We start from the raw sequence: 144,179 nt of genomic DNA, 5'->3' as shown, positions 1-144,179 counted from the left end.
TATGGTAAAAGCTGGCGGGCTAAGAGTGCAGACAAGCCAGCTGTCAGACGCCGGGCAAGGGGGTGACAGTCAGACATTGGCTTCTTACGCTCAAACATGGCCTTCACAGAAACTTGGCTGGTGGCAGATGACTGGGAATGGGAACAGGTGGTCAAGGTGGAAGGCGGAGTGGAGGGTGGTTCAGACGGGTCAAGGAGAGCAGAGGTAGAGCAGTAAGATGCTGGACCAGAAGGAGTGTGGCTTTTAGTTTGCCTGTTGCCTTTGAGGTGTTGCTCCCAAAGTGCTTTGTGCTTGCCGCTCATGTGCCTTCGCATAGAAGTTGTACCTATGTGGCTGTTGGGCTTACCAAGGCTCAGTTTCTGACTGCACTCATTGCAAATTACAATGCTTTTGTCAGAGGCACACACATTAAAAAAATCCCACACTGCTGACTTTTTGGAAGTGTGCGATCTGGCGGTAACAGTAGAAGTTGGCGGAGTTGGCGGTATTGGCGGCAATGGCGGGTGCGTTGGCCGGCTGAACACAGGTGCCGATACATGTTGTTGCCCTGCTGATCCCTGCGGGCTGTCCTCCCTGCTTCTTCTAAGTCTTATTCTCCTACTGCCTCTCTGACTCTCCGTCTCTCCATCTGAACTACCCTCCTCTTGCTCTCTTCTACTAGGCACCCACAAAACATCAATCTCCTCATCATCATTCTCCTCAGATGCATCAATTTCTTCTGACACATCACAGAAGGAAGCAGCAGCGGGGACCTCCTCCTCATCACTCATTATGTCCATCTCTATCGTGTTCTCTGCCAGAATTAAATCTGGTGTAAGGTCCTCATCTCCTTCATCTTCTTCTGGCAATAATGGTTGCGCATTACTCAGTTCAAGAAACTCATTGGAAAATAACTCCTCTGACCCCAGTGAAGAAGGGGCACCGGTGGTGGAGGAAGTGTTACGTGGGGTGGCCATAGCAGTGGAGGATGAGGAGGATGTTGTGGTAAAGTTAGAAACGGTAGAGGATGGGGTGTGCTGTGTAAGCCAGTCAACTACCTCTTCAGCATTTTGGGAGTTCAGGGTCATTGGCTTTTTAAAACTGGGAAATTTGCTAGGGCCACAGGATTGCATAGCAGCACGGCCCCTAGCACGGCCTCTGCGTGGCGGCCTGCCTTTGCCTGGCATTATTTTTAAAAAAACAACAACAACAACAAAAACTCAGTTGGTTTTTCTGGAAACGATAATACACACAGCTAGATGGCGGGTTGAAGAAAACACTGTGCAAATAATGCCTACAAAGTCAACGTATACACTACTACAGCGGTGGATACGGATTACGTAAAATATATGAATGCTGCTTGAAAAAAGTGACTCCGGTGTTTTTTCTGGAGACGGTAATATTATGGATATTTAGACAGAATGGGAACAAGGTCACACAGCTCGATGGCGGGTTGAAGAAAACAGTGTGCAAATAATGCCTACAAGGCCAACGTATACACTACTACAGCGGTGGATACGGATTACGTAAAATATATGAATGCTGCTTGAAAAAAGTGACTCCGGTGTTTTTTCTGGAGACGGTAATATTATGGATATTTAGACAGAATGGGAACAAGGTCACACAGCTCGATGGCGGGTTGAAGAAAACAGTGTGCAAATAATGCCTACAAGGCCAACGTATACACTACTACAGCGGTGGATACGGATTACGTAAAATATATTATGGCTGCTTGAAAAAAGTGACTCCGGTGTTTTTTCTGGAGACGGTAATATTATGGATATTTAGACAGAATGGGAACAAGGTCACACAGCTCGATGGCGGGTTGAAGAAAACAGTGTGCAAATAATGCCTACAAGGCCAACGTATACACTACTACAGCGGTGGATACGGATTACGTAAAATATATGAATGCTGCTTGAAAAAAGTGACTCCGGTGTTTTTTCTGGAGACGGTAATATTATGGATATTTAGACAGAATGGGAACAAGGTCACACAGCTCGATGGCGGGTTGAAGAAAACAGTGTGCAAATAATGCCTACAAGGCCAACGTATACACTACTACAGCGGTGGATACGGATTACGTAAAATATATTATGGCTGCTTGAAAAAAGTGACTCCGGTGTTTTTTCTGGAGACGGTAATATTATGGATATTTAGACAGAATGTGAACAAGGTCACACAGCTCGATGGCGGGTTGAAGAAAACAGTGTGCAAATAATGCCTACAGGGCAAATAATGCCTAAAAGGTCAACTTATACACTACTACAGCGGTAGTAAAATAAAAAAAAGTAAAATAAAAAAAAATGAATATTAAAAAAAAAAAATTAAAGTTGGTGCTGCTGAACTACTAGGAGCAGCAGATTAGCACACCAGTCCCACTCCCCAACACTGCTAGACTAATAGCACTGGGCTCTTATAGTAGTAGTAGTAGTAGTAGTAGTAGTAGTAAAACAACAAAAAAATAAATAAAAGCAGTCCTTACAAGGACTACTGTTATTGCAGCAGTCAGCAGATGAGATCAGAAGCAGGACAGCTGCCCACTGCAGCTACATACAGAGCACTGCAGTAGAAGGTAGATTACTAGCCAGCAAAGCTACCTAAGCTTAAATGTCCCTCAAACCCCTGCAGACTTCTGTCCCTCCAATAACAGAGCAGTATCAAAACGATTACTAGCCAGCAAACTTTCAACTGTCCCTGAAATCACTAACAGGCAGCAGCTCTCTCCCTACACTATCTCTTCAGCACACACAGGCAGAGTGAAAAAACGCTGCAGGGCTTCGGTTTTTATAGGGAAGGGGAGTGGTCCAGGGGAGAGCTTCCTGATTGGCTGCCATGTACCTGCTGGTCTGGGGTGAGAGGGCAAAAAAAAGCGCCAACAATGGCGAACCCAAAATGGCGAACGTCGCGCGACGTTCGCGAACTTCCGGCGAGCGCGAACACCCGATGTTCGCGCGAACAAGTTCGCCGGCGAACAGTTCGCGACATCTCTAGTGAGCAGTATGAAGCTTCATCAATGAGAATTACTGTAGAAGGATCTACAGGAAGTACCGCCATAGTACTTCATAGTACAGACTTGAGGACTACTGTAGCTCTCCTCAGTTCCACTTGGGCTTGATTTGGGATTGTAGCAGCAAAATCACGGGTCCGCACACACTCTTTGGGACCCATTTACTTAGCTCGAAGGAATAGAGGAAAAAAAACTTCGAATTTCGAATGGTTTTTTTGGCTACTTCGACCATCGACTTCGACTTCGGATCGAACGATTCGAACTAAAAATCGTTCGACTATTCGACCATTCGATAGTCAAAGTACTGTCTCTTTAAAAAAAAAACTTCGACCCCCTAGTTCGCCACCTAAAAGCTACCGAATTCAATGTTAGCCTATGGGCTTAGCTATTTTTTTTTGGTCTAACAAAAATCGTTCGATCGATGGATTAAAATCCTTCTAATCGAACGATTCGAAGGATTTAATCGTTCGATCGAAGGATTTAATCGTTCGATCGAAGGATTTAATCGTTCGATCGAAGGATTTAATCGTTCGATCGAACGAATATCGCTAAATCCTTCGACTTCGATATTCGAAGTCGAAGGATTTAACTTCAATAGTCAAATATCGAGGGTTAATTAACCCTCGATATTCGACCTTAAGTAAATTTGCCCCTATGTATCTGCAGTTGGGGACGTTGCCCCTCTTTTTATTAATCTATCACTACAAGAATCAATGTTTCAGGGGGTTCAACCTCCCTTCATCAGGAGGTTGTGCGGACCCGTGATTTTGCTGCTACTGTTGAGAGGCCTTGCCAGGCTGACTGAGAACCAGCACCACCATTGCAGGAAGTAAGGTGACGGGTGAGCGGTAGATATATCACAGTAATTGATTTGGGATTGGACACTACTGAGTTGACTAAGTCGATTGTTCAATTATTGATACCTGATGGGTAAAGCACTGTCTGTGTTCTTTGTACGCTAATATGCTGAATATTTGTGCTGTTTACTATCCTCCTTGAGATTGTACAATGTTATCATTTTGTCATCATTTGTTTTAAAAACCACTGGCACCAAATTATTTAGTCAACTTGAGGGTTGAAGCTGTAACTCCACAAGGACCCATCTTAGATATTAAGGTGCCCATTTACTAATAATCAAATTTATATTTTTTAGACCGAAAAAATAGTTTTTTTTTCTATTTTTCTTAAAAGTTCGAAAAATTTTAATTTATTGAGTGGAAAACTGCAAAAACAAAAAATTGTTGAGGTCCTATAGAAGTCAGTGAGGCTTATTTAGAATTTTAGTGGTTTTAGAGGTTTTTAAAATCACAACTAAATTCACAAACTCTAAAACCACAAAAGTCATGGAATTTATTAAAAGATTTGAATAGAAAAAGTATGAAGAAAAAGCTGAAAAATACAAATATCTATAAAATCTCAAAAAAATTATGTTTTTGGAAAATTTCTAGTGAAAAAAATAAAAAAAAACACTAATATTCTGAATGGATTAAAAATGGTCCAGTAAAATCAGGGCAGCTCCCAGTGATAGGATCTTGACAACTTTTACTTGGCACATTTTTGTTTCTAATGTTTTCATGGTTTTTTCATTTTTTTAATTCTCATATTTTTAGAGCTTTTAAGAAATATAGAAAAACCACAATTTATTTCTGAAAAAAATAGAAATTCATTTGTTAGTAAATGGGAATAACACTGATCCTTTTGGACCAATTTTAATTCGGAATTTTAGAGGTATTCAGATTTTTTTTCACTAGGAAAACTCAACTATTTAGAGGTTTTAGAGGTATATGAATTTTTACTGCATCACTTTGTTCTTTATCCCGGTAATACTTTTTATATTCGGATATTTGAATGAATTTTAGAGGTTTTCAGATTTTTTTTTCACTAGGAAAACTCAACTTTTTGGAGGTTTTAGAGGTATATGGATTTTTTTTGCATCGATCGGTTCTATTTTCTGGTTCTGCCTTTTATGTTCGGATATTTGAATGAATTTGTGGTTTTAGAGTTTGTGAGTTTAGTCGTGGTTTTAAATACTCCTAAACTTAAATAAATAAGTCTATGTTTGTTTGTATGGTTGACAGATAGTTTTGGAATATTGCACTTCCATTTAACTTTATATATAGAGATTGAATATTTTGGTAGACTATGAACTGTGTAAGCTAGAAAAAAACTGTTTCCCTTTAAAGATATGTGGGGAAAAATAGTGCCCAGGCTGCAGAAAGTGTCAATGGTCTCTATGTTGCACCAGTTTATGTGCTGTAATCAGAAAGTAATTTCCCAATCCCTTGGAGCCCCTTAACCTTAAACTTAGAACTCACCAATGAATCCATAAAATCATTTTATTGAAAGATCTTGTAAACACGCAAAATATTTAGCAGCATGAGTAGATGCACATATGAATAATGGCAGTGCAAAGCATAATCAATCCAGTCATAGTACGCATGCATTTCCAGTATAATATATTATATTGGTGCTAAGTATACATGGGTACTGATCTTTACAAATAGTGGCTCAGGGGTTAGGACTTCTGCCTTGTAACACTGGGATCCTGAGTTTAGTTCTGGCTCTGGTATTTGCTGATGGGAGTTTTATGCTTTGCCTGTGTCTGTGAAACTTTGGTTTCCTCCCAAAAATAAACAAACAGATTAATTTGCTCCTCAATAAAATTGAGCATAGTGTAAATGTGGTATAAACCTTAGATTGTAAGCTCCACTGGGGTAAAGGCTCATGTAAATGATGTATAACCTCTATAAAGTGCTGTGGAAATGTGTTGGTGCTATATAAATACAAGGAAATAAAAATGATTCTCCTTTTCAGGTCTTTGCTTCTGTAGCTCACTGTATCTGATAAGTAACCTTGAAGCTAACTCATAAGGTAATTATGGTGCTGAGATGAGCTTATCTAACACAGAACGCTACACCTGCCTCATTCGGCTAACAAATAGGTCTCTGCCCTATAAAACTCATCTGACTTATTATATCCTCCCCATCAGCTCAGCTGAAGAGACTCCTATCATCACCAGGCCAAAGGTGAACTGCCTGGAGACAAAGTTGAAATTATTTTTCAGGTCCATTTAACTAGACATTCAAAAAAAAATTCTGTAGATGGGTACAGTGCTCATACATTTTGGCAGGCTCGGAGCAAAGGATTTTAATATATATATATATATATATATATATATATATATATATATATATATATATATATATATATATAAATAAATATAAATATATATATATATATATATGTGTGTTTCTCATCAGTAAATAAAAGTTCTGCCATCATTTTATCTAAGGAGATCACAAATGTATTATGTATGATATAAAACCCCTTTCAAACGCTGTAAATAGATACATATTTAAATGATTCGATTTGGGAATTAATTTTGCATTACATGCTTCATTACAAAAAAATGTGTTCCCGCTAGATTTTAAGTACGCTTGCCTATATACCTGAATTTACATGCTTTAATAATTCCTTTATGGAGACTTTTCACCTGCGAATTTGTGGTAATATGATGTGAAAAAAAAGAATGGGATATTGTACATGCTAAGCCTGAAGTAAATTATTCTCTTCCAATATACCCAGACAACTGTCATAAAGAATTACAGTACAGATTTAGTGATGTTAAGTGTCAACTGTAATTTGGTGAGCACATTGCTCTCCTCGAATGTGCTTCTTAGTAGAGAGGCCAGCATATCATTAAAACCCAGTGATCCTTTACTGATGACATAATTTGACTGGCAGAGAGAAATACTAAAAGAAGCTTCATTTCACCTTCCCACTGTCTGTTTTGTGTCAGAAATGTAATTAGGAATAGTCCAGCTAATTTGGCGGACATATTTGTTTGATTTTTTTTTTAAGAAGATTTTTTATACTGGACAAATGTCTCTCTATCTTGCAGCCAACACAAATATAAATTATTGCCATTCTTATAATGAAAAATAATAATAATGATACAGTTATACAGTTTATAAAAAAAATGAGTAACTCTCATGTGTTTCCTGAATCTTCTCTATACAAACTTAAGGATGTTCTTGAAATCTTGAAATTAAATAACCCATTTGTGTACTAATCAAAAATGGCACTCATGACACTGTTTCCGTAGACTGTCACAAAACTGCACATTAGAGGTATTATTTATAAGGTAGCCTGCTCTTCATTATACGACAGGTATGTGTTTTTCCTAGTAATCCAATTTCCGATTCTTTAGGTTATTCCCAGTGACTGTTGATCTCCCTTCTATTAGGTAAAATACAGTCTAACTACAGGAGACCACTCACTTTGCACAAATTTTCACAGATGGATCGCAAATGAATCGGGTGTTTGGGTGACAGTAACTTACATACGCAATTCGTGAAACTGTTTTGCAAATATTTACTCCGCCACCAGTTGTGGCGGAATTCAAATGCAGAGTGTGCACATAAATATTGGCAATTTGAGATTTTTGCCATATTTAAAAAGCTCTTATGGCCATTCGCAGTGTGAAAAAAATTGCACACCCTTATCCAGATTTATAAATATAACCATTCATTGTGCGAACCAATCTGCCCTGTGCAAAATTTATAAATGAGCCCCATTGCCCTTTGCCCTTTTCCATTGCTTACTAACCAGGGCAAATTGCTCAGTAGTCCAGTTACTCTAAACAATCAACATAGCTTCCCAATTACCAATTAAATTGCTTAGGGTCCAGAAGACTAATTAAACTGTTCAGAACTTGCTATGATTGGTCTTTAGCCCTTTACTCATAACCTATCAGTTGCCTAGCCCAGCTCCCCAGAAATATTGTTTTTACCATATAGAGGAGACAGTCAGCATCAGACTGGAACATTCTGGGCCCACTGGGGCTGTCACTTCAAGGGCCCCCCTGGTGAACTCAAGGGCCATGGTCCATAATTTTCTACTTGATGGTCTCATCGGGGGACCAAGCCTGGTCAGAGTAGATTAGCAGGCCCTGGGCTTTCAGGGGCTATCCCACCGGCCCATTCTGACATTGGAGCTGGTGATGACACATTCTGTATAAAAAGTCAAATATTTAAGTATTAAGTACTACATATATTTCTGTATGCAGTTATAGAGAGAAAGACAGAGGCAAAAAAATTGGCACTTTTTCTTTCCTTCCCTAATGTGGATCAGAGATGCTGGGGGATCACAAGGTTGGGTTGAACTGAGTAGACAGTTGTCTTCTTTAAACTCAGAATAACTAAGTGACTATGAAACTAAATGTCCTTGTATCTTACTTAGCGTTTGGACGATAAATAGCTTAATGTATTCCACAAATTTCTGTACAATAATTGAATTCATGTTCTTGCTGACGCATAGCTTCTGATTAATGCTTGTTTAAATGAGAGGAAACATACCACCAGAAGTTTAATCAGAAGCTCTAAACATTTTAGACATTTTTTTTGGCAACAAGCTGTATTCCTATATTTGCAGCATCCTATTAGACCTCTGGGAATGTGTCTTTCCCATGCTAATATTTATGCTTTTGGGAAAGTATTTATAAATAGCTATGGCTTTTATGGGAGCAACTACATTTCTTTCTGTTTGTATTGTAAGTAAATTGATGTTTGATTCATTTTGTTGTCTTTCCCATATGCCAAACAATAAAGGAAAGAAATTAGGGGGTTATTTACTAAAACTCAACTTTTTCTCACTTAATTATAAAAACAAAATTTGACCAAACTCCCAAACCCGAATCCCTTGAATTTAACAATAATTTGTCTCGAAAAAATTGCAACAAAATAGTGCGTCAATTTCGAATCTTTTTTAGATATAATCTTTTTTGGGTTGTCGCATGACAAACTCAATTTTGTATTGTGTGTCGCCGGAAAACTTAAATTATTCGAGTTTTAGATAGAAAATCAGCATCAAAAACCCCAAGACGCCCAAAAATCATGAAGGCAAAAAACATCTTCAAATGGTTAAAGGGACCACTGCCTTTGACTTTTATATGAAATTGACAGGTTTTAGCTGGAGTATTTTCGGATTTGGATTTTTTTTCCTCCTTGGGACATAATAACTCTCTAAAAATTTAAATTTTATATTCTATAAAAATGTTAGTTTTTCCCTCACTAAAAAACATGACTTTTAATAAACAGACCCCTTAAGGTTGCAGGAGAGTACTAATATGAGAACAAATATTCTATTGCATGGGATACACCATAGGCTTTCACTCATGATTTGCATCTACTTTGGTTCTTTTCCTAACATTCAATATACAATGGGTCAGATTCAGTTAAGAGAGAGAAAAGTTATCTTATGGTTTATCAAACTCACAGACAAAAGTCAATTCGAGGAGAAAAACTTTTCTCCAATTCAGTTCACTTCAATAGAGTTTTCACATGATAAACAGTGAGATGAGTTTTTTTTAATTGAAATGCACTTCAAATTGAATCCCGTCCATGTGTTTTCGCATGAAAAAGGTGGGGGAAGAATTGTATGTTGTATATATAGATGCCATCTTGACACTGCCCATGTCATACATTTTATGTAGCTTAACATATTAAATATAGGGGATCAGAAGGCCCTCTTTTATGTGAACATGATCTGAGTTAATAATGTTGTGTTCAACCGATATTTAACTTATATATAATTTATATTTAATTTTAAACAATTTAAAAGGAGGATGACTTATTTTTACAATTAATTTTACTTTCTACAAGTACAGCCTAAGATCCTTTTATATCCTGCTCCCTGGTCTTTTATGTGGAAATGAAAAGACTTTTCATAAACGTAATTCCGCATAGTATGTGCCATTGGACGATCCCTTTTATGAGGCACTGTGATCACACACAAACCAGTGGAGTAAAACCTAGGTTACATCAACCAATGACAATGGACAGAGCTGTGTCTTTCTCTCCCATAATTCTTTCCTGTCAGCTGATCTCTCAGGGACAAAATGGTGGCTCAAGTAAAATTATGTAAATGGGTAATATTTACAGATATACATATGTCAATTTCCTCCAATTTTCAAAATGGTTCTAAATCCATTATGAAAGCACAGTGTGGAACTGTGGGAGCAATGCAGCAATGTCCATAGATCTATGTTACACCAAGTACATACCAGTCATCGATCAAGTATGAGAAAGGAAGGGGACAGCCTTCTTCATCCCATCCCTCTTGAATACATTCCTGCCAAATACAGGCAGCAGGGAATTCATCATGCCCCAGGTAAGCTCACTTATACCAAAAAAGACTTGGGCCTGATTTATTTATGATCCTTATGAAACTATTGACCCCTATTGATTTATAGTTGTCGATAGTATTATTCCACTAGCAATCAATGTATTTTACTGATAACGATTTAATGCTTAATTGAACCCATAGCATTTGCTTTCATTATTCTATCTGCAGCATATAGATAGAATCTAAGCGCTGATTGGTTGCTATAGGTTACTGCACTTAGGAACATTTACCCAGTGTTGATAATAAGTTTTACTTACCACTGACCTACAAGAGCAGGAGATTTTGCTCAGATTCACTTAATGAGATTGTTAAAGTCCATGAGCATAAAACCCTTACTGAACACTAAAAGGACAATTTACATAATTAATTATACTTATCATATTAACAGATCTGTCTGTACTTTGGATCTTTAACAGGGAACATTGAAGAGGTTCTACGTGCAAATGCAACAGAGATATATAAGAGAAATTTAACGGTATGAATCCAGGGGACTGTTCATACAGACAATTTTAATAATTAACCATTTTTTCTCGCATTTAGTGATGGGCGAATTTATTTGCCAGGCGGCAATTCGCGGCAAATTCCCGCGGCAAATAAACTGATGTGAAAATTCGCTGGCATAAAAAAAAATGGACGCCGGTGTCAAAAACGGATCCTGCCGTCAAAAACGAGACGCCTCCTACGTTCCGAGCATTCGAAACTCCCCAATTCGCCCTTCACTACTCGCATTGTTTTGGAGTATGTTTTTCTGAACCTGTCTTTAAATTTGCTAGAAGCTAAAGTAAATAAGAATAATGCGAATCATCCATAAAAATCTCAACCTTGTTTCTCTTATCAAAATAACGAATATAATAAACTGATGTGAAAATTCACTAGCGTAAAAAAAAATGGACGCCGGTGTCAAAAACGGATCCTGCCGTCAAAAACGAGACGCCTCCTACGTTCCGAGCATTCAAACTCCCCAATACGCCCTTCACTACTCGCATTGTTTTGAAGTATGTTTTTCTGAACCTGTCTTTAAATTTGCTAGAAGCTAAAGTAAATAAGAATAATGCGAATCATCCGTAAAAATCTCAACCTTGTTTCTCTTATCAAAATAATTAATATAATTATTAAACACAATAAATAGTGCTAAAGTAGTAAAACCAGCTTTTAAAGCAAAAATGACTACACAGTATCACCCTACTCATAGAAACAGGTACACGGCACTAGATCACATCAACATGTATGAAAAATGTTCAAAAATGAACTAAAGTATGACAGCCTGATCACCTGGTGACTGTATCGTGGTCTTGAAACAGAATGTCTGAAAGAGAGGTAATAATACGGAGTATTAAACCAGAATGATTCATGGAGTGGAATATATACACCTTCCCAAGAGATGAAAGCATGATGTTTTTATTTCTATAAAATCACATTGGTGTTTCACAGCTGGTGAGGTTCTAAGCAATGCAGTTCTTTAGTTTCCAAATGCCTGAAATGCCATGGGAAATCCTTTGGTTTTATATTTTGACATTAATGCTTCAGCCAAAAGCGCTAGTCTGCTAATAACCCATATCCTTGTTTTTTTAAGGCAATCCCCAGTAATTTACAGTATGTCACAAATCTTAGGTTTTGATATTTGAAATATCTTACCACTGAAAGTGAAACTCATGAAAACAAATGAACTACATTATTTTGGGATTTAAGAATATGCATTCTGTCAATCAAATTATAATCCAAAACATTTTTTGTTTTTAAATTCTGAAAGCGATTTTACTCAACTACACCTCAGGTTTCTATAAAAAAATATATATACATACATATATATATATATATATATATATATATATATATATATATATATATATATATATATATATATATATGCATTTTAGGACTAAGAGGTAATTGATACATTTTAAAGCATTAGCAAATGTCTTCCTACATTGTTTTAACTTGCCTCAGTAAAATCTGTAGCCAGGGTTGCACTAGATATCAGATGATACCCAATAAAGCTCCTGTTGTCAATTTCCCCTCTAGTAACCAACTAGTTCTAAAGGAGTCAGGGAGAAAACAAGAAACCAAATGCAGTTTGCTTCATTTTTGTAGGTCTATCTATTTAATCAATTGTTATTAAAACATCACTGTTATTTCAAGTGTGCAGGATCATGATAATGTGTTATGCCCTTTCCTGGACAGTGGAGAGCAGAATGTTTTCATAAAGTGGAAAAAAATATTAAGTGGCTTATTTACTAAAAATGGAGTTTGCGTATTTTCTCGATTTTAAAACCACAGATACAAAAAAAGACGCCAGTCATTTCTTGAATAGTCAGGATATGTTAAAGAAAAAAAACGCAAAATGTCTGCAGAAATAACTTGGCAAATCAAGCTGGCGAGGTTGTATCGAAGTCAATGGAAAGTTTATGAATTAATTTATATTCCCTGTTTATTAATATTTTTAGCCTCTTTGAAAGTTAATGGAACAATGTAATTCTCACTTGTGTGTGAACATTTTATCCCATGAAAAAACACACCTGAGAATATTCTGTTGTGTGTTTTTTTTTTTTTTTAAATAAGGTACTGCTCGGTGCCCTAAATAACAGGCAACTATACAGTAACTCTTTTTTGAGTATGTTCCTTTCCTTCAACCAAAGGATCAGCATAAGGCCTGGGTGAAGGCTGGAAAGATGGGAGATCAAAAGAGGAACTAGAGAAAGAAAAGTGGAAAAGGATTAACGAAGAAGAAAAAGAAAGAAAGAAAAAAAGAAAGAGAAACAGAAAGAAAGAAAGAACTGTAAGGAAGAGTGAGGGCAAAAGGCGAATGAGTAGAAAATGGTAAGAAACAAGAGTCCAGTGGGGGAATGTAATATGTTTCATTAGCACAAAAAACATTTGCAAAGACCATTGTGAATGTTAACAACCATGTTTGTGTCCTTTTTGACCAATTGCAGACCTTAGGGACTTCCTCACAATGTTTGGGAATAAATGGTTTTTGCGAACATGAGCAGTGTATATAATAATATTTTGCAATTGCAAAGTGGTTTTTTTTTTCAAAAACAAAATATTTAACGAAATACCAGAGCAGGTGTTAACGCAACCTTCGCTTAGCAATAATGTAATATTCACCAGCAAATGAGTTATAGTTATATATAGTATACTGTATAGTTATTGCTCCAAGTAAACTACTTGTAAGAAGTTCTCACCAAGAGAGATGGATTGCAGAAATGTATATCTTACTCTGCATACCTTGTAAACATAAAGACTTATGTACAACTACCAATTCTTAAATGGATGCAAAGTTGTTCATAGATTTACCGTATTCATTAATACACATGCTTCTTGCACCGCTGCACAGTTGCACTGAGCACCAATGTGTCTGTCCTGCCTCTTCTGCTTATTGCCAAAAATATAAAATCCCTACTCTAAAAAAGTTCACTGCAAATTGCAACAATTTGTAAAAAAAAAAAAAATGAATGTGCAATTGTGTTATTTTGGACTATCACATGCAATTGTTGCAGTTGGAACATTATGCTGGAATCCTGGGGGAAAATTTTAATTTCGCACTCTTCCTATAAATTAAGCTTTAGTCTCCTTATATATGTTTAAAGAATGCTTGAGTTACGCAGTAACTAAGCTTGCAGGAATGGCTTCATTAGTTTTATATTTCCAAAGCAAAAATCATTCATTGATCAAACTCATCATTTCCTACACAGGTGAACAAACATTTTGTTACAATGCATTAATCATTTCTGAAATGAAGCAGCAGTACACAAACAACAGCTCCAATATACTACCCCCAATGAAAATGATTCTGCCTTAAGCAACTACAGCACCATGAAAATAGTTACACCACCAGCAATGTTACATGGTTGAAGATGTCTTATTTGATATAGTTATTGATTCATTTCATGTACCATATATCTCATTTAAGTAAATCCTATTGTTTTTAATTAACATATCATGGCAGATGTGTATATGAATATTGATTTAGAGGAAGTTAGGGAAGCCATTATATTACATAATATACAATAAAATATAAACACTTCTTAGTACAGGTACATGTAAAGCTATTATGGTCTCTGTCAGAAGCATATACATCCAGCATTGATTCCTTCTTTATTTTTTTGTTCATTAATTCAGAAACATATCAGTAGAATAACACAGACATACACATTTCTAGGGATGTAGCGAACTGTTCACCGGCGAACTTGTTCGCGCGAACTTCGACCGTTCGCGTCCGCCGAATGTTCGCGAACGTCGCGCGACGTTCGCATTTTGAGTTCGCGTTTGATTCGAATACAAATCGTTCGACCATTCGACCATTCGAATTCCTTCGACCGCTAAAAATCAAACGATTTCCATTTGTTCGAACGATTGTAAGCATTCGATCGAATGAAAAGCATTCGATCGAATGCTTCGATCGTTCGATTCGAATGAAAATCGTTCGATCGAACGATTAAAATCCTTCGATCGTTCGAATCGAACGATTTTAGCGGGTGTTCGAAGTTCGCGAACTGTTCGCGAACGTTCGCATTTTTTGCCGGTGTTCGCGAACGGCGTTCGCGAACACCAAATCGGCAGTTCGCTACATCCCTACACATTTCTGTATTGTTTTCTTCCATGTTTTCTTCCATGTAGGTCAATCAAACAGTTCAGTTAAAAAAAAAAAATGCAATGAGCACTTTACCCAATACAAAATAAAAGAATTATAACTTACTTGGGTTTCTTTTCTTTTTTTTAGAAATCCTTTGTGTAAGAGTAGTCATGTTGATGAACGCATGGCCAGCCTACCCTTGTTATGATGTATATCCTAAGCAACAGCATTCCGCTGAGTGTGGAAATAGAAACAAAGAGGGGAATACTAGACAAAAGATTAAATAAATAATTTCAGAGACATGCCATTTCCCCCCCCCCCCAAAATATAAAAACTCTATAGAATGGCATGGTCATTACCATGGTTTTTAAAACTGAATGACATTTGTTTGTAATAACATTCTTTTTAATGCAGCAATAAACACGTCAAACAATATCAAATATTCAGACCTAAACATTATATTACATCTTAATAAAACTCACAGCTGAAAAATAATAACTAGGGGTATTCTAACAGCTTTTTTATTCTCTGCCTGATTCAAGTTTGTGATAAGTTGGGTAATTCAAAGACTAGCAACATTTCTTTCATTTTATGAGGATTGCATTGCATGTGAGACAGATGACTGCCTTTGCAAGTAAAGCTTAATAAACGTTCTGCACAGAAATCACACAGAAATCAGTGTTAAAAAAAAAAGCCCAATTTTGGGATTATGCCCCCCCCATAAATAGACTACATCATTTTTTTCATCTTTTTCAATATTGTTATGCCAATGGCTCTGAGAGGTATAGTTCATTCAACCAATCCCTTTTCTTTCATTGAGTTTAGGAAGCCTGACCCCTAGTGGCTACAATGTTTACCTGATATGTGTCTCTTGCACTGTCCTTAGCTTTATCTGATAAGAGGCCTCTAATCTCAGAGCCTCACACAGTTCTGTCACTTTTACGTTCGGGTGGTGCAGTCCACTCTGGGCATTTTTGATGGTTTAGCACTTTTGAAACTGCACTCAGTTTTGGTTCTGGATAAGAACCTTCTGCCTTGTTTATTCATTTTTGCCATTTTTGGATCCAGTGCCTGGGCAACAATCCTCAAATTGCTATGCAATATCTAGTTAATCATATATGCCTCATTTGGATCTTTGGTTATTTCCAAGGAACTGCATTAACTACTTTGTTTCTTTGTATTATGCTATGAATAATCCAACAACAGCAGTTATCTCTTGCTTCGATTTTATTTACTTTTACTATCTTTTGTTAGGCTGGTTTTCTTTCATTTTTTTTACTCCCAATTTGGGTTCCTATGGTAATTAATTGGATTCCTGTTTCCTGTTTTTGGTGCCATGTTTTGCACAGGGGGAGGGCTCTTAAAGGACAAGGAAAGGCAAAAAAATAAAATCCCATTTTTACTTTCTTTAATGAAAAAGAACCCTATCTCCAATATACTTTAATTAAAAAATCTGTACCGTTTTTATAAGAAACCTGACTCTATGCAGTGAAATTCTCCCTTCATTTACTGCTGTGGATAGGAATTGTCAGACGGTCCCTAACTGCTGAGCAGGGAAAGAATCATACTTATGAGCAGCAGGGGGAGCCCCCACCTTACTTCCCAGCCATGCAGAACTCAAGCAGCTTTGCTTATGACGATCCCTAAGCAGCCCAGACCACACTGAGCATGTGCAGGGTCAGGGTCAGGCAAACATGTTTAACACAGTTACAAGATGACAGCCCATTGTGCCCAAATTTGAAAGCATAAATCATTTGTTTGATTAGGCTTTGTGGTGCAGTAAGTTCATGTTTATGTTTAGTATACAAAATACAGCATTTCTAGCCTTATTCTATTTTAGACTTTCCTTGTCCTTTAAGGGTTTGCACTGCTTACACTCTTGTTAGTTTTTTCTTCCCTGAGGAAGATCACTATGATGTGATCAAAACATTGGAATTTCTTTTGTTTTTCTTTTAAAATCAGTTACTCTAACTGAGCCTGTTGAGTGCAGTATTTTTTGCTATTTTATATATATATATATATATATAATATATATACTGAATTTTACAGTTTATTTTTACTTTAAGTTTTCCCCAATTTTAAATTTTTTTTTGTGGTCCTACCAATGTATAATGATTTCCCTGATTTTGCAGGATTGTATAAAAAAAATGTTCTGGCCCCCTGAAAAATATAAAATGGGGTTCTGCTGTATGACACAATTACTTATGTAAATGTTTGTTTAAAAGTATATTGGTGCATAAAGAATTCTGTGAATGCTGCCTTTTCCATGGTAGTTTCCCACATCCTGATTTGATGGCTTTGCAAATATCATTTTTTCATAGTTCTTTTAGGGTCCTTATAGGAGAACTAATCTTTTCACTGGCAGGTTATCTTCACAATGATTCCCAGTAGAAATGTATGACTTATCTTTCCTTCATCTGTTTTGCTTTTATTATCAGTTCAGTAGTATCTATTCCCTGTTCTACTTGTATAGCCTATCACTTATATTCAGCTATTTTGCTTTCAAAGTTTTGATTTACTTTGAACGCCTTCCCTCACTCTTGTGCTGGCTAAAATGAAAAAAATCAAGAGTGAGGGAAGGCGTTCAGGAAGATTGTTCGACGCAAAGACGAGGCGATTAGTCGCCAGGCGACTAAATCTCCCCGAAACCCTCAGTGTGACCTTACCATCATTCCATGATAAGGTCTGTTTGTTTAGTTTCAAGTGTTGATTTAGAATTAAGAGAAATTAGCTCTTACATGCTAATTTACAAGTAATATCTGATATGTTTGCTTTTCATTAGACTTCATTCAAAAGTACAAAATATTTACTACATACACTTATCTGATTTCTCAACATAAATTTACTTAACACATGTGCTTAGGTAGAACTGCAAAGCTGGTAGTAATTTCATACCGACTAAGTCTGGATAATATTTTAGGTAATTTCATATCATTTACTGACAACCTTTATAGTTGGTAAGCAATCTACTCTCAAATTATATGCCCAAAGATTTTTCATCAAACACAGGCATTGCACACTCACAAAAATGTGTGACGGAGCAATAAATACTGTAGAGTTTTCATAATAGGATTGCAATAGGACAAAAAAATACCAATGGGGATGAATGCCTTATTAATAAACAAATAAAATAAATTGCATTGTAGACTGAATTCCGATTTTACTGACAGGCACATCTGTGCTATTTGAAAACCCCAATCAATCTCCTTCTGCAATCTCAACCTGCATTTCTGGGTCACTTGAGTCATTTAAACTCCACTTATAATTAACAGCTATTTTTAAACAAAAGAGAAAAAATAGAGCAGTGGCAAGGTACAAAAGCATTAAAATTGCCCCAGTTTTGCCATTGAATATGACACACCAGTGCAATATGCTTCAAAGAGAGCTCAGAAAAAAAGAGACAGCCTGATCAGTGGGGATAAATTGTTTCCATTATGATGGTGTAAGAATAGGGCTCTTTCAATTGATACAATTTAATAACCACATTCATTACATTAGTGTCCCCTCCGTTTTATCTGAGTAGTTTCTGCATAACTGGGGAGAGTTCAATTGAGCTTATTTTCTAGAAATTAAGATGTGCAGACTTTGACATTACGAAATTAAGCACCAGTAGTCAGCAAAGCGGTTGTCTAAAGATTCCCTCTGGATGTAGCCTACCACTAATTATGCTGAAAGCAAAAGCACACTGTAATAGATGCAGCAAAAATTTTACATTATTATATTTAATTTCATGGCTTTTAAAACGACACTTGTGATTTCATATATTCGAATATTAGTTTGTGTTCCTTTTTTAAATTCCTAGTATATATATATATATATATATATATATATATATATATATATATATATATATATATATTTATAAAATATGTGTCTTATCATCTCCCATATAAAAAATATTGGCCTCTACATAAAAGTTTAGGAATAATCGGGGACCCCCCATATGATGTTAACCTTGACATGGTATAGAGGCTTAGCAAACTCTATGAAAGTGTTTGCACTTGTAAATAATGAATTATTAGTAAAGCATGGACCAGGCAATGTATATTGGTCAACACCAACACATCTACATCATTTACATCAGTCCCGTTCCAGTGGAGATTACAGTCTAGGCAGGGTACCATCAGGCGGCACAGGGTGTACTGTTGTCCTGTGCCTGGGACCGGACCCTCCTTGACATTGACAAAGTCGTGCTGAACCCCTGAAGTCCAAATAGCTGAAGTCCAGAATAACCAAAGTCCTAAAGAGCCAAAAGTCCAGAGGAACTGAAGTCCCAAAGATCTGAACAGCTGACGCCGCAAACAGAGCCAAAGCCATGAAAAGACCCGAAGTAGAAGTCCTAAAGCTGCAAAAAGATCCGAAGCCACAAAAGGAGCTGAAGTTGAAGTCCTGAAGCTATGAAAAGACTCAAAGCCACAAAAGGAGCTGAAGTTGAAGTCCTGAAGCTGTAAAAAGACCCTAAGCCATCAAAGGAGCCAACGTTGAAGTCCCAAAGCCACGAGAGGAGCAAAAGCTAAAGACCAGAAGCCACAAGTTCGGTTCTAATTTAATTTATTAAACCCCTAGCCACCAATGTATTATTTTAATACTCTATAGGCCCCTGCCATCAATGTTTTTTTTAAAAAAAATTCTCTGGGGCCCTAGTGTTTCTTTTTAACTTGTAAGGGGGCCCTGGCCAAGCCCATAGGCACCATAAACGTACCTTTTCTCTTCACTGATCTGTCTATAATACATACTCAAGTCATGCCTCACCCCCTTTTGTCATCATCTGCCTTCCTTTTACATAATGGTTCATTATTTTTCTCACCGCCCCCTGTTGGCTCGTAAATACTTTGTAAAAATTTGGCAAACCTATTTTCTTAATCAAGGTATTTTGAGACATATTTATGTTCGTAAAACTGATGCAGAAATAAAGCAAGTCATTACAGTAATGATAACTGAATTAAAACATACCATCAGTTTCCCTGGAGTCTTGTCTGCAGGTTAATAAATCAATATAACTATCTTTTAAACATCTATATTTATGTTTCTTTTTAAATGGATTCTGTCATGATTTTATGGTGTCGTTTTTATTTTTAATTTTTTTTTTACTCTACCATTTAAAATTTCATTCTTAACCCGTGTAGCCAGCACTTTAGGATGGAACTGATTTCAGGCAGGCTATTGTTTCCCCTACTCAATGTAATGGAAGGTGTCTCAGAGGGACCTGTATTTATACTATTGAGTGATGTTCTTATATCTACCAGGCAGCTGTTATCTGGTTACCTTCCCATTGTTCTGCTGGTGGGGGAGAAGGGAGGGGGGTGATATCACTCCAACTTGCAGTACAGCAATAAAGAGTGACTGAAATTTATCAGAGCACAATTCCCATGTCTGGGGGCACCTGGGAAACTGGCAATATGTCTAGCCCCATGTCAGATTTCAAAATTAAATATAAAAAAACAATTTGCTCTTTTGAAATAAATGGATTTCAGTGCAGAATTCTGCAGATTTTACATACATACCTTTAAGACTTATACTTCTTGTGGGGATTCACTCAGATTAATCTCCTTCTTAAAGTAGAAAAGCAATGACATCCAGGGAGCTTTAATAGAAATCTGTCTATTGTGTTCACAACAAACGTAACAGAAACTCACTATTGATGCACTCTTACAGAAAAATGAGACAATGAAATTGTATATTAATTGTAATAATAATAATATCTTAACTATTTTGCTAAGTGCAGCACACTTTATATGGCCTAAATTCAGATTATTCTAGACACATAATGATTTGTATATTGCAAAAATGTGCTGTTTCTACAGACCCAAAATTGCAAACAGGACAAATTGATTTAATTTCTGGAACATATTTTAGATTTGTCATTCCAAAAACAGATCTCAGGGTAATACAAAAGTCATTTCAGAGGTGCAACAGTCATAAACTGTTGGTCGACACAGGATAAAAGTCAAAGTAAGGACACTCAGACCTATATTTTGGCAGTGGCCCAGCTGTTTTAATTGGTCCCTGGAGATTGAACAAAAAGAAGTGGAAAATTCCCTGAAGTGCTCCTGTGAATGCATTAAACTGGGGATTACTACATTGCATCTGATATGATATTTTTTGGCACTTTAATAGTCAAAGAAATCATGTTTTTGCTTTATTTTTATTTGTATATTGCTGTAAGTCGTTACCCTTTCTATAAAATACCACCAGCCCTGATATAGCTGTTTCTTCCCTATTATTAACATTGGCATTAAGCATCCCTTTTACCTTCCAGGACTGTAAAATACCAGCCAGATGGCAACCCAATTTATATAGTGGAGCTTACATTTTTTTAGCTATGCTGACTACTTTCTTTCTCTAGACATTTTCTATAATGTATCTGCACTTTCAGGGACCAACTCTAGACTATATTATGAGAAGGGTCTGAGCATGTAAAAATGAATCCTTCAGTTGCTGTTTCATATAGTTAATACTGTACACTCCATATGACACAAGGGGCTCAACTTTGGCAGAAGAATACTGCAAGATAAATGAGAAGTATTTCTTTTTTGTTAAGAGGACAATTCATTTTGGTTAATTGTTTACCGAAAAAATAGTTAACTGAGGTTTGCATGACCAAATCTCTACAGCTAACTGCCAACCTACTTGCATGTTTTTATGTAGTTACATTCTGGATTTTACCTGAATGGCCAGAAAAAAAGTTATATTTCAAAGTAATGTTAACAGACAAGAAGAATAGAACAGACATAGGTATTCCATAAAACATGCATCAAGGTGTTTATGAACATACAGCTATGTTTGAAATTAACAAAAAATATATGTTTTAGGAAAAGGTAACATCAGAAAATCCTATTTATGGCACAGTCCAGCTTAAGGCCCAATGTCCTGGAAACCCAGTGTCAGGCAAAAATAGGCTTTCTAGTTTAGTGTTTTACAGCAAGTGAGATGAAAACTAAAATGTTTTTTATATGTCTGATGACTGTTAAGAAAAAAGAGCTTGACAAATTCTTGGGTCATCAGGCAGCTGAAATAAGACTAACAGCTAAGAGGAGCCAGCATGGGGATCCTATACCAATTGCCCAAATTAGACAGGTAGATACCAGACTTTGAAATGGGAGAGCAAACCTAAAGCAAAAGTAAACCAACATTGATGGATATAAATAATTTGTTTTTGTTTTTTTAGGTTGAGGGAAACAAGAGTTCACCCTTATGTGAGAATTATTTGGTCCCATACATGCACCTCACAGCCAGCGCCAATGGCCTGCCCAGTCTACACAAGTTCATTGACATTGAAATACGGTGAGCTTGGATGTGGTGGTAATTCCAGGATTTGAATGAATTGCATCGCTAGCCGGCTAGCCCCTATAGACTTGGAAGTAAATGTAATTAGTAACACTATGCTCATTGGTATGTTGTAGTGTTTACTGCAACTTGCAAGGCATGTGGTACTATGAACACTAGTTAACAAGTTTTTTTATCTTCAGACTGGGGATAGCATCACTTTATGTATAAAATGTGTGCAACATTTATAATAACATTATCATCCAATGGAAACCTGTGTCACTAAGAGCTATTGTCACATGCCTGTTTTTACTTGGAAATGATGTTTATAAAAAAAAAAAATCTGTATGATGGGTAAGACATAAGGGTGATTTGTTTCACCCTGATCTGTAAAAATTGCTCTTGGCACTATATGCTGTTGTAGGGGACTGGTAAATTAGTCTCCCAGTATTATTAAGCAGGCATATATTATACAAATAAGGGTAGCACCTTTCATTGGATGTAATATTCTAAAAGCAAAAATGTGGTGTGCAGGGGTCAAAAAACGATAAATCAAAATACCAAAAGAATAGAAAGAATGACTCTTGTAGTTGCACCACCCCACAATAGATGTCAGAGATTCCCACCTTATGAGCGTAGTTAAAACGTAACTTTCAATAATTCACAGTTAAAAATATGTGCCCACAAATTAACAGCATTAAAACAAGATTAGGAGAGACAGCTCGAGATTTAGCTCTTTCCTAATCTTGTTTTAACACTGTTACAGTGCAAATATTAAATATAGCAGCCGCCATCAGAAATCAGAAACAACTTTTCTGGGCCCCCTGGTCCCTGTCCAAAATACAAACGCAAGCATAGGTACATCCACCCTTGTAAAGAACTCACCAGTATGAAACAGTGGCCCCAGTGCTCCACCCCGGACCCTCAGTTTAAGGAGGCATATAAACTGTATATGTAGGAAAATGCAAGTGTTGGGCACTCTGGTAATTTAAAAAAATAAATAAAAACCATTATTGAATATTCATCTCAAAGGCTTACGTGTTTCATGTCCATCTGACACTTGACATGTGACCACTCCATTTCTGGCGGAAGGCCTGTAAAGATAAAAATTAAACATTTAGAGGAGAACTAACCCACAACCATAAGCCTCCCCCTAAGCTTCCAGGCATTGCCCCCCTAACTCTCCCTCCCTGCGATGTGCATTAGTGTTGAAAAGAACCCTTTTTAAAAATTCTGACCCTTAAATGCAGAGACATGCAAAGGAGCTCCCGCTCGCCATCTTCCAGATCTTTGTGTAGTCTTCAGGTCTCTTCGCTGTCACTTAGCCTGCCGCCACATGCGCAGTTGGGCCAGGTCAGGAATAGGCTTCAACTGCACTTGTGCAAATCAGTGTTGAGACCTGAAGAATACACAAAGATCCGCAAGAGGGTGACCAGGAGCACTGCTGTGCTTCTCTGCATATAACGGTGAAAGGGTTAGAGCACATCGAGGGGGGGGAGAGGGCAATGACGAGGGGAGGGGGGCTCATGGTAGGGGGAATTTGTTTTCCTTTAACTTCTTCACATTTTGCGTCATTTATTAAACTCCGATGGTGTTAAAAGTCTGAATAAAAAATTACTGCAACTCAGACCTGCCGATTTCATGTAGAAGTCAATGGCAGATTTCCCAAAGATATCCTGATTTGCACTGGCTTTCCAAAAAAGTTGCAGTATTCGGGCAACAAATCCAAAAAAGTCACAGTATTCAGATTTTTTCACGATTTTATTGAGTTTATCCAATTCAGGACCTGTTGTCCAGAATGCTTGGGACCTGGGGTTTTGCAGATATTTCTGTAAATTGGATCTTCATACAAGGGGGTTATTTATCAAAATCTGAAACGTTCTCACAATTTTCTGAAAACTACTCAGACTAGTTGGGGAGGAACCAATTTTATATACAGCCCATTATATTTCCTCTCTTTATTGAAAGGAGACAATGAGTGCAAAGAAGGTGACAATGAGAGGAAAGATGATATCAGAATGAAAAGATGGAACTCTAATGCTTTGGGGGGGGGGGAAATGAAATATATATTATGAATTTCTTGATTCAAAGAATAGCCAAGCACATTTATGGTGCAAACACTATTTTCTGTCTCATGCTGAATATATGATGTACATATTGGTCCTATAAGACTCTGTTTATTGTTTATGTTCCCTTCATCTTCCTACAATTTACAAAGTACTTGAATAATCCTTGTAATGCCTCAATGCTTCAATGACCACTCCAACCCTTCTGACGGATTTTAGTAGTATTTGTGGTGCTTTAGTGCACAACTGATATAAACCCATGTGAATCCCAAATGTATGACATGTACATCCAACTCCGCTAGATTGCAAACGCTCATGGACAAGACCCTCTGACCTCATGTATTGGTTTGCGTATGTTTCTATTCTTGCCAAATCCATAGTATAGTTTATGGAATAAACTATGAATTAATAAATGGCAACCTACAACCTACAGCAAATCAGGTCCCAATTTAAACTCAATAACTGGATTATTCTGTGACCCCCAAAATAGCACAGCTTTCTATTATAGTTTCAAATATTTTAAAGGTTATACCCTTTCTAAAAGATATTTTAGCCACTCATGATCCCCACCTATTTATCTCTTATAATCCAGTATATTGATAAGGTATTAAATCATAATATTGTCAATACTTTAAATAAACTATCGTTCCTCCAGCATTGGTGGAAGTTCTTTGATCATCTCCATGGTAGTACATATTAGTAATTGACTTTATCAATTATATGTGTATTTTTAAATTTTTTTATCATTTCCACTATTTTTTAAGAAAATATCCATTCTTCTAATTAATGTGGTTGCCCTCTGAAATTATTCCAGATCCTTTATGACTTTTTGTAGGTATTGGAACCTCTTATCTTTATTCAAGCTACATAGATGTGGTTAAACCAATAATACACTCTACATACAATACATTTACACAAACAAATAATTGCATCCCTGGATTCAAATCATTGAAGGGAATTTTATAAATTCTATATTATTATACCTGTCCTTGGTTTCATTCTGACTTGCCTTTTTAGGCCAAAACTCTGCATCTAGAGGGGCTATCTGATGGTTCTTCCTGCTGCCAACGTGGGAGAATACTAAGGCTTTAATATGCCCAATTCAGATGTTTGTTCCACTGGGAATATAAAGCAAATTAAAGACCACACAGACATTTAAATTCTATAGGGAGCTTACCCTGTTTACTGTCCCAATAAAACCATTGGATCAATGTTTTGGGGAGGGAATGAACCTACATCATTCCACTGGGAAAGCTCTGTTATCTTTTTTCCTTGGAGCTTTTTATGCTCTTCCTGCATCATTCAACTGGAACAGTGAAGAAAGAAGTGATTCCTGAAACTATTAACAACATACAGCACTTGTATGCTACATCATTTGCAGTATTTTTCTGTTATTGTGTTTCTGACTGTTAATTGTTTTAGTAAAATGTTGTTTATGTACTTTTTACATTGTAAAAAAAAATAACCATGGATTGCTTAACGTGATATATAAAATGTATCTTTGCTTTTATTTATAGAATTCTAACTTGTTTGTTTCCTAAGGGTAAGATAAAGTGGCACAAATTTCAACAACCACATCCATATCTATGCATAAAAGATAAGATAAGAAAATGCAGGCCGTTTGCACATTTAAAATACCTTCTAATACAGATCCTGCTTGATCTCTTCATAAATCACAGTTGCCACTGTAAAATATCACTCAGTTGGCAAGGCTATTTGTGTGAAAAGCAGTATGATTACACAGTTAGGTTCTGTAATAATAAAATTAAAAAAAATGTATTGTATTCCTTTTGGAACAGTTCTAGAACATGATTACCACCACCATGGTTTGCTTTAGATTACGGTAGATGTGCAGAACTGTCAACCTTATGTCCCAGGAAGTATTGGGGTGCACACATGTAACATTCCCCTGTGACATCACTGGGCACAATGCATACTTGTGGGAATTTGTTCATCATTGGAAGACCAGAGGGGGTGTCATATGAAAATCAAGTGACCCCAAAAATTACGAAGAGTTGCCAGCTCTGCATGATGTGGGTTCCATCATCTTGTCCCCCACCATTACCTCAATTTGATTATTGGGGCCACCTTTAGATATATAAACCATGTGATAATGATTGTAGAACTGTGCTGAACTGTAGGGCACCAGAGACATTGGAGCCCATGGTCTGTAGATTTGATGTGCTAAATAAATAGTTAAAATGCAAACCTTTTTTTATGGCTATGGATATGTAACCTTGTCGACACCCCAGTGTGTTGGTTAAATAAATGTTTATCCAAAATAAATGTAATGGGGCAACTAATACAAACTGCACTCCTAACAGGTGGCAATAGGGGCCTCACTGACTAACTAGCCAAGCACAAACTGTCTCTCTAACTAAAAGAAGGAAAGTCCTGTAACTCAGTCCCACAAACACAGTCGCTGTAATCTTTGAGCACTCCTTTGTATGGATAAGGATAATACTCATGTCCCATGTAGTTATGAGTGAATTTGTTCTGTTTCGATTAGCCAAACAATTCACAAAACTGAGAAAACATTAGCTTAATGCATTGAAGTCAATGGGTGTCAAAATGTTGTTTACGTGGGAGAAATGTTTACGCGCACAACAAATATTTACTCAATTTTTCCCCACTCCAAATGCATTAAAGGAGAACTAAACCCCCACAGTGAAAAGTCCCCACTGGCCCCCCTCCCTGCCTCCCCGTGCTAATTGTTACCCCAGAATTGTGTCCCCTGTAGGATTACTGACCGCACATACAGAGCGCAGCTGTGCTCACAGAGCCATCTTTGGCTCTTCGGTAATCTTCATAAAATGAGCACCGTATTGGCGCATGCGCAGTTGGAGCAATCTTCCGGTACGCGACAACTGTGCATGCACTGGAAGTGAAAGAAATTGCCTGAATTTTTTGTGATTTTTGCATTCGGAGTTTAGTAAATAACCCCCTTACCATGTGACGAATATTTGGCACCATTCCGCGAAATGGCAAAACCAGAATAGGTTATCAGTATGCCTAAAAACATACATTTTTAATCTTAGCACTGACTCACAAATATTGTATATAACAATGACTAAATTGTAACAGTTTTCTTTTCAATAGCAGTAAATAATTCCGGTATACAGATGATCTTTTTTTTACCCTTCTAAAGCATGCTGAAGGCAGCCATTTTAGTGTGCCTCCCTCATTTTAATGAGGCAGCAAAAGCTTTTGTGCAACCATTCAAAGGTCATAGCACTGTTACATGACTATTAGTAATATGCCTTAAAAGAATAGGTGTGTTCACATACACATGAAATGAGTCTGTGCTCAGTGACTTTTAAATAGATAATATAATTGGGTGTATAAACTTGTATGAAATGCAACTTACCATACAAAAGTGAACATCAAATGTTATTTTATGTTGTAGAAAATATCTTTGAGATTGAAGTTGTTTGGTTTGTTTGTGTTTGTCTGTGTTATAGAGAAAACGAGATTTTAGTTCTACTTCCAATTATTATTATGAGCAGTTAAAAAATAATACAAAACCAAGAATGTATATAATTACAAACAAATAATATTGTATGTGTATGATAGTGTTGCACTCCAGCATATTTCTGTCAACAAAAACATAACTGTAACTCTCAGGAGATTATTTTTAAAATCAAATTTTTTCTCATGTTTTAAATTAAAAAAGTCCGACCAAACCAGCATCCTTGATTTACCATTACTTATTAAAAAATCGGATTGGGAAAAACTGCAATTTTTTTGGATTGTCGCACGAAAACCGCCATGATTTGTCGCACAAAAGATCTGAATATTTCAGATTTGACACCCAAAAAGTGTGAATTGTTCATGAAATCGCAGGAAAAGCTTTAAATGTTCGGAATATTGTACGAAACCCAGCTCAGATCAAAATATTTTCAAATTGCAAATAGGAACTCTGCCATTGACTTCTACAGGACTTTGACGGGTTGAAGATGGAGTATTTTCGGATTTGGACTTTTTGCATCCTCGTGGTATATTAAACTCAGATTTTATTGTAAAAAAAAAACCTACATTTTTTGAGTTTTTAGCATTTTGACTTTAATAAATATGTCCCTTTGACATAAATGGAAACCATCTGGCACAGCAACTACAATTGGATATTAGCCCACAAATGCTATAATGTTCTTACCACTACAGTGTATTAAATTCTGTTGCTAGAATTCTCCTCCAATGCGGAAATCCTCTCAAGCTTAGCAGATACCAGTTCTGAAGAGGACTGCCCTTACAGGCCTCCACTACTATGCCCTTGAATAGGCACAGAGGGGTTGCTAGTGAAGGCAAGGTAAGCCCAAATAGTCATAGCAAAGTGATGAACTAATTTGATGGGCACCTCAGAGAGTAGTAAATTGGTCAGAAGAAATGAGCTGTAGGTCAGGGCTAGCAGCAAACATGGAAACCAAAGTCTATGTGCCTCTCACTGCCCTTACTTTATGAATGCAATGCTGCTGAATGCAGGCAACACTGTATTCAATGAATGAACACAAGTCTCTGCACTGTATTATCGCGCATAGAGTTCTGCAGAACACAAAGTGCTAAACACATGGTGGATAGTGTCCATTTTTTGCAGTTTGCACCCTGCCCTGCACATAGTAAATGAGCCTATATTTACCTAAAAATTGTTACAGTTTCAGCACACAATTCCAACACTTTTCTTCCTCAGGTGGTAACAGTAGGAAATGGTGGAATTTCAAAATATGGTAACTGAAAGAATAATGACGATTTGGCTAAAGGTATGCTGAGGTAATGTAAATGTGGTTATACGCCTAACTCTTGCCACAAATCAGCATGTTACCATGAAGTTAACAGAAACAAACATCCTTTAATGTCTTTGCAGGGTCTTCATCTTCAACAACCCCCTTTTGAGCGTGGATTTAAACTGAGTTTGACAGCAGTTGATGATCACCAAGCCTGAACAAATTTGGGTACCCTACCCTGTGCCTGTAATGGGGCTCAGAGCCTGTACTACATGACATGTGAGTGGATACAGTGAGAAGAAAACCAAAAAACAATAAATCAGACCCAAATGAAGAAATGTCTGTAGTCATGTAGGCTTTTGATGGATAAAGCTTTAGTTTAAATACCCCCACCCCCAAGGTTTGATTAAAATATTTTTAGGCAAAAAATCCATGATGGAAGGTAAAAAAGGATTTAGCAAAGCAAATAGCTTGAACAAACACGTTTAATTAAAAGAAGAAATATGCATGCAACTTAAAGGAACAGTAACACAAGAAAATGAAAGTGTTTTAAAGTAATGAAAATATAATGTTCTGTTGCCCTGCACTGGTATTTGCTTCAGAAATTCTATTATAGTTGATATAAACAAGCTGCTGTGTAGCCATGGGGGCAGCCATTAAGAGCTGAAAAAGGAGAAAAGGCACAGGACACACAGCAGATAACAGATAAGATCAGTAGCATACAATGGGATTCTTCAGAACTTATCTGTTATCTGCTGTGTATCCTTTGCTTGAATGGCTGCCCCCATGGCTACACAGCAGCTTGTTTATATAAACTATTATAGAGTATATGAAGCAAATACACCAATTTTAACAGAGCAGGAAAAGGTACATTATATTGTCATTCACCTTTTACTTTTCCTGGATATTTAAATTCTGTTTATATCAGTTATAGGAAATATATTTGCACTTAGGAAAGAAACCACTGGAATTTGAAAGGAAAAATAATCCATCTGAAATCATGTAAAAGTCAATGGCAGATTGTCTCTTTAACTATTGGAGCATGATTTTTACCGTCAGATAGTTTCAGGGTATTTGCTCTGTTTTTTTCCGATAAACCAATAAATTGAGTTTTCGGGGTGACAATTCAATAAAGTCTAATTCTCAGAGCGACAATTCAATAAAGTTGAGCTTTCAGAACGACAATTTTGTTGCAACTTTTTGTTGCAACTTTTTTCCGGTTTTATTGGATTTGGGAATTTGATCAAGTCAAGTTTTAGTAAATAACCCCCAAAGAGGGAGGAGATGGTTTTCTCCCTAAATTGCTTTTTCATAAACAGGAAAAAATAATCTTACTGGATAAAATATTTTTTCAGCAAATCTTCCAGAAAACACTCTTTATATTAGTAAGGCAGTTCCATGCTTAAAATTATGCACATACTGTTATCTTATTCAGAAATGCATCTTATTTACTGACTGACTAACAGAAAAAGAAGATAATATGCAATCTCATAGGTGAAAACAGAAGGAACATGATCGTTAGCTTCTTGTATCTCTTGATGTAATACACATCATTGTACCTGAATATCTTAATCAGTGCTGGAAAAGCATATCTTTATCTGTAATGTATGTAGAGAAGGATTCCAGCCTTACCCTTAACATATTTGGCAGCAGCCCAGGAACACAAAAAGGAGCATTAAAATGGTAAAAGGCTCATAGAATTGCTTTGTGTTGGCAGCCTATTCATTTGGAGAAAGTTTCTTTGAGCATTGTTTGTTCTATTCAAACGACTAATAAACAAACCAGTAGGATGTCAGATTGGTATTGCTTATCGCCTCCAATATATCTATTTCAGGTTATCAGCTTTATGAAGATTGTACCTCATGCAGAGTTTAACGCTTTTCTGTTTTGACAATTTAAACACTGTCTCGACACTGTTTAACTGAATCACGAGAGGTCCTTGGCAATTAATTTCTACAGTCAATGGTATTCTCAAACTGGGCAACTCCCCTTGGAACAAGGAGCCACAACAGAAAAAAAAAACCCCCTGTGCTAGTGAAAGAGTGAGACAATTCATTAGACGATTCTGCTGCAGTAAAAGTGGCGGGGGATGTCAGCTCTTGCTCCTGTGTTTCAATACTAATGAGAGTCATTGCATATTCATAACCCCAAATACAGTCAGCTTCTTGCAAAAGGAAAAAAAAAAAAAAGAAGGAGAAAAAAAACCTTTTTTTCACAGCAAGAGCAAAGGATTGCACTCTTCATGTTGTGGCACTTCCACCGGGTGAGCGCAAGAGCATGATTGATTGTTTAGCAACGCAGCATGACAGGGAGCTGAGAGATGCTGCCCCTGGGGTCCTGAAACTAAGCTTAGTTTGATTACAAGGCCTGAAGTAATCAAAGAAACAAAAGAGGGTCTTTATTTGAAAAGATAAAGGAATACTCCAAAGATATACTTTTCCTTACTGAGTCTTCTGGCTAATTATATGTAAGTCATTTGAAACAGTTCATATCCATTTTTATTATGGAGGGAGAAGAATCGCATGCCCTAGTGAACTTGTCCTCAGGTTGTATCTCAGGCTGCATCTCCTAATAGATACAAGTCTGAAGCTCTATGAAGTTTACATCAGTATCAATGGCAAAGCTTACTGAACTGAGCCTGTCACATATTAAAATTAGCTCTGCTATGAGCCGTCCTATCCGCAATCCTTTTTTTGCTTTTCGCATTCCTTTCCAATTTTATGTCACATTCTTATTCTTATTTATTTTAAGAAGCTCCCTCTATTATGGACTTGCTGATAAATCTGTAGGGTGCACAGCATTGCTACCAATTGACCCAACAATACCCTTCTGCTAAGGTTGCTATTAGCATCCCCTGGAGTCAGAGAAAGAAAATGTATGTTTCAGCAGCCACTTTGAAAAAAGCCTTGAGCATTTTCTCATAATGATGTCTTCAGCTGGAATGCCAGCACATTTCCACATCTTCTTGACAGGCAAGTAGGCTATAAAATATACATAAAATTAAATAAAACACAACATTAAACAAAAGGTTTAGAAATGTGATAGCATATGGTTTTTAACTAGCTCCAAATACACACAAATATAAAATCTGCCCAGATACATGAAACATGCTGATATTTTTTTTTTTAACAAATCTATTTAAATTTTTACACTAATGTTCATGTGCATTAAAAAATATAGGCCTTGTATATTTATGATTGATTGCGGTAATTTTGATCCGCAGATATTTTACATGTTAAGACATTAACTTGTCAACCATATCAGTTCGATTGTAGTAAAACATGAAAACATTGACTTTTGTCTAGTTAGAGAAATTTATTTTCCCCAGAATGACAATCCTTTAAGTAGAAACTAGGCAGCCTGCCAACCCTCCATGTCATATATTGCAGCTTGCAAATGCATCCCATATTTTCAAATGTTTCTTTTAGAGATTGAGTGAGTGGATCATTGGCTATTCAAAGCCACTTGTAATAAACAGGTTTGAGAAGTTGCTACAGCCTTTTCTTCACGGCACAGAAAGTACTCTTTTAATTTGAACAAATGAAGGCTATTTGGTGAGTTGTATTGAGCAACTGTACCCGGTCACATCCACTCACTTATGTAAAGTATGTCTATTGCTAGAAGGAAAAGAAAAGGAAAAATAACCCTCTTTGGACCACAGCTTTTTCTGAACAAGTTTGATTAATGTGTTGAAGTAAATGTTCATCAAAACTGTCAGCCAACTGACAGCTTTCAAAAAGGCCCTTTGTTCCCAGAATGACTAATTTGTGTGATCTCTTGAAAAATACAACATCTAAACATGAAAGAAGAAAGAAGTACAGTGAGGCACTCAACAGAATCCTATTCAGTTTCCAGGAGCTCAACACCACTGTATGCTCTAAATGCTTCACTTATTCTGCTTCATTCTATACTTTTGACTATTCAGTAAACTTAATTTCTCAACCAAAGATGATGTCATCAATAATGCAGTATATCTTCATTTATATAAAGAAATGTCATTTTAGTTTAGTAAAGGGCAAATGCTGCTTTTTAAAGGACCAAACAATATACAATATACAAAATACATACTTTTTTGTGCTTCTGTATACTGTATATACTACGTAGTTGGCCAGCTTAAATATATTGCAATATATGGACAAACAATCCCTGTGTTGTTTAAAGGGTAAGGCATTTTTAGTAGCAGTATGCACAAAATGTCTCTGTCTTATAAATATATTGATAATGGGTTGAGTGCAGAGGACTCTTGTATTTATATATATATATATATATATATATCATATAGTGTATATTTTAATTCTAAATATTACTATTATAATATTACCTTGAAGGTTCTATTTACTAACAATCAAATTTATATTTTTTTTCACGAATTTCTAAACATTTGTGGTCTTTCTAGATTTCTTCAAAACTAGATAAATGTAAAAACCACAAAAATCTCTAATACCTTGAAATTTGATATATTATAATGTGGAACTATACATAGAAACGTAAGGTTATGTTGACTTTGTTTGTGTTTAACCTTCTTTCCTTCTTCTATTTTCTCTAATTTCCCCATTGAATGCATGTTCTTTTGACATCAATGATCAATATGCATCAATAACTGGACATATAAACTATCCAAAGACTGTATAAAACTAATAAAAACAATTTGAAAAAAAAAAATCTCTAATACAAAACTGAGTCAATTAAAAGCTTGAAGTTCCATACAAGTCAATGGGAGCTGTGCTGATCCTATTGGACCATTATAAATCAATTAAGACTTTTCAGAGGTTTTCAATTTTTTTTCACTAGTAATTGTTCTTATTTTTAGCATATCGTGCAGTGTTTCTCCTTTTGTTCAAGGTTTTTACAATAGAATCTTTTAATAACTTTCAAAGCATTCATGATTTTAGAGAAATATGGAGGAAATGTTATAAAGTTGTAAAGAGAAGAACAATTTGGACAATTGAGAATAATATTGTTCCTTAAACTGTAATTGCATTGTGAACATAACAACTTTTTCAGTAAGAAGTTTCATTGCATTCACTGCTCACTGGTGCAAACTACTGTATAACATTTGCAAACCCTTTTCAACTTTTGGAAGAGGTTGCTAAACAGTTTTTGGGCTAGATATTTGAATGCAGACTGCAAAAAGCAGTAAGAAGCCTGTAGATTTCCTTAGAAAAACTCCAAGCATATCCAGATACCTAAGCCAGTGGGAAATTGAAGGCTGCTCCATCTGAACAACCTCTGGATGGGGGAAAGAATTCCTGAGTTTATTGAATAAAGCTGATGTTCAAGCATTTCAGGATGGCTATAGAATGTCCCAGACAGGTTAGTGTCCTATGATTCTAAATCTGAACAATTACTAACCCCTCTCAACAGCTGAACAGTGGAAAAGACTAACCAAATTTATATGACATTACTATATTGGAAAAAAAAAACATTTGTATTTACAGATGTAAACTAAAATATAAACAACTTTGAGCCAGAGCACTATTTTATAGTAATTTGCATTATAAGGTAATTGCAGATATTTAAAAAGGGTAATATCATAGAAGTTGCAAAGTTAGTTCCAGCAATGCTTGGCCAAAGACCATTTAAAATACATATACCTTCTTTCTTCAAATGAATATAAATGAACTAAAATCAGGCAAGAACTATATGCTTTCTATTAAGGGAAGCGAAACATTCATATAAGGCACCCAGTCATCCATTATCATTTCAGATTCTTCCAATATTATATGGCAATTGAAAGTTCAATTCTTTCACCAGCAAAACCAGAAGCTTTCTCAGATCTATGAGTCCTTTTTATGGAATCTTTGTTCCTATGTGGGTCTTGTTTTTTTCATTGCTAGCCCTGTTTCCAGTGCACCTTAGAAAACATTGAAGAAAACAGGTATAAGAACTTCTTAACACATGACACTGATACAAAAGACAATCCAACACTTCCTTTAGTGACTGACATTATTTAACGTGGTAGATTTACATAAATGTGATTTTGCAATACACTTGAACTTGAAAAGCCCAGTCAAAAATCTTGTTTTTCTATCTTATGTTTCTTTATGTTCAGGCTAAACATGAATGCCAATGCAAATCAAGATTGTGGGTGGAACAGGCGGACTGAAGAATTGAGAGAAACTCGTTAGTCTGACAAAAGCACAATTCCGAAACAGATATATTTGACTGTAGCACACAAATTAAAGTCTTTTTGTCTTGTCCCACTGAGTATTCTGTGCCAATATCCATATGAATTATTCAAGTAATAGCAAAAAGTGTAAGATGAGTCCAAGGCAGCAAACTTGACTGCAACATGTTATATCAAGGAGGTGCTATACAAGACAGGGGTAAAGACAAGAGGTCAGACTTATCCTGGTTAAGGAAGACAGCAATGGTTCACTGGTGAGTAAATAAGCAAGGGTCAGGGCAGAAAGCAATCAGCAAAGTCATTAACAGACTGAGTCACAAATGTTTTTTCCAGGAAACAGTAGTATGCTAGGCACTGAGTATAAGCCTAGATAACTATGCAACCAGCTGATCTTTTAGTACTTTAATATTTAATATTAATCAATACATGCTGTACGACAGAGACGCGGTTTATGGGGAGATCGAATGTATTATCTGCATTAGGATAGCTAAACATTCAAATATATATTACATATATGTAACTTATTTCTGTATGTTAACAGAAATGTTAAATCAGTGGGTGATAAATTAAGGGTTATTACTGTAGAGAATGAGACTTGACTCCCAAAACTCAATAGAAATGCCTAACTAGGAACGCTTTAAAAGGAAATGCAAATAATACAAACAATGCTCAAGTGGGGGTTGGATTAATATAGTTTCCGATGTATGGAATTTCCATGGATGCAAGTTCTTCATGCAGACATTAGAAGAACTGAAAATTCAATAACATTGCTGACAATTTGTGAAACAGCAGCAAAAATTCCCCAAAGGAGACATTTGAAGTCCTTTCTATGACACAGGAAAGAAGTATAGGTGAGATATAGAAGTAGCAAAACTGTTTTTGTAATGCTTAATAAGCTGCACTATTCTACTGACATACATCAAAATCATTATCAAAATCTTCTTTTTCATTTATTTAGTTTTTGTGTAGTGATGGGCGAATTTGCACCGTTTCGCTTCGCCGGAAAATGTGCGAATTTCCCGCAAAATTCGCGAAACCCGTTTTTGACGCCGGCGCCCGTTTTTTTCGACACCAGCGAAATTTGTTTTTGATGCTGGCAAATTTTCTTTTTTAAATTCGCCCATCACTATTCTTGTGCTTTCATTTCAATAATGACATTATGAGACATATCAGAAAATTGTAAATGTGATTGGAAGGTTAGGTTCTGTCCTTTTATGTTGCAAACAACTAAACCCTTATGAGGGGTGCGGTGGCTATTTTGTATATATTTGAAAGCAGCACTGTACATTAAAAATGGAGTAACAGATCAGGCAGGGACCAGTGCAATAACAGAATATAAATGTATTTTATTTTTCATTCCAAATTAAGTGCTAAGTGTCAAGAGCTTATTATCTAAGTGGTCGGTAAGTTACACACACAAATATGATGATAATAAGAGCAAGTGCTTTTTAGTGATTGAGGCATTGCCTCCTATGTGCCAAGAGTAAGTCTTTAAGTATAAATTTTATTCAAATGTTATTCTGCTGTTGGCAATATACAGAGTGTACATTATAAGCCAGAGGGTCAAAAACAAATAGCACTATATAAATAAAAGCAACTTCCAAAACAAATGCTAATCATATTTGTCATTGTGGGGTGATGAGGTTTCAACCCTATGCAGTCCCGGATTTGTGGAAAGGCCACCTATGCCCAGGCCTAGGGTGGCAGTATTTTAGGGGGGCGGCATGCTGACCAAGCACACCCACATTGGTTCAAAAACACTGGGAATGTGCAGGAGATAAAATAATTTTTTTAAATTTCCCAGGCACCAATCCCCATTGCTCCAGTCCAGAAAATGTGCACGAATAAAGGGAAGGGGACATGTGTGACGTACAGCAGTGGGCCTAGGGACGCCCACTATGTAAATCCAGCCCTGACCCTATGAATGGGATATTCACAGCTATCCATACACTAAATTAACAGGCAACTCCTCTGAACTGTTACTCTAAGTAGTAGATTGGATTGTCTCCTGTGCTCTAGTCTCATGTGCTCTAGTCTGCTACTTTAGTCTTTGTTGGTGTCCTCTTCTTGACTAATCTCTGCAGAGGCCACCACATATGCAATGCCTCCTCTTTCTTTGCACAAATGCAAAGCTCTTCCTAAATCCTGAATGTAATCTGTAAATCTTTGCACTAGTAGGATCAAAAATCCAGCTGGAAGAGTTGAGTTACAGCTGATGTGCTAGAGTTCCACCGGTGAACCACCCGGAATGGAGGGTGAGAACTCACAGGTCCCTAACCATTCATTAGTAGAGCAAAGCCCAGGCCACTTATTACTATCACTACTTGAGGAAATCCCTCCATTTATATATTTTTGACTATCACTGCAATAACCTTTTACAAAAGGGATAATGTAGGCGTTTCTCATGCAGCAGATTTGTGCAACTTAACTTTTTGGTGGAAGGAGGAATTTTAAGACATTCTTGTCATTCTGTCACTTCATTAAATTTAGAATAACACCTTCAACATTTTTATAATTTCTTGTATGTGGGAAAATCCAAAAGGATTCTAGAAATTAACCATGACAAAGTTTATTTTAAACTAGTATCATATACAGGCATAATAGTGAAGTTCTGAAAAGTTCTCCATTTTACCCTGCAGCATAGATTTATTGGAGCTGAATATGTGAAGGCACCTACCATACGGCTGCCTGTTGGATTTTGACTCTAAGGACTCTAGACCCAAGTGGTCTTAATGATAAACTGCAGTTAAGTTGATTTTGACTGAAACTGACCGTGAAAATACAAAATATAATTATAATTTATTATGTTGTTAGCAGTTTAGCATAAATAAATCCCGAGTAATATACTGTGGAGGAATGTAAGCCCTAGGATATGTTTTATCAATTATAATGTAATGTTTTTAAACTGCTTTTCATTTTCATGCATAATCTTTTTGTTTACATTTCATGGGGCCACCCAAGATTCCATGTAACATCAAATATGTTGTTTCCCAGCAGCCACATTTTCCTTATGTGCTTTCATGGTACCAGATGGTGCCAGTCCTTGCAAGTGTCACATAATAACAAATGGAACAAGGTGGGGGCGGGCCCTGGTGCGGGCCATGCAGCCAGGCCCCCCCCACCCTCGTCCTTGCGCATTTACTTTGCGGCTGCAGCAGACTCCAGCCAGCTGCAGTGCGCATGATCTGCCGGGTTGGCCCTGCGGGGGTGTGGGCCCTGGCCCAGTTGCACCCGCTGCTCCCCCGGTAGTTATGCCACTGAACACATGATGTGAGATAAGAGAAATGATTTGTCAGATTTTAAAATTGTAATTTCTGTGCAATTTCCTTAATAATAGCTCTCATAAAAGCTACAGAAAGTTTTCCATGTGTTCTTCAAAACATTAAGAGAATATGGGCTCAGTTTACTAAAGATCATAAATATTGTCTATAACCCATCGGCCATTATCGCTGAGAAAATTCTTGCAACAAAATTCACGATGCTTGCATAACTACATAAACTGCTTTAAATCGTGCAGATTTGATGTGATAATAGGCATTCATTTATATGTTTGCCAGAATTCTCGCAATGAGAGTTGCTCGCTCTTTAATAAACCTGCTCTTGTGGACTTTCTGGCGCAGGTTATTATCGCTGCTTATTGCACCTTAGTAAACTGACACCTGTGTCTTATCTTAATTACAATTAACGTATACAGTGTATGCAGATTGAGTTCAAATTATGCTATGTCCCACTGTGGGACAATATTATTAAAATGTATAAGGTTGTATTTTTTCTGCTATATAAGAAAATTGCAGCAAAAAATCACAATCAAAAATATATTTGAGTTTTTCAAACTCAAATTTTTGAGATTTATCAAGAGAAAATTTGAATGATCAACTACCTCAAGCCTGTCAAAATTCTATAGAGGACAATTAAAGCATTGGAAGCTTCAGAACCACCAAACAGTGCAATTGCATTTGTGATTAGGGATGTCGCGGACTGTTCGCCGGCGAACATCGACTGTTCGCGCTCACCGAATGTTCGCGAACGTCGCGCTAGTAATCTACCTTCTACTGCAGTGCTCTGTATGTAGCTGCTGTGGGCACTGATCTCTTTTGATCTCATCTGCTGAGTGCTGTAATAACCCAATAGTCCTTGTAAGGACTGCTTTTATTTTCTTTTTTGTTTTTTTACTTTGCTACTATAAGAGCCCAGTGCTATTAGTCTAGCTGTGTTGGGGAGTGGGACTGGTGTGCTACTGTGCTGCTCCTAGTAGTTCTGCAGCACCAACCCGAGTAATTTTTTTTTTTTAATATACATATATATATTTTTTATTTTACTTATCTTACTGTTCTTTAACGTGTCCAGTGCTGTTTGCTGTTCTTCATAGTAGTGCACCAATAGTAGTGCACTTGCAGGCATTATTTGCCCAGTGTGTTCTTCAAACAACTGCCATCTAGCTGTGTGAGCTTTTTCACATTCTGTCTAAATATCAATAATAATACCGTCTCCAGAAACACCACCCGAGTGACGTTTTTCAAGCAGCAATAATATATTCCGTATCCACTGCTGTAGTAGTGTATACGTTGACCTTGTAGGCATTGTTTGCCCAGTGTGTTCTTCAAACCACTGCCATCTAGCTGTGTGAGCTTTTTCACATTCTGTCTAAATATCAATAATAATACCGTCTCCAGAACCACCACCCGAGTGACGTTTTTCAAGCAGCAATAATATATTCCGTATCCACTGCTGTAGTAGTGTATACGTTGACCTTGTAGGCATTGTTTGCCCAGTGTGTTCTTCAAACCACTGCCATCTAGCTGTGTGAGCTTTTTCACATTCTGTCTAAATATCAATAATAATACCGTCTCCAGAACCACCACCCGAGTGACGTTTTTCAAGCAGCAATAATATATTCCGTATCCACTGCTGTAGTAGTGTATACGTTGACCTTGTAGGCATTGTTTGCCCAGTGTGTTCTTCAAACCACTGCCATCTAGCTGTGTGAGCTTTTTCACATTCTGTCTAAATATCAATAATAATACCGTCTCCAGAAACACCACCTGAGTGACGTTTTTCAAGCAACAATAATATATTCCGTATCCACTGCTGTAGTGTATACGTTGACCTTGCAGGCATTGTTTCAATTTGTTTGCCCAGTGTGTTCTTCATTTTCAAACACTGCCATCTAGCTGTGTGAGCTTTTTCACATTCTGTCTAAATATCAATAATAATACCGTCTCCAGAACCACCACCCGAGTGACGTTTTTCAAGCAGCAATAATATATTCCGTATCCACTGCTGTAGTAGTGTATACGTTGACCTTGTAGGCATTGTTTGCCCAGTGTGTTCTTCAAACCACTGCCATCTAGCTGTGTGAGCTTTTTCACATTCTGTCTAAATATCAATAATAATACCGTCTCCAGAACCACCACCCGAGTGATGTTTTTCAAGCAGCAATAATATATTCCGTATCCACTGCTGTAGTGTATACGTTGACCTTGCAGGCATTGTTTCAATTTGTTTGCCCAGTGTGTTCTTCATTTTCAAACAACTGCCATCTAGCTGTGTGAGCTTGTTCACATTCTGTCTAAATATCAATAATAATACCGTCTCCAGAACCACCACCTGAGTGACGTTTTTCAAGCAGCAATAATATATTCCGTATCCACTGCTGTAGTAGTGTATACGTTGACCTTGCAGGCATTGTTTCAATTTGTTTGCCCAGTGTGTTCTTCATTTTCAAACAACTGCCATCTAGCTGTGTGAGCTTTTTCACAATCTGTCTAAATATCAATAATAATACCGTCTCCAGAAACACCACCTGAGTTGTTGTTGTTGTTTTAAAAATAATGCCAGGCAAAGGCAGGCCGCCACGCAGAGGCACTAGGGGCCGTGCTGCTATGCTATCCTGTGGCCCTAGGAAATTGCCCAGTTTTAAAAAGGCAATGACCCTGAACTCCCAAAATGCTGAAGAGGTAGTTGACTGGCTTACACAGCACACCCCATCCTCTACCGTTTCTAACTTTACCACAACATCCTCATCCTCCACTGCTATGGCCACCCCACGTAACACTTCCTCCACCACCGGCGCCCCTTCTTCACTGGAGTCAGAGGAGTTATTTTCACATGAGTTTCTTGAACTGAGTGATGCGCAACCATTATTGGCAGAAGAAGATGAAGGAGATGAGGACGTTACACCAGATTTAATTCTGGCAGAGAACACAACAGAGATGGACATAATGAGTGATGAGGAGGTCCCCGCTGCTGCTTCCTTCTGTGAGCTGTTAGAAGAAATTGATGCATCTGAGGAGAATGATGATGAGGAGATTGATGTTTTGTGGGTGCCCAGTAGAAGAGAGCAAGTGGAGGATAGTTCAGATGGAGAGATGGAGAGTCAGAGAGGCAGGAGGAGAATAAGACTTAGAAGAAGCAGGGAGGACAGCTCGCAGGGAACAGTAGGGCAACAACATGTATCGGCACCTGTGATCAGCCGGCCAACGCACCCGCCATTGCCGCCAACGCCGCCAACTTCTACTGTTACCGCCAGATTGCCAGCTTCAAAAAGGTCAGCAGTGTGGGATTTTTTTAATGTGTGTGCCTCTGACAAAAGCGTTGTAATTTGCAATGAGTGCAGTCAGAAACTGAGTCTTGGGAAGCCCAACAGCCACATAGGTACAACTTCTATGCGAAGGCACATGAACGGCAAGCACAAAGCACTTTGGGAGCAACACCTCAAAGGCAACAGACAAACTAAAAGCCACCCTCCTTCTGGTCCAGCATCTTACTGCTCTACCTCTGCTGTCCTTGACCCGTCTGAACCACCCTCCACTCCGCCTTCCACCTTGACCACCAGTTCCCATTCCCAGTCATCTGCCCCCAGCCAAGTTTCTGTGAGGGCCATGTTTGAGCGTAAGAAGCCAATGTCTGCGAAAGGGAAAAAAAAAGGGAATACCACACCTGTACCACCATGTGCAGAGCCAAGTCACCGCATCTCTGTCACTTAGTGTTGGGCCAAAGGTCCATATGACTACTGACGCATGGTCCTCCAAGCATGGTCAGGGCAGGTATGTCACCTACACTGCCCACTGGGTGAACTTGGTAATGGCTGGGAAGCAGGGAATGTGTGGCTCAACAACAACAGTGGAGTTGGTGTCACCGCCACGGATTGCACGCGGTTCTGCCACCACCTCTACTCCTCCTTCGCTCTATACCTCGTCTTCTTCCTCTTCTTCCTCCTCTGCTGCTGGGTCCTCCTCCTCCACACCTGTGCACCCCCAGCTCCCCCTAGGCTATTCGACGTGCCAGGTACGCCGTTGTCATGCTGTCTTGGGGATGACGTGCCTGGAAAGAAGAAACCATACCGGATCTGTACTCCTGTCATCTCTGCAGTCACAGGCCGATCGGTGGCTGACCCCACACCAACTGAAGATCGGAAAAGTGGTGTGTGACAACGGAAGCAATCTGTTGGCAGCACTGAGACTGGGCAATTTAACACATGTGCCCTGCATGGCACATGTTCTGACTTTAATAGTCCAACGTTTTGTCTCGAAGTACCCAGGATTCCAGGACGTTCTCAGGCAGTCCAGGAAGGTGTCGGCCCATTTCAGACGTTCCTACACAGCCATGGCACGCCTTGCTGACATTCAGCAGCGGTACAACATGCCAGTCAGGCGTTTAATTTGCGACAGCCAGACTCACTGGAATTCAACGCTCCTCATGTTGGAACGTCTGCTGCAACAACAAAGAGCCGTCAATGAATACCTGTTTGAACTGGGTGGTAGGACTGGATCTGCAGAGCTGGGGATTTTTTTCCCACGTTACTGGGTGCTTATGCGCGATGCCTGCAGGCTCATGTGTTGTGGACAGAAGTATGTCCAGAGAGTATTTTGTCCCTTCCAAATTGTGATGAGTAAGTTCAACTAGCTGATAAGAAGAAATGACACTGACACGACTGTTCAGTATGCAAAATGCTTCTCTCTGTGTTTATTGTAAGATACAAAAAAGGTTATATAGGCAAAGAGGGGGTTTTTGTCGCCCCTGTAAGCTTGCGGTTAAGCTATGTGGCTTCAAATGGAAAAGTACAAACTTTATGGATATAAAAATAGATATCAAGCTTCGTAGATATATATCTTGCAATACAACGAAATATAAAGTACAAAGTTCTTATGCGGTTTTAATTGAGCAGTCATCTTCCAGGAACAGGTGCATAGGGGCATGACCACAAGTTGTCGTGACCTTTGAGACCTAATCTGTTTCTTGTGAAGTGCAGTTGTCTTCTCAGAATAGGTGCAGAGTAGCATGACCAACACGAGTCTGTTTCCTGTGAAGAGGTTTATCTTTGGTTTCATCCTAGCTAGTATTGATATATGTTTTGCAAACAGCTGAGTAAGGAAATATAGCAGACACACAGTATAACAGTAAAATAGACTTTTTAAATGAGAGCACACAGAATAAACTGACCAGTCCACCACAATCCCCCCTAAAAACGTCTATTTTGCTGTCCCTACCTAGATAGAAGTTAGTAAGTTGCTCCAGAGGGGGTACACCCTAGTGGTGGGTATGATGCTTCAGCGTGGTCTGGAGAGACCTGCCCAAAATCAGTGACCAACCCTGCCAACAGAACTAACAGCACTGTCCTTAACCTGAGCGAAGGAGAGGGGTGGAAGTGGGTGGTGGTACATGAGCGGGTGCTGGGGCCAGGGGAATGTATTGGGAGAGTACTGTTGTTGGAATATAAGGGAGAGAGCGGGGATCACCGAGGACACGAGTAGATTCATTATCGTCATCTGCGGGTGTATCATTGGCATAGGCATGGGCATCAGAGCCTACATAGAAGGTGGGAGAGGATAGGACAAATGTAGGAGTATTTTGAGAGGCAAGACAAAGTTTGCGAATACAGGGAATGAAACAGCAAAATATCATAGTACAGAAAGCAAAAACTATGAGTAGAACGATACCTATTTCAGCAAGCACTTTCTTCCAACCAGGTATCCAGTTGAAGAACTGGTCCCAGGGATCAGTGATACCTGAGTTCCTTTTTAGTTCGGCAGATAGTTCCTCTAATTTTTTAATAGCGATGGAAACAGAGCCATCGGGGCCAGTATTATCAGGGATATATGTACAACAGGTTGAAGACTTATCAAGTATCTTGCACACTCCACCCTTTTCGGCTAACAACATATCTAGGGCCAAGCGGTTTTGGAAGGTCATGTGGGAGGTAGCATTTAACTGTTCTGCAATGCCGCGCACGGCATCTCTGGTGTAATTAACAAAACGCTGTTGGTTATAGTAAATATAGTTAATCCAATCAACATTCTTATTGACTGTAACAAAAAGGAATAGAGACTCAAACCCAGCAGCGACCTGATCCCTGGCTTTAAATTTATTGGGGACTCCTCTAGGGACACCAATAGAGTCTATGTATATATGTGGGTCCAGATTGCCGAATGGGGTGACATCACATTTGGAAATAGAACGGGAATGATGATTGAGTACAGAAGAGGTGGCGGGGGTGATTTTGGTCCATGGGATAATGTGAAGGGGAAGGATGGCTTTGCTTAAAGCACATTCACCATACCAATTGGTGGGCAGGAGGTTACGGATTTTCATATCCCCGCAGATCCAAAAAATATCACTTAGTGCCTGGGTCTAGTTTTGCAAGTCAGGGGAGGTACCATTAATATAATCGGAACAGTAGCCAGCTGAGAAATTACCTAGGGGGAGGGCAGATGCAGAGTAAGGAGCAGTAAAACAGGTATAATTGCCAGGATATATAGTGATACACGGTGGTGGTGGGGAAGCAGAAGGGATAATGGGATAATGAAGTTTCCAGAATTCACAATCTGAATGATTAGTGGAGCGGTTAGAGAATAGGCTAGTGAAACAATTCAGTTCATCCGTAGGGATATGTAACGGGACAGAACCGAGATGGGGTCTGGCTGCGCCACAAACAAAACAGTTAGTTTTATTATGTTGGGCAGCCGTAAAATGGATCCACTCCAACCAAACGTTAGAGTCACTGAAACCAGTTTCGACAGCTAGGGAGTCGGTAAAGGTAGGGTTGGAAATGGCAAGCATACCCTGCAGCTTGGGAGAAGACACACGTGATATGGGGCTAGCAACTGATGAATCGGGTCCCATGTAGGTAGACATGTCTTGTAACTGAAATCTTATAAGGAAGGTAGGATAGTTATACCAATATAGACCAAATACATAGGAACCGGAATCTACAGGATTTGGGTCTAAAAGAGTAAGAGTAAATTGTATGCTACTCGGACCAGGGCGTAATGTCATTCGTATGAGGAGGGAGCGACCATTGGCAATTTTTTGCTGAGCACTATCCGGGTAGTAGCCCCAATCGTGATCCCCAGAATTCCAACCAACAGAACCCCAATATTTGCAATCGTCTCCAAAGTGAGTGTCGGTAACACAAATATAACCATAAGCGGTTCTTATAAGGTGGGGGGTCAGGCTGGGCATGTAAAAGTTCCCGAACTGATCACCGAGATTAAAAGGCGAGAAAGTGAAAGTTGCAATGTTTGTGCTGGAGGAGTTAAACCAAAAAGTACTAACACCCAAAGCATCTTTAGTTATGGCCACATGGCCAGGAGACCTGAACAAATGCCCTCCCCCCCCACAGACCAAGAAAAGGATATATAAAAAATTCATGGTGGTACAGGTGAGATGGAGTCTGGAGGAGTAGACTGAAGGTCCTGAGCTGGAGTGGAGGCAGGAGGAACAGATTTTTTGCAATGGGACGCGTGGATCCAGGTGTTTTTTCCGTCCAATTTCACAGAGGTGGCTGTAGTCAGCAGGACTTGGAACGGACCGTCAAATCGGGGCTCGAGTGAGGATTTACGCTGAAATTTCTTGACAAGAACCCAATCACCTGGAACTAATGAGTGCGAACCTTCCACAGAAGTAGGATCTGGAATAGAGGAGAACACCTGACCATGCACTTTAGATAATTCAGTTGACAATTGACATACATATTCATTAAGAACATCAAACTGTAACTGTAAAGACTGAGGGAAATAACATCCTAGCCTAGGGGCAGATCCAAACAGGATTTCAAAAGGAGAAAGATTGGTATCCCCCCTCGGTGTGTACCTAACACTGAAAAGGGCAATAGGCAGGCTGTCAGTCCACAACATACCCGAGTCCTGGGACATTTTTAACATTTTAGTTTTGAGAGTACCATTCATACGTTCGACCTTGCCACTACTTTGGGGGTGATAAGGTGTGTGGAAATGAAGGGTGACTCCTAGTGCTGTCCATATGTCCTTAGTGACAGATGCCGTGAACGCTGGACCCTGATCGCTTTCGATCACTTCAGGAACCCCATATCGGCAAACAATCTCAGAGAGTAATTTTTTTTTGCGGTGGTTTTTGCAGTCATATTAGCCACCGGGAGAGCTTCTGGCCACCCTGAGAACATATCGACGATGACTAAGACATAATCGAATCTCCCGCATCTGGGCATCTGTATATGATCTATTTGTATGCGCTGAAAAGGATACTGGGGTTTAGCTAGATGCAAAACAGGGGGTTTTTCCAGACGTCCTGGGTTACACTTGGCACAGATGGCGCAGGCTGCGGTGTAATTCCGGGTGAGGGAAGTGATTCCTGGAGCAAAATAAAGTTTAGAGATCAGGTTATTCATCAGATTCTTAGAAACATGTGTAGGGCCATGAGCCCATTGAACTAGAGATGGATAAAGGTTTCTGGGAATGCATGGTTTCTTGTTGCAGGAATATAAGCCGTCCTTGAAAGTCGCGTCTTTGCTGAGCCAGCCGTTGATCTCGTCAGTGGGGGCCGAAGTTTGGCAGAGTTTGAGTTTGTCAATACTGTCCAAGAATGTGACTTGAAGTAAAGGTGCGGACATAGCAATAGCCGGTGGGTCGGCCAAAGGGGTGACAGCAATTTCCTTAGCAGTTGTATCAGCTAGATGGTTTCCAATAGCCTCGGGTGAAGTGAGCCTGCCGTGAGCTTTTACTTTCAACAGTGCAACTTGTTTAGGGAGAGTCAATGCGTCCATAAGATCAGCGACGGATTGGCTATTCTTGATGGGCGACCCTGTTGCAGTTAAGAACCCCCTAATCTTCCAAATAGTCCCGAAGTCTAAAGCCACGCCCTGAGCATATCTGGAATCAGAGAAAATATTTGCTGTTTTCCCTGCGGCAAGTTTACACGCGGCTGTTAGGGCTTTTAGTTCCGCTTCCTGAGCTGAACACGAGGCTGGAAGAGGTCGTGCTTCAAGGACAGAGTCAGTGGTGGTGACGGCATATCCAGTATGAAACTTCCCAGAATCATCTGAGAACCGTGAGCCGTCCACAAATAATGTGATGTCCGGGTTGTCCAAGGCGGTGGCACTAACGGTAGGGAGGTGAGCAGTTTCTTGTTGCATCAGTTCGAAACAGTCGTGGGTGTCCACGGTGTGTTCCTCAACCCCCCCCGGGCTGGGTATTGGTAAAAGTGTCGATGGGTTCAGAATGGTGCACCGCTGTAAAGTGACATTGTCTGGAAGAAGAATAGCACATTGTAATCGCAGATGTCTGGCAGCAGACATATGTTTTGGTTGAGTTTGGTTCAATATAGCGGTGATGTCATGAGGTGCTAGAAGGGTACAATCATGTACCAAAATTAAGTCTGCAGTCTTGTCCAGTAAAAGTTGAGCGGCGTATACTGCACGCATGTATGAAGGGCTGCCCTTTGCCACATTGTCGAGTTGTCCGGAGAAATATCCAATAGGCCGGATACGTTGACCGTATGATTGGGCCAGTACTCCGAGGGCATGCCCTTGACGTTCGGAGACAAACAGTTTAAAAGGTTTTTCATAGTCCGGGAGGCCCAGCGCAGGAGCCGTAGACAGAACAGACTTGAGCGTATGGAAGCTTTCTTCCGCCGCCGGAGTCAACGTAAAAGGGTCGGAGGTCAATGCATCATACAGAGGCTGCATGAGGAGAGAAGCTTCAGGAATCCATGACCGACAGTAGGAGATGAGGCCTAGAAAAGCGTGTAATGGTTTGTGGCCTTGTGGGAGAGGGATGTCCTGGAGCGTTCTAATTCGGCTGTCGGTGATGTGTCTGGTGCCTTGGGAGATACATTGTCCCAAAAAAACCACAGTGGTTTGGCACCATTGCAGTTTCTCTTTAGATGCCTTACACCCTTGGTCGGCCAGAAAGCAGAGTAGGTCGGCAGACAATTCTTCGCAGGTTGATAGATCAGGGGCACAGAGTAGTAGGTCGTCCACGTACTGCAGGAGTGTGATTTCAGGATGTGTAGATATCCAGGAATCTAGAATGGAAGTAAGTGCACGTGAGAAATGAGTAGGAGAGTTTTGTGGTCCCCTGGGGGAGGACAGTCCAAACATACTGTTGACGTTCATGGGTGAATGCAAAGAGGTATTGGCAGTCCTCACGCAATGGTATGCTATAAAATGCATTCGTCAAATCTATCGCTGTGAAATAAGTGGCCGCCGGAGGAATGCCGGACAATATGGTGTGTGGGTTGGACACCAAAGGGGTCTCCATGACCGTGGCTTCATTAACAGCGCGTAGATCTTGCACTAGACGATACTTATCTGGTTCACCCGCCTTGCCTTTTTTCTTGACAGGGAAAAGAGGAGTATTGCAAGGGGACGACTGCCGTTTGATAGCCCCATTGTCCAGAAGGTTCTCGAGCTGTTTGGTGATGGCTTCGGACTGGGCCGGTTTGAGGGGGTATTGTGGTCTCCTAGGTAATGCAGCGCCTTCCTTAAGGTTGACCACAACTGGAGGGACGCGTAGACGGCCGATGTCTTCTGGACCCTGTGACCATAGGGACGAAGGAATGCGGGATAATACACGAGCCGGGATGTTGTTGGAAGTTGTTGGTAAATCTGTGGAAAGAAGAAGAGGAACAGAACAAAGAGAAGTAGCCTCCACTTGATCCAACGGGGAGGAAACAGCTATGGAGCCGTCCGGTAGGAACGCTAGTTTCGCTTGCAACCGATAAAGTAGATCCGTTCCTAACAGATTTAAAGGACAAGTAGGTGAAACAACAAACCGAGCTAATAATCCAGAATAAGGTCCGATTTGTAAAGGACAGGTTAATGGGTTGTCCCGTGGCCGTCCATCCACTCCTACACAAGAAACAGTGGTGTTAGACACTGTCGCTTGTCTTGGAAGGTCCTGGCTCCTGATAACGCTTCTGGCTGCCCCTGTGTCTATCAGGAAGGTGGTAGGGGTACCTTGTACGGACAAGGTTAATTTAGCTAAAGGTCCGGCATCCTCGATAGTGTCTATATTGGACAGTACAGGGCTGGGAGACACAGGGATGCCAACATCCTATGGATGGGCCGGGGGAGCTTACGGGACCGGATGATCAGGAGGGGGTGGAGGTGGCCAATGGTCGGCATTGTAGTTTGTCTGATTTTGTCGTTTGGGGGCCCTGCAGTCCCGACTTATGTGGCCGGGTCGGTCACAGTTAAAACATCTTTTTCTAATCTTGCAGTCTCTGATAACGTGTCCTGTCTTCTTACAATAATTACATGTTACAGACTCGCCCTTGTTGTGTTCACTAGGACTACTATCAGTTAACATCAAGGGAGTAGCCCTGTGGGTCAGCTGCTGGGAGGCTTCGAGACCCTTGGCCACAAGGGCAAGTGTCTCAATGGGCAAGGTACGGTATTCTGGTCTGGCTGTAATCAGACCCTTACGTAAGTTTTCCTGCAGGCCAGTAACGAAGGCAGAGGACAACATTTGGGTATGAGTCTTGTTGTGGCGACTGAATCCTAAGTCTATGAATACTTGTAGCAGTCGGACTTGGTACTTCTCGACAGATTCGGATTTGTCCTGGACCATATCGTGGATGCTGACGGCCTGATCAGCCAGCCTATTCTGCGCCCAGGATTTAATTTGTTCACAGAATTCCGTCCCTGACTCATAATTAGTAGTATCCCTGGCTCGGTGGGGGTCGAGCGCAGTCATCATTACGGGCCAATATGCATCCCCCGCTTTTATTTCGCACAGACTCTCTAGGTCTTTCCATGTAGCTGAGTAATTTTTCTGGATTTGGGACAGTCTACGATAAAATTGCATTGGTTGGTGATCGGGGTCAGGCAGTTGGGCCAGGAGGGTGGACGCCTGGGAAGGGGTGAAAGTGACATATAATGCGGGTCCACTCATGGTTGGCATCCCGGAACCCCGTAAGTTCCGTGAGGCAAATGAGTCTTCATCCCCGGGATCAAAGGCGGGCATTACATAAGGGGAAGGTGGAGCATTGGCGAGTGGAGCCTTTTTATGACCCGACTGGTGGGGAGTACTCATGCGGTTTAATGTCTCAGAGACTTCATTCAAAAGCCGCCAGTCGTCTGCTCCTGCATCCCTTTGTATCTGGGCAACCCTTCTATGTTTCTGGATGGCAAAGGCTGCTTTGGGGATGGCTCCCGGAAACCCAGGAGTGGTTGAAGTAACCCTAGACCCTCCATCATCTGTGCTGGTGCAGATGTCCCCTGTAGCCCCATCTACCTCATCCCCAGACAACATAATGTGAGTCAAATGCGGCACCGGTACATAGTATGCACCTTCAGGGGTCAAAACTGGATATAACGACGTTACCCCATCCTTTATCTTTTTTTCAGTGGGTATGGTAGACTGGTCTGAGTCAGTAACAATATCTGAAGTTTTAGTACGGTTGGGTTTTTCATCAATAGAAACCTCAGACGGGGCAGGGGGCAACTCTTGTGATACATCCTTATAGGGTGGGGGTGGATTGGTCGTATTGACCATACAGTGAAAAGGGGGTTCTCTGTGGTACAAATATTTGATATTCCCATCTGATTGAATGACTCTTTGTTCTGACCACCCCTCTTTCTGCAAACCCTTTGCAACCCTGAACCACGCCTGTGCACTGGGTAGAAGACCCTTGTCCTGGAGAACACCCTTTTGTTCTTTCGCTACGTTATACCAGGAGTCCGGCTGTAGCCGGGGTCCCTTAAAGTTAAAGCCACATAATTTAGCCAATTTAATGTAATCATTGACCGGTTGTTTCCCCTCCCGACGTTTGACTATTTCAAACGCCGAGATCCCCTTTTGGTCCCCTTCCCCTAAGTTTGATTGTTCACTGCCCATTATTTAGGCAGCAGGCTTTCACAGAATGTGTTAGCACTTGCTAGTAGTCGCTTGGCTTTACAGGCTCGTATACGTATCAGGTCTAATATCTCAGATTCTAAGTAATCGGTAGCTGGATGATAATCGCAGACTGAGGGACTGCGACCGTGGTCAAAAGCAGATTTCCTTATTTCGAATAGACCTTGTCCCCAATTGTCGTCTAAGTCAACAGGGAAATGAACATTAAGTCGATATACGTGGCTTTCAGAAAAATCAAGAGGACTACTTGGGCCAGGTGTAGGACCGATGGACTGTCTGCCTAATCTTTCAAATGGGAAACCCCGAGTTGCAACGGCAGTTAAGCGATAACCTCTCTCCCCTATGGCAAATACAAGACCACACACACACTCTGGACAGGACATGAGGTCTCTTTCAGCAATAGTTAGGATTTATTATGAGGAATAGTAGGAGAATACGCGGTGGATCTAAAGAAATGAAAAAAGGTCCACCAGCCTTTGAACTGCTTCAGCTTCGGACTGGTCCAAACCGCTTTCTGAGTGAATGTTACACACCTCTGGGTATGGGCCCGTGTAAGCGAAGTGTACTCTTATCTCGAGTAAACTATCCCCAAGGTTACTGGGATTCACAGGAAAATGGACATTGAGGCGATACAGTAAAAGGTCTGAAAACCCTGGGAAGATTGGTCCTAAACCTAGGTCACTAGCGGGGTAACCTACTGGCTTGATTTTTGCTAGTCTCCACCCTAAGGGGGTGATTGCAAACAACAATCCGCACACACAATTAGGACATGACATTTAGACACAAATTACATACGATGACGTACACAACGGGGCAACAATGACCTCGATACTGGTGGGTCTTCTGACTGCCTCAACTAGGGACACCAGGGACAACCCGCCACTGAGTGGACACGTTTGTCTCTCTAACCGTTTGCCACAATCACACGTTTTCTAAAGATATGTAATATACACTTCTCGGGGTCGACACGTTTGTCCTGGACACTTCTGTCCTTCCCCCCCGTAGGAGACGCTACTGACTTTGCTGGGCCAGTGTCTCCAGAACACTTTGCTTGGTCCTACGCTCGGGACTCCGGGGGCGACACGTTTGTACTTCCCCCACAAAATGCCAGAATCTATGTATATCCCGTATCTGCCTAAAATTCACTGACTTTGCTGGGCCAGTGTCTATCTAACATTTCGCTGCGTCCTACGCTCGGGACACTGGGCTGGGATCGACTCGGTTCGTACCCCCCACGAAACATTCACTGACTTTGCTGGGCCAGTGTCTGTTTCGCTGCGTCCTACGCTCGGGACGCTGGGCTGGGATCGACTCGGTTCGTACCCCCCACGAAATGCAGAGCCCTGTCTATACCCCCCCCTTTCTATATTTCCCTCCACCAGTAAGGAGTTGACAGACAAAAAACATGAACCATAAATAAACAGGCGACAAGATACTCTTATACAGGTTAGGTAAATGGCATCAGGCAAGATGTTACCTGTCTTTGCTGGCTGCTAACAGTCGATATGGGCAACAGACGCCAACAGTTGGTATGGGTATGACACAGGCAAGAAACTAATAACATAGGTCTTACCTGTGTCCCGGAGGTGATCAGTCTCCGTCCTTCCCTCTGCTGGGCGACTGCTGTCCGTGGTATCGGCTAGTGGTCAGCCAGAACCTGATGCCCCACGTTGGGCGCCAAATGTTGTGGACAGAAGTATGTCCAGAGAGTATTTTGTCCCTTCCAAATTGTGATGAGTAAGTTCAACTAGCTGATAAGAAGAAATGACACTGACACGACTGTTCAGTATGCAAAATGCTTCTCTCTGTGTTTATTGTAAGATACAAAAAAGGTTATATAGGCAAAGAGGGGGTTTTTGTCGCCCCTGTAAGCTTGCGGTTAAGCTATGTGGCTTCAAATGGAAAAGTACAAACTTTATGGATATAAAAATAGATATCAAGCTTCGTAGATATATATCTTGCAATACAACGAAATATAAAGTACAAAGTTCTTATGCGGTTTTAATTGAGCAGTCATCTTCCAGGAACAGGTGCATAGGGGCATGACCACAAGTTGTCGTGACCTTTGAGACCTAATCTGTTTCTTGTGAAGTGCAGTTGTCTTCTCAGAATAGGTGCAGAGTAGCATGACCAACACGAGTCTGTTTCCTGTGAAGAGGTTTATCTTTGGTTTCATCCTAGCTAGTATTGATATATGTTTTGCAAACAGCTGAGTAAGGAAATATAGCAGACACACAGTATAACAGTAAAATAGACTTTTTAAATGAGAGCACACAGAATAAACTGACCAGTCCACCACACATGCGCCCTTTTGAAGAGGTTACAAACATGGTCAGTCGCACCGAAGGCACCATCAGCGACCTAATACCCTTTGCTTTCTTCCTGGAGCGTGCCGTGCGATGAGTGACAGATGAGGCTGTAGACCAGCGTGACGAGGAGCAGGAAGCGCACGATTTCTGGTCGGAATCACCAGAACGAGCCCAGGCACCTGCTGCAACGCAGGGAGAGGTGTCAGAAGTGGAGTCAGAGGAGGAAGGTGGCTTTGTGGAGGAGGAGGACCAACAGGAGCAGGCTTCCCAGGGGGCTTGTGGTGACCTTTTGGGGACCCCTGGTCTTGTACGTGGCTGGGGGGAGGAGACCGTGGATGATGTAGTCCTTGATAACGAGGAAGCGGAGATGGATACCTCTGCATTCAACCTTGTGAGAATGGGGTATTTCATACTGTCATGCCTGTTGAAGGACCCCCGTATCAAGAGGCTTAAGGAGAAGGACCTGTACTGGGTCGCAACGCTACTAGACCCTCGGTACAAGCATAAAGTGGCAGAAATGTTACCAACGTACCACAAGTCCGAAAGGATGCTGCATTTACAAACCAGCCTGCAAAACATGTTGTGCAATGCTTTTAAGGGTGATGTCACTTTAGGAACTCATCAACATTCCAGGGGCAGAGGTGCCAGTAATCCTGCCACGAGCGCACCTGCAAGGACAAAGCACTTTGGCCACTCTGTAACGTCAGACATGCAAATGTTTTTCAGTCCAAGGCAGCGCCAGAACCCTTCTGGATCCACCCTCAAAGAACGCCTTGACCGGCAGGTAGCGGACTACCTGGCATTAACTGCAGATATCGACACTCTGAGGAGCGATGAACCCCTGGACTACTGGGTGCGCAGGCTTGATCTGTGGCCAGAGCTGTCACAATTTGCCATGAACCTCTTGTCTTGCCCCGCCTCAAGTGTCCTCTCAGAAAGAACCTTCAGTGCAGCAGGAGGGATTGTAACTGAGAAGAGAACTCGCCTAGGTCACAAAAGTGTGGATTACCTGACCTTTATTAAAATGAACGAGGCGTGGATCTCGGAGGGTTACTGCACGCCGGAAGACTTGTTCTGACTCCCCATGCAGCTGTCCTTCTCAGCACGCCTCATGACTGAGCTGTCCTTTAGCGTCCTCCTCCCTCTGCCACCGTTACAAACTAGGGTGCAAACCCTACTGGTTTCATTTGAATCCAGGTAAATCCTGATTTTTTGTGGCCTCTGTGCTTCAGTGGCTGCAACCAAAAAAATGAATATTTTCAGCATTTATATGGCATATTTTTTCTGGCCTCTGTGCTTCAGTGGCTGCGACAAAAATTTTTTATATTTTCAGCATTTATATGGCATATTTTTTCTGGCCTCTGTGCTGCAGTGGCTGCGACAAAAAAAAAAGAATATTTTCAGCATTTATATGGCATATTTTTTCTGGCCTCTGTGCTTCAGTGGCTGCGACAAAATTTTTTATATTTTCAGCATTTATATGGCATATTTTTTCTGGCCTCTGTGCTGCAGTGGCTGCGACAACAAAAAATGAATATTTTCAGCATTTATATGGCATATTTTTTCTGGCCTCTGTGCTTCAGTGGCTGCGACAAATTTTTTTTATATTTTCAGCATTTATATGGCATATTTTTTCTGGCCTCTGTGCTTCAGTGGCTGCGACAAAAAAAATGAATATTTTCAGCATTTGTATGGCATATTTTTTCTGGCCTCTGTGCTTCAGTGGCTGCGACAAAAAAAATGACTATTTTTAGCATTTATATGGCATATTTTTTCTGGCCTCTGTGCTTCAGTGGCTGCGACCAAAAAAAATCATATTTTCAGCATTTATATGGCATATTTTTTCTGGCTTCTGCTTCAGTGGCTGCGACAAAATTTTTTTATATTTTTAGCATTCATATGGCATATTTTTTCTGGCCTCTGTGCTTCAGTGGCTGAGACAAAAAAAATTATATTTTTAGCATTCATATGGCATATTTTTTCTGGCCTCTGTGCTTCAGTGGCTGCGACAAAAAAACATAATTTTTCAGGAAAGTACACATGCCTAATTTTTCAGGGTTCTGCAACAGTGGCAAAATCGCATCTTTTATGGTCACCGCAGGTGATCAATAAAGTAGACCAAAACTGGGCCCACACTGCAGAATCAGTGTTTTTTGGTTCACTTCACTGTACATTGAATTACCTCTGCCTGACCGTGCACGTGCGCACAAGCACGGTGACTGCTAAACACACCACTACAGAAATATTGCCACCAACAGGACGAACATCCTGGAGGTGACAAGCTCAACTAGTAATTAACTATTATTAACTATTATTTGCTCACTTGACGGTATCATTCATTAAAGCTCTTTGCATTTTTTTGCGTTGCAGTAAGTGCCGCGTTTCGTCTTTGCGTGTGAACAGGCTGTAACCTTTACACGACTTGATTGGCATGTAGACGCCGGACGTTTTAAAGCAGTTTATTACACAGGTTTAGAAATGTAGTGTGATTTCTGCCCTTTACAGCACAAAACGCAGCGCTGTGTCAACAATGTATTTTTCAGATACATTTTTGCCCTTGATCCCCCTCTGGCATGCCACTGTCCAGGTCATTGCACCCTTTAAACAACTTTAAAATCATTTTTCTGGCCAGAAATGTCTTTTTTAACTTTTAAAATTCGCCTTCCCATTGAAGTCTATGGGGTTCGCGACGTTCGCGAACCGTTCGCATTTTTGACGCAAGTTCGCGAATATGTTCGCGAACTTTTTTTCCGACGTTCGCTACATCCCTATTTGTGATCAACTTTTTTTTTGTGAAAAATATCAGCAGGAAAAAGTTGCTTCAGTGTATGACTATGAAGATTTTCAGTCTTAGTCAGCTTCACTTTAGTAAGCTTTTTTCTTGAATATATAAATAGGTGAAGTAGAAAATGAATCAGTCTATGTATCTCATTGAGCAACATGGGAAATATGATGACTGGATGAAGGTCTGAAATCTTGATTAAAAGAAAATGAACATGATTTTCTGCAATTCAAGCAAATCACTTGAAAACCACAACTCAAAGAATGTTTGGTGGCCAAACCAAATACAGTATTCGTACAAATCCTTTTGTGGAGGATTAGGTATTGGCTGTGGCCTACTAGACCTGGGCCCACCAGAAGATCCTTCTGATATTATGGAAGGCCAGTCTAACGGAGCTTAAAACTATGCAATATTATTTGTATAAAATATGGAACACCTTGTTTATAGGTTTACAAGACCTGTAAAGGTGATGCTTTGATCATGGAAATATTCAGGTTTATGGTATAACAATAAAACAAGCTGAAAGTAAATTTTGTATCAAGTCATCAGAAGTAGTCAAGAATCCATTTAACTGATATTTTGAATCCTTTATGTAATTAATTAGAACGTCTGATCTTTTTTATATGTTGTTTACTTTTAATGTGCAATCTATCTGTATGGTTTTTGGGGGGTTATTTACTCAAGGCTGATTTTTTCTGGTCATAGTTTTAAAGGGGCAAACACCATTTCATTTCTTTCCATTTCAGAGGTCAAAATACTCGATTTTTCTGTAATTTATTAAACCCTTAAGCTGCTAAAAGTCAGAATAAAAATAGTACTCCATCTCAAACCTTCCGAGGTCATGTAGAAGTCAATGGCAGATGTCCCTTGACTTGGAACATATCAAGATCTGTGCTGGGTTTTGTATGAGAATCCACAAAAATTGTTGTTTTAGGGTGATAATTTGAAAAAAATCGTATGATTTGGATTTTTTCACGATTTTATCAAGCCTTTTCCGTTACCTGCTTTTTTGAGTTAATTTATTGATAAAATAGGCAAAAATATAGATGGGAGTTTGGTCAAAGTGGTTTTAAGAAAACAATGAGAAAACAAGATCAGCATATTTTTAACAGGTTTATAAATAAGTTAGCTAAACTAATTGGGTTTTAATAAACATTTTCCAGTAAAATCAGATGAATATACAGCTAATAATACGTATTTATACTTATCTTATTATTTTTGTTATATACATTTTATTCTGGGATTTTTAATATAATATAGCTATATACAAGTTTTTTAATAACATACAGTATATGGTTGGTAAGCCCTTAGTCTAGCTGTGTGCATTGGTTTACGTTTGTAAAATTACAAATAAAAACAATCTTTATATTGACTAGATAATGAGCAATGATTTGTAAAGACACGAGGAAAAACAAATTTTTAAAGGTGATTAAATGAGCCTACAACTGTGAAATTTCTTCTGGTTGACCTATTGACATGGGTAATGTTATCTTAACAGATTTTTTCCAACTGAATTGTATTTAGATAAGAATACTTAATGAGGGTCAGACAGCACTGTAAAAATTAAGGTCAGGAATCATTTCCCTCTGTCCTTGTCTTATCCTCCTATTAATCATGACTAGGTTGTGTATAACTTCTCCTCCTTATGTTAATAATGAGATTTACATGACTCTTCTCCACTTACATTGTTATCCCTATAAAATGCTTTGTTTTGCCTTGTCAAGACTTAAAGAAATGATTCAGCAGGAGAAATTATTGGCGTTCTTATTCTTCCAGGGAATAAAACCAACATTTGCAGACCAAAAATGAAAATTAAAGAAAGCAATAGTAATCTGCAGTTAAGGAATTGCGGAAACCATGACTGTGCCTATATTTTATCTGTTTTTTCACTGGGAGCAAAACTTTTAAGGCTTTAAAAGTTTGCTAAAATGTGCTACAGGTTTAATCTGTGGATGAATTGCTGTATTGACCCAAGCTTGTACCCCTCCCCCCACATCCTCCACCCCCAACCCATGCTATTCTGGTTAACAATCCTATTGTAGAACACTAAGGTTAGGTCTGGAATGAGAATTAAAATAGGTCCTGGCATTTAAGGTACACAGAGGCCCAACAAGCCCACAAAGAGGCCCAAACAGCCCCACAAGCCCACTAAATAGTGACTTTCTATGGCACCTTATAGCAGCCCCTCTGGCATTTGCCAGAACCCACAGATTGCTAGTCCGGGCCTGACTAAGGGGCATATCTATGTATGCATATCTAAATTGTTAGATACTTGTCTAAAGAAAGTCATCATATAGTTCAAAGTTTATTTTTTTAATGGAGAATTATTATATGATCTTCTACAATATACAGATGGATAGTATTTTTCCTTTTTGCTGGTTAGATGTAAGCAGGGTCTTCTTAACCTCCTGTAGTGGTCAGTATTTTTATTTACACGCTTCTATTGAATAGTGCTACAAAATATGTTGGCACTTTATAAATACATGCAAACAATAGAAAAGTTACCTCTGGGCTTGGGAGGAAAAATTATATTATAATTATCCACCATAAAGAGTCCAAAAACAGATGCACCTACTAGTATGGATGAGTTTAGGCAGCTACACTGCCCTCTGGTGGAATTCCAAGGGAATCATTGAATAAGTGCAGAACTCCAGGAGTGATTCTTGCTTTTTAATATTCCATTCACAACAAATCCACCTTTAAAAATTCTGCAAAACATCGAAAGAAACAAGTACAGGAAACACCATTTATTTCCAGTTTCTTTATGCTCTTATAATATTAACTTGCTTTTAACCACAGTAGTCAAAAATTCCCTCTCTCTCTATATCTGCACCAGTAAGCAGCTATGCTAACTTCCACATTTCAAGAGCTAACCTTCCTGCAAGGCATCTGGAAGGAGAATACAACAACCACAAAACACCAGTGGACTTCAGAAAATGTGCAGACAAAAAGCCTATAGGTAGGTCATTTTTTTTAAAAGTGCATACTGCGTAATCCAATTCAGCACTAGATGTGTCTGTATGAATGGATTTTAATATTGTATGAATATATACAATAGCATTTTGCTAAAAAATAATACACAGAAGTCAGCGTGAGTTAATGGACCATTATTTGTTTCCTGAAATAGATAGGTGACAGTGTAAGACTGTTACAAAATATCAGTGATGTAATATGATTCATGACTTTGTATGCATGGAATGATCCGTTAAATTATGTAAGGAGCATAGATATAAAAATGCTCTTAGAAATGACAGGCCGGCAATATCCCTGTGCTAAGGAGAAGCATTGGCTTTTGTTTGTTTAGTGTAGAGTGTGTAAGCAGAGACCTCACAGCCTCTCATCCCAAGTACTGGGATTAAACATTTGCCTGTCTGAACAAAGTATTTGGTGTTTATCCTCTTTACTTAGTTGTTCATCTTTCAACAAGCTGGTTTGTGGCTCATGATAGAAGCCCTGCGCAGAGAAGACAGTATGTGCCTGACCAAGTTAAACTGATACACAGCAGAGCTGTTTCTTTTTGCTCTGACTCCATAAATGATAAGTGTGAGCACTAATCCCTTAACCAAAGTGCTTCTTTATTGCATTGGCTTTACATATCACTAGACACATCCTCATTTATATAAGGGGCCAGCACGTTACCATGTGTTTTACGATCATTCACAATAACAAAGGAATTACAATATTTTTAAAAACAAGGATAACTGAATAAAAAAGGAGACTTGTTTAGGAGAAACATTTTCAATATTAACTGATATTCTGTCACCTGCATGAATCAACTCCATTTATAACAAAAATAGAACTAATCTTCTTTTCACCCAAACCTTGTCCCACTCCATTTTTTTATGATTAGTTTTGGTGGCATGCATTAACCCTACAGCTTTGGTTTAACCTCCTTGACTCTTTCCTCTGTGTCTATTTATATTTATATATTATAATGTTTTATGCTTTGTCTGTAGAATAAAAAAAGATATAGGATCCGTTATCCAGAAACCCATTATCCAGAAAGCTCCAAATTATGGAAAGTCTATCTCCCATAGACTCCATTATAATGAAATAATTCACATAAAAAAATTATTTCCTTTTTCTCTATAATAATAAAACAGTAGCTTGCACTTGATTCTAACTAAGATATAATTAATCTTTGTTGGGGACAAAACAATCTCATTGGGTTTAATAAATATATATTTATTGTTTTAGTAGACAAAGTATGGAGATTCAAATTATAGAAATATCCCTTATCCGGAAAACCCCAGGTTCCGAGCATTCTTCATAACAGGTCCCATACCTGTACTACTATTGTTCCCTGCCTGTATCAACTTTCCACTCATTCTGAAATGAACTGCTCATGGCAGACAATGGTGCCCCCAGTTAGGGATCACTTGGGAATATGAAAGAGAATGTGGCAGTGCCAGCATCTGTTTTGTGTGTTTTGCTTTATGATTAATGTATTCACCCATTTATTGTACAATGTTATGGAATATGTTGGTGTTTTAGGAATAAATGTTAAATAAATGATAACTAACAGAATTAGCAGCTGTAGGCTGGGAAGTGTTGACCACCACAGTTCTGCCTTTAAGAACTAATAGGGCATGTGGTCCAGACCTAAAATAAGCAACACAGGGGACATCATTAGCATCATCAGCTTCAACTTAACAAGAATAGTGGCAAGAACTATCTTGCCACCAGAATAAATCTTAATTGTTGAGCTAGAATTTTATTGTTACAACCTTATCTTATCTTTTGGTTTGGGCTCTCTCCAATTAATTTTTCACTCTGACACTCAAACCACTGCAACTGATAGCAGTTCAAATTCCAAACTGAGCAGAACAAAGCCTAGTGTATAGTGGTCCCTAAGCCATGCATTGAGATATTGGTGGAGATCTGTGAAATGACAATTGGCACAGATACTGGTGTTGAATGTCTGATTCAGAACTTTGCCAGCCATTTAAAAATTGAAAGTTAAAAAACTTGTCAAAAATAGTTTTTTTTTTAAATTAATTTAGTGTTTTTTCATGCATGGAGGTTTCTACGAAGATCTGTGAAATGACAATAGTCACAGATACAAGATACAATTTATCTAAAAAATAAATAAAAAATATTATTGACATGTCTGATGAGTAAGAACTATATAGCGAAAAAATATAGTTGCACGTCAGAATTGGCGCAAATTGTCGCGCATCAAGAGTTTTAATACACCCTTAGTTTCACAAGTTTTTTGACGAAGCGAAATGGGACAGAATCACCCATCACTATTAAAAAATAATGAATTAAATAATAATAATGAATGATTTTTATTTAATTCATTTAGTATTTTCAGTACAGTGGTTTGTATCTTTTTGAACTTTTAATTAAAAGCTCTACAATAACTATGTATGTTCTCCCTATGTCTATGTTGGTTTCCAGAAACTCTGGTACAGGCAGGCTAATGGCTCCTGATAAAACTGATCATAGTGTTTGTGTAAATGAGATAGGGTCCTTAGATTGTAGGCTCCACTGTGGTAGGGACAGTGGATACTATGGGGCAGATTTACTAAGGGTCAAAGTCAAGTTGAGGGAATTTTAGAAGTTAAAAAATTCTAAATTCGAAGTAATTTTTTGGATACTTCGACCATCAAATAGGATACTACGAATTAGATTAGTAAAAATCGTTCGAATATTCGACCATTTGATAATCGAAGTACTGTCTCTTTAAAAAAAACTTCGACTTCAATACTTCGCCAACTTAAACCTGCCGAAGTGCTATGTTAGCCTATGGGGACCTGCCAGAGCATTTTTCAAAGTTTTTGGGAATCGAAGGAAAATCGTACGATCGTACGATAAAATCGTTCGAATCGTACTATTCGAAGTACGGTCGGAGTACGATCGTACGAATGTCGGAGGATTCTATTCGATGGTGGAATTTTAAAGTATTTTCCACTTCGTAATTTGACCCTTGATAAATCTGCCCCCTATGTATAGTCTTTGTAAAGTGTCAGGTAAGTACATTTCAAGTCAGCCTGACGTCATGAATATTTGACCTCAACTAAGGCAAACATTGTTTCCATAAAAAATTGCATTTCTTTGTAACTTCTCTAAATTATTTCGAGATGCACCCTCATCAATACATCAATTATTTTTTCCCTGTAAGCTTTACTTGAGTCTGTTACCGACTAACTATTAATTTTGACTAATTTCTGGCTGGCAAAAACATAAGTCAGAAAGCATTCTCAGTAGAGGATGAAGCTGCTGCTGCTGACAAAAGCCAGCAACTACTGTGTCAAACATTTAAATAGTTGGAAACAGCACTTAATCTGTTGCTGCTGGAAAATATGAGAAGGAACAAAAACAAAAATTAATTTAAATTTTTTTTTTAATTTAAGAAAAAATACAAAATAGAAAGTTATCATTTGAGGTGCAGTGTTTGCAAACATTAAAGGTCAATGTGTTAAGATCCAAAAAGAGCGCCAACAGTTCAATTATGATTACTTTACCATAGTTTAATAGAAAATCATTTTATTTGCATTTAGCTAAAACCTTGCAAAATCATTTTGGAAAATGAACTTCAGATTATATACTTGACTCTTCATCGACTGTTTCTATGTAGATTTGCTTAATTTGTGAATAAAACAAGTGCTGCTCCATGGCACCTCCATTTTAAATCTCCTGGTTTTAAGGTTTGCCCCAATTTTTACACAGCTTTTTTATTAAAATTTAATGCACAATGTTTTTCTCTGATTTAACATTTCCTGGACTTTACATAATATTTTTCAGGTACCCTGAAAGATGTAAAATGGGGTTTCTACTGCATTTGTTTTTAATAATGTATTAGCCTATACATATTTATTGTTTTGTTTCACTGGTTGGTTTATGACTTATGATATATGAGTCATATGAGTCTATTTTAGGTTTTATAAATAGAATACATTTTTCAGTTGTTATTTTATTGTGTAACCCAGGGTCGGGAATACAGGAGTTAAAATCACATGGTGTGCACCCATATTTTTTACTTAAAAAAATGTTCAATTTTTCAAGGTATATTTATTTTGAGGGGATTTTTTCCTGTTACAAGAAAATGCATTTTAATCGCGTAGCATTAATGTTCAGAAATATGCAATTCTCAATTTATTCAGTGCACTAAATTGCATTCTTTTCTTTTCTGGAATTGCATTGCTGTTTCAAAATGTCGCCACATATAAGCTGCACATTTTTTAAAATTGACTTTAATATAAACTTTGAACTGCTAAAGAACTTCCTAGGCAATTTCTTCCACTTTTAAAACTTTTGTGTGTGATCAGCGCATACAAATTGTTATAAACCACTACCCAGTCAAGGCTACTCTACCTTGCATCCTTCAGAAAGACAAAATAATTGATGAATCCTGTTCAGTGGGCTTCCTAAGAGAGAATTGCTTTGAGTTACCACTGACCCTTTTGCCCTAGAATGAAGGGCTAATTCAAAGTGTCTCTGCTCCTTGTTTGAAAAGTAAGCTACAATATTCAGGAAAAATTTATTTTCTTCAAAAGTTAGCCGTAGGCAATTTAAAACCCATTTCATAATTCAAGTATGAATGCTGAACAAAATATCACATTTATTAGTCATTTTTCATAGTGATTGTTCACAAATCTTTTGTATCCTTTATACAAGCTTTTCAGCATTTCATCAACATGCTTGAGAAATAAAATTGTAAATTACAAATTAAAATATTTAAAAAAAGTTTCATATGAGTAATGTAATATTTCTATATGATAAAACTATAATCTAACTAGGCAAATAAAAATTTGCCTCATTAGTTAAAGTAGACAGTTGTGAGATTTTTTTTAAAGGAATACCAACAGGAACATTTTTTAAGATATTTCATAGTTTAATTGACTTTTTATTTATATTTGCCTTTTTTAAAGACTTTTCATTTAACATATTCACTGTAATAATAAGATTACCATGCTAAGAGATGTGAGGTTGACCAAATGACTGTACCATGCATTGGACCCCATTTGGAATCCATGATGTCAGTGAATGATCTTTTACTACACCCATATTTATACATACCAATATTAAAAAGTAAAGTTTATGTTGACCAACACCATTGAAAAATAAAAATTGTAAGGCTTTTCCTCTGAAAACCAGAAAATATGATATCAGATATGCAACCACAAACTTAAGCTGGCCATAGACGCAAAGATCTGATCGTACGAATCGAGGATTCGTACGATTTTCGGAACGTGTGTGGAGAGTCCCGTAATTTTTCGTCCGGCAGAGATCGGTCGTTTGGTTGATCGGACAGGTTAGAAAATTTTTGTCGGCTGCCGATAATATCTCTGCGTGTATTGCCGATCGTACGATTTTCAGTGGGAGACTGTCACTAGCTATGGTTGGACATAGATATCGTCAGGGGCAGAACATTGCTGATCTGTTCTTTTACTAATCTGACTGGTAAGACTTTGATCTGAATGGTTAGTGGCAGGTCGGGAGATGGGAAAGTCCGATCGTACGATGATTCGTACGATCGGATCTTTGCATCTATGGCCAGCTTTAGATCTCCAAAAAAATATAAACAATAGTATAACTATTCCACACTCAAGGACTGAAACAATTTAAACATATCTGAAAATAATATATAGAGCTACAGATAATTGGGGGGGGGGTAAATTTGTCATGCTGCTCTCAAGAACACTGCTACATGTGACTCCTCACACCAGTTGGACCCTTTGCAGAAAGTTTTAGAGACAGGGACTTCCTGAGAAAGACTCCTTAAACTCCAAAAAAATGGAATTGAACACCGGACTATCCCTCTAAGGGATGAGGTGAGTCACCAGCTATCTTTTGGTTCCCCTTCAAGAAAGAGTCTAGACATAGCTGCTAAACATCATCTGGTTAGTCTTGTTCACAGGGTCTCCTTGCCCTGTCTTGACACTAGAGTTGTATTTACTTGAAGGGCTACTAATGTGGTGCTAGTATGCTTGGAAATATCTCTTGCAACACCCATATATTTTATTATAACACATGCAGTGGTAAATTAAGGGATTTTTTTTAGGTCTTTTAAAAAAGATATGCTGCATCCCAGGATACTACATGGATATACACTTTCAAATATCAATGTTATTCCCATAAGAATTTATGCACAAGCATTTAATCATATACTTTATTTACAGCCCTAAAACTGATATAGGGATGTCATTAAATCTATGTTAATTTATATATATAGGAATGCAAAGTATTCTTTTCTGCTGCATACTTTAGTACATGCTATAAAGTAATTTATTACAATATTGTGTCATTAACCTTAAGCAAATTATAAGTCACTCTCAGTAATGGATCTATATCATATGGTTATGTTAATAGCACAGTCTGGAGAATTATTAACACATTTATATATCTATAAGACTCAACACATTTATAGCATGAATAAATCAAAATCGTATCGATGAAATCATTGAACTAAATATATTTGTTACAGAGGGTTGATGTAAAAATGTATTTCACCTATTAATAAATGTACATTCTGTAATACATATAAGAGATTTGAAGGAATTTCTAAATAAAATATTATTTACAGAGCCCTGGGCATGTGATGTTTTCTCCTAGTTTTAATTTTGATATGTTTTTCAGGAATTTTTGGAGATCAAATGAGTGACCTTAATTAAATGTCAACATGAAACCTCCAACTGAGTATAGAATCAGAGTTATGTATTATGAATTAATTTCTTGGCATAGGTACAGTATCCATGTCCCTTCAATGAGATGATCTACTAGTGACTATTCAGTGGTAATCAAGCAAACACATATCTATGTATAATGTTTTTATTAGTCTTAAGGTATGCTGTAAGACCTCCTATTGGAAAATCCCAAGAATGCTGAATAATAGATCCCATACATATAAAAATAAAAAACAAATCTCTTAAAATGTGAATTCCTCTGCACTGCCTTTTAGGTTTTTTGTAACCTGAACGAAGAATTCATTGTAGTAATTAAAGGTAATTTTGTAGACACCGTAGCAGGACATTTTAAGGTTATTTTGCTAAACCGCAATAAATTAGTGTTTAAACAATGTTTCTCCAGTAAATTTAGTAGCAGGGGTTCTCCTTTTACCACTCTATTTATCAAGTGCAAATAATGTGGTGAGGCATTAGATTGCTCATTAAAATGAAAGAAAAGTACGTTGCCTCTTTATGCTATTAAATTCCATAATGACTTGATTTTACAAGCATACAGGTTTTTCATGAAGATGCCACTGATTTTATATATATATGGCAGCTAGGGGTCACTAATTTGGAAGGACTCAAAGTTGCTGCAATGCCCTGGGTTAATGAATCTATTATTTACAACTATATATTATCTACAATCTGGAAAAATTGAAGCATAATATCCTCTATATTCTTATCGTGAAAAATCACAATTACGTTTTTAACCCACTTTGAGATTTTTCAAATTGAATCATAAAATATTGACACCTAAAATCTGTAGAAACATCAAAGAAATTAACAAAGTTTATATTTTTTTTTTATTTCTGACCATTTCTTTCTTTGGGATTGCCTTTTTTTTTTCTTCTGCCATGGCATTTTAGCACTAACCCAAAACGTGATCACATTGAACCCCTTTGAAATTTTTCATAAATATGAAAAATGGAAGAAAATGGTATTACCTTTTATTGTAGCACTGTCTGCATGGAGTTTGTTTGTTCTTCCCTTGTCTGTCCTTAGAGACTCCTGGAACATTTTGGGGAAAATGACCTCTGCCCCCAATTCTATCCTTGTAATCATGGCTTGTATAAAATATGTATTATGGACAGTATTAATGAAAGATTTTAATATTTTTGCCACATTATTATCCTGACATCATTAAAAAGACAATAGAAACACAGCACATACTGGATGATGACAGATTTTAAAGAAATACCAGCACTCAATACATTATGTTTTTCATGACTGTACTCTATGCTATGTTTGGCCTGGACCCATGTCTCATCCAACAGGGTTGGTTTCTACCAGCTGAGCTCCTAACAGCTAATTATTCCTCCAGCTGGAGCTTCTGACAGCTCGTTATTTCAAAGCTTCTGCTTTATTTATGTTAAGCAGACAAGACACCCTAATAAGAAAGGCAGTGCCACTATGATCTACGTGTTACACAAAAATGTTCAAATTTCTTTTCTTACAACCATGACCTTGTCACAGGACTTCAGAACAGATTCTTAAATGCATGACTTTGAACAGATGTGAACTAAAACATATATTTAAGAAAATTAAAGTAATAGGCAGTACTTACCATAAACAAAGTGGCACATGTAATATAAACTATCACAAGCCATCATTTTTACACTACACCTGAGCTGCCAATTTCACAATAAAAAGCCATCAAAATTCTTAGCTATTATGTCATCATTGGTAGAAAATCTTACTGAGGAAATGATCATAAAAGACATAGATTATACATGTCGTAAGAGTGGGGATGTTATATATTAATTATATATTTTTTTTTTTTTACTTATCATTGATTCTGTTTATCTTATTATCCCAATTTAAGGTCATGTATGCCTGAAAGATAGAGGCTGACAAAGGAAAAAGTGACCAACTAATTACAATTAGCATTTTAAAGAAATAGGTAGTAAATCCTTTAATGCCATTCTTTTTATAGAGTGTTTTTTCCTCGATTATAATGAATTATAAACACCCCACACACGCATGCACCAACAACTTCTAGAAAAGGGCGCTAAAAGTGTCTAAAAAGTGCCTAAAAATTCTAATACATAGAAGACTGTATAATTCTAACCTTACATGTGTATTTGCTTTTAGGAGCAAGCTTTTTACTCCAATCGTTAGACGAAAATTTGCTCTAAAATGCAGGTCTGAAGAAAACTTGTCCCTAAATAGACCTTACAGTCAATAACCTCAAAAGCTAACATTGTTTTTTCACCATGTTCAGCCTATTTAATGATATGGATTACTCACTAGTTAAACCATCAGTGGAAGAATGAGATTTTGCCTTCTTCCATTCAAAGATCTGATTTGACTGGTGATCATAGGGTACACATTTCACAATTTCAGAAAAACTCCACCAATGACATGTTAAATCATAGCTATTTCAATACTGGTCTGTAGATTTCTTGATTAGCATTCACATGAATAGCACACTTGTCCTGTCCTTGTGTAGTAGCTCTAGTCCAGCTTCATGTCTATCAACATCTGTAAAATTTATGCTGTGTCCGCAGTCAGGTCCCTGACAACAAGTGCTGTAGAATGTATGATCTATGGCAGGCAAACAGTTAAAATATCTACATTAAGTGGGTTCACCAAAGTAACATTTGTTCAGGACTCTTAATTTGACTGCTCACCTATTCATCTTGGGCTTGTTAGAGATATCATATTCTGTATATACCAAGGTGGAAATTATCTCCACTTTGATGAAAAGAAAAATATCAAGTGTAGACAATATTGCTTTAATCCTGTGTTTTCTGGCATTGGATATAGGCATTGGCTCCTTTTAGAAAACAATTTCTAGTTCAAACATTAAAGGGAGCCATCATACCTTTCCTACGTTTTCTGCACCTGAAGGTGAAACCCTTTTTTCGAATCCCAGTGATATTCAGGTATGGGATCCATGGGATCCATGACCAGGCAAAATGACCCGAGATGGCTATTTACACCCCAATATAACAACTAAAAAAAATACACTTGCTGGTTCAGGAATGACATTTTATATTTTAGAGTGGATTATTTCCAGTGTAAACAGTGTAATTTAGAAATAAAAACAACATCGTTAAAAATCATGACAGATTCTCTTTAAGGCCTTGAAATCGCTAATATGCTTTATAATACATCATGTCAGAACCTTAATTTGAGTAGTTTTATTAAAGTTTTTTTTTATAAATCCAGAACTGTGTACTATAATAAAAGGAAAGTCTCACTATTGCTCCTAATTATTCTAACTATATCCTGTTTTCCTCCTCTGCTTTACACGATTGATCACTTGCTCTCATTGCACTATGAATCCACAAAGTTATGCAGCAATTTAAATGTAAAATTAGCAATTTAATATTTTACAATGCGAGGGTCAAACAATTAAGAAACAAGGGTAAACAGGAGGATTAAAGGTCCCTGCAAACATAGAAACCATGGAATGTCATTTATAATATCAGTGGAAACATCACAGCTGGATGTGTGACGATGTGGAGTGGATTCATATGCTTCGGTTTTCATCCCTTGCCATTAAGTCGTTTCCTTCACTGATTGGATAGAATTTGATATCTGTTACATGAGAAGTAGAAAAGCTGAAAGTCAATAAAAGGTTTGAAAACAGCGTTCAGCAAAACGTAACAGTAGCGGAACAAATGAAAAACAATATCAGACATATCAATTTAGCCAAAATGGATCAATGTGCAAAGTGCAGAAAACAGGACACAGTACCTTGTTATATTCACTTTGTGCATGGCTCTGATTTAAGGTGGCCATAGACGTAACAATTACGATCGTTCTTGGAAAAGATCTTTACAAGAAAGATCGTTCCTTTCAATACACACGTGTAGAGCTGAATCGTCAGATATACAGGTAGCTATACGGGAAGAAACAATGAAATTCTACCTGTATCTGACGATTCAGCACTAACAATGACCGATATTTGGGTCCCTTCTAAGGCACCCGATCAAAATTTTCCATCCAGCCCGATCGACGAGCCGACCGAAATCCAAGTCTTCTGCCGATATCGGTCGGCTCTTTTTCCACCATACACGCACCGAATATCGGACGAAAATTAGTTTGGTACGATATTATCTGTGCGTCTATGGCCACCTTAAGTTTGGGCTTGTGAGGAGCAACCCTTTGTAGTGGAAGGTACCTGGGCAAACAGTATTCTACATCTTGGACCATATTCTTTAGTTGGAAGCAAAGCTAGCACCTTCCAAAAGTACAGGTATAAGTGGTCTGTGTATGGATCCGAAGGGGTGCAATTTTGAACTACTAGTAAAAGAGCAGAACAGAAATGTAACAGTTTTTCTATGCCTTTGTCCAGGTCTTTCTCAAACTGATTTCAAGTTGTACCCCTAACACTATGGTGCTTATATAGTAACTTTTTTTTACATCCCATGTTTTCTTCCTGTGATGTTACAACCTCTATAATACAATATGTTTTACTTTCCTTTTTCATGTCAGTTACTAATCCCCTATATACTTTTTCTGACTCAAAAACTAAATTTTTTTTCTAGTCCCTAACACGACTTTGCACAGCAGTTCAATAAAACGTGCTACGCAATATGTTGGCGCTTTATAAATACATGTTAATAATAAAACGTGAAACAAAATTTCACCCTGAAGAAATTGTTCAGCAATAGGATATTTTCATTAGAATGTTGGAAGTATGGCCAGTATGTTTCTGTAGGACATAATGGTTTATGCAAGCAGGGAGCTGCCGTAAAATTCAAACATGTTTAAGCAAATAGCTGGAGAATTATTTTGCACAGAAAAAGCTTCTGAAATGCAAGTTTTCTTAAATAAAACATATAGGAAATTTCCTCCAAGGCAGCAATTCCACTGTTAGTAAATAGACCTCTTTAAACAGGCATGGATATTAAATGCTTCTGCTTGGGAACTGTGGAAAGTGCAGCTGGGTGATGTATGTTTGTGCTGGCATTGCAGAGTGGAGCTTTGGGAGTATGGAATCTGATTTCACAGAAACATGAGCCAACTTCAAAGAGCAATAGAGCTCTCCCCAGCTGATAGAAGTTTTACTGAAAGAAAACAACAATGGAGTTAGGAACACACCGGCAATATCTCCTATTACCCCTTAGCAATCCTACTCCAAACTTTCCCCACGTTTATCTGATTATGCATTTCCTTCTCCAGATTCTCTCTTCTGACGGCTGCTAGGGAGTGTGATTGTAAAGTTTAACCTAAAACCACATCTTTGCACACATAAGTGCTCATTTGTTAGCATCTTAAGCAAAACAAATATGTCTGATAATTGACCAACTACGTCAAAGTCATCCCATATCTGGCCAGTCCTATGCTCAATTTTATCTGATTCATTAAGAATTCTATTGTTTCATTATACATTTTACAAAGGGACTAAGTTTTACCTGCAACTTAGTAGCTGCTTTCAAAGTAAAACTCCCAAACTTGGCTGCCCTTTTATTAGACACCAGTGGCAGGGCTGGTCCTATCAAATGTGGGGCCAAATTGGGACCATGTTGGCGGGGCCCCTAGACAAAGTTTTGCTGGCTCCCGACACACCAAGTATTTAGGAAAATAAGGGCATACAGGCACAAAATAGAAAGGAAAGGGGCAGACAAGGTAAGAGAGTGAGAGGAGTTGGGGGCAGGCCAGGCAGCATCATGTGCTGGGGGAAATATTACCTGTGCTGCCCTCTGGTGCGGGGCCCCCAGAGGCGCGGGGCCCAATTGGGCCCAATTGGTCCAATAGGCCTAAGGCCGGCCCTGACCAGTGGGATCACCTGACTATAGCTGGGAGGGGTGGGAGCTACAACAAGGAGCTGGTCACAGCTCCTGTATAACTATAACAAACAAGGGAAAGTTGTGCTCACCACTAATTTTTAAAACCATTAGGCAGGGGTGCAATGAGGCTGTGACCACAAAATACATATAGACAAACACAAGAGTCCTCTGCACTCAACCCATTATCAATATATTTAAGACATAGACATTTTGTGCATACTGCTATTGAAAAATGCCTTACCCTTTAAACAAAACAGGGGATTTGTCTATATTCATCCCTACTTGCTGACTCCCTTCTAAAAAACAAATGCTCTTTAAGGCTACAAATGAACAGCTATTGCTACTTGATATTCCTGATCTTTCTATTCAGCTCCTATTCATATTCCAGGTTCTTATTCAAATCAATGCATGGTTGCTAGGGTAATTTGCACCCCAGCAACCAGATTGCTTAAAATGCAAATTGAAATTAAGCTGCTGAATAAAAAGCTAAAGAACTCCACAACCACAAAAACCACAAATAATAAAAAAATTAAAACCAATTGCAATATCACTCTCTACATCATACTAAAAGTTATCTCAAAGGTGAACCACCCCTTTAAACACACTGTTTTTTGAAAGCCCTTGAAGAAGAAGTAGGGGAATTGTAGCTTATTATTAACTGCAATAAACCTTAGTGAAACATGTCACAGATAATTTTTTTAATATGTCTGGAGTCCATATATTTATTACTATTGTCCTATCCCCAAGTTCTTGCAGGGATTTTCCCCACAGCACCCTTTCATGGCCTCTCAGTCTAACTAGCAGGCCAGGACTAGTGATGGGCGAATTTATTGGCCAGGCGCAAATTTGCGGTGAATTTGCGTGATTCGCCGGCGTCAAAAAAAATGTCACCGGCGTACATAAAAACTGACGCCGGCGTCAAAAACGGTGCAGTTTCGTGAATTTTTCACCTTTTCTGAAATTTCGCGCGAAATTCGCAAATATTTTGGCGAAGCGAAATGGTGCAAATTTGCCCATCACTACTCAGGACAGAATGCAACTGTCTATCCATGAGGCTTTTAGCAGCCCGTACCTTGCCTGAGAACTTTGCACTTGTCTAAGTGGCAGCATTTTATTTATTAAACTATATTTTTAATACAATAAACCTTGTGAACCTGTAGACGGTTATATTAGATAATTGGACCACTGCAAGAAAAGAATGAACAGCATTGGTCAAGCCAATAAAACAACATAAGAGCTTTCTCCCTAAGCCAACACAATACAAATGATTTCTATAGTGCAGAGCAGTCAGAATGAATCACACGCGCACTAGGAACACACTATAAAACTTTAAAACATTTCCAACACCATTTGCTCTTTAGATATTTTCTGACTATTTAACTTCTTATTGCTACACAGAGTTTATATATATATATATATATATATATATATATATATATATATATATATATATATATATCTTAAACACTACTGAAAACACATCCATTCATAGAAGCGAAGCCACATTTATAATTCACTTTCCCAGTGTCGGACTGGGCCGGCGGGACACCGGGAAAAACCCCGGTGGGCCCCGGGCTCTTGTGGGCCCCGCCGGCCCAGATCCGCTACTTAGTGGGGCGGCGCGACCCCACTTTGTTTGGGGTCGCGGTAGAATACAATGGCTGCGCATGCGCACAAACGCGGCGCCGCGCGCATGCGCACAAACGTGGCGCCGCGCGCATGCGCACAAACGCGGCACCGCGTTTGTGCGCATGCGCACTAGCCCCCCTGCAGCACTCCGGAGCGGCAGTGGCGGCTGGAGGGGGCCCTGGGGCAGTAGCCCCGGTGGGCCCCATGCCTCCCAGTCCGACCCTGCACTTTCCAAACATCTAATATTCAATCAAATGCTTTGTAATCTAAGAGGTTGGCAGGAAGGCAATATAGAACAGAATGGAGAACAACTATTGGATTTACTAGATTTTGTATTTCATGATTTGACATTTATTGCGGTATTTTTTAAGGCAAGCTTTATACCACTGTACTACAGCCATTTGTTTATTCAGTATTTGACAGCAAATGGCTCTTCAGAAGCACAATACTCCCTCACCCACAATTTTATATATTTGGTAAAAGGCTGTGTAACCCTTCCAAATCCAGCACTAAGAGTCACAGCATCATCAGTACCACAAGTAAAAGATGTTATGTTATGTATGTGGTTGGATTTGATTTTCATGCAATGTGTGTTTTAAAGGAACAGTAACATCAAAAAATTTAACTCAAATAGAAGAGGGGGATGGTGGTCAATACAAATTTTCAAACGACTTGTGACCGATTCCTTAATGGTTGCTCTGTGCTGCAACTACTACATGCCATCCAAGTATAAAAGAAGGAAAAGGAACTCGAGCAATATTACTGCAAACAAACTTTTATTCCGAGTAGTGGTAAACACAACATGTTTCGGGCTCAATACCCTTTATTAGTGATGGGCGAATTTGGGGCGTTTCGATTCACCTAGAAATTTGCGAATTTCCCGCAAAATTCGCGAAACGGCATAAAATTTGCGAAACAGCGCCGGCGTCTCATTTTTGACACCATCGTCCGTTTTTTGACGCCGGCGTCCATTTTTTTTACTCCAGCGAATTTTCACGGCGGTATCGCAAATTTATACACCCGCGGCGAATAAATTCGCCCATGACTACCCTTTATCAAGTGTATGCACCAGTCTTGGCATAAAAGCTTTGTTTTATTGCATGTTATGGGTGAAACTGTGTTCTTATTAGTAACAGTATAAGCAGAATGTTTATTTAATTACCCCTTGTATGTCTAGGGCTCTAAATACGCAAATGTATTAAACAATAAATCCTGCAAACACTCAGTACTCCCCATTCTTGCTGCTTTCCTGGAATTTATACAAGAAGAGTCTGATTTGTCTTATGCTATTACAGTCTATTACTGCTGGAAGTCTCAGAGAAAGGTGGGAAGCTGCAAATCCTGGCAATCTGCCTAAAGAGAAATCAATGAAACAAATTAATCCTTTGCAGGCTGCAATGACACAGTAATCCATCATTCGCCGCTGCTTTTTATACACCAAATCAGAAGGCAGAGAAGAAAGCCGTAGGGGACATCAGAGACAACAATTTACACCAACACTGGGAAAATACTGGAGAATCAGTTTATTTAAAGAGGATAGATTCCAGCTGATTGCTTATCTCGTCAAATAAAGATTATTTTTTTTCAACTTGTACTTGAAATTCACAGTTCTTTTTGGAGTATTCAGAGGTTGATCTACTAAAGTGCCTTTACTATATCCAAAAATGTTCAGATAAGTACTTGTGGAATATAAAAACCACACTGATGTATTCACTTAGAAATTGAGTGATCGCCAACTTATTACCCCTGGCAGCACCTTTATAGTTGTAGCAATGTTCAGGAAGCAGCGTATGTGGCAGGGCTAAACACAAGAGAGAAAAATATACATATTTAGAAATGTTTATTATTACCTTTATTCTTATATAGCTCTGCTTATTAAACACTTGCACACGGTTAATTAAGCACATTGGATCCATATTACACAGAGTTTTCAGAATTCACGCCCTTGACTTTACATAGTGGCTCATGCCTAGAGGAATAAGGGTTTAAGGGCATGAGTTGGGGTGAAACTAGCAGGGGCGCTGCTGCCGTGAGGCAAGTTGATAAGCAGCCCGCAAGTTACCAGGGGCGGGAAAAAGCCACTCCTGGTAAATTTAAGAGACAAAATTCTAGCTCACCCTCGACCTGCGTCTGAGCTCCTGAAGGTAAGCAGGGGTGCAAAACGGACAGCAAGGAGTATAGGTATGCCACTGGAAACTAGAGCTAACCCTTTGATTAATATGCCCCTAATAATCCTATACAAGAAAACAAAGGGCTCTGTACTTCCAATGGGGTTCCTATATCTTTAAACATCTCCCCAGTAAAGCTCTTGTCTTCTTGCATGCCAATATGGTGCACCTTCAGCAAAAATTGAATAATACTAGACAATAAAGAGTTGTTTGTCACCCTAATTATTACTGGTACAATATAAGATTCATTTGCAGTTTCATATATGTATTCCGTATTATCCCTGACCCTATTTTGGGGCTCCCCAGTCAAAAATGATGGATGAGTTTGTTAGGAACTTACAAAATAGCCAAAAATCTGTGGCGGAACTACCAGGGGAGCAGGAGGTGCGCGCAGGCCAGGGCCCGCACCCCCTCAGGCCCCCCCGGCAGCCCGTGCGCCACTGAAAATGCGGGCCGTACGGAGGGGTCGGGGCCTGGCTGCGAGTCACGGACCAGGGCCCGCCCCCTCTAGTTACGCTACTGCCAAAATTACAAGGATTCTGAAAAAAACAGTATAATAGAGGTACATATTTTTATAAAATGGTAAAAGCTCTAAGGGAAATTTATGAAAATTAAAAAAAAATAATTAATTAAAAAATAATCATTGTGAATAAAACATAATCCAAGATTTTGATGTAAAATTTTCCTTTATTTTTCTCTTTTTTTCCTAATTAAATTTTTTTAAATGTATATATTGAATAAATTTCAGTCAGTCAAATGAGGAAATTCTGCAGCTATAACCTGGCAAGCAAGTCAATGGGAGGTGTATTTTCAACATGTGGAGGCTTACTTATCAGAATTCTCATTTTAGTGGTTTTAAAGGTTTTGAAAGCCCAACTAAACTAACATTCTCTTAAACCACAAATGTTATGGAATTTATTAAAAGATCTGAATATAAAAAATACGAATGAAAAAAGCACTGAACAATTTTGGACAATTCCTAGCAAAAAAAATCTGAAAATTCGTTTGTGAAAATTATTTAATGTCTGCTTCTATTTGTCCCTATTAGATTCTGCAAGGAACTGACATCTTATATAGGGAACATCTTATATAGGGAACATCTTATTTAGGGAACAAAACTGCGTTTCTCTGGAGGTTTATAGGACACCCCATCTCTGAAATACCCTAACCCTAACTTCTGCTAGAAATTCTGCTTGGCACACAAATGAATTACAGAACCCTTAAATGTATACAGTTCTAGTGAATTTGTGTTTGTGTTCATTCAATTTAATTGTTTGGTGTTACTAAACCTCAGTAGGATTCAGATTGCATGCAAACCCAGTCAAATATAAGTTCTGGAATGTCCACATTTAATGGTTGCATTTTATCTTATATGACATCTTTACTTACATATAATACTGCATACCCCACCAGCAGGCCAAAATGAACTTAAATGGCATTTCCATATTTGTTTATTCTTTATTTTTCTGTTCTGAATGCTTTGTAATGCAAGAGCAGAAAATAAGAATCAAGGCAGCCCTATTTAGGACAACAAAGTTAACGATGGCACAGATATCCATGATGTTATCTAATGGATAGAAAAAAGACAGAGTAGTAAGAAAACTGGAAAGAATGCACGTAGAACTGAATAAAACAAATATATACGTAGAGAGCTCAGGGTGAGGGTGACTGAAGACTGAACTTGACAACAGAGTAAGAAAAAAAGAAGAACAGTTGTTTTCAGATTGTTCACCATAAACAAAGACTTTTTTCAATTGCTTTCCATCTTTTATTTTTTGCCATTTTCCCAATATTTAAGTTTAAAGTTTAATGTTCATGTCTCTAGTGTTTCAGTCTGGCTCAGTGATCCAGGAGTAAATGAACTGTTACAATTTGCTACATTTAGTTGATACAATTAGTTGTCATATTTCTCAGCAGTAGCTTTCAAATATTAGCCACTATTGTATCAATTCTAACAGCTACTTTTAATGAAACTCGGGGATTCTGCTCAGTAGGGACAAAGATAACAAAAGTATCAACTAAATGTATCTATTTAAACAGTTAAAGAGTCGGCGACCCCCCTGCCCAGAGCTGCTTCAGAAGATGAAAAATTAAACTTTGCACTTCATTAATAGAAAAACCGTCACAAATAGAAAATAGAAAGTAATTGCAAAAAGTCTTTATTTCTGGTGAGCTATCTGAAACAAACTGAACTAAAAAAAAAATGTTTGAAGGTGAAGGAGTTTTCTATCTTGGATTGTGTTAGAAGTGTCTGTGCTCAGTGTGCTCTGTGCAGCTTTTGAGAAGCTAAAGGGGAAGTCACAAATTTTCATGAAGAAAATGAGGTGTGCCTGTGATTTAAGTTGATACCAACAGACTGATTATTAATTCTGATGCAGAATGCACTGGTTTCTGAGCTGCTTTGTAATTATAATCAGAACGATTTACTAATCAGTTTTAGGTATGAAGATTCAAATTACGGAAAGATCCATTATCCAGAAAACCCCAAATCCCAAGCATTCTGGATCCTTATACCCAGGGCCGACATCAGGGGGGGATCAAGTGTCCCGGGCTCCAGCATAAAGGGGGGCCTGGCAGTGTTGCACTTGTGAAAGAGCCGGGCCCCCCTTGAGAGTCCCGAAGCTTTGCGGCCATTTTTGAAGTCCCGAACAGCCGAAATGCGGAAGTGCCGAAAAGCCGAACAGAGGAAGTCCTGAAGCAGCGAAAAGACCCGAAGCTACTAAAACAGACAAAACCGAAGTCCTTAAGCAGCAAAAAGACCCAAAGTCTTGAAAGGAGGCGAAGTTGAAGTCCTGATGCCATGAGTTCAATTCTACTGATCACCAATTTGTGCTTTTTTTTTTTTTTAATCTCCTGGTCACCAATTTATTATTTTAATATTCTATAGGCCCCTGTCACCAATTTTTTTTTAACTTGTAAGGGGGGCCCTGGCACAAATGTTTTTTAAAAAAAGACTTATGGGGGGCCCTGGCGCCAAAGTTTTTTTTTTTAACTTATAAGGGGGCCCTGACCATCAATAGCTTTTTATAACTTGTGTGTGGGGATTACTTTTTTAGCGCTGATCTCTGTGTGGCCTTTTAACTGTGATGTGGAGTGGGCGGAATCTGGTGGGGTTTGGGTGCCAGGGTGGGCGGGGTTTGGGTGCCAGGGTGGGTGGGGTTTGGGTGCCAGGGTGGGTGGGGTTTGGGTGCAAGGGTGGATGGGGCCCAGAGGGCCCCGAAAATTTGTTGTAGGGTGGGGCCCAGAGGGCCCCGAAAATTATATTGTACGGGGCCCCCGTGATTTCTAAAGGTGGCCATACACGGGCAGATAAAGCTGCCGATATCGGTCGTTTGGACCGATTTGACAGCTTATCTGCCCGTGTATGGGGGCTTCCAACGGGTCATCCCGATCGATATCTGGCAACGATATCGATCGGGAAGGTTGGATTTTTACCCGACCGACCCGTCGGAGCCGCTTGGCGCATCGTAATTCGATCGTTCGGCCATACGGCCGAACGCTCGAATTACCCCCGATATAGCCACGCAGTTTAGTGGCATATCGGGGAAAGATCCGCTCATTTGGCGATGTCGCCAAACGAGCGGATCTTTAAGTCTATGGCCACCTTAATGGTGGCCCTGCCAATACCTGTATTTTAAAAATTAAAATAGGATGTTCTTAAGCTCAATCAGTCACTCAAACTACCTGAAAGTGTCCTGACCTTTCTTTTGTTATTAAAACTTCCAGAGTATTTATGCTTTTTCATTTGCTATCAAGAAATCTATCTTCATTTGCAATCTGTGTTCCCATAAGCTCAGACCAGGCAATTGCACCCATGTGAATAAGGCATGGTTCTACAGAAACACCAAGTCACAAGTAAGTAATGTGAATTCATATCTGACTGGTAGAATGAAAATAGTTTGAACTTCAGCTGACAACGCTCTCCAACCCCTTGAATGTTGCTTTCAGTGGCCTCAAATCAGGTGCTTATTTTTACATTCCAGGCTTGCAAACAAGGTTTGGTTGTATAAAAACCAGGAGTACTGCCAAACGGAGCCTCCTATAGGCTGCCAGTCCACATAGGGTCTACCAAATAGCCAATCTCAGCCCTTATTTTGCATTTTCTTCATGCTTGTGTTGCTCCCCAACTTCTTTTACATTTGAATGTGGCTTACCGGGTAAAATAGGTTGGGGACCCCTAAACTATAGTGTAGCATTTACCTCACCAAAGCAAGCTGACAGAGTGAAGTAGAGAGATTTCACAAACCTCCCACATATTTCCAGCAATACAGCATACAACTTCAGTTTCAATACACCAAGCAGGAAATCAAGTTAAAAAAACATTATATTTATTTTAATGATGTGAAAACAAAGTAAGCAAACAGTAAATTCCCCATCTGTGTACCATCTGCTTTATGTTTTTTGCTTAGTCCCACTTCAGTGAAGACTCAAATGTGTATGATATATACACTTATGATAGATAAATCTACAGGTGCCATTAAATATGAAGGAATTTCACAATGTGGATTTTATGCTTGTCTCCTGAATTCTTGCATTGTGCAAGATAATTGTATTTTTCCCATTAAAAGCCAGTACAAAGTCTCAGATCAATGAAGTCCTTTGGTGTCTCATTACCCAATAACTGATTAGCGATCCGCGTTATATATAGTCCCACATATCGGCTTTCCAAAATTTCCCTATTAGTGGCGTAACTAGTAGGGATGTAGCGAACGTCGGAAAAAAAGTTCGCGAACATATTCGCGAACTTGCGCAAAAACGCGAGCGGTTCGCGAACGGTTCGCGAACCCCATAGACTTCAATGGGAAGGCGAACTTTAACATCTAAAAAAAAAATTTCTGGCCAGAAAAATGATTTTAAAGTTGTTTAAAGGGTGCAACGACCTGGACAGTGGCATGCCAGAGGGGGATCAAGGGCAAAAATGTATCTGAAAAATCTGCCTGTGTGTGCTTGGAAGAGATAGTGTAGGGGGAGAGCTGTTAGTGATTTCAGGGACAGATGATAGTAAGTTTGCTGGCTAGTAATCTGCTTGATACTGCTCTGTATTGGAGGGACAGAAGTCTGCAGGGATTTGAGGGACATTTTAGCTTAGGTAGCTTTGCTGGCTAGTAATCTACTGTTCTCTTTAAACAACTGCCATACGTTGACCTTGTAGGCATTGTTTGCCCAGTTTTTTTGGACGCAGCCACTGAAGCACAGTTGCCAGAAAAAATATGCCATATAAATGCTGAAAATAGTCATTTTTCGCCATACGTTGACCTTGTAGACATTGTTTGCCCAGTTTTTTTGGACGCAGCCACTGAAGCACAGTTGCCAGAAAAAATATGCCATATAAATGCTGAAAATAGTAATTTTTCGCCATACGTTGACCTTGTAGACATTGTTTGCCCAGTTTTTTTGGTTGCAGCCACTGAAGCACAGTTGCCAGAAAAAATATGCCACATAAATGCTGAAAATAGTCATTTTTTTTGGTCGCAGCCACTGAAGCACAGTTGCCAGAAAAATTATGCCATATAAATGCTGAAAATATGCATTTTTTTGGTTGCAGCCACTGAAGCACAGAGGCCAGAAAAATTATGCCATATAAATGCTGAAAATATGCATTTTTTTGGTTGCAGCCACTGAAGCACAGAGGCCAGAAAAATTATGCCATATAAATGCTGAAAATATAAATTTTTTTGGTTGCAGCCACTGAAGCACAGAGGCCAGAAAAATTATGCCATATAAATGCTGAAAATATGCATTTTTTTGGTTGCAGCCACTGAAGCACAGAGGCCAGAAAAATTATGCCATATAAATGCAGAAAATATGCATTTTTTTGGACGCAGCCACTGAAGCACAGTTGCCAGAAAAAATATGCCATATAAATGCTGAAAATAGTCATTTTTTGCCATACGTTGACCTTGTAGACATTGTTTGCCCAGTTTTTTTGGTTGCAGCCACTGAAGCACAGAGGCCAGAAAAAATTAAACCAGTAGGGTTTGCACCCTAGTTTGTAACGGTGGCGGAGGGAGGAGGAGGACGCTAAAGGACAGCTGTGTGTGGAGTCATGAGGCTTGAAGAGAAGGACAGCTGCATAGAAGTCAGAACAAGTCTTCCGGCGTGCAGTAACCCTCCGAGATCCACCCCTCATTCATTTTAATAAAGGTCAGGTAATCGACACTTTTGTGACCTAGGCGAGTTCTCTTCTCAGTTACAATCCCTCCTGCTGCACTGAAGGTCCTTTCTGAGAGCACACTTGAGGCTGGGCAAGACAAGAGGTTCATGGCAAATTGTGACAGCTCTGGCCACAGATCAAGCCTGCGCACCCAGTAGTCCAGGGGTTCATCGCTCCTCAGAGTGTCGATATCTGCAGTTAATGCCAGGTAGTCCGCTACCTGCCGGTCGAGGCATTCTTTGAGGGTGGATCCAGAAGGGTTGTGGCGCTGCCTTGGACAGAAAAACATTTGCATGTCTGACGTTACAGACTGGCCAAAGGGCTTTGTCCTTGCAGGTGTGCTCGTGGCAGGATTACTGGCACCTCTGCCCCTGGAATGTTGATGAGTTCCTGAAGTGACATCACCCTTAAAAGCATTGTACAACATGTTTTGCAGGCTGGTTTGTAAATGCCGCATCTTTTCGGACTTGTGGTATGTTGGTAACATTTCTGACACTTTATGCTTGTACCGAGGGTCTAGTAGCGTTGCGACCCAGTACAGGTCCTTCTCCTTAAGCCTCTTGATACGGGGGTCCTTCAACAGGCATGACAGCATGAAAGACCCCATTCTCACAAGGTTGGATGCAGAGCTATCCATCTCCGCTTCCTCATTATCAAGGACTGCATCATCCACGGTCTCCTCCCCCCAGCCACGTACAAGACCAGGGGTCCCCAAAAGGTCACCACTAGCCCCCTGGGAAGCCTGCTCCTGTTGGTCCTCCTCCTCCTCCTCCACAAAGCCACCTTCCTCCTCTGACTCCACTTCTGGCACCTCTCCCTGCGTTGCAGCAGGTGCCTGGGTTCGTTCTGGTGATTCCGACCAGAAATCGTGCGCTTCCAGCTCCTCGTCACGCTGGTCTACAGCCTCATCTGTCACTCGTCGCACGGCACGCTCCAGGAATAAAGCGAAGGGTATTAGGTCGCTGATGGTGCCTTCGGTGCGACTGACCATATTTGTCACCTCTTCAAAAGGTCGCATGAGCCTGCAGGCATCGCGCATAAGCACCCAGTAACGGGGGAAAAAAATCCCCAGCTGTGCAGATCCAGTCCTACCACCCAATTCAAAAAGGTACTCGTTGACGGCCCTTTGTTGTTGCAGCAGACGTTCCAACATAAGGAGCGTTGAATTCCAGCGAGTCTGGCTGTCAGAAATCAAACGCCTGACTGGCATGTTGTAGCGCTGCTGAATGTCAGCAAGGCGTGCCATGGCTGTGTAGGAACGTCTGAAATGGGCCGACACCTTTCTGGACTGGGTGAGAACGTCCTGGAATCCTGGGTACTTGGAGACAAAACGTTGGACTATTAAATTTAACACATGTGCCATGCAGGGCACATGTGTTAAATTGCCTAGTCTCAACGCTGCCAACAGATTGCTTCCATTGTCACACACCACTTTTCCGATCTGCAGTTGGTGTGGGGTCAGCCACCGATCGGCCTGTGACTGCAGAGATGACAGGAGTACAGATCCGGTATGGTTTTTGCTTTCCAGGCACGTCATCCCAAGACAGCGTGACAACGGCGTACCTGGCACGTCGAATAGCCTAGGGGGAGCTGGGGGTGCACAGGTGTGGAGGAGGAGAAGGAGGACCCAGCAGCAGAGTAAGAAGAAGAAGAAGACGAGGTAGAGAGCGATGGAGGAGTAGAGGTGGTGGCAGAACCGCGTGCAATCCGTGGCGGTGACACCAACTCCACTGTTGTTGTTGAGCTACCCATTCCCTGCTTCCCAGCCATTACCAAGTTCACCCAGTGGGCAGTGTAGGTGACATACCTGCCCTGACCATGCTTGGAGGACCATGCGTCAGTAGTCATATGGACCTTTGGCCCAACACTAAGTGACAGAGATGCGGTAACTTGGCTCTGCACATGTTGGTACAGGTGTGGTATTCCCTTTTTAGAAAAAAATTGCGGCTGGGTACCTTCCACTGCGGTGTCCCAATTGCTACAAATTTGCGGAAGGCCTCAGAGTCCACCAGCTGGTATGGTAAAAGCTGGCGGGCTAAGAGTGCAGACAAGCCAGCTGTCAGACGCCGGGCAAGGGGGTGACAGTCAGACATTGGCTTCTTACGCTCAAACATGGCCTTCACAGAAACTTGGCTGGTGGCAGATGACTGGGAATGGGAACAGGTGGTCAAGGTGGAAGGCGGAGTGGAGGGTGGTTCAGACGGGTCAAGGAGAGCAGAGGTAGAGCAGTAAGATGCTGGACCAGAAGGAGTGTGGCTTTTAGTTTGCCTGTTGCCTTTGAGGTGTTGCTCCCAAAGTGCTTTGTGCTTGCCGCTCATGTGCCTTCGCATAGAAGTTGTACCTATGTGGCTGTTGGGCTTACCAAGGCTCAGTTTCTGACTGCACTCATTGCAAATTACAATGCTTTTGTCAGAGGCACACACATTAAAAAAATCCCACACTGCTGACTTTTTGGAAGTGTGCGATCTGGCGGTAACAGTAGAAGTTGGCGGCATTGGCGGCAATGGCGGGTGCGTTGGCCGGCTGAACACAGGTGCCGATACATGTTGTTGCCCTACTGATCCCTGCGGGCTGTCCTCCCTGCTTCTTCTAAGTCTTATTCTCCTACTGCCTCTCTGACTCTCCGTCTCTCCATCTGAACTACCCTCCTCTTGCTCTCTTCTACTAGGCACCCACAAAACATCAATCTCCTCATCATCATTCTCCTCAGATGCATCAATTTCTTCTGACACATCACAGAAGGAAGCAGCAGCGGGGACCTCCTCCTCATCACTCATTATGTCCATCTCTGTCGTGTTCTCTGCCAGAATTAAATCTGGTGTAAGGTCCTCATCTCCTTCATCTTCTTCTGGCAATAATGGTTGCGCATTACTCAGTTCAAGAAACTCATGGGAAAATAACTCCTCTGACCCCAGTGAAGAAGGGGCACCGGTGGTGGAGGAAGTGTTACGTGGGGTGGCCATAGCAGTGGAGGATGAGGAGGATGTTGTGGTAAAGTTAGAAACGGTAGAGGATGGGGTGTGCTGTGTAAGCCAGTCAACTACCTCTTCAGCATTTTGGGAGTTCAGGGTCATTGGCTTTTTAAAACTGGGCAATTTGCTAGGGCCACAGGATTGCATAGCAGCACGGCCCCTAGCACGGCCTCTGCGTGGCGGCCTGCCTTTGCCTGGCATTATTTTTTAAAAAACAACAACAACAACAAAAACTCAGTTGGTTTTTCTGGAAACGATAATACACACAGCTAGATGGCGGGTTGAAGAAAACAGTGTGCAAATAATGCCTACAAGGTCAACGTATACACTACTACAGCGGTGGATACGGATTACGTAAAATATATTATGGCTGCTTGAAAAAAGTCACTCCGGTGTTTTTTCTGGAGACGGTAATATTATGGATATTTAGACAGAATGTGAACAAGGTCACACAGCTAGATGGCGGGTTGAAGAAAACACTGTGCAAATAATGCCTACAAGGTCAACGTATACACTACTACAGCGGTGGATACGGATTACGTAAAATATATTATGGCTGCTTGAAAAAAGTCACTCCGGTGTTTTTTCTGGAGACGGTAATATTATGGATATTTAGACAGAATGTGAACAAGGTCACACAGCTAGATGGCGGGTTGAAGAAAACAGTGTGCAAATAATGCCTACAAGGTCAACGTATACACTACTACAGCGGTGGATACGGATTACGTAAAATATATTATGGCTGCTTGAAAAAAGTCACTCCGGTGTTTTTTCTGGAGACGGTAATATTATGGATATTTAGACAGAATGTGAACAAGGTCACACAGCTAGATGGCGGGTTGAAGAAAACACTGTGCAAATAATGCCTACAGGGCAAATAATGCCTAAAAGGTCAACTTATACACTACTACAGCGGTAGTAAAATAAAAAAAAGTAAAATAAAAAAAAAATGAATATTAAAAAAAAAAAATTAAAGTTGGTGCTGCTGAACTACTAGGAGCAGCAGATTAGCACACCAGTCCCACTCCCCAACACTGCTAGACTAATAGCACTGGGCTCTTATAGTAGTAGTAGTAGTAGTAGTAAAACAACAAAAAAATAAATAAAAGCAGTCCTTACAAGGACTACTGTTATTGCAGCAGTCAGCAGATGAGATCAGAAGCAGGACAGCTGCCCACTGCAGCTACATACAGAGCACTGCAGTAGAAGGTAGATTACTAGCCAGCAAAGCTACCTAAGCTAAAATGTCCCTCAAACCCCTGCAGACTTCTGTCCCTCCAATAACAGAGCAGTATCAAAACGATTACTAGCCAGCAAACTTTCAACTGTCCCTGAAATCACTAACAGGCAGCAGCTCTCTCCCTACACTATCTCTTCAGCACACACAGGCAGAGTGAAAAAACGCTGCAGGGCTTCGGTTTTTATAGGGAAGGGGAGTAGTCCAGGGGAGAGCTTCCTGATTGGCTGCCATGTACCTGCTGGTCTGGGGTGAGAGGGCAAAAAAAAGCGCCAACAATGGCGAACCCAAAATGGCGAACGTCGCGCGACGTTCGGGAACTTCCGGCGAGCGCGAACACCCGATGTTCGCGCGAACAAGTTCGCCGGCGAACAGTTCGCGACATCTCTAGTAACTAGATGCTACTTGGCTCCACAGCAAATTCAATTTAGGGCCCCAAAACAATGGCAAGTTGACCCATTCTTCCAAGATATAAGGAAATTGCACATTATTTAAAACTTTACTGGGAACCCTACACTCCTGGGCCTTGCTGCAACTGCAGGGTCTGCTTCATCCATAGTTACACCCCTGGTCCCTATACAGATTGTAGAGATTGTGTGTGTTTATTAACCATTTACACCCTACCTAAAAAAGAAAATCCACTGCAACCTATGCTTTTGGACCTATATTGCTAATTGATCCTCTAGAATCTAGAATAATGCAATGCACTGGTTTGCATGCTAATATGTATATTTATTTCTATTAAAATTGCTAAAGTCTTTCTGCATCAAATTCAATAATTAAGTGTTTTTGTTTATTTGCTATTAATATAGTTGCCATTCTAATATTGGAAGCAGGAGGATGTGGAAATAAAGTTATATCACTTAATATTTAAATTGTACTCATGGGCAACATACCAAACCTGACCAAGAGGCCAATGTGATCTCAGAAACCCTGAACCTAAAAGGACACAGACTATATGAAGGATGGGGAAACAGTATCAACCATCTATTAATGACTTACCAGCTGTATATGGCTGCACAGATTATTAAGAGAAGGTTTACGAAAACCTAAGGAAACCTGAAAGCACATTTTTCATATTTTAATCATAAATGCTGTGTATTTATTCTTCTCCAAGTGGGTTAAAGTTTTAAGCAATAAAATGAGGGCAGTACACAAGTTCTAAAGTAAAATATTTATCATAATCAAAATGTCAAGGCAGTGAAATAAACTATGAAATGGTAAGACACTGAACTGTACAAAATGTGGGAAAACATTATGCATTCCACATAAAGATATATTATTGGTATAAGCAATGGCCAGTATAGGCCATACTAACTGATCCGCTTTACTCGGCCTCCGGTTGATACCCCCATTATTAATGAAGACATACAGGCACCCCTCCATACTTTCACATAAATTATATATACTCATATCTATACTAACTATAGAGTTTAGTATCACAATAGCCTTTGGTATTATGTCTGTCCAAAAAATCATCCAAGCCATTCTTAAAGGCATTAACTGAATCAGCCATCACAACATCACCCGGCAGTGCATTCCACAACCTCACTGACCTGACTGTGAAGAACCCCCTACGTTGCTTCAAATGAAAGATCTTTTCTTCTAGTCTGAAGGGAAAAAAGGGAAAAAGCTCCCCTGCTATTTGTCTATAATGTCCTCTAATGTACCTGTAAAGTGTAATCATGTCCCCTCGCAAGCGCCTTTTTTCTAGAGAAAACAACCCCAACCTTCATCTACCCTCATAATTTAAGTCTTCCATCCCTCTAACCAGTTTAGTTGGGCTTAGTCTCTGCACTCTCTCCAGCTCATTTATATCCCTCTTAAGGACTGGAGTCCAAAACTGCACTGCATACTCCAGATGAGGCCTCACCAGGGACCTATAAAGAGGCATAATTATGTTTTCATCTCTTGAGTTAATGCCCTTTTTTATGCAAGACAGAACTTTATTTGCTTTAGTGGCCACGGAATGACACTGCCCAGAATTAGACAACGTGTTATCTACAAAAACCCGTAGATCTTTCTAATTTAAGGAAATTCCCAACACACTGCCATTTAGTGTATAACTTGCATTTATATTATTTTTGCCAAAGTGCATAACCTGCATTTATCAACATTGAACCTCATTTTCCAGTTTCCTGCCCAGTTTCCCAACTTAGACAAATCACTCTGCAAAGTGGCAGCATCCTGCATGGAACCTATAGTTCTGCACAATTTAGTATCATCTGCAAAAATAGAAACAGTATTTTCAATGTCCACCTCCAGGTCATTAATAAACAAGTTGAAAAGCAAGGGACCTAGTACAGAGCCCTGCGGTACTCCACTAACAACACTGGTCCAATTAGAAAATGTTCCATTTACCACCACTCTTTGTAGTCTACTTTTTAGCCAGTTCTCTATCCAGGTACAAATACTATGTTCCAGGCCAACATTCCTTAATTTAACCAGTAACCTTCTGTGTGGAACTGTATCAAATGCTTTAGCAAAGTCTAAGTAAATCACATCCACTGCCATCCCAGAATCGAGGTTCCTGCTTACCTACTCATAAAAAAAACGAAGTTAGTCTGGCAAGATCTATTATGCATAAAACCATACTGGCACAAACTCATAGTATTATGATTTGCAATAATATTAATGTGCCAAATGCATATTCCATAACTGAATATTCCTTAGATTACACTTAGGGAAATGCAGTGTCTAAAAGAATCTTTGCCCTTGCTTCCCACAGTGACAATAATATAATAATCACACTGTGTCCAAAGACCATAATTTAGTGTGTCCCAGAAAGAACATTAGTGATGTTTCCTTCCAGTAGAGAATAAAACACATGAAATTGCTTTGCAAAATTGTGTTTATCTTTCTTCCTACAGAACACTGTGATTTGGCAAAGGGCAGTTAGTAACATCTGTAATTACACCTCCTCATACTATACACATTTATGCTAGGCCATTTTTCCTTCTTTCAGTACTTATCGTGACCTTTTCATATGATTTGAAACAAATCTCACCCTTCTTTGAAAAGACCTGTCTGGCAGATTGTGCTTTCAATTAGGTAAACTAGATGCAGTATATTGCACCTAAAGTCTCATGTACAGCAAGTGCAAGTACACTCAAATGGATGTCAATGACACAAAAGGAACTTGTGTCCAAACAGGCACCTTGCACCTACTTATATAGGGGAATGTAATAAAAGTGGCAAAGAGCAAAACAATTCACACCAATAAGAATAAAAATCCACAACTTGCAATGTAATATTGTACCTTAAATTGTTATTACATTGCGAATTTTAATTGCGCATTGCGAATTTTTATTGGGCACTCTTAAGTGCTTGAAGGTAATCTTTTGGAGCAAACATAACGTAAAAAGTTTTATTACATTGACTGCGCATTGGCACAAATCTATAAAATTCGCAAACGGTCTTCCACTGTTGGAAGTGGTCGATAAACAGTTTCCGGGTTCGCAAAAGCTATATTAAATTTACGCAAAGCAAAAAAAATTTCGCATTGCAAATAGTTTTTCTGTTACCGACTTTTATTACATTCCCCCATAAGTGTCATTGTTTGCATCAAGTCTACTTTGATGAAACATGTGCAAGAGGGTCCATTGATGAAGGGGAACCCTGGAGCTTCCGCCATCTGAATTATGAATATTTTCACAATAATATACTTTTTAGTGGTATGTGCCACTGGGTAATCCTAAACAGAAAATTGCCAATTAAAGAACTAATGGTTGCCCTTTGGGAACATACAGTTAATGGCACACAAAAACAAAGCCAACAAACCATACGTTAGGTGACAAGATCTATTTTACAGACAAAGTTCTGTCTTTTGCTCCCACACTTCTTCCTGTTACAGTTAGAGCTGCAGTTTTTCTGGTCAGGTGATCTCTGAGGCAGCACACAGACCACCACAAAATGATGGTTTAAGGCAAAAGATGTAAAAGGACAATATTTACTTAAATATAAATTCAAGTTTGGTAAGATTCCTTAATATGATATAATCTGTTATAATCTGTTGCTTAAAGGAGAAGGAAAGCTACCACAACAATGTAAGCTAGAACGCTATATTTATTCTGTAGAGAGCTTTACCATACCTTAGTAAACAGCTCTAGAAGCTCTCTTGGTTAGTTTAGGATAGCAGCTGCCATATTAGCTTGGCATGACATCACTTCATATCTGAGTCTCTCATAGCTCTAGGCTCAAATTACAGCAGGGAGGGAGGAGGGTTTGTATTTTGGGACAAATATTCAGATAAGAAAGAAGGTGTCACTGCTCACGTATGCTTTAATGCACTGAACCATCATCCTGTAGCCAAACATATATACCCAATGTCAACCTTGAACATTTTACCCCAATAAGTAACTAAATCCAATGACAAATATAATCAAGCAGAAGACACCTAGGACATATGTCTGTACCCGGTCTCCTACCAAGACGAATGACACAGACTCACCATAATGGGCCAATATCTGTCTATCTCATTTAAGGCATATTTTCCCACCTGAAAAACAAAGGAAAAACAATATGAAATAAAAAAAAATAGCTTTAGTTTAATTTGAACATTTTTTTTTACATTTTGTAAAGAGTCAGTAACACTGAATGCAAATGCTTTAAGTGCATTTATCCTTCTGTCCAGTATTGAAAGGAAAACTTTTGGGAAGGACTGCTCCTGTTTTGCATAAGAACATTTTCATATACTTGTAGAGAGCCACAGATGATATTTGTCTGAAATTTAATATTTTATTACTGAATCTACAATATTCTATTGACCTTGTTAAAGTATAGGACAACAGCCCATTTTATTGAAATGTAAATGAAGCCCATACATTTTTTGGTGTTTCATGCCCTTTGATACTTTTTAGTTATTATTTATAAGAAAGTTAATGTTCTCATATATTTTTTTTACTGATAGCAGGACGGTACACATTTCAGTATACATTGCAGCATTTAATGGAAGCACTTGGAAATGGAAGTAGGATACGTGCTGTTCAACTAACTAATAGCAGCTAAAGGGACTTGGTAAAATGATACAAGTACTCCGGTGGCAAATTAATGGAGAAGACCCCCAATACATATGTATTAAAGCAGTTTGTGTGCACAGTATTTTAAGGGTATTCAGTTGCAATCTCTTAGCCTGATGAAGGGAGGCATCTGCCAAAACTCTGTGCATGACAAATACTTCTCTACTAATGGAGTATATTTCTGAACACAGATTGCAGACTGCAGAGTGTGATTAAAAGTGGTTCACCTTTCAGGTAACTTTTATTATGTTATAGAACGGCCAATTCTAAGCAACTTTTCATTATTTATTTTTTTATAGTTTAATAGTTATTTGCCTTTTTCTTTTGACTCTTTGCAGCTTTCAAATGGGCGTCTCCCTTCTAAAAAACAGAAACAAAGAGAGAGATCTATGCAATACAATTTCACTCTAAGAACCTGTGAAGGTTGATTCATTTATTTAAAAGGGCAGCAAATCAATGCTTAACAATTTCCAGTGCCAACGGAAAGTCAATAACTGACAGTTAGGGGCACATTTACTAAGGGTCGAATTTAGAAGTGGCAAAACTTTGAAATTCGACCATTGAATTGTAGAAATTCGATAGTCGAAATTTTTTTTTGAGTGAATTTAGCCATTTTCGATCTAATTCAAATCGTTTTCGATTCGAACGATTTAATCAATCGTTCGAACGATTTTCCCAAAAAAACTTTGACTTCTAAAAACTTAGCCAAATACTGGCTATAGGTTCTAGGAGGTCCCCATAAGCTAACATAGCAATTCGGGTCGAAGTTTTTTAAAGAGACAATACTTCGATTTTCGAATGGTCGAAAGTTTTTTCAATTCTAATCGAATTTCGGTCTATTCGATGGTCGAAGTACCCAAAATCTACTTCAAAGTTTTTTAATTAGAAAATTCACTTTGAATTCACTTCGACCCTTAGTAAATGTGCCCCTTAGTATGTAATTATGTCACTGAATTATGAACACACCTTGTTTATTACAGATTTTTTTTTTATAAAATAGAATATGCTTCCTATATCTGTTATGTTTATGGTCAGTACCAAGTACAGGTATGGTGGCTAATAAAAGGGCAGCCAAGTTTGTGAGTTTTACTTTTGAAAGTTGCAGGTAAAACTTAGTCCCTTTAAAATGTATAATGAAGCAATAAAATTCTTAATGAATCAGATGAAAATTAAGCGTAGGACTGGCCAGATATGGGATGACTTTGACGTAGTTGGCCAGCTTAAATATATTGCAATATATGGACAAACAATCCCTGTGTTGTTTAAAGGGTAAGGCATTTTTTAGTAGCAGTATGCACAAAATGTCTCTGTCTTAAATATATTGATAATGGGTTGAGTGCAGAGGACTCTTGTATTTGTCTATATGTATTTTGTGGTCACAGCCTCATTGCACCCCGACCTAATGGTTTTAAAATTAGTGTTGAGCACGACTTTCCCTTGTTTGTTAAAGTACAGGTATGGGACCTGTTATCCAGAATTCTCAGGACTTGGGGTTTTCTGGATAATAGATCTTTCTGTTATTTGGATCTTCATACCTTAAGTCTACTAGAAAATAATTTAAACATTAAATAAACCCACTAGGCTGGTTTTTCCTGCAATAAGGATTAATTACATTTTAGTTTGGATTAAGTACAAGGTGTTTACTGGATTATTTGGATAAAATGGAGTCTAAGGAAGACAACCTTCCCTAATTTGGAGCTTTCTGGATAATGGATCCCATACCTGTACAATAAAATTTTCTGAATTGTTTGCTAGTCTTCATTGATGAATATAATGACAATCATAATCACAGTGTGGCTGGTACAGTTGGTTTGTATAACAGATAGGGATGAACCGAATCCAGGATTCGGTTCGGGATTCGGCCAGGATTCTGCCTTTTTCAGAATAATTTGCATTCGCCCGAATCCTTCTGCACGGCCGAACCGAATCCGAAATCTAATTTGCATATGCAAATTAGGGCGTGGATGGAAATCACATGACTTTTTGGTCACAAAACAAGGAAGTAAATTTGCATATGCAAATTAGAATTCAGATTCGGTTTGGTATTCGGCGAAGGATTCGGGGGTTCGGCCGAATGCAAAATAGTGGATTCGGTGCATCCCTAATAACAGCCACAAAAGACAAACTTTAGACAATCACATAATGTAACTGTTATTTTATATTTGGGGGGTGGGTTTTCCCTGTAAAACAGTCACAAATAAAATGGAATCCTGTTTGTCTCAGGAGAACTCTTTTCTACACTATATAAACTGAACTATTGCTATAATGCACACTTAAAATATGATACATTAATTAGGTTTTCTGTGAGCTATAACCTTGAAGGAATAAAATAGAGGGGGAAAAAGTTTTAAATAATTTATTTTTCAGTAAAAATAGAGTAAAGCAAAGTAGGGTTGCATGCTATAATTTTGAATGACAACCTGAAATCTACCAGAGTAAGTGTTTCAAGCCTACACTTGCAGAAATGTCTTGTGCAACACTCTTCTCAGTTAGCGTTAAAAATAGCAAAATGCAGTTTAAGGCGAAAGAACTAACTTGGATCTAAACAGTAAAGGAATTCATTCTGCAGAACAGGAACATCAGGTAGATGCAATCATTGGTTCCCATTCCTGGTCAAAGACCTTAAGGAAATCAAATGAATTTAGTAATCAAATGTTTTTTTAATGCAAATAAAGATATTGCAAATATTTCTTATAGATATTTAACGGTTCTTTAATGTAGCCGGGTGTCATTTTTTTTCAGTTAATATTTGCTGTGAGCTACTACAGCTGAAGCAAACCATCTGTCATCACAAGCCTATCTGACAGGGCAGAAGTATTCCCTGGTTTCAATACTAGGCCTCCCTGGTAAAGTGAAAGAGATGTGTTAGTCATTCCTGTATGTAAATGTTTCTTTTAAAACCTCCTAACAAAATTCAGCAGGAAGGTGTTAAGGAAAGAAGGTTTCTTTGATGTCTGAGTTTCTCTCTCCATGTAAACCAACATTATGCCTAATGGGAGGAGGACACAAAGTCATGAACGACTAATTCCCAATTTACTACATTACATTCTTAAAGAACATGAAATAGATATCTATCTAATTTATCTAATATATCAATCATCTGTCTATCATCTATTATCTATCTATCTATCATCTATCTATCTATCTATCTATCTATCTCTTTATCTATCAATCATCTATCTACAATATCTTCTATCTACAATATCTACAGTATCTATCTATCTATCTATCTATCTATCTATCTATCTATCTATCTATCTATCTATCTATCTATTGGGGGTGGGTCTGAAAGTGAGCTCTGTCCGGGAAGTAGGAGATGAGAAAAAAAACACCAAAAAGACTATTGGTGCAATATTTACTTAACAAATATTCAGATGGACAGTCAACTGATCTGTTCTGTTTAAGAAGAATTATGTAGAATTTTATTATGTATATGGAATTATAGAAAAAACTACCTGGCTTATGGGGAAACACTGCTGTGAGTGTCACTAGGGTAGAGAATAGAAAGGAATAAATGTATATTGAAAAGTTGCTTACAATTACTGTTTTTTTCATTAGGCAAATTGTCAGATTTGTGTTGATATCCCACTGTAAAGGGATAATGCCATCCCAAATGTTCAGTATTTATATAGTACCATTTCATTGAGATGTTCTTAAATTGGCATATTTTCTCCAATTAAATAGTCTTTACTCTGCTAATTAAAAACTACTAATCCTGCCTGAGTTAAAGATGGGGTTTGAGATATCAGACCACTGTGGTCTGAATGGCCTGTTATAGCTAGAAACGTTGCCATAAAGCATGTCACAGTGGCTGCTTGTTAAGAAAAAACAAGTGACCATTTGATTACACTTCTTTATGAAAGTGCAAAAGTGACTATCATTTTTCCGAATGTAATTTTTTCTTTTCTAAAATGCTCCACTTTACTAAACTATTACACTTTGTTTTTGAGGCCGCAAAATAAACGTTATTTTTAATTGATCGTAGGCCATTCTTGAATTGATTTTTACATATTCATATATTGTAGGGCTCATCTGGAGTATGAAGTGCAATTTTGGACTCCAGTCCTTAGGAGGGATATAAATGAGCTGGAGAGAGTGCAGAGACTAAGTGTAACTAAACTGGTTAGAGGGACGGAAGACTTAAATTATGAGGATAGACTGTCAAGGATGGGTTTGTTTTCTCTGGGATAATAAAAAGAAGCTTGAGAGGGGACATGATTGCACATTACAAGTACATTAGAGGACATTATAGACAAATAGCAGGGGACCTTTTTACCCATAAAGTGGATCACCGTACCAGAGGCCTCCCCTTCAGACTAGAAGAAAAGAACTTTCATTTGAAGCAACGTAGGAGGTTCTTCACAGTCAGGTCAGTGAGGTTGTGGAATGCACTGCCGGGTGATGTTGTGATGGCTGATTCAGTTAATGCCTTTAAGAATGGCTTGGATGATTTCTTGGACAGATATAATATCAAAGGCTATTGTGATACTAAGGTCTATAGTTAGTATAGGTATGGGTATATAGAATTTATGTGAAAGTAGAGAGGGCTTTGTGTATGGATGCTGGGTTTTCATTTGGAGGGTTTGAACTTGATGGACTTTGTCTTTTTTCAACCCAATTTAACTATGATTTAACTATGTAGCTATCACTTACACACAATAACATTACAAGTAACAATGTTGAAGAATGAAGGGATATAACACAGCTCGCTTCCTTTAGGGTCAGTAAAGTTATCTTCATTTGAGAGCTTAATTGCTTCAAGCACTTCTCCCTCCCTCTTTGATGGTGACAAAAATGAATATGAGCTAAAAGGAAACTCTTAGGGAAAGACTATATTTATTTCTCACATATTACCAAAAGACTGCAGTAGATATAATCCTCAGACAGCCTGAGAAAAGTCAGACTGGGTTCGGGACGCACATGCATAAATTGACATTGCTTTAAGCGACTGAATCTGGATTGACTTTTTTAAAAAAAGGACTGCTGTCTATTCTTATAGTTCTGGGTCTCCGTGTCCCTGATGATTTCATGGCTTGCTTCATTTTTTAACCCTATCTCAAAGTATAGAATACATCTGTGTGTTATGAAAGCTGATGAGATTTTTGACAAAGAACATTACTTGGCCCGGGTTCAGCTATGCATTAGTACAATCAAGGGAAACGGCAAACAATACAAACTGGGGAATATATTACTTCACAAGTGGAAGTCGGTCGGTTTAGAAGTAGTTTTAGCGTAGGACAAAGAGGGCATCTACCCAGGTCCCTCAGTATCAAAGGGTCATGTTCGAAAGACTGGAATGTATGCAGACTGTGCATTACACATATTTAATTACATAACGATATATTTGATCCACATATATTCAAAATATTCAGTCTACATCACTCCAGCTTGCGAGCATAATCCAGTGTAACTATTTTCAGTACAGTTTGTGCTGCTGAAGTTCAATCTTTCTTAGTGGTAATCAATAGCATTCAATAGTCATAATTAACAATAAAATTGTTGTAGCTGTGACTCAGAAACCAGATATACCTGCTAAATCTGGAGCTTGTATCATTACACTGAAATGAAACAGATCTGAAATAAATCCGTTCCCATTAAATGGCAACTGAATAAACATTGTTCCTCGCCCCTATCCTATGTCATCTTTGCACTCATAGGGGCCGATTCACTAACTTCGAGTACAGGATTCGAAGGTAAAAAACTTATACTGAGGACTGCTCAGAGACCAGATTAGGATCACCATCAGCAATAAAGATATATATATATGTATATATATATATATATATATGTATATATATATATATATATATATATATATATATATATATATATATATATATATATATATATATATATATTCCAAAAAATAAAACCACACTGCTAGGTCTTGAAATAGTGAAAATAGTGGAAAATTTATTTCAACATTTCGGCACACTGACTCGGGCCATCTTCAGAAAGTCTTCCTGAAGATGGCCTGAGTCAGTGTGCCGAAACGTTGAAATAAACTTTCCACTATTTTCACTATTTCAAGACCTTGAAGTGCGGTTTTATTTTTTGGATTATTACACTATGCTATAACCAGCACCCAGGCAGTTGCTTGTATCGCGAGTGCACCACTATAGACACTCTCTCTCTCTCTCTCTTTCGCTCTCTCTATATATATATAGAGTGAAAAAGGATTGCGGCACTCACAGGGTTTTAGTGAAAAAACAAAAAACGTTTTATTATTAAGCCTCAACGTTTCGATCCCCCACAGGGATCTTCGTCAGGAGAAAAAACAAACAAACATCGTTGAGGCTTAATAATAAAACATTTTTTGTTTTTTCACTAAAACCCTGTGAGTGCTGCAATCCTTTTTCACTGCTTATTTCCCATGCTGGCACCCAGGTATTAATTTTGTCTACGGAGTGCACCATTCTATTGGTTTTATATATATATATATATATATATATATATATATATATATATATATATATATATATATATATATATATATATATATTTATTTAAATGACTGGCTGTAAAAAAACTTCAATTAAAATATGCCAGAGCACAATAAACTGATTTTGGTGTCTGATGAACAATACATCACAAATGTACTATAAGTCCAAATCCAACATGTTCTGCAAAATAAGACAAAATAATAAGACACTTACATCAGTGAACAGTGTATCTCTAACAGACACTTTTAGATTGTAAGCTTCACTGGAGCAGGGACTGATGCGAATGATGTATAATCTTTGTAAAGTACTGTGGAATATGCCAGAATTACTGTATTTAAATAAAGAATAAAAATGAGCCTTTGAATTTCACTAGAAAATCGTTAAATTCTGTTATAGTCTGCCCTAAAATGATAAAATAACAAAGCTCATCAAGCATTTATTCAAGGAAGCAGCGAGCACCCCAAGTCTCCACAAATACAGTATATTACCTGTCATCTCTACCACAAAAAGCTTTGCATGGAACTAATGTTATAACCTGCATTCTCCATAGTCTCTCCAGTAGTCAATTAGGGTTAGATCAGACTGCCAGACTCTTCTGTACTTCTTCGCTTCCTTCAATCCCATGATATGTTAGAATGTAGGTGTTTCTTCTGATTATCTTACTTGCAAATATTCCCTCCATTGCCTGAGTGGAAACATACTAATCAGAACCCAGAAACTTCAGGAAACAAAGGTCAGGAGTTTAGCATTGCATGGCATTCTATTCCCATAAACTCTAGGGTATACAAATATAGATATTAAATAAAACAATCTATTGGTGCATATCTATAGTGATGCTTGTTATAAAGAGTGTAGACTTCAGTGAGAAGAATATTCTTGACTTTATCTATCTGAATCTACATTTTACTTGTTTGCTATAACCACAAGTCCTTAGGGTTATGTTGTAAATTATTGAAGGCAAATAATGATTTAATTTCTTTCATTTCGTGCTTAATAATAAATTTGCACTTGTATAGTATTAATGAAAATAAGGTTTGCTAATAAAATAAGGTTTGCCATTACTTTATCCTCCTTTGGCTACAGACATGAGACTTCGGGGGTTATTTATTAAAATCAAAATCTTTCCTCGATTTGACTTCATTTATTATTAAAAAAACATGATTCAATCGGATTGGGGAAAAACTCGAAAATCCGAATTGTACGATTTTTTTAGACGTTTTTCCCGAATCACTCAATTTTTTTGGCCTTTTTCCCAAAAAGTCAGAATTTTTCAGATTTTCTGACTTTTTCATCATTGGGGTATAATAAATCTCGAAAAATGTAACATCCAAGACATATGTAACTTTAAAATCGCAAAGTCTTTATTAAAAAATAACTTACCGATTTTCCGATTGCGCTCCTTTTCAGAAAAGCCGTCAGGATGTCGATCCATCTGCGGTGCTCGATTTCTCCTCCCTGCCTTCTATAGGAAATAAACATCGAGCGTTGCACGATGGATCATCGCCCTGTCGTCTTTTATGAAAAGGAGCGCAAGCGGAGAATCGGTAAGTTATTTTTTAATAAAGACTTTGTGATTTTAAAGTTATATATGTCTTGGTGGGGTTTTTTTTCATTCTATACAAACAATTTTTTTTAAAAAAGAATTGACATTACTAGTCCTTAATAAATAAATAATCCCCTTTGTGTAGAAAACATTTCAAATTTGAGCATTTGAATTTGACCCTAAAATGCTTACTAACCTACATGTTTGCTACAAAAATTTTACTGAAACAGAACAACTTAGAAAATCTAAAAGCAAAGCAGAAAATGTTATTATTGTGGTGAACAAAATGTGGCAAAACTAAGCTGTTCTTTGATGGTGAATTATTCAGCAATGGCATTTAGTTGCAAAAACCAATGGATTATAAGGGTAATGATGCTGCCGACAAAATATTGAAGAGTTTAGAAGGTTTTAGTAAAGAAAAAGTCTAGCTAAGGATTGTTTGTTTGTACAGACAGCGGGTAAAGGCAAAGGAATAAGACGAGTGCACACATATTGCTGATATTGAAACGCAATAGCATTTCAAAATAAATATCTTCCTTGCGATTAGAAAATATAACATTGCTACCATATGTCTATATTTTTTGCAGCAGCAGCAGGTCTGGAATATGTTTCCAGGAGTTTACTGGTAAGTATATAAATAGATCGAAAGATAGCTCAATTATAGAAAATAAACAATTATATTACTTAAGTTACTTGTTCATCTTAGAAAGCCCCAGTACAGGAGTTTTTGAACATTTCTTTATCAAGTGAATTAGAAGTGGCAGGTGTAGTGTTGGAAGCTTCTCCACCAGAGTAACCTGATAGAAAAATGCTCTATTAGCCTAAGGGTTTCATGTGAGTAAGTAGCTGTATGCCATTATTATGCACAATATTTTTTAGCCTTATGGGGGCAACTATCATACAAGCTTTGCTGAAAGGAGACTTACAAATTTTACATTAATATTTGGGTTCTCCCCTCACTCATGAAGACACTCAGGGGGTTATTTACTAAATTTACTAAAAAAAATTCTCATTATTTTATTAAAACAACTTTAACCAAACTCCCGTCCACAATTTTACCTTTTCTATCAATAAAACAATTACAAAAATTCACTGAGAGAAAAGACTCTATAAAAACCTACTAAAATCATGAAAAAATTGAAATGTGCGATTTTTAAGAATTTGACGCCCGAAAACTCAGATTTTTGTCAGATTATCGCCTGAAAACCACAATTTTTTCTGATTCTCATACAAAACCCAGCGCAGATCATGGTATCTTCCAGCTGTAAAAAGGACATCTGCCATTGACTTTTACATGACCTGGTTTGAGACAGGTTTGAGATGGAGTATTTAAAACTGGTGTTTTCCCTTTTAGAACTCCGACCAGAAAAATTAGGGCCTAAGTAAATAACCCCCTCAGTGTATGGCACTTACCTTTCTACATAAAAATAAAAGCATTCATTGAGTGGAAGAATTGGAGAGAATTGGAGAGAAGTACAGAGTTCTTGCTGCCTTCAGGCCAGTGATTGTCCAGAGCATTCCCCCTACTGGAAGAAGCACAGAAAAGTAAATATTTATAGACAGAAGAAAAAAAGAGAGGCAGAACATCAAACCAATATCCCCATTGCTTTAGCTTTCCCAGTCAGCAAGATAACCCTGCAAAGCTGCAGATTTTACATTTACAGGAGATCTAATAGATACCCAGACCTGCTTCTATGTGACTGATTTCCCCTAAATGCTCTCCTCGTGGATAGTGTTTCTTGCTCTGAACAAACAATACCTAACAAGGGTATAACTTACAGAGCCTGTAACACATTCAAATTGAAATAGACTGTAAAAAATTACAATCAATATTCAGGGCTTTTTAACTCGCATGGTTTAGGGAAATCATGATAACTTTATTGCAAGATTTATTTTTTTCTCCATGTACAGAAAACACTTCCAATTTTGGCAGCTCATACACTGAGGAATAAGAATATTAGCAAATTGCAAACCTGGAAAGTGTAAATGCTAACTAATTGCTTGACAAGCTAGATTTTTTATTATTCTTATTTTTATTACTCATCATTCATTTCTGATCTCTCCTATTCATCTTTAAATATGTCATTCAAACCACTGAATGGTCACTGGAGTAATTGGGACCCTAGCCGCTAGATAACAGTTTACAAATAACTAAGAGAGAGGCAGAAGAAAAAGATGCAAAACTTAAAATAAAAATAATATAATCTGTATCACACTATGGGGCCCATTTAATAACAATCAAATTTAGATTTTTCCCATGGATCTCGAAAAAATATGTGGTTTTCCTATATTTCTTAAAAGCTCTAAAAATTAGTGATGGACGAATTTGCGCCGTTTCGCTTTGCCGGAAAATTTGCGAATTTCGCGTGAAATTCACGAAACAGCGAAAAATTCGCAAAATGGCGCCGGCGTCTCTTTTTTGACACCGGCGTCTGTTTCGCAAATTTATTCAATGGCAGCGAATCGCGCAAATTCGCCGCAAATTCGCGCCAGGCCAATAAATTCGCCCATCACTACTAAAAATGTGAGATTTATTAAAGGGATATTGTCATGGGAAAACGTGTTTTTTGTACAGTGCATCAGTTAATAGTGCAGCTCCAGCAGACTTCTTATAATGTTCGGTATCCCAAACCCAGAACTAACTGCCTATAGCAGCCACCTTTGACTTTGGGGGGAGCACTCCGCTACTTAGGTTCCAACAGGTCTAATTGGGGGAGAACTAGGGGAGAGAATTCTGGGTGAGTACGGGAACCGAACATGTACGGATAGGATGGGGGAGCAGTTAGCAGAGTCAATGAACTGGCCGGGTCCAACCAAACTGGCAATGCAGTACAAAAACGAGTAACAAGAGCAAGGTCGGGGTCACAGACCAAGGTCATAAACGGAGAGAACAGCCGCAAACAGAATCAGAGTGGTCAAAAACAGGCAGGGGTCAGTTCAGGCAGCATGATGGCGGGGTCAGGGACAGGCAAGGATCATGCACAGGAATACACTCAGGAAAAGACTTAGAAGGTACCCAGGAACTCGATAGGAACCTTTACGTTGAGCAATGCACATAGGGCAAGAAGCCCTTCAAATATTTAAACTTCGGGCCAATGCGCGATGATGTCAGACTCGAATGTGCGTAAACCACGGAAGAGCTGACCTCGCATTCATCTAAGAAAAAAAAAATCTTAAAAATCTGAGTATTTTCTGAATCTGCACAGCTTTTTTCCCCTTATTTATCAACACATTTTTCCCAGAATTTCTTGTGCTGGAAAAAACTCGAAAAGATCGTGAAAAAACAAATCGTATGATTTTTTCAGGTTTTTCACTCTAAAACCACAAAATCCTTGGATTATTGCATGAGTCTTCTGGACTTCTCCCATTGACTTCTGCATGAATTCAGCATGTCTGAGTTGGAGTACTTTTGTATTTTGACTTTTAACACTATGCAAGTTTTATAAATAATGTGATCTGTTATCCAGAAACCTGTCATACAGAAAGCTCCTAATTGCAGGAAGGCAGTTTTCCATAGATTCCCTTTTTCTTTGTAATAATAAAACAATACCTTGTACTTGGTCCAAACTAAGATATAATTAATCCTTATTGTATTCAATCAAGGTTTTTAGATTTCTATTTTTTAATAAACAGACATTGTGGTTTTTTAAATTGTGAGTTTATTCGAAGTAGAAAAAAACAAATTCAATTTTTGATAAATAAGCCCATTAAAAAGGTATTTACATATGTGAATAAGATTAGCCGATCGCTTTACTGAAATCAACATGTTACTGTAATAGATGCACTATTCATCAGTAAGGCCAAACCCCCAAATGTTTGATGAGGTAGCATGTAATGAAATGGTTTATAATAAGGAGTTGCTGACCTGTGCACAGTTAGGAAAGTATTTTTATCAAAGGGGAAAAGTGTTCCAGTTCTTTCCACTTCTATCACTGGGCTTATTTATCAAAGGGGTGAATTATGCAATGCTGAAAAAACACAATGACCCCTTTGCAGCTCTAGCAGCTAATATGAACATGAACACAGATTTAGATGACATTAGATGGCATTATTAATGCCCACCGCAATCTGGTTTTGGCACTTAGTAATAACTTGGCCGTCAAATCAGTTTTCCTGACAAGATTGGCAGTCTATAAGGCCATGTATGGGACAAAGATGATTGCTTTCCCCCCCAAAAAAACTGCTAGGATTGGGTGGAAAACAACATGGGTATGTTCTCCTCTGCCATTTTCTCTGCCAAGGCCATTAGACTAATGGCTGAATGTTCTTATTTGTCACACTTAGGGGAAAACTTCCAGTCATTTGACAATGAGATCCATCTGCTTAACATTTGTTCCTACAGGGGTGATGCAGTTCTGAAATGACACGCCTGCTTGCTATGTTATACTGTCTAGCATTCTATTGTAATGCAAAATGCAGGTAGAAAAACGTTTATGGGAGAATCACTCTGTATATAAGTATTACCTATAGAACACTGTGACTCAGAGCTCCCTCATGAGCCCATAAATGAATTAAAATGGTTTGTGGGTCAGTCCTTTTTTTTTGAATAATCAATCACACCAGTGGCTAAACTGTTAAATCAGTCATTTTAACTCAAATGATACAGGTCATTAAGAGGGGGTGAATTTTACGCCTTCCTATGTTTTTCTAAAGCAGCTCGAGGAGGGGGGGAAGCTGACTTTTTCAACTGTTCAAAATTGATACATTAAGTTGATACATTTGTTGTTTTTGTTTCATTAAAGGAGACATGTTGTGTCAAAAACAAGAACATACCAGTGCATTTTATTCTTTTAGATATAGAAGAAATGTGATTGAAAAAGTTGTTTCTGGTTACTTTATTGAAAATTTCTGCAAAATGCCTACTAGCCTTGCCCATCTGTTCCACTTGCTGCTGCCTCCTTTCCCGGGCTGTGCAGGGGAGCCAGCGGCACTCAGCACACTGCACTGTAGGACAGGAACCAATCAGCAGCTCAGCTGACCTGGTAGAGAACGGAAGCCTGTCTTTGCTTGTGTGACTGCAGGGCTGTGATTGGCTGTCCCCATCCTACTGTGCTTCTGGCAGGGACCGTTAGGACACACCCACCCCTCATTTGAAACAGGGACCAAAGAACATCAATAGGGAGCTCCAATAAAGGGGCTACTTTTAAAGATAATATTCATTTTTAACCCAATGTCAAGTCAACACCATATATTATTCATAATTCCCTGCAACGAAATTTTTTCGTTTATCCTATGTCTCCTTTAAAGGTAGCTGTTAGAATTGATACAACAGTTGCTAATATTCCACAGATGCTGCTGAGAAAAGTATCAATTAAATGTAGCAAATTGTAACAATTGCTAGAATTAAATGTAACAATTCAGAAATCTGCTCCTGGAATACTGAGTGTGGACAGCATCAAACTATAAGGTATGGCAAAAAAAAATGTAAATGTTTTCAGCTCCATTTTCAATAAAGTAAAACTAATAGAAAACAAAACTGCAAAAGTCAATAACTAATAAAATAATGGAGAATTATGTTGAATTCCTAACACAAAAATAGACCAGACTTGGGGCAGCTCGGAAATTGACAATGTGTCTAGCCCCATGTAAGATTTCAAAATTGAATATAAAAAAATCTGTTGGCTCTTTTGAGAAATGGATTTCAGTGCAGAATTCTGCTGGAGCAGCACTATTAACTGATTCATTTTGAAAAAATGTTTTTTCCCATGACAGTATCCCTTTAAGAAAAGATACTAACAGACCCCTCCTCCATTCATGTGAGCTTTCAGCTAAATTGCTCTGTTCTAATAGACAGGGGGAATGTTGCAGCCAGGGACAGGTAAGCAGGATCACAGCCTGGGCAACAGAACTATTCCCATCTCTCTAAAGCACAAAGGAGAAAGTGCATTGTGCAGAGAGAAGGGTCACATCTGTGGTGAGCGTAAAAAGCATTGTTTAAACTACACAGCCTATGGGGATTTTTTATTCCTGTAAGTTGTTAGTTATTATGCTTTATTTATACACTGCTGAAAAATTAAGTATTTGCCCCTGCACCAGTTCAGTTTACAGACTAACTACTCTACAATGTGCAAACAAGTGGTTTCTATTTGTCTTTTGCAAATGCGCAAGATACTCATACAGAATGTGTTCTGTGTTCTTTATGGGTCTTTCTATGTGTATCTCTGGATAGTATCAATGGATGCTGCAATGTTAGTGACACTATCACCTATAAACAATCCAAATTAGTTACATATTTAATTTGATACACACTGTGTGTAAGTGACCAGAAAGGGATGTGTGAAAGGAATGGATTTTATAGAATAGTAATAGTGGCCAAATGAAGGCAGATCTCTTTAGTAATTCCTAAACACTTACTGAGCTGTATCATTAACCCCTCTCAGTATGACTCTGTCCTTAAGTTTTGTCTTAAGGTTTGGGATAGGACAGTATGGGCACCTTCCCTGGGCCCCCAAGTTTTAGTCACCTTGGCCAGATATTGTTCTTCTTAAAGAAGAACTAAACTCTTAAAATGAATGTGGCTAAAAATGCCTTATTTTATATACTGAACTTATTGCACCAGCCTAAAGTTTCAGCTTGTCAATAGCAACAATGATCCAGGACTTCAAACTTGTCACAGGGGTCACCATCTTGGAAAGTGTCTGCGACACTCACATGCTCAGTGGGCTCCGAGCAGCTGTTGAGAAGCTAAACTTAGGGGTCGTCACTAATTATCCAGCAGAAAATGAGGTTGTCTGTAATATAAGATGATGCTACAGGGCTGAACACAGAGGCATCCAATGAGACCAAAAGAAAGAAGGTTTCATCTTTGGATTTGAAAAAGGTTTTTTACAGTAAAGGTGACCATAGATGTTAAGATTTTTTAAAAGATATTTTCTTTATCATAAGACCAAACTTATCTTGAAACAATGTACAATTTGTCCATTAACTAAAAAAGACCATTTCAAGCAATATCTTCTAGTTGAAGCCAGGGGAACTGTGGGTAGCTGCCTGCTTGGCCCTGCAAACAATTGGAAATGGATACATTTCACTGTGACCAATGAAAATTTTCTAACTTGCCTGATCAGTTTTCAGACCAATGTTGGACAAAAAATCTTTAGATGCACGATCATTTGGTGCCCATTAACCTCATGATAATTTGACAGAATTGTGGTATTGTACTAAAATCACTCGTCATGGAAAGAAAAGTCTTAATGTACAGGTATATGGTGAGTTTAAGACTTGTGAAGTTGTATATCTCCCTGAATCATTTGTACTGGCAGATAGATTAGCTCCAAAAAGGGGTTGTATGGCTTTTAAGCAACAAGAAAATACAGGGTTTTTGAAAATAGCTTTTAGCATAACTAAAACTGTGATTTCATGTGTAGATTTTATAATTCCATTGGACTATTTTAAACTTTATTTTTTTTGTCCATTTGCAGAATTCTTTGAGAATGAATCTCACTGAGCACAATATTTGTAATACAGAGCAGAAAAAGGAAGAGCATCTGCCCTATGAAGTAAAGTTCTTAATAACTCTGAGCTGGTTGTTAAGCTATTTGTCCCGCTGGAATGCAACACTTTGCAATGGTGTTACTTGTACTTGACATTCATCAAATCGATGCTGTGGCTCCATCATTCAAAGCACATGAGGGTAATGTAAAAAAAACTTTTTATTGGCTCTAGTTAACTGTCACCAATAAATGCTATTTGCTGATTGGTTGCTATAGGTTACTAGACCTGGTACATATCACTAAGTCATATAGGGTACATTTGCATAGAATAATGCTGGGAAAACCAGCCCCTCAGCATGTACTGCTACATATGTGTTTATCTTTATTCTATGTATCACTTGGATGTATGGATGATATTTATACATTGTATAAACGTATGTTGTATTATTTAGAGATATTCTAATGTTGGGATGTGTGGTTATTTCCTTCACTATACCCCCCACCTTTAAAACAATACACATAAAAGGATTGATACATTGATACACAAATTGTGTTACAAGCATGTGTGATTTTAATTTAGTGCTTTGGCTGTGCTGCATGTTTCAGCTCTGTTACAGTACATAAACATTATAATTGCAGCTACATTTTAATCACAAAAATGTCTCTGTAACAAATGTCCCATATAAATAGCATAATCCATAAAAGTGTACGGTGACACGTATTCAGAATAAGGCAATATATTGCATACATGAAATTCTTTGCTTTTTATATCACACACAAAAAGATGATGGATCGGCGCCCTATCGCCATTTCTGAAAAGGAGCACAAGCAGAGTTTCGGTAAGTTACTTCTTAATAAATACTTAGCGATTGTTAAGTTCGTGTTTGCATCTTTTTTTGGCAGCATAATAACGAGTTTTTTTTAAGTACATTTTTGCTGTTGTTGGTCCTTTAAGGGATGCTGGGAAACAGCAATTGTAGTGCCAGAAATGTTCTGTGTTGTAGACACACTTAAAACATTTAGTGCCTCTGTGTTTGTTTCAGGTGATCTTTTTGAAAACAGCAATTCCTAGACTTTCAGGTTGAGCCCCTAAGGGTCAGTGACTCAGCCTGAATGTCAGTTAGCATTCAATATAGAGAGCACTAGAATCTGTCCAGTTTTCACCCAGATAGCCTGGTTTTTGGAAGGGCTGTTCAGCTGAAAACTGCCTTCCAGATTTCCAAATTAGGAAATCCGGACAGGAAATTGAAGTAAATGGCGATCAGCGATTGGCTGATATAATCAGCCCCGCCCTAACCACACCTGTTCCACCTCCTAGGTTACTCGACGTCACCTGTCCCATGCCCGGAGTTGGGCAAACAGAAATTTGGAAACCCTTTCCTAGATACTCCTGAAATATCTAACATCCTCAAGGTTGGGTTGAATGCTTCTAGATATGTCCTAGATATGTCTGTTATATTGGTAGGAGCTATGGGTCAGCCTAGTCACATTTTGGAATGAGATTTGGCTCAAATGCTGCTGCTTGAAATGGCAAATTTAAGGTTTTATTAAGCCTTAATTTTTATTAATGGTCATTTGACATAGGGTAATAATTTTGAGAACATTGCTGTGGGAAGTAATACAGCTGCCCCTAATGAAGGAAAGCAACGACTAACCAGGGATTTAAACAAATACCAAATGCTGGGCTACATTGACTTCAGAATATGCCTGCATGCTGTATCTAGCGAGGAGCGGAATACTATCTCTGAATTATATTTCACCCTTTGCTTTGCATTAGAAATGACTTGTGTGTTAATGTTAAAGGGCATTAAGGGATCATTGCACATTCCCTGTCAAATCATTATGGCTTAATTTGTGCCAATTAACCAGACCTCACATAGCTGCAATTACCAACTAAATTGAGCTTAAAAGTAGATACCTTCTGCCATCCAGATACAGTCACTCAATTTAAAGGATCTCTGTAGGCGCTGAATGACTGAAGGTAATCACTGGGAAAGGAAGAAGAGAGCCGAATGAGGCAGGAGGACAACATTTTTAAGACAGTCTAAAAGTGCTTCACTCAATAAACTGGTAAACTGTGCAGCTTGAAGGGGGAATGTTCGCTAAGAGGTATAATATACTACTTGCAATTGAACTCAAGTGGGAAGGAAAGAGATTATGGAAGGCTGGGTGCATCTGGAATAAAATACAGCCTCTACTGTGACAGGGAACAGCCTTACAATAAGGCTTCTATTCACACAGACTTGAACACCTGAGGTCTAAGGCTTCCAAGCCTCATGCACCTGTCTGTCTGCAGATTATATGGGTGTGAATGATCTGCCGCTGCTTTGCCAAGAACATGGCAGGAGGATGTCTCTTGCCCATTAAGGTGATGAGGAGTGGGCTGGATGCATCCATCAAGCAGTCTATGGAAATGATTACTGCGTCTCATTGTGCAAATCCTAAACTGGATGTAACAGGCTTGCCTACTAAAACATTTATTTTGCTGGGGGAAATCCTCATATCAGATCCAGGGAAATAATACAAAAAAAAGTTTTGTACTATAAACATGTATTATTCTACCGGAACTGAGTTACATATAGTTCAGCTGCATTGTCCTTTCCAGCCACTCTCATATACCATGCATGCCATTGGGGGATAATGGGACCTGTAGTTCAACAACAGATATTTTTGGCTTAAGGTACTGCAATCGTTAAAAATGATTATACATGATTGATACGGAGCCAACAGAGACTATTTGAAGCTGGCCTGTGAGGTGCTATAGCATGCTAGCATGCTATGTTAATGTCCCTTTAGATGTTGTGAATTAATGTTGTTTCATTCCGTTACACCTATTTGTTACAGAGTGTGTGTGTGTGTTTGTGTTGCATGACTTGTTGGTGCTATATAAATAAATTATGATGATGGTGATCTGAAAATGTCAGTCCTGGAATCCTGTGGTGTTTTGCATACACAGTGTAGAGACTGCAAAGGAAGAGTTGGTTGACTGTGTAACTCTGTGTTTGAGAAAAATTCATTTATCTTGAGTGTTTCTTAATGATGTGGTTTAAATACTAGTCTACCTGTAACCTGCCTATTTTGTTGCACATAATTCTATTCTGAGATCCCAGGTTTTAAACACCAATTTCTGGACCTCTGGACTGTGACACTTCCAGTAGCTGAACCTTGGACTAAGATCCAGGCTTCCCCCTCTAGAAGGCTCCAGATTCTTTAACTGTCCTCACCACCACCACTACTTCCACTACCCCTCCAACCCACTTGTTTAGAGATTTTGACTCTTTTCCACCATTAGCCAACCACTATATAGCACAAAGGACAGACTAACTGAATTCTCTTGTTAGTTTGGAAGGTAACAATATTTTAAAGGAAAATTATAAAAATAAGCACAACAACCACCCTTGTACCTTTATAATTCAGGCCTCCCCATTTCACTAGCTCTAATTAACTGATTCTCTCCTGCCTGGAAGTCTTGGATACGTTATAGGGGCTAATAGATTTCTAATGTCTTTTAACGGTCGTCCAGTATAATTAGCACATATGTTTTAAATAGCTGATAGTTGTATGAGCAATAAAGCAATTACCAATTGCCAGTCCTGACAGTTCTTCTAGAAAAACTCCAACCCAACAGCTAATTGGGAATGTCATCTTATCTCCATTGTTTCCAATTAGTTGTGCTAAACCACCACACCAGACTTGCTGGTCTGGGACTAAGTTATCCATTGTCATCTATATAAACAACTTATTGTTTCCTGTTTGCAGAACCTTATTTCCTGTTCCTGAGATATAATAATAAGATGAGACAGACACATATAGATGGATTTTTTTCAAGCTGAGAACTAAGTTTTATTTAAAGTTAGCACAGTATGAGTAGCAGGGTTTCTAGGTTTTAGCCCAGTGAGGGGCCCAATACTTGGACCATTTATTCCAAGAGCAATGAGCGGTGCTATAATTATGTTCTGTAACAGAATAAATGAGTCTAGTAACCAAATTATCTCATCATGGGGGTTTTGTGTACCAGGGTAGCATGTCTCTTAAATACTCTTTTTATATTATAGTTACATATGCATTGTCTCTATATATACGTACAGTATTTATGTTTGGCCTTTATTTAGGCATTTATATAGTTATATAAATGTATGACTTTTGCACAGTTATGTATGTATTGAATATATATAGGTATGTAATGGAGGTTAAATATCTTTATCTGTATGGCATTTAAAGTGCATAGCCAGGTGACACCGACACATAAATAGTTAATTGAATTTAACCGGTAAATCCCGCAGACCAGGAGATTAAATCAGCAGAGCCTGAAAAGTTTAAGATTTGTGTCTGGAAAATTGAGTTTGTCACCGAAGCAACATGTATTCACTAATAGCAGGAGTGCCCAAAAGGTAGATTGGGATTGGGACACTGTCAACAAACAGCTTGTCTATACCATCCTCCTGTTTCATGCTTTTTATTCAGATATTCATTATGCTATGGTTATATAATGAATAGCTGTTAAATATAGCAATATACGTTTCCCCATAAATCAGTATTTAAGTAATATTTTCCATGGAACAGAATGCTAACAATGCTTTATGATTGTAGATCATAATGGGACAATATCACTAAAAGTAGGCCCCACATTAGTAAAGTATGGGCACTCCCGATTTACAGGAATGTACAGAACGCAGGGACTGTGGCCCCTCACAGGGGACCTGTCTGGGCTTCAGCAAAGTGAACAGCAGCTCCTCTCTCTCTCCCACCCACAGCTGCTCTGATATCCCCATGGCACCCACACAGGGCTTTGATATCCCTTGTACCCCCACAGGCTGCTCAGGTGTCTCAATAGCTGCAACTGACCTGCCTGATACCTGCTGCCTCTTTATCTAAAGCTCACCGGCCCCAAGCAATTTCGCCCCACAAAAAGAAATGAAGGGAAGTCTAGATGGGTTTCTAATCTGAATAAATTAGACAGACAGACAGACAGACAGACAGACAGACAGACAGATCAATAGACAGAAAGACGATAGATAGATAGATAGATAGATAGATAGATAGATAGATAGATAGATAGATAGATAGATAGATAGATAGATAGATAGATAGATGATAGATAGATAGAAATAGAGGTAGCTATATAGATAGACAGATATAGAGATAACTAGACAGAGAGCTAGAAAGATAGACAGATAGATAGTCAGAGACAGACAGATAGATGATAGACAGACAGACAGACAGACAGACAGACAGACAGACAGACAGACAGACAGACAGACAGATAGATAGATAGATAGATAGATAGATAGATAGATAGATAGATAGATAGATAGATAGATAGATAGATAGATGATAGATAGATAGAAATAGAGGTAGCTATATAGATAGACAGATATAGAGATAACTAGACAGAGAGCTAGAAAGATAGACAGATAGATAGTCAGAGACAGACAGATAGATGATAGACAGACAGACAGACAGACAGACAGACAGACAGACAGGCAGGCAGATAGATAGATAGATAGATAGATAGATAGATAGATAGATAGATAGATAGATAGATAGATAGATAGATAGATAGATAGATAGATAGATAGATAGATAGATAGTATATTTTATCTGTCTAAGGGCATTTAGACGCTGGTACTCATGCGATTTTAAGCGACCTTGTCGTTTCCTTACCCCCAGCCTGAGCTACATTTCTCTTGCAAATTGCAATAAGGGGAAGGGGTTAACACTCAGTAAGACCCCGGATGCTCAGGGACTGTCCCTACACAATGACCTGGGCCGGCTGGTTGGAAACATTTTGCTTTTTACAATCGTTTCCTATTGTAGACTTTGAGAAAGGGCAGAGCATGTGCTGATCTGAGATTCCCTCAGCCCCCAGTGAAACTACTTACGGTTAGTTTACTTTAGCAAAGTTACGGTTAAACACAGAGCCAATATGGGATGCAGCATGGCAGCTTCATTGTCTCCTGCAGCCAAGGCGATTGCTTGTGACTGGTGAGTACTGGGTACTGGGCAGCCTCAAGTCTCACACGAATCAGAAGCAGTAAATGGGCGACAGGCAGAGGCTTTGTTGATCCAGCCTCTCCCCCTACAGAAATATATGTAACTAATATGTCTGTGCGGCTTTGTGAAATATTTAGCTCATTACATTGCTTTTAATTTCACCACATGCCCCTGATATTATCATTTGAGTTGAACGAAATCCCCCAATTGCCTCCCTGCTTCATTCTCGTTCCCCATCATGAATAAGTGGCAGAGCAGTTAGTGAAAGTCTCACGGCCTTTTCGTCCCATTTACCCCCCTCTCTCCCTGCCTCCTTGGGTGCACATTGTGCTAATTAATCCACTTTCTAGCACGTTAAAGTGTTTTACTGGGACCATTTCATAGCCTGATGCTCCATCCACAGAATATGGATCACTTCCATTACCAGCGTTCATATCGTAAAAACAAATAAGGATTTTTTTTCTTTATTATTATTATTATTATTGGGATCATGATTTCTGGGATAATTATATTTAACGTGTTTACTGTCTCCCCAATTGTGGGAGAATTTGTGGGCTCTCTCGCCTTATATTTACAGCAGATTGGGAGAATGACAGCAGCCAGCAGTTCTTTTACCACTCACTTGTTATTTGCCCTTTAAAGTTCCAAAACCTTCATTCTGCTAAATCACTTTACTTCGGATTCCCAAATGAAACTAAATTTCATATGAGAAAGTTTCCCTATGAGTATCTCCTACGAATATATATATATATATATATATATATATATATATATATATATATATATATATATATATATATATATATATATATATATATATATATATATATATTATTTTTTTTTTTTTTTTTAATTTAAATCTATCTATATATCTATATCTAGATAAATAGATAGATAGATAGATAGATAGATAGATAGATAGATAGATATACAGTAGAACCCCCATTTTATATATATATATATATTTTTATATCTAGCTATACCCATCTATCTATCTATTTGTGTCTCTCTCTCTCTCTCTCTCTCTCTCTATATATATATATACAGTAGAATCCCCATTATATATATATATATATATATATATATATATATATATATATATATATATATATATATATAGATATATATAGATATATATATATACACACACACACACATATATATATATATATATATAATATATATATATTTAAATAGATAGATAGAAAAAAATGGTGTAAAAAATCCAGGAAAATGTAAAATCAGGGAAATGTATATTTTACAATGTAAAATTAGGGGAATCTAATGGGATGTCAATGGGGGTTCTGCTGTTTAATCATTGCCCTATTGAAGAACTTTTATGAAATGCTGTATATTTGTGAGTTAATGTTCAGATTCTCCCTTTCATCCACTTTTCATTTAGTTTAATGTCGTGAGATCATTAACATATTTCGCAGGTGAACCATTATATTTTATTAACTATTATCTATAATTATTACACAGGCAATAATTCAGGAAGAAATTCTAGGAAGAAATATCTAGGTGAAATAGCTGTATTTACTTGTTAATGGACTGATGTTTAGTGTAATTCTTTTTTTTACTTTGCTGTCAAACGCTCTTTTGCTGGAAGGGGGATCTATAATGTTTATCTATATTTATAGATTTAATCCCTGTGAGTTACCTTGCCTGTAGGTACTGATTAAGCCTTAGCATATTTATTAGACCTGTCCTTACAAAGTGATGCTCATAACATGAATTCAAGTCTATTTTCATCCATTACAGAGGGCACTAAGCTGCAAGTGCAATAAAGTGACTGATAAGTCTAGGCAGGCGTGTGCTAGCTCTGCAGACAGCAACAAGTGCTCCTTGAACAGTTGCGATAACTTTTGGGGGAGTTGTAGTTTAACAACAGCTGGAGGCTGATGAGATGTTTTCACCTGTAAACAGCATATTATTAGTGCTATTGCAAAGAATAAGCATATAGTATAAATTATTATAAAGAAAAAAAAAGATAAAAACGTGTTTTGCTTACTAGTGTCAATCTCCCCTTAATCTTGTTGGAGATTCCCTGTGATCCGGTATCTATTGACATTATCCCCAGATAAAGTGACTCGCGTTGATCTTCTCATGGGCAAACAAAGCGCAGATGGAGAACAATCATTAGCGCGCGTTCTCACAGGTTTAGTTCTACTTAGAAATAGCAAGTGCCCCTGTGATCCATCACTCCTGGGGGGCTGCAGTGTTCTCTGTGCTGGGCCCCTGGAGAAGGGCTCTGGAGTCAGACAGTTGTCCCATCTATAGGGAGCTCTGTGGGCACAGCTTGGGTGGCACCTGGGGATTGGGCTCATCCAGAGAAAACTGGGCCACATTCCGCCCAGATTCAGGAATCATACTGTAAATATCTACAGAACAATCACTGGTGATAAATCTGGCGCTAAGTGTGAGCTATAAATGGCAGTGTAGGCTATAAATACAGGCTGAAATAGAATTGAGAGTCTGTACCTGGAGTCAGTGCAGTCGGTTGAGGAATGATGCAACAGTTACTCACAGTCAGAGCAATGGAAATGGAGCCAGAGCTGTAGTAGCGCAGAGCGCAAGACTTCCCCGGGCGCAGTTTAGTTCCAGCCGAGCGCAATCAGCCTTCCCTGAAGCCGCTTTGCTGCCTCTCCTCTCAGTCTCCTCCTCGCCCCGAAATCTTACTGATTCCCACACACACAGGGGGTGCTTATTTAATCGTATTTGTTTCAGCCTTTGAGCGCCCGGGAGACTGGAGTCGAGCAGATCTGTCGCACAGTCAATAACATCCAACAATGAGCCCGGGCAAAATCTCTTCATTATTTCAATGGAGAGAGAGACATAAATAACAGGGAACTATTCGCTTGGAAAAGATCCGGAGCTGTCACTAATGGAGAAATCTCCCCCCCCCCTCAGCCGAGCTACACGGGCATCAGGAAAGTTTGGGAGGGCGGTTTTTTTGTCTCTTGTCCCTAATGAATGAAGAGGCAGATGATAAAGGAATGAATAGACGTCCCGCTCTCTCGCCTTGCGCCAGGGGTTGCTCCAGTTCAGCGCACTTTGGCTGCTTCTGGCTTCACCTTGTCGGGCGACCGATTAACCCTTTGCTGCAAACAAGAAACAGCCCTTAATCTCATCCCCTCCTCGCACCCATAGTATCCTCCCGAGCAGTCGGTTAATAAGCAGAAAATCAGTCCAGTAAAGTGCACATGCCCCGTAGTGTCTCAGTTACTGATGTAAACTCGTCCGCCGGAAACTGTCCGCTAGATGGCAGTCGCAGCCAGCGATTCTGCCGCTGAAAGGCATGTGCGTCTGTAACCGGCTGCCTGTGACTCTTACTTATACAGGCATTGATCCTGCTGCCAGACAACAACAAAAAAAGGAAAAGGAGCGGCGATTTATTAATAATTCCGCTAAATCCTGGGCTCGATTCCGCTAAAAATGACGCTAGAGGCGCAGACTGACAATCCTCCTATAAAGACAGACTTTATTTCTCACGATTAGAGTGAGAGGGGAGGGGGCAGGGAGTGACAGTTCTGCTGCTGGGCGAGACAGTGACTTTGCTTTTGATATTAATCTAAATAATTCACACTCTCCTCATTTCTACATCTTCATCTTGTGGTCGTGGAAACTGTGCGTTTTCCCATCAGCCCCTCTGCGTTTAGTTGCGCTGAATGAACATTGTCACAGCCCCCCCCCCCCTCGTTTTCCCTCCTTCCAGCCCCAGCTGTGGGTAACAAGGCAAATAGGAGGGGGGGCGAGGCACCAATAGGAGCAGAGGGATTGGCTAACATTAGCCTCCCATTTCTCTCCCCCCCATCTCGGAGCTGTGACCAGTCAGTCGCCTTTGATTATCACTCGCCAGCGGCCCCTCTCTTGGCTCCATGACACGAGCTCCATATAAGGCAGCGATCTCCATAGTAACGTGTCAGTTTGAATAGTAAGTGTCAAAGTTCACTATATACAGACAGTCGCGCACATCCCCCTTTTCGGAAACGTTGCTCCGCTGCTCTCCCCGTGTAACCGCATCCATTAGTACATGTGACTCGGACTTCTCTGCTTGTATCGCACATTCTAATTGCCGGCTGGGATTGGTTTTTTTTTTTCCTTTTCATTTCCCCCCTTTGCCTCCCCGGCTCCATTTGATCAGCAGCAGAACTCCAGGAGCAGCAGCAGCGAGTGCTCCAGCCTATTGTTACTATTAGTACTGCTCTTATTCACAATCGCTGCTCCACGAGGACTTTTCCTGCGACTTTTTTGTGTTTTATTGGTTTTTTTTCCAAGTGACTTGAGAAGCAGAAAGGACAGAGGAGCCGGCGGCACATACAGTCGCCTTCTCCTTGTTATTGGGCCACATGGGATAAGCCGAGCTCTGCTGTCGATGCTGCTCACGGGTCGGAACCTCCAGTCGGTGTCTGTGACTTCTGTACGAATGAGACAACAACTGCCGCGGTTATTTCTCCATCGCTGCCAATAATAAAGGGACTATTTGGCGAGGGAGGGAAGCGGCTGATCTGCTGTTGGATGAGGCTGATTCCCAGGACTGGCTCTATGAATGGCTGACTGCATTTTGCCCTGGATTTGGCCCCCGGATACTTACACCCCCTGATCGGTCCCCCCCACCCTCCCACCCCCTCCAAACATTTATTCCCCTTCTTCACCCTCCCTCCTGTCACCCAAGGCCTCCAGCTCACCGATCCGTCCTGCACAGTTGGCTCCTGCTCGCCCTATGTCTGCCGAGCTCTGCATTACCGGCGAGATTGGGGCTGCGAAACCCACCGCCTCCCCATCCCCAGCCTGAACCCTCCTCCTGCCGCCTTGCAGCCCGGAGAGCAGGGGAGGAGGACCAGCACTTCCACACTCAGGGGAGGAGGACCAGCACTTCCACACTCAGGGGAGGAGGACCAGCACTTCCACACTCAGGGGAGGAGGACCAGCACATCCACACTCAGGGGAGGAGGACCAGCACATCTACACTCAGGGGAGGAGGACCAGCACATCTACACTCAGGGGAGGAGGACCAGCACTTCCACAGTCAGGGCGGGGTGGGGGGCACAGTTCCAGCCGCACTTGCAGCGCCCAGTTGGGGACACAAAACATCATTAGCTCCCCATTTCGCTGTTCAAGAGACAGGGGGAAATCCCTTGAGCCCAAATCCAAGGAAACGGCTCCCATTAGCGGCCAGCACCACGGCAGACACAGCCAGCAGCTTCTTCTTCTCCTCCAGGATCAAATCCCCCCAGACCGCGGCCATCAGCTCGCTCTCCAGCACTTTGTGGGCCCGAGATATGGCAATGGTAGTCAGCGGCTGGAGAGATCCGCAGGAGGACGTGGCCGGGGGGAATCCGGGAGGCCCAAATCCGGGGGTCAGGGAGCAACAACAAGCGCCCTCCGCCGCCCCCCACACGCCGCAGACCCCAAGTCAGCCGGGACCTCCATCCACTCCGGGTGCGGCCGGGGACAAGACGGGGCAGAGTCAGCACATTGAGTGCGTGGTGTGCGGGGACAAGTCCAGCGGGAAACACTACGGACAGTTCACCTGCGAGGGCTGCAAAAGTTTCTTCAAGAGGAGCGTCCGGCGGAACTTAACGTACACTTGTCGCGCCAACCGCAACTGCCCCATAGACCAACATCACCGCAACCAGTGCCAGTACTGCCGCTTCAAGAAGTGCCTGAAAGTGGGAATGAGGAGGGAAGGTGAATATTTACTCTGGGCACGTGTGTGTGTGAGTGAGGGTCTGGGGTGCAACATTTATCACTTGCTGATGTATTGTGGCGCTATTCATATTAATAATCGCTGCGCTCCCGCATTGTGTGGGTTTTGTCTGTGGAAGCTACTGTGGGCTGTTGGCTGAGCCTCTATTCATGTGCTCCATATATTCCCTCTCTCTATCTCTCTGTCATCATTAAAAGACACATACACAGACACACAAACATACACACACATATACACACATACATACATACATACATACATACACACACACATACATACACACACACAGCAAGTTCAGAAACAACACTGCAAAAACAATGGCATGAACTGTACTTTTCACCCAAACGGTGTGCCCTCTACTTCCAGGCACCTTGTGACCTTGCTAGCAACACACACTACTATACCCACTACTATACCCACTACATTACACACTGCTATACCTACTACATTACACACTGCTATACACACTACATTACACACTGCTAAACCCACTACTATACTCACTACTATACACTCTGCTATACCCACTACTATACACACTACATTACACACTGCTATACCCACAACTATACACTCTGCTATACCCACTACTATACCCACTACATTACACACTGCTATACACACTGCTATACCCACTACTATACTCACTACTATACACTCTGCTATACACACTACTATACACACTACTATACACACACACACTGCTATAAACACCGCAGCTCACATTGGACTCAAGAGTCATTGATTCTCAAGAGGCACTTCATTTTCATTTTGCTCCGTGTCACCCCTCTCTAATCCAGGCATCATTCAGATGACACAACACTTCAGTTACTGTCCTGTTTCAGAAGGTTGTGTTATATGCCTCTCTCATCTGCTATTTTCTCACACACAGGGAACTAAAAGTTTCTTCCCTTTAGTTTCTCTTCTTACAGGAGCTTAAAGTGACTGTGTGAGTGTTAGTGTGAGTGAGTGAGTGAGTGAGTGAGTGAGTGTGTGAGTGAGTGCAGAGGGTCACTAATTACACTGCATGTTTCTCCATGTCTGTGTGTATATAATTGTGTGTGTGGGTTTTAGGCTTATGTGTGTAGCAGCACAGTGATTGACACACACTGATACACAGTGATATATAGAAGCTAAGAGTATTGCTATTTAGGTGACTGTGTGATGGTGAGTGGGAACCTTTGTTATCTGTGTTCTTGTACCTGTGTATAAGGAAATGAATGTTATGCGTGTGGGTAATACAGAGTATCAATGTGTAGGTGTGTGATTGTGTACCAATAGATACAGTGTAACAATCAGCCCAGTACACAAGAAGCTGCACATAGGCATCACGCTGAATATAAAACAAAACCTTATTTCACACGAAAATTGCCTAGCTTATTAAAGCGAGGAAATCAGTTCATCTTCAGACTTGTAATTGTTCTGTATTTTATCTTTAATGAACAGGTTACTCCGCTTGTCTTTAAATGCAAAGTATCACCATAAAATCAAATCAAAGGTTTTATCAAAAAAAAAAAAAAAAAAAAAATATATATATATATATATATATATATATATATATATCTTGTATAGTGAGGGTCCATCACACTTGTGTGCAAAGCCTACAATACCTGACATATTAGGCATTTAAACTGCACTGCATGGGGCGAGTTATATTTAATGTGTGTGAGTTGTACATTTATTGCAGTTTACAGTTTCTTTTTGTTAGTTTTCCCTAGGAGCAAGCAGTTGGCACCTATGGAGTGAGTCCCCATTATAACACTTAGTGAGCTTTGCTAGCAGGGAGTAGAAATAAGCTCGCTCACGTTTAGCCTCATCTTTGCACTTAATCATCCAGTGATTTGCATTGGCCACTCACTCTGCCAGCAGCCACAGTGCACCCAGCCTTGCATTGATAAATTGGCTACTTATTCCTCACTATGTTTAATTATTGTAAGTCCCATTTTATTTCCTATTCTCATTGTTTCAATTCATCACTTCGGATATTAAGTGTGTGTTTGCGATGAATGTTGACCCTGACTAGTGACGATTTATTATCTATAAATACAGCCATAAATATATATATACATACATTAACAGAGAAAAATCCATTTATACAGATATATATATATATATATATATAGTAGATGGATGAGTCAGGTAGGGGTTGAGGCTGATCTCATGTAGAGGGGAGACATCTGTATTTTGCACTGAGCTTTTCTGCTACAGACAAGGAATGTGTGTGATTTTATTGTTTTATGTTTCAGTGTTAATAAGTGTGCGCTGTGTATGGTGCTATGACACGAGCTATATACACATATATGTCTCTTTGTATCTATATAGTATGTGTTTGCGATATTTCCCAGCCCTGGCTGCACATTTCCTCTTCTATCTCTGTTTTTGTCAGCGGTACAGCGAGGTAGGATGCCTCCGACCCAGCCGAACCCAGGCCAATACGCTCTCACCAACGGCGACCCCTTGAACGGCCACTGCTACCTGTCCGGATACATCTCTCTGCTGCTGCGGGCCGAGCCCTACCCCACGTCCCGCTATGGAAGCCAATGCATGCAGCCCAACAACATCATGGGCATTGAGAACATCTGCGAGCTGGCGGCCCGGTTACTGTTCAGCGCCGTGGAGTGGGCCAGGAACATCCCTTTCTTCCCGGACCTGCAGATAACTGATCAGGTGGCTCTGCTGCGACTGACGTGGAGCGAGTTGTTTGTGCTGAACGCGGCGCAGTGCTCCATGCCGCTCCATGTGGCCCCTCTCCTGGCCGCTGCTGGACTCCATGCTTCCCCCATGTCCGCCGACAGAGTGGTGGCCTTTATGGACCACATCAGGATCTTCCAGGAGCAGGTGGAGAAGCTGAAGGCCTTGCATGTAGACTCGGCCGAGTATAGCTGCCTTAAAGCCATCGTCCTCTTCACACCAGGTGAGTGCGACCCTGCACCCTAATATTGCACTCCTGGCTAACCAGCTGCACATCTGGGGGTGCTCAGCCATTATTTGGGCTGGATGGTGCTACCAAACATAGGGGTCGTGCTATTAGTCTTGAGTCTGTCTGTGCCCATTTGTATTAAATATGTGGTTCATCTTCAAGTTAACTTTTCACATATTATAGAATGGCCAATTTTAATACACTATTTTTTTTATATATAGTTTTAGCATTATTGGCCTTCTTCTTTTGACTCTTTCCAGCTTTGGGGTTACTGAACCCATCTAAAAACAAATGCTCTGTAATGCTACTCGTGTATTGCTATTTGCTCATTTTTATTACTCCTCTTACTATCCAGGCCATTCATATTACAGTGTACCATTCACATCCGTGCATGGTTGCTAGGGTAGTTTGGACCATAGCCACCATATTGCTGACATTGCAAACTGGAGAGCTGCCGAATAAATAGCTAAATATCTCAAAATAATACAAAATTAAAGGGGTTATTCACCTTTGAGATAACCTTTGGTATTCTGAGACAATGTGCAATTGGTTTTCATTTTTTATTATTGAAGGTTTCTGAGTTATTTAGCTTTTTATTCAGCAGCTCTTTAATTTGACTCTTAAGCGATCTGGTAACTTGGGTCCAAATTACCCTAGCAACCATGCATTGATCTGAATAACCGACTGGAATATGAATAGGAGAGGGCCTGAATATCAGTAATAAAAAGTAACAATAACAATACATTTGTGTAACTATAAAACAATAAAAAAAAAAAATAAGTGATGAAAACCAATTGAAAAGTTACTTAGAATTGGCCGTTTTATAACATAATAAAAGTTACCTTAAAGGTGAACCACAACCTTTAAAACGAATTGCAGATTGGCTCTAAAAGTTCATTTAAAGGTGAGGTAATTTAAAGCTTTATACAGGGTACTAGTGACTATTGCTATTGGAGTAGGACACTGTAATAATCACAGGGAGCTACTGCCGTTTCATGCCAGAGTAGTAGTAGAGTACAAGTCTCTGTATTACTGTGTATGATCTTGATTTTGCGCAGTGCTAGTATTATTTGTCACGTGTCCACTAGAGAATATTCTAATATATACACTGGAGAACGAGGCTGTGAATATAGGAGGCTGCGTGATTGAAGCCTATATGCGTGGGACAATGTACAGGCTGTTGGTTTCATTTTATCCTAGGGGCCTGCGTTGAACTTTGTGTAGATGATGTTAACCACAATAGTCTGACACTATGTATAGAGGGTTCCTGTACTAATCACCCCTAGGTATATGTGTGGGACAAAGTGCTGAGTGTATGTGCGAAAAAGGCAGGCATGGGGCAGTAAATACAAAATATCTATGCTATTTAATGTCAGGTACAGACATGTGACAGTATTTACATAAAATATAAACTGAAAGTCTGTGACAGTCAAAGAAGAAGAACATGTACAAAATACCTGTATTATTAAATGGTAGGAGCAATCACAGAGCAGCATATTCAGAATGCCCACACCATTTATTACTGGGGGAAATATGGGAAAGTACAAGAGTGACCGTGCTATTAAATGCTATACCAGTATATTATATTATATTATATTATATTATACTATATTATACTATATTATATTATACTGGGAAAGTTGGGGGATTGTACCATCTATTACTATGGGAAATGTGGGACAGTATATACATTGCCCCTGCACTGCTTGTTACTAGAGAAAACTTGGGACTGGATAAACACAAGGTGCCTGCAGCACTAGGGAAAACTGTGGGGGTGTTATAGAGAAAGTGGTCGCACCATTTATTGCTAAAGGAAACGTGGGGGTATATTTAGAGTGCCTGCACCATTTATTTCTAGGGGGAGGTTTGGCAGTTTATACTGAGTGGCTGCACCATTTATTTCTGGGGGTGGCGTGGGGCAGTTTATACAGAGTGGCTGCACCATCTATTTCTAGGGGGGGCGTGGTTCAGTTTATACAGAGTGGCTGCACCATTTATTTCTAGGGGGGACGTGGGTCAGTTTATACAGAGTGGCTGCACCATTTATTTCTATGGAGGACGTGGGGCAGTTTATACAGAGTGGCTGCACCATTTATTAAAGGTAATTGGGGTAGTCGCATTTGTTAATAGAGAGAATAATAATAATAATACTAATCTAGACAGGATGGATGCCCCATTTATTTCTAGGGGGGACGTTGGACAGGCAGTATATGCAGTGTGATTGTACAATGCGTGGGGCAGTATTTACAAGACAGTTGCACCATTTGTCGCCACGGGAGAACGTGGGAAACCTTTATACAGGGTGTCTTTATCATTTAACACTGGGGGAGACACGGGACAGTATATACAGTCTATGTGAACCATTGCAAGCGTGGGGATTGGGAAGCCTGTCACTGATCTGTATATACAGGGCATTTGCAAGATATAATGCCTGGGGCAACTAAATCCTTATTCTGTAAAAAGGAAAGCAGTACATAACATCCAATCTCCATAATTTCTAATTAAAAAGGGAAAAAAGCCCTTTTCCAGAATATGGCACACGAAAAAAAAAAATATAAAAAGCAGTAAAAGAGCTGAGCTAGGGCTCCAGTTATACATCAGTTTGCTATGGAAACCAAACACGGATTAAATATTTAACAGATTGTCTGCAAAAACAGCAAATTGAGAGCAGACAACGATCCCTTGCCTAAATGGTCTTTTTCTACATGTATTTTTTATTTTTTTGTATTTAGCTCTTATGATGGGGCTCTGCCTGTGCTAATTCTGCAGGGCTGTCCCTTTAAGTGCGCCTGATACAGATACAAGAGGTGCTTAATGAGAGGTGGGTGCTCACAGAGCAGCTTGTATGGCTGCCACCCATGTAAACAAAGGCAGCTACTCGGCATCCACATTAAACACGCACTTCAGATCATCACTACCCCCTCCTTTTCATTATTTTATGCGAGGTATTTTTCATAAATATTGATTGAATGGTTTCTGTAAGATCCAGAGATTTAAAAAAAAAACAAACCACAGACAAATAAAAAGCGAGCGATAGTCAGACAAAGCTGTGAAGCGATCCCTGGCCCAGCACCCTTCTCGCTGCACCACACAGCGGGCTTAGTTTCTTCCCTTTATTAAATGGCACTTAACTGCGCAGGATTGTGGTGCGGCAATCGCCGTATTAATATTGATCTGAACATCAGATGATTTCGTTAGGCAGCTGATTGCTTTATACACGGTGATCAAACGCACTGTGTAAGCTCTTCTGCCCCTTCAGGAGAGCAAGCACATGGTTGGGGCATACATCATTTATTATTTAAAGATATAAATATATATATATATATATATATATATATATATATATATATATATATATATATATATATATATATATATATATATATATATATATAATGACATGAAATCAGGGCAGATGAAAATAAATCAAAAAATCTCGTGACAATATTTGTGGCACCTATTTGGACAAAAAAAAACTAAAAACAAACTTTAAATCACTGTAGAAATCTAATAGAACCGTGAATTATTTTGAGTCTGTGGTTTTATGTCAATTAAAGTGAACGATGCAACGGGTAACTGGGGATCTTTCTTTTATCCATTTTAAAATACATTTTACGAGCTCCAAAAACCAGCACAAATACCCTGTAATGCAGCCAAATATAGGCAGGTGAAAAGTAAAATCCCTTTTTAAATAGAATCACGTTGCTAAATTCGCGTTTAGCCGCAGTATTAATAATGTGGTGAGGAAGTAGTGAGTACTTAAAGCCCTTAAATTATTAAACATGTAAATGCCACTGGCAGCGTCCATTTTTCTCGCCCTCCCCGTGCGAGCAGACTCACACACTCACACACTCACTCACTCACTCACTCACACACTCACTCACACACTCACACACTCACTCACTCACTCACTCACACACTCTCACACACTCACTCACTCACACACTCACTCACACTTACACACACACGCACACACTAACTCACACACTCACACACTCACTCACTCACACACTCACAAACTAACACACTCACTCACACACACTTACTCACACACTCACTCACACTCACAAACTAACACACACACACTCCCACACACTCCCACACACGCACACACACACACACACACACACACATACACTCTCACATACACACACTCACACACTCACACACACTCTCACACACTCTCACACACATACTCACACACACACACTCACACTCACACACACACTCACACTCACACACACACACATACACTCTCACATACACACACTCACACACACACACTCACACACACTCTCACACACACACTCACACACTCTCACACACACACTCACACACACTCTCACACACACACTCACACACTCTCACACACTCACACTCACACTCACACACACACACACTCACACACACACTCACACACACACACTCACACACTCACGCACACACACACAATAAACTTCTGAGCAAACTTGTGATTACTAATCAGCTAGCAATTCGCTGAAAAAAGGGGCATTGAATGTTAAAAAATAGACGAAAAAGCAATTTGAAATCATAATTTATACATGATGAACAAACGAGTTTAGTAGTGAAAGGCATAAACCTGGCACTGAGCACCCACTTTGTGGGGTTTTTTTTTTTTACATTTTTTTTATTCTGAATCACATCCAAACGTGAGGTCATGAACCATGTTTCCCACTGCAAGATTATTAATTTCTCTACCACAAATATGCGTTTAACCCTATCCGCCTGAGCCAGGCACAGTTAAAGAGAGAGAAGTCGAGGAGGGAAATATATTCAGCATCAGGGGAAACGTTCCATTGCACATACCATTACAAATCATGTAATATCTAGCAGGTTAACCCATGTGAAACCCACTTGTATTGCATAAGTGAGAACTGGGCACTGTACTATATTTCTCACATAGGTGTTGCCAGGTGGGTGGCTAAAGGTTTCATGAGCTGTGAATGAGATTTCATCACGTTTATTATTTTTTTTTTTTTTTTTAAGAACTGGCCCAACTTTTTGTCCAGTCCATAGAATTCAAACTGTGTCCAATATCCACCGTGGTACTGTGTATAGTTACATTGTGACACATTCAGTCGGTTGAAAGCTCCCCTTTGCAATTCATGTATCCACTCTTTGGGGCTGCTGTAAATGAGACATACTACATACATGTGCCCAGATTGTGCAGGGCAGACACTGGCAACCTATGGCCCTACATGATGTTGCACTACAAATCCCATCATCCCACAGAGAACTAAGTTTGAGTCCATCATTTGTGGAAGACATTGTGTTATGCCCAGCCACTGAGCGGTCAGGGTGTTTTTAGTAAGTTAGTGGGGCATCGGGCATATGGAAAGCGAAAACCTTAATTTTAATATCACCAATCATACTTTATCAGTGATCAGATCAAACAGCCTCTATGTTTATGGTACAAATTATAAATTTCGGATCTGATATTGAAAAATCAAAGGTTTTCTGGTCATGTAAGGAAAGCCAATTTCAAATGATCATGATCATTTCCTTCAACACATTTATATAGATTTGTCTCTGTTCTGGCAGAGGCAGGGATCATATATCTGTCAGAATTCACAATGGGTCGTCCTCATCGTTACCCAGAAACCATTACAATCAGGTTTACATTCCCCCTCTCTCTCTGATTGGAATAGTACAACCTATTTAACAGAATACATACAGGATTGTCCTCGAGCCCTGGTGTAGTATTATTATTATTTTTAGCATTATTATTCTCTAGACCTTAACCTGTGCTGTGCCAGATATTGCCGAGCAATGCTTTAAAGTCATTCTGGCCGCTGAGAGGTTAAAAGCATGGGATGTGTGGGTGCCACAGGGCCCATACTGTGAGTATAGAGGTGAATGGACCATAGAGTGACAGACAGTGGGTGCCTACAGGTTCACCTTTCGGATATGTTGATTTCCTGGCCTAGAATTAAATGTAATAACAAGGCACAAAATGGTAGAGATAGAATGGAGAGCATGGGTCCCCAGTGCGCATGAGCCACACTGTATATAGTGACAGGTATGAGAGTGAAGGGCCCTACAATGAAGGAACACAAGCAGTTATACAAAGCGCAGGGAGAATGTGGCTTATATGTGCTACTATTAATAGTTCAACTGGGAAAAGGGAAAGGTTGAGTGGCACATGGGTATGTGTGTATATAGTAAGGTGCAGGCGGCCTGGTGCTTGGGGAGATTGGGTGCTTGGCTGGAGAGTCCCCTCCTGTTTATTGCTCAGTGAGACTCGTGTGTAATTGTACTATTCGGTTGCGTGGGTTGGCTTTCATGTCACTGTTTTATAGGCGTGGGTGTCACTGGAAGTGGAACCAGCTTGTGCCACAATAGTATATGGTGTGAAAATCAGTTCATATGATCATAAACTGTTTTGTGACCAGACTGAACCCTGTCTTTATAACCTGTCTCATTCTTTAATAAACAAGTCACATAACTGTACAGATTCCCTGGGCTTTTAGTTAGGTCCCTCCTTACCTCATTGTAAGATGTTCAGCAGCAGATGTGTGTGTGTAAAGGCTCACTCATTAGTGTAGTGGCACCGGTATGTGTTAGTGTCATTGGAGCCTTATAATGCACCTTTAATGAGCTCTTTCCCCTGTACAGTTATGTGACTTGTTTATTAAAAGAATGAGGCAGGTTATAAAGATAGGGTTCGGTCTGGAGGTGTTATGGATACCCTGGGACTCTAAGAGATTGCTATAGGAAATTGAGTGTTGTGCCCATGTTTTAATGTGACTCATACTTTATTAAAAAAAGTAAACAAAAGTGTTGGGAACTTTCAGGGTACCACTTTTCTAGTGAGGTGTATATAAATGAGGTGTCAGCTATTCAGTGAGTAAAATTCTTTTATTTAAACTTCCAGTCACTATACCAGTGGGCTTAGATCATAGGGGACACTTTCTGGGACCCCTTTTAAATTGGTTGTTCACCTTCAAATACTTTTTTCAGTTCAGTTGGTTTCAGACAGTTCACTGGAAATAAAGATTTTTTCCAATTACATTTTTTTTCTATTTGTGACAGTTTTTCTATTATTAAAGTATAACGTTTTATTTCTCACCTTCTAAAGCAGCTCTGGGTGGGGGGTCGCCGACCCTTTAACTGTTCTAAATTGATACATCTAGTTGACATATTTGTTATCTATGTCCCTGCTGAGCAGAATCCCTAAGTATCATTAAAGGCAACTGTTAGAATTGATACAATAGTTGCTGATATTCCACAGATGCTGCTGATAAATGTATCAACTAAATGTAGCAAATTGTAACAGTTCAGCATGATCCTGGATCACTGAGCTGCCAGACTGAAACACTAGAGACACGAACATTAAACTTTAAAGTTTACTTTTAGTATGTTATAAAATGGTCAATTCTAAGCAACTTTTCAATTGGTCTTCATTATTTATTTTTTTATACTTTTTGTAACATTTGATTTCTTCTTCTAACTAAGATTTCAAATGGGGGTCACTGACCACATCTAAAATCAAATGCGCTGCAAGGCTACAAATTAATTGTTATTGCTACTTTTTATTACTCATCTTTCTATGGAGGCCCTCTCCTATTTATATTTCAGTCTCTTATTCAAATCAATGCATAGTTGCTAGGGAATTATGAACCCTGGCAACACTATTGCTGAAACTGCAAACTGGAGAGCTGCTGAATAAAAAGCTAAATAACTCAAAAAACACAAATAGTAAAAAAATGAAAACCAATTGCAAATTGTCTCAGAATATCACTCTTTACATCCTACTAAAAGTTAACTCAAACACTGAACTGAAAAAGTGTTTGAAAGGTGAATGTAAGTGTAATGCCAGTACCATTATTAGCTCGTTACAGTACCAGGCACCCTGTAACACACACCGAATAAGTAGAATTGTAAAGTAAACAAATGGGTCATACTTCTGTTTGAGGGTGCTTTATTTGAGAATTGCCCTTCTTGTTTGTTGTATTCCCCATAGTATTAGATGAGCCCTGGCTGCCAGGTTAGTGGTCACACAGTACTTGGGTGTGTAGCATGTGGGGGTAGATTTTTAGCAAGGGAGGGAATACAGGGTTATGGAAGATAGCTCATAGTACAAGTTGATCCAGGGACTAGTCAGGAAAGAGCCAGGAAGGATTTTTTTCCCCCTCTGAGGCAAATTGGAGAGGCTTCAGATGGGGTTTTGCCTTCCTCTGGATCAACTGTCAGATAGGCAGTTTAAAAAAAAGTAAAAAGGTTGAACTTGATGGACGTGTGTCTTTTTTCAGCCTAACTTACTATGTTACTATGCCTGTGCCATACGAATTAGATTTGGCATTACTTGAGGTGAGTGCTAGTGATTATTCCATAAGTAGTTGGGTCATTATTTGTGCATGTTGGGGAGGGGCACTATTCCAGAATATGGGATACATTTCTGCTCTACTCAATGCAATGCCCTGTACCCAGTGATTACTATTATCTAACTGTCCTGGTGACTTACACTAGCGTGAGAGTGGCAATGTGTTGCTTGTGATTGTCAGGCCCTAATGTCATATTAATTCTGTGCCCTGTTTCTCTTTCCTTACCTGGGGCCCCTGTGTAGATGCCTGCGGCCTGTCAGACGCTGCGCACATTGAGAGCCTACAGGAAAAGTCGCAGTGCGCCCTGGAGGAGTATGTTAGGAGCCAATACCCCAACCAGCCCAGCAGATTCGGAAAACTACTTCTAAGGCTCCCATCCTTGCGCACAGTCTCCTCTTCTGTCATCGAGCAACTCTTCTTCGTGCGTTTGGTAGGTAAAACCCCAATAGAGACACTAATAAGAGACATGTTATTATCTGGAAGTAGTTTCAATTGGCCTTACATGCCCATCCAATGCTCCTAGGGAGCCGCCTTGGGACTCTCACTTGGACCTCATTTGGCCACACTGCTCCAATGATGCTAGGCTTAATTAATAATACATTTTTTTTAAAAATAAATAAATAAATCCATTCTATCTGGAGGACTCTTCTGGAAAAAGGACCATGGGAAATCTAATATAAAGCGAGGAAACTGAGCCACTTGGATGTACTATGGACCGATGTGGATTGGTCTGTACAGAATGGCAAGGACCCCGTGCAGACACAAGCACTGACTACTCACCAGGAACATTTCCTGGCCATTTTGTAATATATATATATATATTAGTCTTTATTTTCTTTTTTTTATGTCCAGTTGAAAGCAATGTATGCGCATAAAGAACAACACAAAAGCAGAGATACGAAAATGGGGACATCTTGTGTTTTCCCAATAATTATAAACCAGAAACTCGTCCTGTGTCTATGTATCTATATCTGTTTTGTATTTTTCTGGTTCCAAACCAGGTCTCCTGTAATTCTATACTAATAATTTTTGATATAACCCTTTTGCTTCTTATAATGACTGCGATATATGTTGTCCAGGCGTCAATTCTTCAAGAATTAAAATTGAAGTGAGAATTTAAACAGAATAAAAAGACTTTAGCAAAATAATTGGTTTTGGTTTCTACGACAGTTGCCCCATTCTCAGCTGGAGGGCTTGGTGCTGTGCAATTGGGGTACAGTAGCAGCTTCTACTGTACAGGGATCGTACAAATTGCCGCTGCCTGGAATTCTTCCCCATTTCATCAATTTAATCCATTCTATAATTGGGACTGATGTGTCTCTGTGCTTTTTCCATTTCTTGTTTAGTCAGTGTTGCTTGGGAAGGGGGAGGGAGAAAATGCGAAGGGGAAATGATATTCTGGCTTTTGGCTGCTTGTGGGGGTGTATTGTAAGAGATAGTAATAGAATGTGCAATTGGATTGAATAAGAAAGATTGGCTTATTATAGCTCTGAGTGGCTATCAATGGGCCTTCTGATCTGACCCTATTTTCTGCTGTTAGAGGAGAGGACATTATTTCCTCGCAGCTCTCCATGTAAAGCCCTATTCCCAATCTATTCATATAAAAAATGTCTTTCTCCCAGCCTGAGTGCGGATCCTATAGGTCTTATTATGAGCATTGCCTCTTCCCATCCATCCGCCACGCACGCAATTTTCATTTAAACATCGCTTCTATAATGGGCTTCTCTCAAGGTAATGACTGATCGTTACTCCTGTGACTCTCCCTGTTACTGCTCTCAGCGCATTCATGTTTCATGGGCACAGTCCTGCTGGGGAGCTCTTTCTCACCTATTGATAAAATATCTACCTCCACCCCAACACAACTAGGAGATTCCATTTCATGGCTTTTGCGTATTATTATTATTATAATTATTATTATTATTATTATTATTATTATTATTATTATTATTATTATTATTATTATTATTATTATTATCATTGTTGTTATGGAATTTCCAATCGAAATATTCGAGTATATAGATAATGTCCAGAGAAAACCTAATTTTTTCCCAAACAGTTTTCTCTGGATTCTAGAACAGCATCGGGTTTGGGGAAACGCTTAGCAGAGTTAAAAGCGGCTTAAAAGTTTCGAAATGTCATGAGCTGGGTTAGTGTGGTTGACTTTAGTGACAGTGCGCGCAATTTACGCACCCTGTAGGAAATGTATTTTGTAGCACCCGCCCTGGAGGAGCATTAGCTATTTGACTTTCATAGAATTCAGCACTTGCACGACCCGCAAGGGTCAAGAGATCTGTGGAGAGGGGCTTGCAATCTGTTATGTGGACGATAATGGGAACTAAAAGGATAACAAGTCTTCATGGTTAAACTGTAAACCAGCATACGTTCAGTCCATGTGAACTGTACCATATGCTGATAAATGTTTATCTAAGATGTGCACTCTAGTTGAAAATAGATAGATAGCTGATTGATAGATTATTAATATATAGAGGGAGGGTAGATGATAGATAGATAGATAGATAGATAGATAGATAGATAGATAGATAGACAGACAGACAGACAGACAGACAGACAGACAGACAGATAGATACCATATACATTTGACTTCCCCAGTATTTAGTATTTATTTAGTATTGCCCAGACTGGAAGGTTAGCCAGCTGATTCATGGATTAGCCTCCCCTGGATGACTGGATTCTATTTTGACTTTGATAAATAGGGCAATTTCAAAGCTGCTCAAGCTGCAACCACAGGGAAACGTGTCACCCTCACCCACCCTTTTCAAAATTCCTCTTCTATTTTATATTCTATCTTTTTTTTTTTTTTCTTTAACAGGAGCCATTTTTGACATTTCTACAGCAATTTCCAACAAACAATTGAGGGTTTTTCCTGTTTAACCTTCAACAGACCGATGAGCTTCTCCCAGGACTCTGGGTCTGGATATGAACTTGTCATTTGTGGTGTTACCTATGCAGACGGCATATAAATATACTGAGAAATGCAAATAAACTTCCCATCACAGACATAGAAGCTATTTAAATTTCAGGGTAACCTTAACCTTCCCAGTGCCAAAAGGAGAGCACTCAGCTTAAGTAGCCCTGCGGCCACTCACTCTGGCACAACACAAACAGGCTGATAACCGCTGAGAAAATGACATTGATCAGGGACGGAGATTACTGGGTTACATCTGAAAATAATTCATTACAAGTGAAATGAGGGAGAAATGTCCAGCCCTTGTTGGGGCCTGGGAAATCATAAAACCCATGGCTGTGCTATTACCTTGACGTACTAAGTGATATTTAATTGTATAAAGTCTGCCAATGGTTTGGGACATGAGTGGGTTAATATAATCAATTGCAGCACTTGGAATTGTCTGAAATGATTGGCTCGGGTGAGGCTCTTTTGGGCAGGAGCATCAGAAGGATAAATGTGGGGAGGAAGGAATTATTTGCCCGATATAACAGATGTGATCAGAGGGTTAATTTTGGGAATTAGATAAATGTAGTGTTATTCAGGATAAAGAAAGACTACTAACCCTTTCATTTGTGGGTGTATATGGTTTGCCAATGCTGAAGCGGGTACAAGGTTAAAGAACTGGCATTATTAAGGGTTTTTGGTGACATGAAAACTGGGCTCCAATCTTGAAGTATCCAACATGGAAGAGTTAACTTGCCACCCCTAGTTTGGTGATGAAATACAACAAGCTATAGATAAACTGCAGGGATGCAGGGAGTTTACTGAAATGGTTTTTCCTTTTATAAACCCCCTTAATGGAAGTCCAAAAGTTCAACCCTGGCCTAGGAGTTAAACTCTGCGAGGACTACTATACAGTGTAGCACAGACATAGAAATATAGTGTAGAATAGAATAGAATATGTGGGATAGTGTGTGCAGCAAAGCAAGATGCTGAGAGGAAGGGCTACTGGGCTGTAGTTCAGCAACATCTGAAGTAATAAAATATGCAATTATTGATTCCCATTTCCCACACATGGTATTTTACCCTATCACTCCCGGATTTACTTGTGAATCCCCAGACCCTCTCTATCATAAAGCTAAACCCAGGGAAGAAAAGACAAGCAAGTGGGGAGAGAAGGGATCACAAAGCCAAGCGCAAAACACTCAAACCTGTTGTTAAACTCCTTGCCCTGGTGCTGGGCTTCACCGGCTCTTTCGTTTTAAGAAGCCAAACAGTTTTATTCCTAAATGAGTTAAAGAGCCATTTACCTCTGTCGTGTTCTATTCATCAAGTCACAAGTCCAGGGTCCCTTACACGAAACTATTTGTTTGCTTACACAACCAGCTGGGTGCAATTTCACGTCTGAGATATCTATCTGAAAGCTCCACTCATTTATTATCCCTACTTGTCAGGGGATCCATTTCCTCAACTCCCCCCACTCCTTGTGCAATAGTTAGCTCCCTGTTAACCCTTTCCACGCCATCAAAGGAGGTCATTCTCTCTCTCTCCTCCCCCCCCCAGCAATCTCACGCGCAAATGTCATGTATTGTGGCAAAACATTTTCAGCGTTCAAAAAAGAAAACTGTAAACCAAATATCCAGCAGGGCACAGAATAGCAACCAGATAATAAAATCACTTTTAGCAATATTTTTTTTATGAATATATATTGGAGAAATGCTTAGAATTCATGCAGGGCGCAGGGTCCCCCCCCCTATGCTGGGTGCGTGGATGGGTCCCTAGCAGAGCTGCGCTGTGACTGGAGCAATAATAAACAAGCTGCTTTATCTCCCCTTTGATTTCAATAAACAATAGAAGCAGGTTATTATTTCTGCATCCAAGGGACCCATAAATAAATTCTAGCTCACAATCTTCTGCTCAGGGCTTTGTAGAAACAGAAACCTGTGTAGAAAGGCTGTAGGGCCCTTAAACCCGGCCTAGCAGTCTGGGCTGACTCTGAGCTCCTCTTTGTGTTCATTAAGAAAGACATTGGCTGTATATAACGTTTATGGTTGATAATATCAGATAAATACAGCGCTGGCTAAACTGTAGGGTCACATATTGATCCCCCCGGCTCTCCAAAGAGGAGGCAGTGGGATTGAGGGAGAGTGGGGGGAGGGGTAGTGTAAAATAGAGAGACGGGCGAGTGTTCTCCTTGCAGATCTGCAAAGGCTCATTAACATTCACTGCCCATGGACCCGGGCTGACAAGTAACAGAGATATCCAGCTCAGCGCTAGGCCTCCTCTCCTTTTGTGTCGTGCAGGAGCTGCAGCTGTCTCAACATGTGCCAACTCCAGCCATGAAGCTGCTGCTGGGGATCTGGCGCTTCTTTAGCATGACCGCTATTATATAAAACACTACAAAGCGCTCCCGATCGCTTTTATACCCAACTCTATTATGAGCGCTAACCTTGACAGACCCTTGAGGAGGGGCTTCTGGAAGTTGTAGCGCAAGGGACTCCACCATACAATATTTCCCATCGAGTTTTCATTCATCAGAATCAAAAGCAGAAATGTGTTGTGTTTGCTGAGAGTGCGTTTGATATCGCAGGTGCGATGATGTGCGACCCGCAGGCAGCGCTTTGTGTGACTGCAGAGACTCTTGCCTCTAACAGGGATTCTCGCTCTCATTACTCAGTGTTGACAGATGTTTGTCACTTAGTAACTTCTTTCCAAGTTTCTCCCCTCTCCCAGCCCGGCCTTTGTTGGTTTAACATAATCAGGTCTCTCAGGAATGCCAGTCACGAGCCCAAACTTTGTGAGTAAACCTCTCACATGAAATGATCCCTCTATAGCAGAGAAGCAGATATGTCTCAATCTACACTGGGAGCCTGTGGGCACTGGCCCTACTCCCACCCCAGCAGCGCTTTCAGCTCTCTGCCCAACTCTCTGCCCAACTCTCTGCCCAACTCGCCAGGGAAGGACCACAGCTAATTCCAAAGGCACAGGCCACACAAGCAAAAGTAAGATTGCTCTCCTTTCTTTTCCTTATTTTTACTGGTGGTTACTGGTCAGAAACGCATAATATATGTCTAGGGAGCCTCACACACAGTCTGTCTATCCCACAAACACTATCTCTAACACACACACATTCTACTTACCTCTGGCCCCTGCACACTCACTCCTCTCACTCTCTCGCACACACACACACACACACACACACTAACACACACTTGCTCTGTCAGATACACAATACAGACAAGAATGACACATATATGAAGGATAATAAAGTATGCTGGGTGTTAAAGTGGACCTGTCACCCAGACATAAAAATCTGTACAATAAAAGACATTTTCAAATTAAACATGAAATCCAAATTCTTTTGTTATTAAATTGTTCATAGCTGTTGTAAACTCATTTAAAAACCTCAGCTGTCAATCAAATATTGTCTGCCCCTCCTCTATGCATTAGGCAGACAATTACTTTCACTTTCCATTCAGCACTTCCTACATGTCACTGCTCTCCCCACATTCCCCCAGTTCTCTTTACTGTTTAATTGTGTAGCCAGGACATGGGGATGGACATCAGGTCTTCCATTCTGGTGCACAAACAAGATTCTGAGATGATACAAGGCTTGTCTTAATAACAGTGTCCACAAAACGCTCCTGCCTGCTTGCTATAATTATGAATTCCCAGAATGAAATAATTTATATAGTATAATAAAAATTTATTTTGCTTGACTAATGTGATAAAATAGGATTTGGAATATTTTTTTCGGATGACAGGTCCCCCTTGATGTGAACTTTGCATTTACACTGAAGTGTTTGAAATTTGTGTCACTGTGTGTTCATGATCTCTGTCTCACTCACACACACACACAGTCTCTTAGACAACACCCCAAAGGGGAACAGAACCCGTGACTGCTGGGTGGGGGTCCTAACAGATATGCAGTGAAATATTCTTGGGTTAAGTTTACTTTTGCTCTGCCTTTCATGCACTCCTGTATCTTTGTGTCTCCTTCTCACACTCCATTTTATTCAAGTGCCCCTTTTATATTCTTTCCCTTTTACACACTTCCTCTTTCTTTTAGAATGACTTTCCCTTGCTTTTAGGAAATGTGGGTGTATAAATGAATTTCTGAAGCCTAAATACATAGGCTGACATAAGGCTGCAGGCCGAGAGCATATAAATAGGCGGCCAGAGACTCCCCAGTTTGCAGACAGTCTCACCCGACGCAGTGACAGAGCGACACTTTGCCAGTGATGAGGAAACACCTGAGAAATTCTTTCCCTTGCAGTGACGTCAGAGATCTCCCACTGGTGAGCCCTGGCAGGGGGTGGCACATTTAGGCTGATACCTTTCTTGCCAGCCAGCTATGTGCACCTGCCCACACACACGTCTCCATAGTGTAACATATAGGAAGCTTGCAGGCCTGAGCTATGAGAGCCCTGGAGCTCGCAGCAATAGAGCCCATTCTCTAATACACACCAGATGGTTTGCGACTGTGTGATCGCAGCCAGGCAGCTCCTTGATTCTGCTCAGCAGCATTTTGTTGCAATTACACACCATGCTGGGATCTATTTTACTGGTGACCTATTTTTTTTTATATTTGAAGAAATGTTGCTGTTCATTTTTATCCCCCTCTGTGGCCTCTCAGTAAAAAGGGTAACATTTCCAATGAAAGGGATGATCTGTCAGGCTGGTTCTAGATAGAATCCACATAGAGCATTAAATATAAATACTTGCATTCCTGCAAAGGTCAGTTGTGACCACAAGAGTCCTCACTCAGAATAATTCACTCAAACATTACGATGACTTTGAAGTTCCTTGAGAAAGAAGAGGAGTTTCTGCAGAATGTTCTGGGTAACTTTCCCTATAAAATAGAACATTGCAAAAATGGCCTGTATACAAAATAAATTACATCCCAGCCTTAGCTCCCCTCCATATACATTCACTTAACCCCTTCAGCACCGGCCTGCTAATTGCATTGTCTTCTGCTCACTCTACTAATCCCTGCTTAGAACTAGTCTGCCCAAAACTCTACCAGGGAGGTCGAATTTCAAGGGGCATTCGTTTCCAGCCCAATTGAAAATATGATCTAATTAGAGAAATGAAAGGGGGGATAAGAAGACACAGCACATAAATAATAATAATAATAATAATAATAATAATAATAATAATAATAATTATTATTATTATTATTATTATTATTATTATTATTATTATTATTATTATTATTATTATTATTATTATTATTATTATTATTATCAGTATTATTGTTTCTTCTTCTTCTTCTTCTTCTTCTTCTTCTTCTTCTTCTTCTTCTTCTTCTTCTTCTTCTTCTTCTTCTTCTTCTTCTTCTTCTTCTTATTATTATTATCATATCAAGTATCAATTGATATTATCAATACTGATAATGGACTGTTTGTTCTCTCCTTCCTTCAAAATCCTCAGATTGCCTGTACTATGGAAAGAGGCCAGATGTTGAGTTTATTGATATTTTTCTTTCTTTGAAAGAACCTGGAGCAGTCATTTAGGAAATGTGGAAGAGGCTGGATGCTGTCCAATTGTACACAGTCAGAAATGATAGTGAAAATGTAACATCTGCTTTGTTGAAGCACATTGTGCCAGGCTGAATTTAATGAAGGCTTTCCTCGTTGTTCAAGAAATATGTAGATATAAAGTGGCATCCTTATGTACGGCGGCTTCTAATGGCTTTTGCATTTCTAGGGAACTTATACATTGAATTAAAGCCATTTAGAACTGTCGATGTGAAAGCTACATATACTGGCATTGTATGGGGGAGATATTAGAAGCAAGCACTAATTCAACTGGGTGACTTGTATGTTTTGGTACAGGAGATACAGGTACAGGACTGTGTCTACCCCGGAGGGACTTGGTTTCATTTATTTATTTTAAATCAATATTATTGCAATTTTACTGCTGAGTCAACACAATAATATTATGTCCCAATTATTGGTGATCTGTTTGGGGTCAGGCTGTGCTAAAGAGATGGAGGGGAGAAGTTGCTTCATTCCCGAGTAGAGGCAAAGTCATTTGCAGATGTTTCACCTAGACCTTAAGTGACCCCAAATGACCCCGCGGTGAAAGAAGGTGAGAAAATTCCCCCATCCCTATTTGTAACTTTACACACGTGTCACCTTTGTCATTCCCTGTAACTTTACTTACATGTATTTATTGTCACAATCTGTAACTTTACTTACATGTATTTATTGTCACAATCTGTAACTTTACTTACATGTACTTATTGTCACAATCTGTAACTTTACTTACATGTGCTTATTGTCACTCCCTGTAACTTTACTTACATGTACTTATTGTCACAATCTGTAACTTTACTTACATGTACTTATTGTCACAATCTGTAACTTTACTTACATGTACTTATTGTCACTCCCTGTAACTTTACTTACATTTACTTATTGTCACAATCTGTAACTTTACTTACATGTACTTATTGTCACAATCTGTAACTTTACTTACATGTGCTTATTGTCACAATCTGTAACTTTACTTACATGTACTTATTGTCACAATCTGTAACTTTACTTACATGTACTTATTGTCACTCCCTGTAACTTTACTTACATTTACTTATTGTCACAATCTGTAACTTTACTTACATGTACTTATTGTCACTCCCTGTAACTTTACTTACATTTACTTATTGTCACAATCTGTAACTTTACTTACATGTACTTATTGTCACAATCTGTAACTTTACTTACATGTACTTATTGTCACTCCCTGTAACTTTACTTATATGTACTTATTGTCACAATCTGTAACTTTACTTATATGTACTTATTGTCACTCCCTGTAACTTTACTTACATGTAGTTATTGTCCTTCCCTGTAACTTTACTTACATGTACTTATTGTCACAATCTGTAACTTTACTTACATGTACTTATTGTCACTCAGTCCCTACATCACTTAAATGTACTTATTGCCACTCCCTGTAACTTTACTTATATGTAGTTATTGTCACAATCTGTAACTTTACTTACATGTACTTATTGTTCTTCCCTGTAACTTTACTTACATGTACTTATTGTTCTTCCCTGTAACTTTACTTACATATAGATATTGCCACTCCCTGTAACTATACTTGCATGTACTTATTGTCACTCCCTGTAACTTTACTTACATGTAGTTATTGCCACTCCCTGTAACTTTTCTTACATGAACTTATTGTCACTCCCTGTAACTTTACTTACATGTACTTATTGTCAGTCCCTACATCACTTACATGTGCTTATTGCCACTCCCTGTAACTTTACTTACATGTAGTTATTGTCCTTCCCTGTAACTTTACTTACTTGTAGTTATTGTCACTCCCTGTAACTTTACTTACATGTAGTTATAGTCCTTCCCTGTAACTTTACTTACATGTGGTTATTGTCACTTCCTACATTTCTTACATGTATTTATTGTCCTTCCCTGTAACTTTACTTACATGTACTTATTGTCACTTGCTGTAACTTTACTTACAAGCTCTTATTGTCACTCCCTGTAACTTTACTTACATGTAGTTATTCCCTTTAACTTTACTTACATGTAATTATTGTCATTCACTGTAACTGTAATCACATGTACTTATTGTCATTCCCTGTAACTTTACTTACATGTCGTTATTGTCACTCCCTGTAACTTTACATAGTTGCATAGTTAAAATGGGTTGAAAAAAGACAAAGTCCATCAAGTTCAACTTACATTTAGTTATTGTTATTCCCTGTAACTTTATTTACATGTACTTATTGTCACTCCCTGTCACTTTATTTACATGTTATCATCGTCACTCCCTGTCACTTTAATTGCTAGTGTCATTCCCTTTCATTTTAATTGTCAATCCCTGTGAGGCTACTAGAGCTGTATTTTGTAACTCAGCATAAATGTACATTTTCAGTGCAACTCACATAAGTCTGCTGCAGTTACAGAGCCACATGTTAGATAACAAGTAACTTTACTAACATGTTTACACTGTTCTAGTGATCTTACCAGTTTGCCTGTATGGATTTATTTTCTAGGCTGTACTGCTCTCATTGCGAATAATATATTTAACAATACAGTTTAGTAAAAGTATTTTTCTCCCCTGTATGGGATGGGGTAGCCTTGAATGTAGGGGTACTACCAGTGAGTAATAACCTGCAGTGACACAAGAGCCCAGGGAGGCAGCCTGTATAATAACAAGAGACTCACAGAGAGAATGAGAGTGTCTGACCTCTCCTTCCCTGTCAGCCTATGAGAGACTGCGCCTGGGTGAGCCAGTCTGAGCTGGGCTGCCCTTTGGCCGCTTGACAGTCAATTCAAGTAATGCCCCTCTAAGTGACTGACAGGACCCCCTTTCAAAGGCTGCACCGCTGCCACTGTGAATAGGAGAAATGTGAAGCATCCCCAGGCTCCCACCTCTTCAGAAGCAAATTGTTTGCGGAGAGATGTGAGACGCATTTGAGTCGGTTGAAGCGCCACCTTCCTGCGTCCAAATTTGGCTGGATGCGATTGTCGGAAAGTTGCGAGTGACAGGGCTGCAGGGGGCACAGTGTGAATCTGGGGCAGTCACGCTTTGGCATAGGGGGGTCTTTATGGGAAATTGGGTGTTTAGGGGAAAATAAAGGCAATAGCATCCAAAGCTTTGCATCCCAAATCCTGACACATCTTTTCCTTCTCCTCTTCTCCCCAGACAGAAAAGCTTAATCCCCCCGACAAAGACTTATTAATAACACACTCATCTATTATTTAACTTGTCATTGATACATAATAGCAACAAAATTCAAGGCTTTATTCCCCTCTCTCTCTTCACTTACCGTATTACCATGTGAAATGTAAAGGCAGAAATATCAGTGAATAAAGTGCAGTGACTGAGCCCAAGAGCTACACTCACCCTGTGCCAAAACACTGCAACACTCTCTCTATTGGACGGAGCCTGGACAAGGCAGGGGCCCTGCAGAACCTCAACAAGGTAAGGAGTCACCTCTGCACCGCATTTCTCTTATACACACTCATTCTACTACTATTCTCATGTCCATTATTATTATTATTATTATTATTAGGGCTTATATTACATATTCTCAAAATGAAAAAAATCTTGCTTCCTACGTTGATTTAATTTGTTATATATTTTTATTTTCCGTTTCAAAGACCGAAGGACAACATATAAATACCGAGACCCTGTAGGAGATTAATAATAATAATAATAATAATACATTGGCTCTGTTAGTCCGCGGAAATTTCGTATCTAGAGATTCCCATCGCTCCCTCAGAATCATTAAATAAATGTCCATTCGAGACAGAAAGTCGTGTTTGTGTCGAGTCTGCTCCAAATATCAACTCGCCTGGGACCGGTTATTTTTTGGGGTTTTAATGCGAATGTCCCACCACCAAATAATAAGAAAATAATCAATGCAAACTCAACGATTGTTACAGGGATTCCCTGAATTCTCTAATACTCGTGCAATATAGATCATATTGTATATAATAAATATAAATTGTTTTCACATAACACAATATAATATAAATACAAATGACAATAAAACACAAACAGCTCCCAAACCAAAGAGCACACAATTGTTACTGCGATCGTTTTGCATTTATTTATTTATTGATCTAACATCTATAGTTTGTATGTGTGGCTATGTCTGTCTCTATATATCTATGTCTGTCTCTATATATCTATGTCTGTCTCTATATATATCTGTCTGTCTCTATATCTGTCTCTATATATCTATGACTGTCTCTATATCTCTGTCTGTCTCTATATATATCTGTCTGTCTCTATATATCTATGTCTGTCTCTATATCTATGTCTGTCTCTATATATCTGTCTCTATACCTGTGTCTGTCTCTATATATCTATGACTGTCTCTATATCTATGTCTGTCTTTATATATATCTGTCTGTCTCTATATCTATGTCTGTCTCTATATATCTATGTCTGTCTCTATATATCTATGTCTGTCTCTATATCTATGTCTGTCTCTATATATCTATGTCTGTCGCTATATCTATGTCTGTCTCTATATCTATGTGTCTGTCTCTATATATCTATGTCTGTCTCTATATCTATGTCTGTCTCTATATCTATGTGTCTGTCTCTATATATCTATGTCTGTCTCTATATCTATGTCTGTCTCTATATATCTATGTCTGTCTCTATATCTGTGTCTGTCTCTATATATCTACGACTGTCTCTATATCTATGTATGTCTCTATATCTTTGTCAGTCTCTATAGATCTGTGTCTGTCTCTATATATCTATGTCTGTCTCTATATATCTGTCTCTATATCTGTGTCTGACTGTCTGTCCCAATATATCTATGTCTGTCTCTATATATCTATGTCTGTCTCTATATCTGTGTCTGTCTCAATATATCTATGACTGTCTCAATATCTATGTCTGTCTCTATATATCTATGTCTGTCTCTATATCTATGCCTGTCTCTATATATCTGTCTCTATATCTGTGTCTGTCTCTATATATCTATGACTGGCTCTATATCTATGTCTGTCTCTATATATATGTCTGTCTCTATATCTATATCTGTCTCAATATCTATGTCTGTCTCTATATATATATGTCTGTCTCTATATCTATATCTGTCTCAATATCTATGTCTGTCTCTATATATATATGTCTGTCTCTATATCTATATCTGTCTCTATATCTATGTCTGTCTCTATATATATGTCTGTCTCTATATCTATATCTGTCTCTATATGTATGTCTATCTCTATAAGTATGTATATATGGGGCGGCTGTTACAGTTTTATGTTTCATTTCTGCTTCTTTAGCTCCAGGGTCACCTCCTAAAAATAAAAAGAGGTAAAATTCCCAAATACCGGTAGATTTGTAGAAATACAGAAAGAGGAAATGTCGCAAGTCCTTATTGATTGTATAGGGGGACAGGCGTTTTTAGCAGCGAGTTTGAGCTCATAGAAAGCAGCTGAAGTGGCACTGCGATTTGTCACTTATTGCGAGCAAGACGCAGGGGAGAAGCCGAGGGGACGGCGTGTAGTTGTGAGATTTCCAGGAGCCCAGCCACATTAGAGAAGCCTATAAATGTTTGGAAATTAAAGCGTTGTGGAAAAAACCGCTGTGATTCATTTTCCGAAAAGTACTTTACAGCGTTAACCCATCCGTGACCCTTCGGCTGCACCTGTTATAGGTTACAATTATGATCAACTGGAATTCTTGCCCCGCACCCCTCTTTTGTACATGTAGTGGATCCGCCCAACTCTCAGGTGAAAGTGATCCGGTTAGGGCTGGGAAAGTGGGACACTGAACTCACAGGGGTGTATCATGACGCTCCTGTATATGGAGAAGAAGAAGGTGGTCGGTGGGTTCTGCGACTGTGCGTGGGTTTACGTTCCAGCCGGGCAGGTGGTGGGCGTAAGTCAAAAAGGCTTTATACACTTATTGATCCCCTGGAACCCCAACAACTACCCCCAATTCGCCCCGGTGAATTTGCCCCGGTGACGAGAGAATTCCTCCGGCTCACTGGCTTTTCCAGCGCTGCAGTTCCGCATTTGTCTGCTAGGTGGCGCTCTTAGTCTCGGGAGGAACCACAGCTCTAGTATTCTCTTTACTTTTGCTTCTGTTTATTTTTACATTCGAGAAACAAACTCACAGAAATGACGCGCACTGGCTGTCGCCCTATGAAGCAACACATAACTGAAGCAGAAGATGCAAAAAAAAGTGTCCTTCCCTTATGTAAGGATGTATATAAATATGTTATGCTTATACTTATAAATATATATCTCTTTGCAAAGTACCTGTGTATTTGCAGACCCCCTACATTCTTTATTATTATTATTATTATTATTATTATTATTATTATTATTATTATTATTATTACTATTACTTTTATTATCATTATCATTAATACTATTATTAGTAGTAATAATAATAATCATAATAATAAACACAGTGAGGCTTGAATATATGTAGCCAATAATACCACCTCCCCTCTTTTCCTGAAATCAAACTATGAAAGGGATTTCTCACTTAGCACAGTGGGATTCTAAGATCATTTGCAAATGGTCTTCTCTTTCATTGCTTTTTTTTTTTTTAATTCTTTACATTTTGGTGCTGCACCTTTTTTCAGTTGGGAAGGTTGCTATGGCTTACTTTCCCTAGCAACCCATTAGTGGTTTGTCAGCCCAAA

The 144,179-nt window shown here is 39.2% G+C and overlaps 2 protein-coding genes and 1 long non-coding RNA gene across 7 annotated transcripts; 1 reads left to right on the top strand and 2 right to left on the bottom strand.

Moving 5' to 3' along the window:
- Window positions 1-46,235: 46,235 nt before the first annotated feature.
- LOC121399137 lies at window positions 46,236-47,949 on the bottom strand. Its single transcript, XM_041579073.1, has one exon. The coding sequence runs from the start codon at window positions 47,865-47,867 to the stop codon at window positions 46,236-46,238; it is 1,632 nt and encodes a 543-aa protein (XP_041435007.1). The 5' UTR covers window positions 47,868-47,949.
- A 20,857-nt stretch (window positions 47,950-68,806) lies between these two features.
- On the bottom strand, window positions 68,807-115,803 carry LOC108707235. 4 transcript variants are annotated; one of them, XR_005965093.1, is made up of 5 exons: window positions 114,615-115,783; window positions 100,123-100,235; window positions 97,655-97,851; window positions 90,156-90,203; window positions 68,807-69,347 (listed from the first exon to the last, which is right to left on the bottom strand). It is a non-coding gene; the product is annotated as an uncharacterized LOC108707235 (long non-coding RNA). The 4 variants fall into 4 exon arrangements; XR_001934252.2 differs by having other exon boundaries at window positions 97,702-97,851; XR_005965095.1 differs by lacking the exon at window positions 68,807-69,347 and adding an exon at window positions 74,683-74,975 and having other exon boundaries at window positions 114,615-115,803.
- Window positions 115,804-116,002: 199 nt separating this feature from the next.
- On the top strand, window positions 116,003-130,263 carry nr2f1.S (nuclear receptor subfamily 2 group F member 1 S homeolog). Of its 2 annotated transcripts, none has more exons than XM_041575866.1 (3): window positions 116,003-117,824; window positions 120,230-120,757; window positions 129,351-130,263. In XM_041575866.1, exons 1-3 carry the CDS (start codon window positions 117,416-117,418, stop codon window positions 129,629-129,631), a joined length of 1,218 nt encoding a protein of 405 aa, XP_041431800.1. In that variant the 5' UTR covers window positions 116,003-117,415; the 3' UTR covers window positions 129,632-130,263.
- Window positions 130,264-144,179: the final 13,916 nt, after the last annotated feature.

The sequence above is a fragment of the Xenopus laevis genome, chromosome 1S (genome assembly GCF_017654675.1).
Source record: "Xenopus laevis strain J_2021 chromosome 1S, Xenopus_laevis_v10.1, whole genome shotgun sequence".
NCBI classification, from domain to species: Eukaryota; Metazoa; Chordata; class Amphibia; order Anura; family Pipidae; genus Xenopus; species Xenopus laevis.
Note: the sequence above shows the minus strand (reverse complement) of the source record. Positions and strands in the feature narration are given on the sequence as shown.

Bases quoted from the DNA above. Each gene is read 5' to 3' on its own strand.
- LOC121399137 (XM_041579073.1), bottom strand. From the start codon at position 47,867: ATGCAGCCTCTGTATGATGCATTGACCTCCGACCCTTTTACGTTGACT.
- nr2f1.S (XM_041575866.1), top strand. From the start codon at position 117,416: ATGGCAATGGTAGTCAGCGGCTGGAGAGATCCGCAGGAGGACGTGGCC. The intron at 117,825-120,229 runs GTGAATATTTAC...TGTTTTTGTCAG, and splicing joins AGTGGGAATGAGGAGGGAAG to CGGTACAGCGAGGTAGGATG. The intron at 120,758-129,350 runs GTGAGTGCGACC...GCCCCTGTGTAG, and splicing joins CATCGTCCTCTTCACACCAG to ATGCCTGCGGCCTGTCAGAC.